General features: G+C 42.1%; 4 protein-coding genes and 2 pseudogenes across 6 annotated transcripts; 1 reads left to right on the forward strand and 5 right to left on the reverse strand.

Moving 5' to 3' along the window:
- Positions 1-17,832: 17,832 nt before the first annotated feature.
- LOC101400234 (uncharacterized) lies at positions 17,833-22,266 on the reverse strand. The gene is given in 5 exon segments (XM_087418650.1): positions 17,833-18,597; positions 19,065-19,147; positions 19,681-19,776; positions 20,483-20,609; positions 22,255-22,266. Coding segments are annotated over 5 exon segments (1,083 nt in total).
- Positions 22,267-44,239: 21,973 nt separating this feature from the next.
- On the forward strand, positions 44,240-50,708 carry LOC101401273 (zinc finger protein 90-like; annotated as a pseudogene).
- Positions 50,709-51,167: 459 nt separating this feature from the next.
- LOC147913300 (zinc finger protein 705A-like) lies at positions 51,168-81,779 on the reverse strand. 3 transcript variants are annotated; one of them, XM_087418307.1, is made up of 6 exons: positions 81,724-81,779; positions 75,312-75,397; positions 73,875-74,001; positions 73,055-73,150; positions 60,326-60,442; positions 51,168-51,469 (listed from the first exon to the last, which is right to left on the reverse strand). In XM_087418307.1, exons 2-6 carry the CDS (start codon positions 75,321-75,323, stop codon positions 51,456-51,458), a joined length of 366 nt encoding a protein of 121 aa, XP_087274433.1. In that variant the 5' UTR covers positions 75,324-75,397; positions 81,724-81,779; the 3' UTR covers positions 51,168-51,455. The 3 variants fall into 3 exon arrangements, with proteins under 3 accessions (XP_087274433.1, XP_087274432.1, XP_087274434.1); XM_087418306.1 differs by lacking the exon at positions 51,168-51,469 and adding an exon at positions 55,828-57,558; XM_087418308.1 differs by lacking the exons at positions 51,168-51,469; positions 60,326-60,442 and adding an exon at positions 64,828-65,315.
- Positions 71,279-72,207, reverse strand: LOC106800128 (uncharacterized; annotated as a pseudogene).
- A 4,867-nt stretch (positions 81,780-86,646) lies between the features above and the next one.
- Positions 86,647-99,468, reverse strand: LOC147913301 (protein FAM90A26-like). The gene is made up of 6 exons (XM_087418241.1): positions 99,349-99,468; positions 98,691-98,890; positions 98,142-98,250; positions 96,819-97,551; positions 93,541-93,628; positions 86,647-86,869 (listed from the first exon to the last, which is right to left on the reverse strand). Exons 1-6 carry the CDS (start codon positions 99,466-99,468, stop codon positions 86,647-86,649), a joined length of 1,473 nt encoding a protein of 490 aa, XP_087274367.1.
- Positions 99,469-105,360: 5,892 nt separating this feature from the next.
- LOC101399716 (protein FAM90A7) lies at positions 105,361-108,347 on the reverse strand. The gene is made up of 4 exons (XM_087418242.1): positions 108,228-108,347; positions 107,566-107,765; positions 107,018-107,126; positions 105,361-106,368 (listed from the first exon to the last, which is right to left on the reverse strand). Exons 1-4 carry the CDS (start codon positions 108,345-108,347, stop codon positions 105,361-105,363), a joined length of 1,437 nt encoding a protein of 478 aa, XP_087274368.1.
- Positions 108,348-144,179: the final 35,832 nt, after the last annotated feature.

A 144,179-nucleotide genomic window follows, 5' to 3' on the forward strand; every position in this document is an offset into this window, starting at 1 on the left:
TCTGAGTCTCCATGTGTCTGGTGATGTGGTCCCAATGCAAGGTATCCTTTCATGGGAAAGGACAATGGAGTGATGGACACAGAACTGTCCGTGTCCAAACCATGTCTCTGGATTCCATGCACATCCCTGGTTCGCCACAGACGCAAGCCTCCACACTTCCCCTGGGATCCTCCTCCTCTGGTGGAGTAACTCTCTGCACTACTGGTCCCTTCAGTTCCTTCTTCCCTTTCTGGGCATTAGAGAGTCTGGAGGGCCCGTGCTGGGTGGAACGGCCTGCCATCTGCCTCACCTCCTTGGATTGTCACGTCAGTGTTCCTGGGAATTATTTTATTTTATTTTATTTTATTTTATTTTATTTTATTTTATTTTATTTTATTTTAGAGGAAGATTGGCCCTGGGCCAATCTATTTGGCCAAAGAAAGACAGTATTTCCTGGGGTGTACCCAATTATCCATGCCAAGGGAATGCTGCAATGAATGCTGGGGCACACGTATTGGAAAGTCAAAAATAAAGTAAATTTTCCTCCTGAAAATTTGAATTTCCTCTTTGACATAAGAGGAGGCAGTTTTGAAATTCAAATTCACATAGAAAAAATGTTTTCTCCTCTAGTAGACTGGACGCCTCACAGGGCCAGCCGGGTCAGAACTATTTTATTTTATTTGTAATCTTCATGCCACAGATTTTTTATTTTTTTATGCCCCAATTTTAACAAGTTTCCAGAAATGTGAACTGAATATGTTTGAACTGAAGATGAACAAATCAGTTTTTTAGGCTTTAAACGCCCGTAGCCAAACCCAGCAAATTTCCGTATCTACTTAGCCACCGCCCCACACACATCAGAGGCTGGGGTCTATTTCCTCTGGAATTTGAACCTCATGTAATCATTAGCATTGAATATGATGTGTTTTATCCATCTCTTTCTCAGAATTCCTATGAAAATTAAAGAATCTATACCCCAGTGCCTAAAGCCACATCACTCTCTATTTTTCCTAATGTCCCCTTTCTCAGAGGGATCGTCTGAGGGGGCACTTTGTAATGGAAACCCACCTGAAATCCAGCTGTGCTCCTCCAGTCCGATTCTCGACAGAGGGGTGCAGGAATAGCTTGCCTGAACGTGATCCAACTTCCAAGGTGCCTGTGGAAGTGTCAGAGGGGGAGTTTCCAATCTGGGCAGACTTTTACACTGTTTGTAGGTCACGTGACCTTGTTAAGGGGATTAAGGGGATCTCAATCAATCCATCTAATCCTCTCACCCTTGATCTAAGCAGGTCATGAAGCCATGAACAGTGCTGTGTTGTTTAGAGTTTTCAGACATTTTAAAACGCCGTCTACTCTTGGACATACTTTTAAGAATGTCTATTTTCTGTAAGAAAAATAAACTTTTGTGCCTAGGCCTGTTTCCTTCTGTACTTTGTATTTCTGTTATTGTGGCAAACAATGAGTGTCATAATATTTACAATTTTAATACACTGAAGTGGAGAGTTTTATGGCATTGAGTATATTCACATTGTTGTGCAATCATCACCATCATCCATCTCCCAAGCTTTTACGCTTCTCTAACTGCAAGTCTGCATTTATTAAACACTGATTCTTGACTCCTCCCTACCTACAAAACATTCCTCCTCCATACTCCTTTCTATCTCTATGAATTGGACAGCTCTAGGAATTCATAGAAAAGGCATCATACAATATCTGTCTTGTGGGACTGGCTTCCTTTGTGCTTTGTATTGTGACTCAAATAATTGTTCTTGAGGACTCTCCATGTTGACACATGGAGGTATAGTTCACTCAGTTTCACAGTGCTTTACTACGAGTTGATGTCTAGGAATTGGAGTTTTCTTTTTTAGCCTCATCTCTGATTGGTTGATATTTGTGTTATTTTCACCCATTTCTCTTCCTCTAACAGTCAGGCCTGTGAAAGTGTTAGGCACATGTCTTCCTATTTATTAAGGGACAGTTGGGAATGGAAATGCCATTTATCTCATCTGGGCAATTTCTCGGTTGGTCCAACAGAGGATCTTGTCCTGTAAAGCAGATCAACAAATACCACCCCCAATAGCACAGATGGAGTGTCTCCATTCCTCCAGATTGTTGATACTCTTGGGAGTTTCCACAGTTTGTGATTTGCATTCATTTGCAATTGTATGGATTCTTAAATTTGCATTTCATTAATTATTTATGAATCGCTCTCACAGCATCTGGGTCCAAGGCCCTGTACCCATGTCTTGGTCCCACCCCTGTGCCCACCCACTGGGCAGCAAGTACCCTGAAAATTTCCCACAGCAGCCTGGAGTCCTCATCCTGGCCTCCCTCTCATTTCAAGGACAGACTGCCCCTTTAATCTCCCTCCACTGGCATAAGTTCTCCTCCTCACTCCCGCTGCTAAACCAGGGTGGAGCTCGCCACTCTGAGGAACACCCTCCCAAGACAGGATAAAGGGATCTTTCTTAGAAAAAAGATATCATACCTGTAAATATATCAATTTGCATACACTGTTTCTGGTTCTGTTCTTTCAATTATTAATTTTTCAATTATCTCCTCATCTTTTAATAGAAAATCCCTTGGGATTTTGAATGGAACTGATGGTATTACCCATTAATTAGAAGATACAGTGTTGTTTTGTGATTTTTTTTCAACTACGATATGTGTTAACGACCACCAAATTATATGTCAGTGCATTTCAATTGGGGATATTTTATATTCTTTCATAAAACTCTGTAAAGATTTTCCTAGATATAATGTATGAATCTATTTATTTTGGGAAGGAGGGCTATTGTCATTAATCCTTCCTCTAAATTACATTTTAATTAAAATAAATTATGCCTGAATCCTACATCTTGGTAGTTTTATAATTTTGCTGAATGCAGCTGTTAATTCAAAGATTTTTTTCTATGATTTTGCCAGGGTGTTCTTTGTAGACATTTGTATCACTAGCCAATACCAAATATGTTGGGGTTTTATTTCCAAGAGTGCACAATGCCATCATTTCTCAGGTGTCAGTGCCCTGCCAGTGTGTGCAGCACAGTGTGGAGAAGAAGCAAACACTGTAGGCTCCTTCTCTAGTTCTCTGTCTTTAAAGGCATGAAGTTTACCTGAAAGCATGTTGTTTGGTTAAGAATGTACAGTGTTTCAGTCTTCTGTTTTTCCATTCCTTTTTTAGTAATCATGGTTAATCTTCATTGATATATAAAATTCTGCATCTCTTAATTTCATCATATTTTATCTGTAATTTTATCATGTTGTCAGTTAGTGTAATAGAATTTCTAGTCTTATACCTGAAATTTGCTCAGACAATAGATGGTAAATGCTCTCCCCACAATACACATAGAAAGGTGATGGGAGAAAATATGTGGGAGGGATGTGTTAATTCACCGATTGTGGTGAGCATTTCCCAATGTACATGTTTATCAAATCATCACATTCTACACCTTCAATGTGTATGATTTTATTTGTCAATTATAGTGTCAAAAATTTTGGAGAAATATGTTTTCTAATTTTGGAAATTTGCCAAATAATGGAATAAAGAATAAAGCATTCCTGATTGTTTATACATTATATTGATGATGTTATTTTGCATCCACTACTGTTTTCACTGGATTGAATAGTTAATGATTTGGTCCATATATTCCTAAGTAAGACCGGGTTATATATTTTCCTTCAGCTCTACCCATCTCTTCCCAATCCATTTCAGATTCATTTCCTCTTTCACCACAGGGGCAATTAACAGACTGAAGTGAGCCCCTGAGTAATGGCTCTCAATTCTGGGAAGACTGTCATCTACACTTACTTTCAAAAGTCAAAGTTCCTTGTGACTTATATGATATTTTCTAAAGCAAGTTAGCTTAAAATGGGTTTGTTTTGTATCAGTTGGATTAGCCTCTGTGATCCATTTCTTTGGAGCCCTTGGGGAGCCCTCAGTCTCAAGTCATGATGGAGGAAAAGACAGGAACTTGGGCAGGGTCTGAAAACCTAGTGGTGAAGGACTGTTCCTGGGAGGGCAGGGGCTTGAGGGAGCCTGGGAGGTGCACTGAGGCTACTGAAGAGTCAGAAAGAGGGGACCTGTTTGTGAGGGTGAAGCACTAAAGGCTGCTAGTGTATCTTGGGGAGGGAGATGTCCTTGACTTAGAGTAAAAGAATATGCAGGTACCTTCGGGGGTGCAAAGCTTTGGAGGGGCCAATCCATTGGAGGTGACCTGGAGCAGGAGCCAGGGGCTTTGATTTGGACAGCCAAAAGGAGCTGTGTCAGTGAAGGGCTGGAAATGGGAAGGAAGGGGAGGAAAGGGTGGATGTGGGGCTTACAATGGGATCTGGGCAGACCTCAGATGATGGATGGGGAGGGGAAGCAGGAAGGGCAGAGGTGACCTGGGCCTGGGTGGGGAGGATAGAAACTCAGGGTAACTAGTAGGAAGGTGACCATCCCTGTTGCCCAGGGGAGATCTAAGTCCAGCTTTGGGTTGAGGAGGAAATGTGAAGGGGAGTGTGAGAAACCAGTAAAGAGGAACCTAGGCCAAGGATATGGGTGTGAAGATGCCAGGGGAGAAGAGGGGATGGGAAGCTGGGCTGTAGGAGAGAGACCCACTAATCCAAAGTAGGGCCCATGAGGGAAGCTCCCGCCTTTAAAGGCAGCAGACAGTCCAATGTCAGCCAGGGACCAGTGAGTGTAAGTGTGCTTGCAGGGACCCCCGCCCCCCCAATCATCCTGAGAAAATCAGACCCTTCTTTCATGAAGGAAATCTCCTCAACATTTTATAACAACCACCACAAAATTGATTCCTAAGAACAGTTATAATAAAAATAAAGATGAAAAATAATAATAATGACTACGATGACAAATAATTTTAATAATTAATATTACTTAATATTAATATTAAAAGGAATAGATGGAATTTATATTAGAAAAACCCCTAAGTGAATGACAATGGACCAATAAGGTGCCTGTGAGGGAGTTTGGAGTCAGCACCCTAGGATGGCACCATGAAATGTGTTCCCTGATGGTAGAGAAGCAGCAGGAGGGATATCATGGCCCCACAGGACATGTGTGACCTGGTCAATCCTGTGCAAATTCCTGAAGCAGGGTCTAGCAGGCAGAGGTGTAGGGACTGTGTTCCTATCCAGCCTTCTTCAGTTCACTCAACACTTTTCAGAATTTCAGCCATGTGACTAATTGGATGGGTTCCCTACAGGAAGGCATTTCCCCAAAGCCACTCCTGGGCCTCCCCTTGGAGCTCTCCTCCTGACTGCCAGGAACTTGGCTCCTCCAGGACTCCATCAGCCCTCACAGCCCAGCTGCCCTCCTGCCATTTGGTCTCCCAGACTCGCACATGTGTACATCTGGTCTCTCAGACTCTCACAAGGAGTCATCTGGTCTCCCCTACCCCCACATGCTGCCCAGGCCAGCAGGAGGCACCACGGCCTGGTATCCCTGGAGGAAGTGGACATTCATGAGGTTGCTTGGGGCGAGCTGTGCTCTCAGTGCTTCCAGGACAGCTCTGTCCTTCACTGAACATTGGGGCATCTTTGGAATTCCCTGAGTTCCATGGACGTCATTTGTAGGCATTTCCCAGGCAGCTAAATGGACTAGAAAATACTTAGGAGGCTCTGGGGTGAGGTGAATCTTTCTCCTGCCATTAAATGAAGGATGGAGGAGATCCATAGTCCCCCAGGTGGTTTAGAAAAATTCTGGAGGCTCAGGTGGAACACAACTAGCCAAAGGGTAACTATACAATATAATACATTGTCTATAAGAAATTTGAATAAAATAAATTTGTTAAAATTCAATTTCCCAATACAGCAAACCTTCATTTCATCAATGTCGCTGACATACCAAACCCTTATTTTTGTCAATAAGTGAATTTTAAGTCAATTCAGAATTGTATGTCATAGATATTTAGCTCCACTAAGGATAGTTAAGACAGTTGAATTGGACCAGTGTCCATTTTGTTTAATGATACCATTAAATAGGTTATAATTTGTTGACAGTTGGAATGTTTTATTGTTCTGATGAAATTATATTTATCAAAGAATGTAAACCTTGTCATTAGTATCCCAAATGTAATTACACACTGAGGCAGAAAATGAGACAAAAATCACAAAAGGAACCATGTCAACAAACGCAAACAAATGTTGGCCTGTGACTAGAAGGAACAGGGTCAGGAAAACTTCACAGAAAACACTTGCCACAATGGAGAGGAAAGGGGTCCCCTACAGCAAAACATTCATGAAAACATCCAGGAGTTAAAGGAACTAAGAAACTGAGTGATCAGCAGTTGCTGATGGAGTTTTCAAAGAATTAAAAGTAAATCCATATGGGACACAATAAATACAAGACACCATGGAGACATAGAATCTTTAGTCTTAAAGGAATGCTACAGATAAATGGTATTATATATATAGGAACATATATATCGCTGTGTTGAAATATTCATTAATATATATTTTATCTTCCGGCCGGCCCCGCGGCTTAGCAGTTAAGTGCGTGCGCCACTACTGGCGGCCCGGGGTTTGGATCCCTGGTGCAAACCAACACACCACTTCTCTGACCATGCTGAGGCCACGTCCCACATACAGCAACTAGAAGAATATGCAACTATGACATACAACTATCTACTGGGGTTTTGGGTGGGGGGAATGGAGGAGGATTGGCAATAGATGTTAGCTCAGGGCCCGTCTTCCTCAGCAAAAAGAGGAGGATTAGCAAGGATGTTAGCTCAGGGCTGATCTTCCTCACAAAAAAAAAAAAAATATGTATATATATATTTTATCTTCACTGGAAAAAAGTATCTATTATGTTCTCTTCATCTGTAAGAGTAAGTTAGGAGATCTACACATACTGCTTCTGAACGTCAATCTCCTTTCTAACTACCACAGACCTGCTCTTCTGTCTCCCACCTGCTGCTTCTGAGAAAGCCCTCTTGTCCTTCAAGAATCACAGGAGCCCTTCCTTAAGGGAAGAAAATGTGAAGTAATCCATATAGAAGCTCAGAAGTAAGTGCACTAATCAATTTCTGTACAAAAATTTATAAAATATGTAAAATACCTCGTGGTAATAAAATATCCTCAATTTGATATCATGCATGGAGACATAATGGCATCTCTTAAAATTTGTAAGTGAAAATAAATATATACTTTTGTGATTACTTTAACTCAGTGACATAAATTTCCTCAGGTAAACTACACACTGACGGAGAAGACGGGACAAGAATGAGAAAACAAGAAAAAACCAGGAACACAAATGAACCAACTGTTAGAACTAATAGAGGAAGGAAGCTACCCAGTCATGGACTTGGGCAAAAATAGGAATAAAGATCCCCCATCCTAGGAAAATCTGTCTGAAGGGAGCCTGAAGTGAAAGGTAGTGAGGAACACAGTGTGAGCAGGAAAATGGAGGGAGGGTTCAGGAAAGCTTTTTGAAAGGCAAGAAATAAACTCTGCTCTTAAAGATATTCAAAAGGTAAATACCCACAATCATTTATGCACTTAAATGTGCTGTTTTTTATATTAAGATATTATTTGTCAACGCCATAACTTGGTTTTATTTTATCCTCCTGGTTTACCTGTGGAAAACCTATTCCTTCTTCAGGATTGATAAAGTTGTGCTTTCCTTGATGACAGTATTTGTAAGGAAACCACTAGAGGGGAAAAATAAAATACTGTATAAATAGACTCATGAAAGGTGAATACATAGAAAAAGAGTAAGTATAATTTAGGCATTACCATTTTTTCTAAAATTTGCTACCATAAATGGAGACAAAATGAAAAAATAAAGCAAATTGTGATAAAAATATTATAACTAATAAGAGATATTTAAAAAATGAAAATTCTGATCAAGTTGTGAATCTGAGAGTGAGATGAGAGCAATACAAAATAATGCAACAGCATATCTTTGGATTTCAGGGGGCTCCCTGTAATAATCAGCCTTGGGGAAGTGGATACACTGCTCTCTCTCCTGAACGACCCTCCTTTCATCCTGACCTGCCCTCCTCACTCCACCTGCTCTATGGGAAGACGCCCTTTCTGCTCTATGACCAGGAACAACTGTGCTTCCTTGAAGGAGATGTGATGGAAGTTACCCATGTGACTAAACAAACGCTTCTATAAATGAATTCCTTAATATAAATGCAGAAAACAATTCCAAATTTTCATTTGTTAGGCAGTGTTCTCTTCATTTTGCCTTCATGAATTTAAAGATCTAGAAATCACTAAAAATTGATGGTAAAAATGTAAATATATAATATTTACTCTTTTAGCTAAGTTAAATACTGACTCTTATATTTGAATTACAAATTAAGAAAGAAAACATGACCCAATAAACAAGAATATATATATATAAAAACGTAATTTATAATTGACGTTTGAAAGTGGGATCAGGGAAGATACTTGCAAACCTTCTGTTGTCAGAGAGAGACAGAGTTCCCGTCTAGAAGACACTCTGTGTAAACTGTCACCTTGTCATATGTACTAGAATATGCTGAGAGACCAGCAGCATTGAGGGATAATTTAAACTACAAAGCATGGAAAGGTAGAGCTTCTTCACAACAGAATCCTTCTAAAGTTATGCCCCATCAGGCTTGGGGGCAGCTGTTGGGAAAGAGTAAAGCTAGCCAGATCATAAAATCCTATTTTCTCATCCCCAGAACCATATTTCAGAACTCCATTGTCACTATTCTCATTTTATATTACATAAATGTCACCTCCAGCTGCACCAGGAGTTGGGTAATAAAGAGGTCCTAATGGTTTCCCCTCGCAATTGACTAAATGCGGGGAAATGACCTGCCCAAGATACTCCTTTAGGAAAATATTGAGTCTCCTCCTGTACAAACCCCGTTCACTGTTGTGTGAGTACAGCTTGCTGTGACTTATCTACACAAAGAAGTTTTCTACCAGCCTGTTGTCAACAACACTACTTCTGATTATACTCCTTGAAATACCTGATTTTTAGGCAACATTTTAAAAGACATGGGCAAGGTCTATGTCAGGATTTGGAAAAGGAAAAACGAAAAACAGGTTAATGAACAAGGAAAGATAGCGAAGTTCTGCCCATTGTCTGATGAGGGTGCTCTTTGTTAGGACCACACACCCATCCAACTCCAAACTCATGAGCATCTTCCCTGCTTGCCTGTGAGCCTGGATTCCCTTCAAAAGTTAAGGTACTCCTAGGAATCTCAGGCCTGATTTCAACTGGGGACCCTGGATGGGTTTCAGGTGGTGTCTGTGCTGGTTTCATAAGCTCAGGATGGCTTCACTCACTTGTCTGGTGCCTTAGAAGGGAGGACTGGGACACTGAACTCTACCGGTCCTGTCACACTGGGTGATATATGCACATGGCCTCTCTATGATGCAGATCCTTGAATGTCAGATTTCTTTCGTCATGTCTCAGGGTCCCCAAAAACGGTGTTCTGATAGGCGGGAAGAGGAAGACATCAATGTCTTGAGTCCTGAGGCAGAAACAGTGAGTCTTCCTCCCTCTTCTCTTGGTTCACAAGTCACCAAACACACCCATTTTCAACCAGATGGGCTATAACTCCACCTCTCCCCACAAACACTGGACACTGAGAAAAGCTTCAATTCATCCTGGGTTAAATTGACCCAGACAAGATCTCTATTTGCTTAGCCGGGGTATCAATTTGCCACAAGCTGGGCCTCAACTGAATTTAAGCATACCTGGACTTGGATTAATTTCTATGGTCAATAAATTGTGTCTGTAGACCCAGGATCAGGCAGAGTCACCCAAACAACTGTTGTGGTTCCTGAAGCCGCTCAATGTGCCAATATACCTGGTGGTTTCTCTGACCCTGACCCATAGGTCCACGCATGTGGGTGTAAGTGTTCAGAAGGAAACCACTGTCCCCCTCCCCTCAGGCTAGTCTTGTTTAATCACCAATCAGGGGCAAGGGGGTGGGTTTGTGTTCTGGAAGGTAAGTGCCCAGGAGATGATTTAGGGCTTTCCTCACAATCCCAATTGATCTGATCTCTACTTCCTTCTCCAGGTGGCTGGGACCAGGATTTCCTTGTGTCCATCTCTCCCTGACCACACCACATATCTCATCAGGGGACATTTGGGCTGTGAATATTCAAAGAGGCTTGTCACCTCTTCGTTCTCCAGATTGATCACCTCCTTCCACAGAAACTCTCCATATAAAACTCCTGCAAATGAGTTCAAGGATTTTCATATGGTCAGACATTAATGTCATAATCAAAGATTCAAGTATCATTAGGGAGTGTAATGGTTAATTCTATTCATAAACTTGAATGTGCCACCAGGTGCCCAGACGTTTGGGCAAACGTTATTCTGGGTGTTTGAAAGGATGTATTGGGATGACATTAACATTTAAATGAATAGACTCTAATAAAGCACTTTGCCCTCTTTAACATGGGTGGGCATCATCCAATCATTTCAAGACCTTGATAGAACGCAAAGGCTGACACAACTCCAAGCAATAGAGAATTCCTATTGATCTATTCCCTCTCTTGGGCGGGCTCACATCAAAATCCCAGGCTAAAGGTGAACTAGGAAAACTCTTCCGCTTTATCCACCCCATATTACCCTGGGAGTAAATGTTCTTGTTGTAAGAGGGCTATGGTGAGCCAGAGGAGAGAGGGTAAGAAAGTCCTATAAACCTGGCTTCTTCTAGGTCATGGCCAGGGGTAGGACCACAGCAGTTCCCTGATCACTAATGTCAGAGACTTTCCTGGATCTGCCAGGACTTGAGTGTGACCACAAGTAAGATTCCCTTCTGGTCCTTAGACTCCCAGCAAGTGATGTGAAGTATCTCCAAATGCTATGAGAATCCCACAAAAAGTTATGCATGGGTATGTTCACAGCACTTTCTTTTTTTTTTTTTTTTTCCACTTTTTTTTTTTTTTTGGTTTATTGTGGTAACGTTGGTTTATAACATTGTATAAATTTCAGGTGTACCTCATTATACTTCTATTTCTGCATGGATTACATCATGTTCTCATGTTCACCACCCAAATACTAATTACAATCCATCACCACATACATGTGCCTAATTATCCCTTTCACCCTCCTCCCTCCCCTCTTCCCCTCTGGTAACCACCAATCAAATCTCTGTCTCTATGTGTTTCTTTGTTTTTGTTATTATCTACTACTTAATGAGTGAGATCATACGGTCTTTGACCTTCTCCCTCTGACTTATTTCACTTTGCATAATACCCTCAATGTCCATCTATGTTGTCATAAATGGCTGGATTTCATCGTTTCTTATGGCTGAGTAGTATTCCATTGTGTATAAATACCACATCTTCTATATCCATTCATCCCTTGATGGGCATTTAGGTTGCTTCCATGTCTTGGCTATTGTGAATAACGCTGCAATGAACACAGGGGTGCATGTATCTTTACGCGTGGGTGTTTTCATGTTCTTTGGATAAATACCCAGCACTTTCAACTTTAATCACCTAAAACTAAAATCAGACCAGGTTTACATCCATAGAAAAAATAATCTGTGGTAATTCATACAATTGTGTACTACTTAGTAATAAAAAAGAAGGAATAACTGATGGACATGACATATTTATGCTAATTGAAGGAAACTTTATGCAATGGAGTACATACTCTATGATTTAACTATTATGGAGTTCTAGGACAAGCAAAATTTATCCGTGGTGAAAAATAAAATCAGCACAACGGTTATCTTTGATGGTATAGTTGTGGGAATTGACTGGGAGGGGACATAAGGGAACTTTGTGGAGGGAAAGATAATGATCTATGTCTTGATAGGAATTTGGGTTACATAGGTACATGTGTTTGTTAAACTTCTCTTTTAAGATATGTGCAAATTTTATGTAAAATGTAAAATTTTAGGCAAAAATATAAATTTTAAGTAAAATGAATATGCTATAATACTATTGAACTCTAATAATATCACACTGAATTATTTAGGGAAAAGTTTACTGATACCTGTAACTTTCTTTGAAATGGATAAAAATAAGATGGATCGATGGGAGGAATATGGGGAGATGAGTAAATATGTACAAAGCAAGTACATTCAAATATTAGTGATAGAATCAATGTTGTGGGAATATGAGTTAAACGTAAAATCCATTTCCATTGATTTTGAAAGTTTTCATAAAGAAATATTGGGAAAAAAACACACAACTTTGAGGCCCTTCCCACTCTGATGTGGGACAAAGTCTCATTTCAAAGGGATATAAAGGTTCAGGGCAGCTAGATTTTTCAGAAGTGAAGAAGCTTGTTGAGAAACTGAACCATACCATAAAGAATCATTCCCAATTCTTGATTCCTTTAGGAAATGCCAGAAAAACTGTTCTTAATGTTCCTGCCCTACCAGCTGCCTGGAGCAAGGGAGGTATTGCTTACCCAGATCAGAGGGCAGCCACAGAGCACAGGAGCGTCGATATGACACTATGAAAGACACACTACTCTTGAATGTGACGATCAGAGTGATTATCATTACCACGGGAGGAGATCAGCTTTGTGCTGGTTCCACTCCATGAATAAAGGGTTAGTGCTGGACTCATGCTTATTCACACCTCAGTGAAGAAAATACACTGTAAAGGTGTTGTCAGTGGTTAACATGGCTTTCTCTCATCCTCTTGTGGATCCAGAATCTTTGAGGATGTCGCCCATTAGGAATCTGGATTTTGTTCCCACAATTTATCTATACTTTCCTCTCTGGCTTGTGCTACCTGCAGTGAGCACTTGCTTGCTACCGCTTTCTCCATTGTTCATCCAGCCTGTGCCCACCTGAACTCTGCTCCATTTTAGATGGAAAAACTCTGCATCTTTTTTTTTTTTTTTTAAAGATTTTATTTATTTATTTTTCCCCCCAAAGCCCCAGTAGATAGTTGTGTGTCACAGCTGCACATCCTTCTAGTTGCTGTATGTGGGACGCGGCCTCAGCATGGCCGGAGAAGCAGCGCGCCGGTGGGAGCCCGGGATCCGAACTCGGGTCGCCAGCAGTGGAGCGCGCTCACTTAACCACCAAGCCACGGGGCCGGCCCTCTGCATCTTTTTCAACACTGTAAAAATTCCTAGAAAGATGTGGTACTTGCCCTTTCCAAGGTTTTTTATTCCTCCTCTGCTGTTCTGCCTACAGATTCTCCCCACAGTGCTCTCCTTCACACCTGCACTTCCATTCCCCTTGTCAGCCCAAGTTCTCAACGCTTTCTGGGATTTCCCATAATTTCTACTAGAGTCATGGAGCTCAGGGGCTTGTCCATCCTTGTGATGTGGTTCCTGTTTTCACTTTCCCCTTATCAAGTAGATTTTGGCATTTTCTTCCCAAACCCAAAGGGCTCGGCGTGTTTTTTCTCTCTTTCTTTACCTGTCCCAGGGTAGGGAAGGAAGACACGGATAGGAGGGTTAAGGCTTGAGTCTGTGTCGAGACCCAGAGGAGGAGCACGGGTCAGGGCGGTCTCCTCAGCTGGATGGGCATTGAGGCAATTGGGAAAGAAGGGGCAGCAGAGGGAGCAGGAACCAGAGATTTCCTCCCCCTAGACTCAGTCCAGGGTCAGGCCCTGGGGCCTGTATGTCTATCCTGCCCTTGCCACTTGCCCAGCCAATCCGAGGCTGAAGTGCTGTACGTGTCAAAATGAGGCATCTGTGACATCATGCCTGTCCCTACCCACTTGACTGCATTGGGAATTCCTCATCCAGTGGGCCCTGCCTCCCTCCAGCTGAGGAGACACAGCCTACAGGTCCTTCCTCCTCCGTCCCACTGACTATCTTCTCTGTCCAGTCTGGAGATGTCCCAGCTCATTGGTGAATTCGTTTAGTGTCAAACGACCTGTCCAAGGTCACAGTGCCGGCTGGAAGAGTAGATGCCTGGAACCTGTGTCTGAGCTCAGGGTTCAGAGAGCAGCAGGGGTCGCAGAAGCCAGGCAGGGCGCTGCTTAGCCTGGTGGTGCTCTTGCCCCTGTCCCTGTCACCTTTGCCACAGATCTGCCCCTCTGATGCCCTGTCCCAGCACAGTGACTGAGGTTTCCATGGGGACAGTAAACAAGCCAGTTCTTATTTCATTAACCCATTCATTAATCCCTTTAATTTCCACAAGAGCAGCACAAATTATGTCCTTTGTCAGCCTTCACTACTGTGAGGTTTTTAAGTTGGTGGTTTTTCTATTCTTCGTTTTTGAACTTATTTTTGGCAGCAGATAATTGTTTCATTTAGTCAAATTTAGGGTGATATTTATTAACAGAAAAACAGAAGTCATGATCCTGTCACAGATTATTATATTTCCCATAGAATTTTCAGCTGGATCTGTTGTATCAAGAAAAAAAAAAAAAGATTGTTGAGGCAAAACTTTCCTTGAATAATCTTCTTTGAAGCCTCTTGTCCATCATTTTGTAAACAAATTGATGTAGAAAAAGAATAAGAAGAAATTCTGAGAATGAAAGAGGCAAGGTGAGGCATATATAGCCATGTCTGACTCTTATATCCTAGTTGTTACAAGTGAACATTGTCTCCATGGATTGAATTGTTTTCCTAATTTATTTTTTCAGTTGTTCATTGTTAGTGTATAGAAATGCGACTGATTTTTGCGCAGATTTTGTACTTAGCAACCTTGAAAAACATTAGCTCTAGCAGTGTGTGTTTATGTGTGTGAGTGCGTGTACGTGTGTTTAACCTTTAGGGTTTTGTATATAAAAGGTCAGGTGACTTGTGGAGAGAAATAATTTTAGTTCTTCCTTTCCCATTTGGATGTCTTTTATTTCTTTTTCTTGCCTATTTTCTCAGGCTGGAAATTCCACTATTGTGTGGACTAGAAACAGTGAAATTCAATAACTTTGCCTTGAACAAAAAGCATCTAGTCTCTCAATAATGAACCTGATACTAGCAGTGTGTTTTCATATGTGGTCTTTATTATGCTGAGGAAGTTGTCTTCTATCACTAGTTTGGTGAGGCCTTTTATTAAGATAGGTGTTTATTCTTGTCAGATGCTTTTTCTGCATCAATTGAGAGCTTCATCAGTGAACACAAAGGCAAATCATTCGAGATGATCAGTAATGGTTGACAGATGAGCCACAGATGGTCCCAGTATATTCGGCCTATGCCGTTTACTTCTTCACAGCAGACAGGATCCTTAGATCAATGGCCCACTGGTGCCAAACTCAAATTCATACGCACTGAATTGTTTAAAATGCAGCCCAAATTAGTAGATTTTAAGCCATTTAAAACCTGCCTACTGTGCATACCCTGTGAGACATCACCCAAAATCTTCCAGCCATAGATAAGATAAATTATGAACTATAGACGTCTCTGAACTCCTGCTATCTGCCAGTAGTTCTCTGACTCAGAGATTCTCCTTACTGCTGTTGAGAGACATTATCTTGACAAGTGGCCCCCTCTCCAACCCCTCTCGCTTTGGGAGTTCTTTGTCATCCTAGCTTTCTGGATGGTGGCCTCACACTGTTGCCACTGGAAGGTGTCATCCTGTAAAGGACTGCCCCACTCTGTCAAGCTGTCAGTGTGCCACCTGAATAATTCTTGTGTGATTCTGCCACCTTGCGGTCATAACTGTGTACAACCAGCCCTGAAATCCCCTGGTCTCACCACAACTGCCCAGCATACATACATAGGTCACTGTAGATAAATCCAACTGGGTCGTGAGCTCCTCTGAGAAGAGAGTGTGTACATTCCTAGAGAGTCCCTAGGGAGTCCCAGAACTAGCACAGACCCAAACCCCAACAGGTACCGGGACCTGCCCATTCCTTCCTGGAGACATATTAGGACACAGGCGGTGACTCTTGGGTAAGCCACCAGATGGGTCCCAAATAAAGTGGTCACCCAGGATCACAGCTAAAGTCAACTACAGGGGGTAGAACATGTGTTGACTTAGGCAGACAATAGAATTGGTTTCTCATCATCCTCACTCATGACTTGATATTTTTCACCCTGACTATACAGCAGAATCACTTGTGGAAATTTTTAAAAATAATAATGTTTCACTTTCTTCCAGGGATGTGCTCATTTAATTGGAATTATTTAAGCCTTCGGTTTTGAATTGTGCTAATCTGGCAAGAGGACAGGTCATCTCAGTGGATATTCTAGGAGCATTTTCCCTTCATGTTTCAGTTCAATATGGTGTTTATTGAAAGAGTGACATTTCCAAGCCCTGGAGAAAAAGGGAGAGATCCTTTTTGTGAGAACATTCATTTTGCTTGGGGAAAACTACTTTGCATTAATTGTTAAACAAGAGGGCTTATGTGGAGGATGGTAGGTTTCAGATCTTATATTATTGGAGCTATATTTTCTGGGCTGCTGTGTGGGGGAGAGCATAGCAATGGTCCTATCTGGGGTCCCTGGTGGGCACATGAATGAGGAATCACCTAAAGAATATATAAAGTTTGATCATGGAATTAACTCTTGCCCCCACTTAGCTCAATTCAGAGGTTTTGGGACAAAATCCAAGGAGCTTTTTGCAGGCTTGGAGGGCAGAGCTGCCTGTCTCTATGGCCCCAGGTTGTTCCCAGAAGCAGAGACATAGGCTGTGGGTCCACCAAAGATTTTAGACTTCATGTCATTGATACTGCTCCCCTCACCTCAGACCTTGCCTGATCAAGTTCATGGCACGCTGAGAAACTTGGAAAGTGGGGCAGAAGATCGCAATTGCGTCACCACCAGGGCTTGAAGGGAGACTGATGGTGTTCAAGGGAAGATGGAATCAGGGAGCTACAGTGTGTGGAAAGAGCTGTTGGAGAAAGGAGAGACCCAGAGAGGGGGCTGAATCTCTGTCCACATGCCAAGGAGAGTAGACCTGAATCCGTGTGTTTAGAACTGCAAAAAGGAAACTAGAACACCAACCGTTAGCTTCTTTAGCAACAAGTTTTATTGTTTGAATATTTGCAAGTATTGACCTATCTAAAAATTGATTTTCTTACAAAAGTCTACGTTCAGTATTGCCAGATCACTTCACTTTTCATTTTATGCCACATTTACATAAATAAGTATTTTCGCAAAATCTCACTTATTTGCTGAATTTTCTTAAAGGATTTTATTAGAGGTTTCCCCACCACACACACACACCCCTATACATTTTTTCTGATATGAAATCTAGCTGTGGTTTTCTCCACATTGATTTTAGGATTGCTGTCTTCTCGGTGTGAGGATCTTAATGTTGACTAAGAAATAAGTGATCACTGAAGGCTTCCCTTGATTCATGACACACAGTGTTTGGTACAGTCTGAATCAACACTATAGTACAAGTGTTGCTCTAGGAATAAAGGATTTCTTATGATTTTATGTTGATTAATCTCTCCACTAATAATTATTTGTAAGAATTATTTAGTATTACTCAAGATACTTTGGTATTCATCAAGAAACTTCATCTTCTTATTTCCTGTTTATCATTTATTCCTTCACCGAGTTTTCTTTGCACACCAAAATTGGTAGTTGGCTGACTGTTTGTTCACAGTGATTACAGACCTAGGAGCTCTCCCATGTGGGGTTTGCTCATGTTTAATAATAATTATTAACAAAGAACCAAAGAACTTTGCTGCACAAGTTCTCTAGTGTCTTTAAAGTTTAGAGCTCTTGCTGAAAACATCTATTTCATTATATTTAGTGTGAGTTCTGCGATATTATCTAAGGTCAGGCCAATGACTAAAGGCTTTTCCAATTAATGTTATATATATGGATCCACTTCCATATGAACACGCTATCTTGATTAAGGAGTATGATGACTGAAGGCTCTTCCATATTGATTACACAGAGTGTTTCTTTACTGTGTGAGTCCTTTGGTGTGTTTAAATGTTAAATCTATGATTGATGTTTCTCCCACATTCATTACATTTTTAATCCCATGCCATCTCACATCAGAATATTTACTGAAGGCATTCATGACTTCCTCCTCAGTGTTGGGTTTCCCCATGTCGTCTAAGGGAAGAAGGATGATTGAAGAACTTCCCACATAGCTGGCATTCATATGGTTGCTCTCCAGTGTGGGTTCTCTCATGTCATCTAAGATTAGAATATTGACTGAAGGCGTTTCCACACTGATGACACTCTTACGGTTTTTCTCCTGAGTGTGTTCTGTTATGCCGTCTAAGTTCAGAACTTTGACAGAGGTCCTTCCCACATAGAAGACATGTATGTGGTTTCTCTCCTATGTGGATTCTCTTGTGCTGTCTAAGGCCAGAGCTTTGACTAAAGGCTTTTCCACACTGAGGACATTCATAACGTTTCTCTCCAGGATGAATTCTCTCATGTTTTCTAAGGTAAGAACCTTGGCTGAAAGCTTTTTCACATAGATGGCATTCATATGGCTTCTCGCCTGTGTGAGTTTTCTCATGTTGTCTGAGGTAAGAACTTTGACTGAAGACTTTCCCGCACAGATGACATTTATATGGTTTCTCTCCACTGTGAATCATCTTGGGTTGTCTAAGGCTAAACAAACTACTAAAGGCTTTCCCACATAGATTACATTCACGAGATACATCCCTAGTGTGAATTTAATTAAGGGATGACTGATCATGAAGTGATTTTCCACGCTATTTGTGGACAGGAGGTTCCTTTCTCACATGAATTGAAAAGCGTTGAGGCAATGAAGATCTAGGAGTAAATTCACCAACCACATCAACACATTCAGTAGGATCTACTTGAGTGTGAGATACTTGCTTTGGGGAAGGAGATGAAAGGTTGTTAATAGTTTGCTCACATATAGCCATACATTCATTTCTCTACATATAAATCCTAGAATATAAGTCAGTAATAATCTCTTGTTAAAATATTTCCAATATTATTTGCATACACATGTTGTATTACTCTCCTGGAGGGACAAATATTTTCTCTTTTGTAGTATCTCAAATTCAGAGTTGTCAGATTAATTTTGAAGCCTTCAATATGTTTCAAAGAAAGGTAATGAACAATGTTTACGCAATTGTCTTTTTTTTTTTTTTAGATCTCTGGTCATTATTTTGAGCTCATGTTAATTTCTTAACTGATTTTAAACAATCCAAAACTTTTGCCTAGCTGGTGCTTAATCCCACCTTAATTACATTCAGGAGATTCTGCTCATTGACTAACTCATCTCATTGAAAGGTCCTTAATTTGGATGACTAGAGTTCAGACCCATGAAATTTACCATTGGCATGGTAAGAGATATTTTCTTCATGCTGCTGTATTTCATTGATATCATTTCTTGTTTTTTAAGGAGATTTTCCCTGCCTAAAGTCATTGAAAAAAATGTAATATATTAGAATAGCATTAGGGGAATGAAAATGTAGAAAAATACCAAGGTTCATCTGAGTATGTCTCAAAAAATTGCAATTAGATGGGGAAATGTGTCAAATAAAGAAATATTCTAGGTAGTAGAAACATTTTAAAGGACGTTGTCAATTAGAAAAAAAAATCAGGATTGAAACATGAAAAACAGTATGTGACTAAGTGATGTTGGGTCAGAAAATGGTGGGAAAATTTTTAAATGAGTGGATCAGGACAAGAATCACTATGTTAAATTTTAACTACAATAATTACACAAATATCCTTTTCACTAAAGAGAAAGAAAATGACAGTAAGACATGAATTGTGATTGGTATATGCAAGGAATGATAACAACATGAGGAATTTTGCGCCAATGTCCTCACTGACATTTCCGAATATATCACTCACTTCAAACATCTTCAGATGGTATTTCCAGGGATGTACTCCCTCACTGACCAAGACCTCTCTGCATTGAAGCACAGGTCCCTGATGCTTACCTGGACTCTGGTGTTGGAGAAATCCACTTCCTTGACTCCACAGCTCTTTGCCTTGCTCCAACTGGAAAATCACACCTGATTTTCAGATCTGATAGCCTGTTTGTGGGAAAAAATGTACGTGGATTGTGAGTTCTGTGCTAATTAAACTTTGCTATCATCAAGTCCAGCGCAGACTACTGAGGAATAATAAAGAGATGATTGAAGCTCAGCCTTTTCAACAACATTTCAACAGAGAAAACACCGAAGGGCTTTCACCAGACCAGGAAGAAATCCAGACCAAAAGCGAAAACAGTGGAGACTGCTAGATGCTGGTGCCCATGCCCAAGTTCAAAGAAAGAATGCAGAATACTGTCTTTTCAAAACGGAAGAGATTAAACATCTTCAGAGTGTGTTTAAGATATTTTCAATCAGCATGCAATAAACATAAACTTTACAGGAATAAACAAAATTTTATTATTTTCACTACTCTGTTCCAAAGCTTCCATATAGCGACTAGAACACAATAATTATTTTAAAAATATTTGATAAATTACTTATGCATTAAAAATATTAATTGAATTCCTAGTTCTGCTATGAGTGTTGGAGACTGAGTGGCAAGAAAGCCACTAAATTGTGGTCAAGATTATATACTAGTGTGGTGATGAAAAGTAAAGTGTACAGAAACATCTTTCTTCGAAGTAGTTATGAAGGTTATGAAAGATTCAGGGCAGCGATTGGAGTGGAATATGGACAAGCTGTTCTAGATGTTTGTTCAATGAGTGAATGAATGGACACATACACACATACGTGTAGACAGACTCACCCATGGAGACCAGATGATTGATACTTTCCAGCATCACATCTCTGTACAGCTTTCTCTGGGATGTGTCCAGTAGGACCCACTCTTCCTTGGTGAAGTCTACAGATATATCTTCAAACGTCACTGATTCCTAAAACACGGATACACTGGTTTAGACAGAGCAATCCCTACCAATGTCCAGTTGGAGGGTTGAGACGACAGCTCAGAGGAAGTAATGGGGAGCTGTGTGTATAGAAAGGTCAATCTGTGTTTGGGGGTCCACTCAGTTTACTGTCAGTGCTGAGTTGGTATTCGCCTTTCAGATATCTTCATAGAGACCTACACACTCTGACTTCATAATATTCTATTATAAAGGAATATCACATGAAGTGTGGTGTAATACAACCTGGAAGTGTTTCAATAACCTGGTAATTAGGACTTCCAGACAGATGATTATAAAATATCCACTTGAAAATACATCAATGAAACTCTCTTCCCCATTAATTTCAAGCAACGCTACAGATCCGTCACAAGACAAACAAGAACTATGATGTGCTGCTTTTAACCCATGATGATTGGTTTAAATTACCTCCCTCTATGAAATTCTGGTTCCTTGTCTGTGAACTGGTTTAAAAACTTGTTATGAGTGTTGAAAGTTCCAATATATTAATGTATGAAGTGTTTCCTGTCTAGCAAACCCACATTAAATACAACATATTAATATGTTAATCATTAAAATGTCAGAGAATTGTGAAGGAATCTCCAGCATTCCTCACAACTGAACAAAAAGATTCATTCAGAACTCGGTACTTGTTTTCTCTCTTGCTAGAGGACTCAAGTGTTATAACAAACTGTAAGGTCAGATGGTTCGGCAGCACAAGCCGGGGTCCTCTGTGATGTCTGTACTGAAGGACAGTCTTAGCTTGACCATTCCTGTGGCATAAGGACTATCTCTTTCAATTTTCTCAGGGGCCTCAAACACCAGTTACCACTGTTTCTCTTGTATCTTTATCTTATCTCCTGCCAAAGGATAAAAGATCCAAAAGGATTATTGGTTTTGATCTATCCAGTTTTTCTCCTTTATGTATAGTGCAATTAACAAAATACTACTCCCTACACTTTCTTTCCAACTATCAAATATGAACAACAGGTTAACTACAAAGCAATAAAATGTGTGATTGGGGACAAGAATGATAATGATAATTTTAATTACATATCTTTTAGAAATTTTCACAAGTGTAAATATATTCTCATGATTGTAAGAGGTTTAAAATTGGGAAAAAATAACATAATTTCTCATTCCTTCTACACCTCTGTCCTGCTCCTCCCACCACTGAACAACCATCACACCAGGTCTTGTAACATTGGATTGATTACACTTACTTGCTGAAACATCTGCCTCCCTGATGACTGTAACATTCTGCTTCTCACTCAACTCCATCACTTGCAAGCACCACCATCCTAAGCCCATTACATCCTTAAACAGGGTTAATGAGTTAATTATTTGCCAAGGAGGACATGGGCTGGGTGAAAGAAAGCAAACGTCTCTTGTCTCTTCTATAAATACACAAGCTTAATGGAGGATATCATAAATGTGTGTAATGTTAGGAAGCAGATTAGTTATTGATGAGGTCCTGACCCAGGATAATATCCCTGGTTCTGGGCAAACTTCACTGGAGCTCAGACGACTGAATGTCACCTGGTTGCACTTAAAACATCCTTGCCAATAGGAATTACTTGCTCATCTAGTGGAACTAGGGATGTAATTTCAGCAGAAAGGGGCATTCTTTACTCACCAGTGGCTGCATTGTCAATAATTCAGTTGCCAGGTGTCTTTCTCTAGGTCTTCATTCACAGACAGTCCAAGCACTAAGAAGGCAAATCTGCAGATGGAAAAAGAAGCCATGAGACTCCAGTCCTGTGCACAATGTCCAGCCCCACCTGGCATGAAGCCCCAAACCTTCACCTGGGTGTGACTCCCAGCCCAACCAACTGAAAAAAGTGGTGCACTCTAAGAATAATATGCAGAGGACTCTCCTGTCCCAGTGTCAAATGTAAGAAGGCTATAGCTGTGATTGCTAATAAAGAAAGTCAAAATACAGATATCTTACTAATAAGAGCATGATAAGCATTGAATTTTGTCTTTCAAAAGCCTATGACATCCAGAGTTATTCAACTCCCTTCCTGATTTCAAAGCATAGCTATCCCTGACTCATTCCACGGTAGAACCTGAAGTTATACATTGTGGAACTCCTCATATTTCATTATTCTTGCCTTATGCATCAGCAATGGTCCTCCAACATCCATGGCAGCCCTCTAGAGCCTCACTCAGTTCCCACTGTCCCTCAACCCTGACTTTTAGATCTGTCCCCCATGGACTTGGACATCAAGCAACTAAGAATCTATTTTATGATGGAGTTAATTAATTTGAGGACTCATTCCATTTGGAGGGATCAATGGCATCCATCCCGCCAGTCCAGTCCTTAAAATCCCCTGCATCAGAAAGTAGCAGGAGCACATGGGTCATAATGTTACTGTCATATGTGTCTCAATCCTCTAGGTCAAGGATGTTCAGATAATACGGAATTTTTGGGATTTAGGAGACAATCTAGCTGTTCCATCTGATAGTTTAGTTAAGTGGTAGCTGAAATCCTCCAAATCCTCTTCTATATTAATCTTCTTCAGCTGCAACTCCCCTTATTTTCATTATGTATACACACGTACGTATATGTATATGTACATGCAAATATATATATGTATACACACATACCTGTGTGAGAGAGGGAAAATATTTATCAACTATAATTTCTCCACTATAATATCAATAATAATTAAATGTATTTCATGGGTAAATAATGAAAATGCCCCATAAACAGAAGGATAATTAACTCACCCGTTTGTACCTGGGGTCCAGGAAAAAAAAAAGTTAAATTTGTATTCTGTGACTGTTTATTTGCAGATTTATGTATTTTTGCTCATTTAATCCCCACAATAATCATGCTAATTATAGTTTATTTACCAATTTAACAAATGACATAAGCAGAGGTTCCAAAAACTTTACTAATATGACAAAGTCACACAGCTAGAAAATGGAATAGCTGTCATTTAATTTTGCTCAGCCTGTCTCCTGTGCTCAAATTCCTTTAGGGTCAAACAGCACACCTACATGTTACCTGGAATAATACCTCTAACATGAATATTCAGAAGCACTGTGTTATTACTATATCTTTCTCTTCTTGTATTTTCACAAAATCACTTCTTTACCCATTTCTCTACAACACGGAAACCTCCAGATTTTTGAACCCACTTCCAAAACATCGTAATCTCTCTTCATTTTTATTGCCTAGTTTCATCTAAATTACTCATTTCAACACACATTTACCAAGACCAACCTGTTTTTTATCCCTTGGACTATTTGCCACATCAGCTCAGGACCCCATAGCAGCTGCCTCTTCCACGACAGCAGCTGGAGGCACATGGCTAAGGTGTGGATCCCAGTCTAAACACAAGATCACAATTCCAAATGGCTTTCAATGACATCTAGTAACTATAATATGTTCTGCTAAAATAATAAAGTCATTCTTCCAGTACCAGTGACTGGGTGGCTTAAACAACAGAAATTTATTATCTCTCCTTCTGGAGGCTACAAGCCTGAGATCAAGGTATATGCGGGGTTGTTTTTTTCCTGAGGCTTCTCTCTTTGGCTTATAGATGGCAGTCTTTTCCCTACCTTCTCTATGTGTCTGTGCCCTAACTACCTCTTCGAGTAAGGGCACCAGTCATATTAGATTAGGGTCTTCCCTTAATTACCTCTATAAATTACTTCCACTCTAAAGAACCCATCTCCAGATAAAGTTATATTCTGACATCCTGGGGGTAAAGACTACAAGATAAGAATTTGCAGGTCACACAATTCAGCCCATGAATTACAAATGAATTACATAATATGACAAAGTAACTCAGTTTATCCCTATAATATCTACAAATACTCCTGCATTCATATCCATTGGTTACTTCTGTTCTCCTATTAAACCCAAAAGTCTTGATACTCCTGGCAATCTCTACTGTTGAATCCCTTTCTCTCCTTCTGTTGGGGGGAACTATATTATCGATTTAAATTGTCTCTTTTAAGAGAAACCTCTGTATATGTTCACAATCAATCCTCTCACTATGCCTCTTCTGTATTGAAACAGAGATCTCCTCTGAACAAATTTTCTCTCAAGCTCCTACTTCACAATAGAATTGAAAGTCCAGTTATCAGATTCAATCAGACATAAAACAGAAGCTCTGGATTAATGCAAGAATCTGTTAATGGTACAAATGCACCCAGTATCCAGGAGAACTCACAAGCCCAAGAGACACTCAAGGAATACTGGTTAGTGATTGAATTATCTAGAGCACATGGGAGTATCCAAGGAGAGAAGGAAGATCTAGGAAACCGAATCAAGAATTGGTCATGAGATTATGTTTGGTTTAGATTTCAAGGCAAATTCAGAGTCAAATGGAACATTATTTTTTACTCTTAGAATTTTTCTTCTATACAAAGTTAGGAATACGTAAATTCCTATTTGACATCCAGCGAACCCCTACGCATGTGCAACAGAGCAGTCCTGTGGGTAGAAAGAAAGAACCTACCAGGCATCCCCGTGCCACCTCCATACTTCCCAGAAGTAGGTTCCAGAAGATGTCACTGAGTGGGTGAGAACTGAGGCACAAAAGCAGCCCCTTAGGAGCTGATCTTTCTTAGATTATGGAAAATCCTGACGAAGTCCCTCAAACTCGTGGTATATGCTGTGTTTAATAGCCACTATTTTGACATAGAGATATTGCTTGCTATAGCACAACACTGACATGTATTTATCCCAAAAATATGTCCATGAATTTATGCTGTTTAAGGAGAATTAACCTGAATAATAATAACTTGAAAAAAAAAACAGTGCAATAACTATTATAAAGTATAAAAAATGGATGGAATGAAAAAGTAATTCAAGATTGATATGCAAGGAATCTTTGCCTTTGAGCAGAGGAGCATCACTTAAATTATCCAATAAGTTTAGGAATGAATTGATTACCAATAATTGAAAACCTTAATTAAATAGACTTGAAATCAGAGTTACAAGAATGAAAGTGAGAGATTTTAAGACAAAAGAATCACAGTAAGTGATAGGAAGACAAGAGAAGGCAGAAAAATGACTTGGCAGAGCTCTAAGCTTCCACGAGTAAAATGAAATCGTTTAAGAGAAGAGACTGTACTGGGAGATGAAAGAAGGAAACAGATGGTGCTCAGATATCACTCATATCAATGGATGACAGGCTTTAAAATGAGCAGAAGAAAAAATTAAGAAAAAATTTTTTGAAAGGGTTAGAGATAAATTGAAAACTATGAAAGATAAGCCTAGAGACCATAAATTCCATGTTGAGATAAATATAACAACGAAATAATATAAAAATAGTTTTATGATTTAGTTCGTTAAAAAAGTAATAAAATGTGAAAGCATAATTTTAGAGTTTGTTGAAATCCATTAAGTGTTTGAAAAAAATATAAGAAACTTTAAAAATTAATGAAACTCCCCCATGGAGTCTATATTCAAAGGCGAAGAATTATTTGAAGGTGTTTATACAAACTCAAGGAAAATACGGGATTATTTCACTCAAAAAACTGAGATATTAGAGAATGCCTACAAGGACCTCAGGGAAAAAAATTGTGATCTTGGTTTATAACCAAATAAACTCTTCCTCAAATTTCACAACCAGAGATGGATTTAGGGAAGTCTTGTTTGTAAGGATAACTCATAGATGAAACAATAACTTAACTGGTCACAGAGAGACTGTGCCAGGGACAGAAAAGGGCACATTATGAGGAAGAAGTCAAAGAAAACAAACCTATTTCATGATGGACTGCAGTGTGGAGTGATTAGAAACTATCTCAGGAAATGGGGATTAAATGCATTTCAAAAATCATAGCTAGACAAGCAATCTTCAGAAGAACTAACAAAATCTATTTAAAGGTTCTAAGTTATTCATTAATTTATGCAAAATATATTGACAAAATATTCCCACCAGAGCAGGAATAGTGACTTAGGTCTCTGGCAACCTCAGCAAGGGTGGTGGCACAGCTTAGGCTCTTCCACAAGCTATCTTAAATAGCTGCCTGGAAGGAGACACTCTGCTTCTTTAATAGCACATTAATATTAAGGGCATTGCTAACCATCTAGAGCCAGAATTATTTTTCAGCCATTCTAGGGCTATTTGGACACGTCCACTTATTTCTGGGATGCAGCCTTAGGGATCTGTTTCTGCACACCAAAACCATGTTCTCAAACAGATCTGTCCATAAAAATACCTGATATCTATATACTTTCACTTGCCCATTCCCTTCCTTTCAATTCAGAGCTATATTCTGCAAAAGTGATATCACTAGGTGAGCTCTCTCAAATTTCAACACTAATGATTGGCTAGGCACAATTCCAGGTGCTAAGGGTATAGCAGTTGATATAACTGAAAGAGTTTTGCCTTCTTGCCTCTTACATTCTAGAAATGTACAGACAAGAGAGCAAACCACAAGCATAGAGTACAAGAAAATAGCTGTAAATATTAAGAAAGTATGAAACCAAACAAATGTACTTCAAATTAATTGTGAAGTTGAAAAAATATACCATCTCAGATTGGATCACAAGTCAAAGCTCTACTTTTCATGATTTTCAACATCCAATATATCCAAAGCAATTCTGGAATGCTGAAATTCTAATTAAGTTTACAATTATTCTAAAATTTTATAATGAAAACATCATACTCTGAAAGAAAAGATCTATTTTTAAGATGCATAATTGATCCTGCATACAAATGGTTTCTGTACTAGGATGGAGGAAAATCTCTTATTTTTTTAAAAAAGGAATATGCAACAATCCTAAAAAGAATGAAATAAAACCATAAAATAACAACAACCATAGAAGACACCATCTGTCAACAGAAAACTAAGGGGAAATATATCTTTTAAATACAGTTGACACAAATATTTTTAAAGTACATTATGAAAAATGATAACACTTGAATACAGTAACATTATATATAAGTACAAATGGAACAAAGCTAAAACGATTGTCAAAGGAAATTATTTGCCTTAAATATATATTAATTTTTAAATGAATAAAATAAATATTAGAACCTATCTGAAGATGTTTAAGAAATAAAATGAAGAAAATCACTTGATGAAACCCATAAAAGAAAATTAATTCAGAGAAGCAGAATGAAGGAAATGCTCTATATCTGCATTGTACAATACAGTAACTGCCAGACACGTGTTGTTAGAAAATACTTGAAATTTGTTTAGCACTACTGAGTATCTGAGGTTCAGCTTTTTAATTTTATTAATTTTATCTTTTCAGCCACATGTGGCTGGTAGTTACCATATTGGACAGCTCAGATCTAGGATCTCAGAGTAGACAGTTAAAATAACTTAATCCAAGACAAAACTGTAAAAAGGACACAAATAGTCTAAACTAGGAAATGAGAGTGGTGAAATAAATGTTGACATAAGGAAATTTAAAGATCCTAAGAAGCTGCTTTGATATGACAAATGTCTAAAGAGAGGTAGGACTTCTATAATTTTAAGGGAATGGGGCCAGCTCATATTTCACTGTGTGAAGAATTCACCAGAACCCGATATTGGAGCAGATGGTGAATCCAAATAGATTCTGAGGCAAGTTCCACAGACAGGGCATCAATTCCTCTTCTTCCAGTGTTGTGAACTCTGCAGTGTCTTCTATTCTGGGAAAATGCGTCCATCCTCTGTTTGACTTCCCTTTATATTGGGAAAAACAGTTGATAAACCTATTCAAGGGTACATTCAAGGGACACACCCTGATTGGATAGATGCCAATCAGGGCCTCAGTTGGTGGGACACACCCTGTTCAATTTGATTATATTTTCTAGAGTAATACAAAGTTATTACGTCACACCAAGTTGGAGAGCAAAGATGTAAGAACGTTGTGAAGAGATATTAGCAAGATCCATTCACTCCTTTGTTCATTCATAAATACTTTTGAGTGCATTCTTTGTTCCAGGAAACATTCTATGTCTTGGAAACAAATCAGAACATCTGACTCAATGGGATTCTACGGGCATGAAGCTGGAATTTCCTGGAGGAAAAATGGACTTAAAAATAAAATGAAAAATGCTGTGCTGAACATATGGGTGCATATATCTTTTTGAATTAGTGATCTCATGTTCTTCAGATAAACACGGAGTAGTGGAATAGCTGGATTATATGGCATTTCCATTTTTAATTTTTTGAGAAATCTCCATACTATTTTACATAGTGGCTATACCTGTTTGCATTCCCACCAGTAGTTTATGAGGGTTCTGTTTTCTCCACATTCTCTCCAACATTTATTTCTTGTCTTGTTGATTATAGCCATTATGATGGGAGCGAGGTGATATCTCATTGCAGTTTTCACTTGCATTTCCCTAATAATTAGTGATGTTGAACATCTTTTCATGTGCCTGTTGGTCATCCGTGTATCTTATTTTGAAAAATGTCTGTTCACAACCTTTGCACCACTATGTTCACTGCAGCATTATTCAAAGTAGCCAAGACTTGGAAGCAATCCAAGTGTCCATCAGCAGATGAATGGATAAAGATGTGGTATATGTATACACAATAGAATACCACACAGCCATAGAGAAAGACAAAAGTGTGCCATTTGTGACAATACGGATGGACTTTCAGGCTGTTATGATAAGCAAATTATTCAGACAGAGAAAGAGAAATACCGTATGATTTTGCTCACATGTGGAAGACAAACAAACAAACAAACATATAGATAATGAGAACAGATTGGAGACTACCAGAGGGGAAAGGGGTGGAGGAAGGGTGAAAGGGATAAAGTGGCATGCAAATATGGTGATGGATAAAAATTCGACCTGGTGGTCAACACGATGCAGTTCTACAGAAGTTAAAATATAATCATGTGCACTGGAAATTTACACGCTATCCTAAGCCAATATGACCCCAATAAAATAATAAATAAAATAAAACAAAAGATGAAGAAATATGAAAATTTGAAATATACATTATGATTGATAACAATAAGATATATTCCAGGGATGGAGAGCTTGATCATTAAGGTATTGATCACAATGTACTTTCAATAATATGTTAAGAATTTATTAACTATCCAAATAAAATGGAAAGGCAATTTTACACTTTATTTCTTGGTTAGTGGTGAAATAAATAAAAATATTACTACATAGTAAATTATTTTACTTCCATGTCATTCACAGTTCATTTATACATTTGAGTGGAATACTTATGGTTGTTGAAATAGGCTCTTCTGGCTTAAAATTCTTGTTCCGAAGAGAAAATAATTAAACCAAGGGAAATAATAAGTGTTCCCTGTATCTCAGGACATTTTGTTTATTTGTCTAAAAATACACGGTGATTCTATTAGGTCATACATGCCAATTCCTTCTCCCATACTCATTAAAGAGTATTTTAAACCTTTGCTATTATCATTCAATCTCCACAGACTCACCTTTTCTCTCACATTTATCAGATGGTTTGTAAACTATTTCATAAATGAAACAGATAATTTTGAATGTAGATACGTTCAACCACTAGATTTAAAGTATTTCTCCAGGCTAATTCACTGTTTATGCCACCTCCATTGTAACAGGAAAGGAATTACCTGTAATCTCAGCTAGGTCATTTATTTCTGCATTTGTGTTCGGTTCCTATTCTCACCTACCATATCATAAATTGTATGTTATAATTTAAAAGCTACACACTTTATCTTAAACTACTCCCTCTCAATCTCATCCATCATTTAAACCCGTTGTGGTATCACCCAACATGAAATTTGAATTGAAAAAAAAATAACACTTTGAACTCCTTTTATTTCTGGTTTCCCCTTTCCTCTCGTTTTTAACTCAAGTTGAGGATAGAGTCCGTTTATCAATATTTCTCCTCACCCCACACCAATCTGATTTTTTGTCCCATTAATTCATGGACAGGGCCGGCCCCGTGGCTTAGTGGTTAAGTGCGCGCGCTCGACCGCTGGTGGCCCGGGTTCGGATCCCGGGCGCGCCCCGATGCACCACTTGTCCGGCCATGCTGAGGCCGCGTCCCACATACAGCAACTAGAAGGATGTGCAACTATGACATACAAATATCTACTGGGGCTTTGGGGGAAAAATAAAAAAAAAAATCATGGACATCATTATTGCTGACAGTACTAAGGATCTAATCAAGAATAAAATACCACGAGGTGTCATCTGTGTCTATATTGTTTTCAACCTCAGCAGAATCTGATTCCTACTGCTCATGAGCCCTATATTCTCTGGAATCTTTACATTGTTGTCACAGTCTTGGGTCCCAGAGAGCATAGGAGATGGAATTTAGTGTGCTGGATGCTTACTAGGGAATGATCTTCCATGAAATTCTTTGGACAGGATGGGGAGGAAGAAACACATGCTGAGGGAGACGTCTAGCTGCAATGCAGCCATACAGCATCAGCCAACCCCACAGTTTGCCATAGAACCATAAGGGCCCATCATATTTGTCCTAAATTGAACCAAATTGGCCAGGTGTATATACTCCCTCCCTCTATTAACCATTACATGTCAGCCATTCCGGATAGGGTGTCACCTTGAGACAGGTGGCTCTTTGCACTGAGTCAATTGCAGCATGTGCTGACAAAGTCCTCCAGGGAGCCCTAGGGTGGATCTGCCCTCCTATGTCACACCCTGCAGATCAGAGAGTAGTGAGGATGATGTCCTAAAAAGCTCTGGCCCAAAGAGGCAAATCTAGATGTCTGAACCTTGAGGACCCGGTTAGTGCAGATGGCAGAAATGCAGCCAGTATATGACAGGTGACATGACACTGGGGGCTAAATGTTTGCCCAAGTGGTGCTTCTGTGCACCAGGTGTGGAGCAGGATGTGTAGCTGCCTTCCTTGCATGTAGCTGCACCCTGTCAGCCAGCTGTCCTCACTCCCGGAAGCAGAAGGATGTCTTGTGGGGCTCCCTGTACATTTGCCCATAGCCTTTCCTTCTATGGTTATTTCATGAGTTCTCAAGTTCCTCTTGCCCCCACTGGGTTGGATTTCTTTTCCTTCCTGCTAATAGGCTTGCCTTCATGGAACATATTTCCCTGTTAAATCTAGAATTCAGACTCTAACCACCACATGAGAACTGATGTCATTACCTTGTCACTCACAGTGGGAAACCTGTCTTCTGTCCTCCCATATCTTTAGGTTTACCATTGTTGTTAATATAGTAATTCTATTTCTCTCATTATGATCATCATGATTGCCGTTGTTGATGTCCATCATTATTTTCATGAGTATCTTTCTTACTATGAATTATTTTTGTGGTTGTAGATATACAACATTGAGTCCTATTTCTCTATAGAGAAGTGTTTCCTGCTCTACCACATTATGTTTGTTCTTCTGGGGAGCATCTTTAAATATTCCAAATTGACCTCCTGAAGCAAGACAAGCCCTTGATGCCATGGGAGCCTCTGGGATGGTATCTTACCCCTGCACGTGGCTCTGTTAAAATTTAAAATCTCATGCAGTTCTCACTAAGTGATTTTTCCAGCTTAGAAGCACAGGGAAGTTGTCTTTGGACCAGCCAAACCACCATAATATTGTTTTATTCAAATCTGGGACCCTGCAATCACTCTTCCCTTCTTGGAAAGGTGGGAGATGAAGCCTCTGCCCACGCAACATCTGCAGGATTTTCTACATCTAAACCAGAGCCCTGGAACCACCATAGCTAAAATGGAGGTGTAGGGATGGCTTCCTAGGCTGAAAATCTTCTAAGTCCCCTCAAGTGCTCAGTATAGGCTTGTGCAGCACTGGAAGGCACAGAGAGAGGGATCTTTCTGCCAGAGCAACTGCAAAATGTTCTGTCATCCAGGAGTCCAAGACTGCTCCTGTTAGAAGGAGGAGTCCTCACCCAGCAGAGCTTCAATTGAATTGTCTATGTGAGTTAAGGATCCCGGGAGTTGCCAGTGCTGAAAACAAGGCACAGGGAGGACATGTTAAGCTTTCCTGGGATTCTGGAAATGTTGTACGGCCCCCAAGGTTCCCGGGAAAGCCTTGTTCTGGACTCAGAGCCACCGAAACAGTGGACTCCCACCCTGTGCAGTCACCAACTTTTCTAAGACTTCCAGGGAGCCCAGAACCACTCTGAAGTCTGTGTCCTCCCTGAACGTATGGGAGCACCAAGGGTGACATCCTCCTACCACACAGGCACATGGGATCCTCTGCAAAGATCCTAAGTTATAGTGGAGATGTGAACTTTGAAGTCTGGAGCTCCAGGGATTGGAGTGGAAAAGATGCAGAAGGGATGCCTGGCAGTGAGAGCTGAGATAGTGATGGTGGCTCACACGTCCATCCTAGGCTGGGCTTTTTCTTGCCAGGTGTGGACATGGAGTCCTGCCTTGCTTGCACAGGGGCCTAGACAAACACCTGAAATCTGGTGATATCCTGCTGCAAGCAGGCCAAGACTGGGGTCCCACTCCCTCCACCCCATAGGCCTGTCCTCAAGGGGTTTGCACACAATTCCCAGGTTGTCCCAGACTCTCCTTCAGCCTGTTTTCTTTTCCCTCCTGTTGTTCATTTGTTGCTTTATGTAACACATTCATGTGCACACCTAGGGCTCTAACTCCATCTACCCCTTAAGGTGCAACAGAGTTTCTTGTCAATCACTTAGGGGATTCTGTACTCTAATCTCCTTATTTACTATTATTTTCAATATTAATATAAGTTGAATTAAGATCATTACGATCATGATCACTATAATAATTCATCATTTTTTAGTATGTTTCTTGTCATGGATTATTTTTATTGTTGATGCCAGGCAACATTAAACAGTTTCTTTATTCATGGAGTGTCATATTTCCTGAAGGTGATTATGGAGGGTTCCCCAACAGACATATATTCACACACTCATTCCCGTGTTCCCACTGTAGGAGTTTTGGAGTCTATTTCTGAGATGAGCATCCTGAGATAGTGCATGTCCCCTCCAGGGATATTGGCAGGTCTGTGATGATAGGGAGCTCTGGGAGGACTTCCTTTGCCAACCTGATACTCTAGAAAAAAAATGTGTGTGTGTTTAGGAAGATTACTTTGACAAAATGGTGTCTTTCAGTAGAGATGGTGGATTTCCTCCTCCTCCTCCATCTGCTTTTTTCTCTCTGTTTCATCCAGGCCAACAATTTGTTACCATGCACATAGGTAGAGAGATCCCATCCTCAATCATTTAACACATCTCCAAAACTTTTAGAAGCTTCAGTGCATACTATGTTTCTTAGTTAAAATCATAGACCGGAGATAAATTGATAAGCAAAATGTGGTCTCTGTTTACAATGGAATATTATTCAGCCTTGAAAAGGAAGGATATTGAGGCAGATGCTACAGCATGGATGAAACCGGAGGACATTCTAGGTGAAATAAGCCTGCCACAGAAGGACCGATACTGCATGATTCCACTTATACAAGGTACCTAGAGTAGTCAAATTCATAGACTCAGGAAGTATAATGGTGGTTTCCAGAGGATGGGGTGGAATCATGGAGAGTTATTGTTTAATGTCTCAGTTTAGGGAAATGAAAAGATTTCTGGAGATCGATGTTAGTGATGGTTGCACAACAATATGAGTGTACTTAACATCGCTGAATGATATACATAGAAATGGTTAAGATTGTTAATTTTATGGCACATGTATCTTACCACAATAAATAATGAAAAAACCACAGGTCAGAATGCTTTCTCAGTGTTCTACCTGAGACATCATTCATTCCTTAAATTTATCTATTGTTCCCATGCAAAAGCGAACCTCAAATTGTTTCATCAGTTGCTCAGTGCTTGGCTAATACGTTTGTATCCTTCTGCTGCTTCCTCCAATGATGTCAACAGGAACGCTTTTGTTCAGTATCCTTAATTAATAGGAAGTTTATTACTTTGAGAGAGATTCATAGAAGGTACATTGCTGGCTGCGGGCTTAATTGTATTTTCAACATGAATAGGTATTTCCTGGCTGCTAACACCCAAAAGTAGCACATTTCATGTTTCCATCTGTAGTGCATGAGGGTACAATTTTTCGTTCTTCATTCTATTAAGTAGGACTTTTGCTTTGGTTAATGTTATCAGTCTGAGGAGATTGAGACATTTTCAAATTATTGCATCACTATTTAAAGGCTTTGCCTTTCTGTGTCATACGGAAAGTTGATATTCTCCTACATCACAGTGGTCTATAGTCTATTCTTACATCTTCTTAGGTTTCTTATTATTCTTGCTATCATCCTAAAAACTATTATCATTATTGTTGTTAAGCACTATGATTATGATTACTGCAGCAATTATGGTTTATCATTATTGCCACTGCTGTTAGAAAACGCTGAATCAACTTGCTCTATCCATGAAGGGTGTCTAGTTTACTATAGAGGATGATGGAGGGTTCCCAAAAATATATACAAGCGGACAGATGCTTCTAGTTAATTGCTGTGCCCTTTCCGGAAATGAGCACCCACAAGCTTCCCAACTTTCCTCCCAGAATCCTGGCATGGCCAGTTTGATAGTGGCTTGGTGAGGGCATCTTGGCCTGCCTTAGCCTCTGGAAAATATTGTAAGTCACGTCAGGGACCAACAACCACTTGAGCCTGCCTGCAAGGCTGGAGGAGGGTGACCATGTACCACCAGGCTCAATGAAACTTTACCTTGGGGAAAAGGAAGGCCCCGTGGGGGCCCAGGAATATAAAGAACAAGCATGGAAGGCTAGAGAAGAGGTTTCTGCCCTCGGGAGCCTTTGCCGTATTTCTCTCTATGCCCCAGAAACAGGGAACTGCTCCTGCCTTCCCGTGTAGCCCCTGACTGGACCAGAAGCACCATGCATGGCGAGGAGAGCCCGATTCAGTCCTCTACCAAAAGCACCAGGCTCAGAAGCACAATATTGTAAGTCCTGATCTGACGGTGGTAGAGAGAGAGCAGATGGCACAAAGGGCAGCAAGGCCGTGAGGGCTGAGAAAGTGCTGTAGCCTCAATGAGAAGCATGCGGCGGCTTGGGCATATGGGGAGCAGAGTGATGTCCCTGGACGTCTTTCAAGGAGCCCATTTCCCTGGAAGAGACAGACAGACAGACAGACAGACGCACACACAGACACACACACACAGACACACACACCTAAATGAACTAATATTGAGAGTTGTCCCTGAATGACAGATGGTTTTCCAGACATATTTTCACATCCTGTGACTTTTCACATTAGTATTTCAGTATTTTGAAACAAATAGCACATGTAAATGGAAATCTACTTAGCTTATTTTTAAATAAGAGAAAAAAAAAGACAATAGTTTTTGTGACACGAGCGTAGATTATTAAGGAAACCAAAATAATCACCTATTCCAGAACATACTTCTTTTTGATAAGCAAAACTTACAGTCAACGAAGAATACAACACATTCATAATATATCAGATGTTAGGCATTTCATAGATATTATCTCTTGAAGAGGATCCTTATACAGTAGATATTTTATTTCCATTTTAATAATATTGCAAAAGAATTAGTGAGGTTAAGTATGTACCAAATGTACAAAAATAAAACATTAAAAGAAGAAAAATGGATATTTTATATTCCTAGCAATAATTAAAATCAAAAATAGGATATTCACAAATTTGTACATAGCTAAAAAAATTGTGGTGTGAATACACATAAATAGAAACATGAATTTCAAAAAGAAATTGCTAAATCCATAAATTAATGGGAGATTTAATAACAAAGTGTTCTGAAATAATTGTGTCTATAATACAACATGTATTAAATACATAAATATATACAAACAAGTAAATACAAATTGAACCTTTATCCTTAACGCAAAGAATTTTTATTCCTCCTTAGCGCATCCATTGCATTTGTCAAATATGACTGTGTCTCATCAGCCACAGAGAAGATTTCAGCTAATTGCAAAATGATTACATTGCATAGGTCACAGATGCTTCCCACAGTAAGATAAAAATGAAACCAAACAATAAGTAGGTATTCCAAACAAAACTGAACGACCCAAAGATGAAGTGTAAAGAATGGGGTTACAGTACAATCAACGGAGCATTGCTGATGAGAGTCACAAACATGATGAAGAATGACAATCATCAAACCATGGGATAGGGCCACAGTTGGTACCTTGAGGAAATGTATAACTTTCACAATGCTTATTTCGGGGCTGGCCCAGTGGTGTTAAATTCATGCATTCCACTTCAGCAGCCCGGGTGTTACTGGTTGGGATCCTGAGCACGGACCTACTCACCGCTCATCAAGCCATGCTGAGGTGGCATCCCACATAAAAGAGCTACAACTCTACAACTATGATATACAACTATGCACTGGGGCTTTGGGGAGAAAAAAAAAAGAGGAAGATTAGCAACAGACGTTAATGCAGAGCCAATCTTCCTCAAAAAAAAATGCTTATTTGAAACAAGAGGGCTTGAAAAAGAATGAAACAACTGTTACGGATTGAATTGTGTCCAACCCAAATTCATGTTGAAGCCCAAACATTTAGTACATCAGAACCTGACTGTAAATGGAGATAGGATAATTAAAGTCATGATTAAGGTAAAGTGATACCCTTTCCAATCTGATTAGTGCCCTATAAGAAGAGAAGGAGACACAGAGGCCAAAGCACAGAGGAAAAGCCCCATGAGGACAGAGAGAGAAGGAAGACATTGGCAAGTCAAGAGAGGCCTCAGTAGAAATCAAACCTACCAACACCTTGATCTTGGAACTTCTAGGCTCTAAAAATGTAAGAAAATAATTTTATGTTGTTTAAGCTACCCAGTCAGTGGTATTTTGTTATGACAGTCCTAGAAAACTAATACATCAACTTAACAACTTCATAAACTATTTAAAAAAGAAACAACAGGCCCAAAACAAAATCAGTTGTGCTAAGCCCCAGGTCAGCAAACCAAGACTGAATACCTAACCTAACTGCAATTTCAGCCTCTCCCAGCAGTGGAATCTTAAACCTGTCAATCTGGAGTTTCATGGTCAGTACCAGTGAGGTGATTTTCCTGATAGACCTCTGCCTTTTCTGGCCCCTAAGAGAAGGTGATCTTGCCCGAAACAATTGCTAGTAGCTTCCTTGTCCCACCACTTCTGCCTATAAAAGCCTTCCGTTTTGTACAGATCCTTGGAGCTCCTTTCTGTTTGATAGACGGGATGCTGCCCAATTCATGAATTGTTGAATAAAGGCAATTAGATCATCATGATTATTTATTTTAATTTTGTTTTTTAACAAAACAAAGAAAAATAAGTAGGGCACAGGAATAATAATTGCCATTTCAAGTCGTGACAAATTAATTGAATTTGTTAATAAATTAATAATAATTAATTAACAATATTAATAAAGTTAATGGAAACAAAAATAAAAGCTTAAAGACAGTAAAGAAGAAATATTTTATCTCAAGGGCAAGGCAAGGTGTGGTAAACAGATTGGCACTGGATAATTTTAATAATTTTGGTGGGCTTTGGGCTATAAGGGTGGTCCCTAGTTATCTGGCACCTGACCCTGGAGGGATTAAGGTAGAGAAATACTGAATCCTAGGGTGCACTGGCCAGATAGAGGATGTCTGGCTCTGGATTGGTTAGTTTGCATATCAAAGACGTGCTCCCACCTGAGAGCTTCTCCATCTCTAAGATAGGCTAGCCCAGGGAGGGGCAGTTTCTCCCCAGTCAGAAAGGTTTTCGAAGACATCAAATCATCATAATATAAAGAGAAATAAAATATTTACAATACATATTCACAAATAAGGAGAAAAATCTGATTAACCAATTTCAATATTTAAGTTCATTATAGAAGTTGCACTTTAAAACTGTGGGAGTTCTCTCAACAAGTTAACACTTAAAATTCCTTTGTGATGTACACTCATCTAAAGAAGAAAAATAAGCCTGTGCACATTAGTCTATTAGGTTAATGAAAACGTATTCGAGTACAAAAAGGATTGACAATTATATGTGTAATCATCGTTGAGTACATTTAGCAAAATATATATATATATATACAGTATTTACTTATTCCCTTATTTTATATATTTTAAAAATTAGAGAAAAGATTTCTCCAGTTTTATTGAGATGATCATTGACAAATAAAATTATATATATTGAAGGTGTAGAATGTGATGATTTGATTAACATATACATTGGGAAATGCTCACCCAATCAAGTGAATTATCACATCCCTCACCTCACATGGCCTCACATCACCTTTGTGTGTGTGGTGTGCTGAGAGTGGTTACCATCTACTATCTTAGCAAATTTCAAGTATAAGAATAGAGACTCTTCGGTGCTGGCCTGGTGGCATAGTGGTTAAGTTCACGCACCCCACTTCTGGTGGCCCGGGTCCGCAGGTTCGGATCCTATGGGCGGACCTATGCACTGCTCATCTAGCCATGCTGTGGCAGGTGTCCCCTATAATGTAGAGGAAGACGGTCATGGATGTTACCCCGGGACAAATCTTCCTCAGCAAAAAAGAGGAAGATTGACAACATGTGTTAGCTCAGGGCTACTCTTCCTCACACACACACAAAAAAGGATAGAAACTGTATTACTATAACTGACAATAGTGTAAATTTATAGGGGGAATGCAGATGCAGACTTTCATATATTGACGACGTTAACTATAATTACTAAAAAAGGAAGAGAAAAACAGACAACACTGTACATTCTTACACCAAACAGCATGCTTTAAGATAAACGTCATGCCATTAAAGACAGAGAAACTGATAAGGAGCCCACAGTGTTTGCTTCTTCTCCACACTGTGCTGTACACACTGCCAGGGCCCTGACACCTGAGAAGTGACGGCAGTGTGCACTCTTGGGAATAAACCCCAACCTATTTGGGATCGGCTGGTAATACCATTGTCTATATAGCACATCCTAGCAAAGTCATAGAAAAATTTTTCTAACTAGCTAATTTTTCTAGCTTCTTTAACAAAATAATCAAACTACCAAATCTAACTACCCAAATATGAAGCATTCATGTCTAATTTCCACCAATTAAAATATAATTTAGAAGGATTATTGACAACACCTCCTATTCCTAAAATAAATAGATCCATATGTTAAATCTAGGAAAATGTTTGTAGAGCTTTATGAAAAAATATAAAATATCCCTAATTGAAATAAAGTGACATGTAAATAAGTGTTGGTTAACACATGTAGTAGGGAAAAAAAACACACCAAAAAACACTTTCTCTTCTAATTAATGGGTAATTCCGTCAATTAAATTCAAAAACCCAACATATTTTATTTTAACAGATGAGAAGACAATTGAAAAGTTAATAATTAAAAGAGCAGAGTCAGAAAAAGTATATACAAATTTGTATAATTACAGGTGTAGAAAGGATTTTTTTTTTTAGAGAGGATAAAATTTATTCTGTCTTGGGAGGGTGGTCCTGAGAGTGGTAGGTGCCATCTTGATTTAGCAGAGGGAGGGCCCAAGGGGCACTTAAGACCAGTGGTGGGTGATTTCGGGGGGCACACAGTCCTTGGAATTCGGGGAGGCAAGGATGAGGCCCGGGCTGCTGTGGGACATCATGGTGGGGTCCCTGCTGCCCAGGATGGACGTCACCAGAATGGAACCGAATAAATTCTTAATATGTTCTTGAAAGTACTGTATGACAAGCTCCCTAACCCCCGCCTCCTCCATCCTAGTAACATGGTTTATTTTTGTAGCATCATAATGTATATTGCAAATTTTCATATTTTTTCATGGTCCATTTTATTTTTAAGTCCAGATTTCCTCCAGGAATTTGAGTTTTATGTCCATGGAATCCTAGTGTGTCTGGTTTTCTGCTGTATCTATCTTTAGACATTTGTCATATCAAATCATGATCTTAAAATCTGTAAATTTTATTGTCTGCATTTACTCTACTATTGTCATGTCCTATTTTTGACTGTTTGTGTGGCTTTTCCATTTTTGTCTTGCATATATTTCATTATTTTAACTGATTCCTCCAAGATTCTAGATCTGTGCTGTTCAAGAGAGTGACCACTAGTCACATGTGGTTATTAAATTTAGATTAAATAAAATTAACTAAACTTCAGATCCTCTCAGGTGTTCTGTAACCAGATATGTCTGGCAGCTACTCTACTGGATAATGTAGGATATAGAGCATTTCCTTCATCTTAGAAAGTTACATTGAGCACATTGGTCTACATCTTATGTTTTTCTTCTCCTTTTTTTGGCTCACAATCAATTTATTTTATGCTTCTCCATATTAATTCCCTTTTATGGGTTATTTCAAGTGATTTGTGTTCTTTCTATTTCTTTAACTTCTTAAGATAGACACTTACATCATTTATTTTAATCATCTTTTAGTTTATATATTTAAGACAAAATTTTTTCTATGAATGTTGTTTTAGCTTTGTTCCATTTGTTCCATTCCTTTTACATAATATCATCAAATGTTGTTATTAGTATTCTTAATGTATATTTTAAAAAATTTACGCACGGTCATTTAAAAGATTTTTACCCTTAATTTTCAGTTGGCATATCATGTCTTCTATGGTTGTCATTATTTTCTGGTCTTATTTAATTATATATAGGGATGTTGCAAATTCCTTTTTTCAAAATGTGAGATTTTCCCCCATCCCTGTCACAAGCCGTTTGTACGCAGGGCCTATTACACACTTTATAGGTAGGTCTTCTGTTTCACGGTATGACGCTTTCACATATAAAATTCTAGAATAAGTGTAGATTTCATTCTATTTTTACCTTTTCTGAATTGCTTTGGATATACAGGAGTTGAAAATCATGATAGGTTGGATTTTGATCTGTGGTTCAATCAGAGATGATAGATTTCTCCATTTATACTATTAATTTGAAAGATACATTTGTTTTGTTTTTATACTTTCTTCATATTTAAGCTTTTTTCTTGTACTCTGTGCCTCTGCTTTCCAATCCCTGTACTGCTAGAATGTAAGAGGCAAGAAGGTGAGTCTATTTGGTTATATCACCTTGTAAACTGCTGTGTCCTTAGCACCCGGAATAGTGCCTAGCCCATGGTTGGTGCAGGAATTTGAGAGCTCACTTAATAACATCATTTTTCCAGATTGCAATTCTGAAAAGAAAGGCAGGACAGGTATAGATAGGTATAGATATCAGTTACTTTTACTGACAGATCTGTTGGAGAACATTTTTTGGTGTGGGGAAACAAAGATCCCTAATGTTGTACCCCAGAACTAAGCAGCTGTGTCCAAATAGTTTGGGAAGGGATAGGAAATCTTAACAGTTAGCGATGCCCTTAAAATATTATGGTGGTGTTGAAAAAGCAAGAATGGCTTCTTCCTGGTAGCTCTTTAAGAGATCTGGGTGCTGGATAAGCTGTGCCAGCACCCATCCTGAAGTCACCAAAGCCATAAGTCACTATTCCTGCTCTAGTGAGCAGTTGGTCAATAGAGTGTTGCGTGAAGGAATGAATGACTTAGAACCACTAAATAAGTTTTGTTCTAAAGTTTGTTTGTTTAGCTAGGTCATTAAAAATACATTTAATCTCCATTTGATGAGATGGAGTGTCTGTTGACTCCACACTAGAGTCCTTAGGAAATGTTTGCTTTGACTGCCTTCTCATAATATGTGCCCTTTTTTGTTCAGGGTGTGTTCTCTATGCGACCAGTTAAATTAGTTAGTTCATCTCTGGGTTATACTTACACACAAGACTTCGCTAGATCCATCTCGTGATATTTCAGGAAGAGTTTACTTGGTTATAAGATTAAGGGTCACAGTTAAGAGGAACCTGGAGATTTTGTCAGCATTCTCCATTATCACATTTTGTTGAGTGACTGTCTCATATTTCCCTTGAGTTTTTGTAATGATTCTCAAATTGTTTTTCATCTTTGTACTGTAGACTCTATGGGGTACTTTTATTTTTATTGTTTTATATGTGTTTTCCCAAACAGTGAGTTTTCACAAATTCTTTTTTCCACGTTTTAATACTTTTTTGTTGTATTAAGTTATAAAATTATTTTTGTCATATTCTTTCCTTTGCTGTCTATATCTGTAACATGGATTTTATAAGCTGTGGCATTGTCTTTCAAAGCTTTCAATTTCTGTCTAATCTTTTCAGTAGTTTTTACTTAATCTATTTTCCTTTTGCTCATTTTAAAACCTATCATTCACATAAATGAGTGTACTTTTTAGCATTGTCTGTTTTTTCTCTTATCTCTCAATGTGCTCTCTTTTCTTAAATAGTTTTATTTTACTTTGAGAAGTTTTGGAGCTCTGCCAAGTCACTTTTCCTTCTTCTCTTGTTTTATAGTCTCTTACTTTAACTTCTGTAATTCTGCTTTGAAATCCTATTAATTAAGGTATTTAATAATTTGTAATCCATCCATTATTTATTTTTTTGATAAATTTTAAATGATGTTCTGCTCCAAGGCATATGGTTCCTTGGATATGAATAGTCAGTTACTTTTTCACTCCTATCTTTTTTATACTTTAGCCTTTTTAATAGTTAATGCTTTGGCTGTTTTTTTCAAGTCATTTTCATTGAGTTGACTTCTCCTTAAATTTCATGAATTCGTAGTGATAATTTGGAGAGAAATACATGTCAGGGTTGTGCTATGGCAGGAACTCTTCCTGCCTCAAAATCATGACTGTTTAGCACAGGACATTTGGAAAGTTTGTGGGCCCTGCTTGGGGTGTCCACAGTCTAAGAAAGATCAGCTACTGAGGTGCTGCTTTGCATTTACAGTCTCGTTCCACCCATGATCTTCTTGGATGCCTCTCACTTGGAAGCATGGACAAAGCACAGGGATACCTAGGTATATTCTTCCTTCCCACTCATAGGGCTGTCCTGTTGCATATGCTTATGGGTTCCCCCGATATCCCTATATTTCCTTAGAAGAAAAATTCTAAAGGTAAAAAAAAATAAATTTCCATTTCAATCTTGAATTTTCCCTGAAGTCAAAACCTAACATAATCCCTTGGCCTTATTAGTTTTCCTAGATCTTCCTTCCCTCTCATTGGATGCTCCGCTATGCTGTGGATAACTCAATTAGAAAACCATGTTTGTGGAGTATCTCCTAGACATTGTGAACTGTCCTGGATATTGGCTACCTCTCCCCAGTTATCAGATCCTTGCATTAATCTGGGGCTTCTCTTTCCGATCTGATTAAAAGATCTGTCCTCCCTGCTGGGTGACTCACACAGGGAAAAGAAGAGGAAACAGTGCCCAGATTCCAGCTATCACGCCCTAGACATTTAAACAACTCTCCATTTCCTCAGCCCCTTCCTCAACTCACCCTGGAAGGCAAAAGATTCAACTCTTCATCACAATACATGCCTACAACAGGCAGAGAGCAAAGCTTGGTAAGCGCCTTGGCACTACCTGCCTCTGTGATGCTGAAGACATTCTCTTTCCTGTGCATTACAGAGAAGATTTGAATTTCTAGGTATGGACCAATGTCCTGGGCAGATGGTGTTCTCACTATTCTGAGAAGAGCAGATACATCAATGCTCAGAGTAGAGGCAGGTATTTGAGGGGTATAGAGCATAGGGCCCAGTATAACCACCCTAAAAGGGAAAAACATTGATATAAGACCTCAGGGCACAATTGGAACAGGTCATCCCATCTCTTTCTGGCTTTGTGGCCATGGAAGAGGACAGCAAGGATTCAGAGGTGAAACCTTGGGCTCTCCTCAGTTTTGAGATGAATGTCATTTTTCTCCCTCTACAGAGTTTGTAAGCTTTGGAAGATTCTAGTTGAACATTCTGCACTTTGGAGACATGTACCTGACACCATACAGGGTATGTATGAACTCTATTTGGGAAAATACTTGAGGGTCTCTGGTATGTTTGGGCGGCAGTTCTCACACGGAACTCATCCAGGACTCCTTGGAGGGTATATATACCATGCTCAGTGGAGGGGGTATATATGATAGCTGAATAGAAGGAGTATACATGATGGCTTAATTGAGCCTAAGCTTCAATCATTCCACTTGCTGATTCAAGTTGAAGGTGGTTGATTTTAGTCTCTTGATCATGGAATCTTTGGCTGTTGCAGGGAAAGGGGCCTGTTGTAAGTCATCTCTTCTGGAGAGACATGGGATCAGGGTTCCAGCCACCGAGTGAGAGAGGCTACCTGATCTAAGGCAGAAATGGTTCTGAAATCATTCCAGCTTTAATTCAGGAAGTTAGGTGCCCCCACCTGACTAAACTCTAGTTGTGAGTTGCACTTGAGGAAACTCAATCACCAAAATTCCCCAATCCCTGAAAAGTCTGGAATTTGAGCATAGAAGACAGGCAGAGAAAAATTAACGTCATAGATGTGTCCTTGTCTAGCTCTGTAACTGTCACTTTAGTGAAGTTTTTTGAACCTGTTCTGTTCATGCCATTTGTTAAATTGGTAAATAAACTATAATCAGCAGCTTTGTTGTGAGGATTAAGTAAGTGAATATATGTAAATATTTAACCCCAGAGTCACATTTGATCCAAATTTATTTTATTTTTTTCCTTTTCTGGACCTCAGATATAAATGGGTGAGTTAATCCTACTTTTGTTTGTGACACACTATCATCATTTATTCATGAAGTACATTTAATTATTATTGGTATATTAGAAGAGAGTTTACGGTTTGTAAATGCTTTCTGGGGGCTGGCCCAGTGGCGCAAGCAGTTAAGTGCATTTGCTCCACTGCAGCGGCCTGGGGTTTGCCGGTTCAGATCCCGGGTGCGCAACGATGCACCGCTTGGCAAGCCATACTGTGGTGGCATCCCATATAAAGTGGAGGAAGATGGGCACGGATGTTAGCCCAAGGCCAGTCTTCCTCAGCAAAAAAAGAGGAGGATTGGTAGATGTTAGCACAGGGCTGATCTTCCTCACAAAAAGATAAATACATACATAAATGCTTTCTGTGTATATGTGTGTGTGTGTATACATGCATATATATATATATATATATATATATACATGCATGTACATATACATATACATGTGTGCGTGTTCCTGTATAATGAAATGCAGGGATGTTGCAACTAATGAAGATTATTACAGACCAGGATTTGGAGGATTTCAGCTACCACTTGACTAAACTGTCAGATGGAGCATCTAGATTTTCCCCTACACCCCAGCCATTCCATATTATCTGAGTGTCCTTGACCTAGAGGATTGAGACACACATGACAGTAACATTACAGCTCATGCTCTCCTGCTACTTTCTGATGCAGGGGATTTTAAGGACTGGACTGGCAGGATGGGTGCCATTGATCCCTCCAAATGGAATAAGTCCTTGAATTGATTAACTTTATCATAAAATAGATTCTTAGTTGGTGAATGTCCAAGTGCATGGGGGACAGATATAAAAGTCAGGGTTGAGGGGCAGCAGGAAGGGAATGAGGCTCCAGGGGGCTGCCATGGATGTTGGAGGAGCATTGGTGGTGCTTAAAGCAAGAATAATGAAATCTGAGGAATTCCACAGTGTTTACCTACAGGTGGAAACCAATGTCTGCATATGGCATGAGTCAGGGATCATTATGATTTAGAATCACAGAGGAAATTGAGTAAGTCTCGATGCTATAGGCTGATTAACATGTGAAACTCAATACTTGCGATGTTCTTATCCATAAGATAACTGTATTCCTATGTTTTTTATTAGCAACTATAGTCATAGTCTTCTTACTTTTGACCCAGGGAGAGGAGGAGAGTCCTCTGTATTTCTTGTAGAGGGCACTGCATGTTTGTTGGTTTGGCTGGGTGTCATACCCAGGTGAAGGTTTGGGGCTTCATGATGGGTCAGTCTGGACATTGTGCACAGGACTGGAGTCTCATGGCTTCTTTCTCTATCCTCAGCTTTGCTTGTTTAGTGCTTGAACTGTCTGTGAGTGAAAACCCAGAGAAAGACAGCTGGTAACTGAGTTATCGATAATTCAGCCACTGGTGAGTAAGAAATGCCTCTTCCTACTAAAATTACATCCCTAGTACCAATAGACGAGCGAGTTTTTCCTATTGTCATGGACGTTCTAAGTGCAATCAGGAGTCATTTAGGGATCTGAGCTTTAGTGAAATTTCCCTAGGACACTAGGATATTTATAATGGGTCAGGAACTCCTCAATAACTAATATCCTTCCTAACAACACACTAATTTAGCATGCCTTAAGGTTGTGTATTTACAGAAGAGATGAGAGAAGTTTTCTTTCTCTACTTCAGTTCATGGCCTCACTGGGAAATAATTTACTCATTAGTCATGTGATTGGCTATAATGGTCTAAGGGTTGTGATGAATGAAGAAGATACAGATGAGCTAGGAGCAGAACATTACAGTTCAATAGGGAGGTAGTGGTTTCATCAGTGAGTTCAATTAATCTGGTCCTGTGTGAGGGCTGTGATGTGTTGAAGGGAGAACGAGAGAAGCTTAGACCAGAGGAGTTGAGGAGTCATTCATTTATTTTTTTTCCTATTCTAAATTGAATATTTTAATAGAATATATTTGCACTTTTAGAAACATCTTAAAAATAACTAAAATTCTCATTATTCTTCTTCTCCCCAATCATGCATTTTACTTTTTTGTAATTAAACTTTTTTCATATTCGGTAACTGGCATTAATGTATAGAGAACATTTTTTTCCTTAATTGTGGCCATACATTCAGGAGAAGGAGTAAAGTAGAGTAAAATTTAATACGCTGTGGAAAATTTTGAAGAACTAGATAGGCCAAACAATCAAGAGGCTTCTTTTATCCTTCAGCAGAGAGACAAGATAAAGACAGGAGACAGTGATAACTGGTGTTTCAGGTCCCAGAGAAAATTGAGCATGGGAGTCCTCACACCACAGGAATGGTCAGGCTAGGACTGTCCTTCAGTACAGCTGTCCAAGAGATCCCTGGCTGGTTCTGCTGGGCCCTCTGACCTTATAATTTGTTGTGAACACCGGAGTCCTGTAGAATTGAGACTGTTGATACCAAGTTCCATATGAATCTTGTTCAGTTCTAAAGAATGCTGGAGATCGCTTCAAGGTTCTTGGACATTTTAATGAGTAATAGACTAATGGATTGTATTTAATACATGTTTACTTAGGGTGAACTTCATACATTTGTTCATTGGATCTTTCAACACTCATAATGGGTTATTAAACCATTTCATAGATGAGGAATCTGAGGTTTATCTAAGGGAATGATGTAACCATAGTCATGGTTCAAAAGTGACAAATCATGGTTATTGTTTGCCTCACGATGAGCCTGTAAAGTTACTTGTGTTAATCAAAAAGAAAGTTTTAGTTATGAATTTTGAAGGCAAATTTTATAATCACATGTCTGGAAGTCATAATTACCAGTTTATTGGGAAATTTCCAGATTATATTACACATACCTCATGTGATATTGCTTCATAGTAAAGGTTTGTTAATTCAGACTGTGTATATCTCTGTGATGTATCCAAAAGATAGATTCCAGCTCAGCACTGAGAATGAACTAATAGGAACTCCAAACTCGGTTTGATCTTTCTATACATCCAGCTCCTCTGTCCCCTTCCTCAGTGCTATCATCTCAACCCTCCCATTCTGAACATTGGTAGGGATTGATCTGTCTAAAAGAGAATATCCATGATGTTTTAGGAATCAGTGACCTTTGCATATGTAGCTATAAACTTCACCCAGGAAGAGTCGGCCCTGCTGGACACATCCCAGAGAAACCTGTACACAGACAGATGCTGGAAAGTATCCGTCTTATGGTCTCCATGGGTGAGTCTGTCAACATTTATGTATGTATATAGGTATGTAGGTATTCATTCATTCATTCAATCAACAAGTATCTAGAACAGCTTCTCCATACCCACTCCAATCTCTGCACAGATTCTTTCACAGACCTTATAACTACATGAAAAAAAGTAGTTTCTTTACATTTTACTTATGTATAGTTTGTCACACTACTAGAATGTAATCTTGAACACAATGTAATGTCTGTCTTGCTCTGAGTAACACTCAGTGCAGAACTTGGAACTCAATGAATATTTTTGAATGCATGTGTAAATTGATGAACTATTTTCTAAATAATTATTCTACTCTAGTCACTATGCTAAGGTTTGAGACCAGAGTAGTGAAAATAACAGAACTTTGATTGTTCTTGTGGAGTTTATGTTTATTGGCATCTGTTTGAAAATAATATTCAACCCACTGTGGAGATATTTAATTTATCCATTTTTGAAACAACTGAAGGTTCTGCATTCTGTCTTTGAACTTGGGCATGGACATCAGCATCCAGAGGTCCTCACTATTTTGGACACACCATCTGGATTTATTCCTGGTCTGGTGAAAGACCTTCAATGTTTTCTTTGTTCAGGTTATTGCGTGAGCTGACCTTCATTGTTCTCCTTATTCTTCATCAGTCAGCTGTCATGGACTTGATGATAATTCAGTTTCTTAGCACAGAATTCAAAATCTACCCACCCTTTTCCCATGAACAGGGTATCAGCATTGCAAATCAGAGGTGATTTTCCAGTTGGAGCAACAAGAGCTGTGGAGTGGAGGAACAGGATTTCTCCACGGCCAAAGTCCAAGTAGGGAGCAGGGACCTGTGCTTCAGTATGAGGAGGTGCCCAGTCAGTGACTGAGTACGTCCTTGCAAGTATCAACTGAAGATTTTGGTAAGTGAGTGATATTTTCTAAAATGTAGGGGAAAGACATTGGGGCAGAATTCTTCAGATATTGTCATTATTCCTTGCATATATCAGTCACAATTCACGTGTCCTCCTGCCATTGTCTTTGGCTTTAGAGAAAAGGATATTCATGTGCTTATTGAAGTTAAACTTTCACATAATAACTCTTGTCGCTGATCCTCCCCTTTGAATGTTTTCCCTCTCTTTACCTACCCAATATCTCACCTCCTGTTTACTTTTTTCATGTCCTGAAAGTCTTTACCTAATTGTCAGTGCCCTATAATGTGTTTCTACTTAGTAGATTATTCCCCATCATAGGGCCAATTTTTGAAACCTACTCACATGGGTCTTGGTCCTTTTCAACATTTTCATTCTCCTAATGCAATTCTAAATATTTATTTTTTCAATTATTTTAGGCAAAGAGAGTGCCCTTAAAGAACAAGAAATGATAGCCACACAACACATCAGCAGGAAGGACACATCTACAATCATTCTAATGTTAAGTTTCATGGATGTTAACCCTGGTCATGCAAATTAAAGACCTGGCAATGGGATATTAGTAATTGAACACAATAGCCTGATTTATGTTAAATTGGGGTTAAGGTCTTTCTGAGCAAAAAGTTTTAGATAGTTTGAATTTAGTGAAGAAATTACCCTGAGCTCAAAACCATAACCTGAGATCTTAAAAAAAGGACAACTGCATACACTTTGCTCATATGCCCAGTCTTTGAAACATATTAGTCTTCAAAATTAATCTATAAGCCCTGCAGTTGGGATGCTCCAAAAGAGAAAATCTTTGTGTATGCAGGAGAGTAACACATCATGTGTATGCAAGTAATGTTGCAAAGATTTTAATTGGAGACTATCACTGAATGATTACCTTAGAATTCATATGTAGGGAAATGAATGAATGAGTGTATGTCAGCAAACCATTAACAGCCTTTCATCTCCTTCCCCAAAGCAGAAATCTCACACTCCAGAGGATCCCGTAGAATGTAATGATTTGGGAGAAGATTTCACTCATAGCTCCACATTGCCTCAACAATCCTTAACTCACACGGAAAAGAAACTCCATGTCAGCAAACACTGTCAAAAATCCCTTAGTGATCAGTCATACTATAATCAACATAAGCAGATTCACTCTAGAAGTAACTTATGTGAGTTCCATTTTTGTGGGAAAGCCTTTAGTAATTGCTCTAGCCTTAGACGACATGAGATGACTCACACTGGAGAGAGACCGTATGAATGCCATATCTGTGGGAATGCCTTTATTCAAAGCTCTGACCTTAGAAAACACAATCTAACTCACACTGAAGAGAAACTGTATGAATGTCCTCTCTTTGGGAAAGCTTTCAGTCAGTCCTCTAACTTCAGAGAGCATGAGAGAACACATACTGGAGAGCAACCTTATGAAGGTCATTTATGCAGGAAAGCCTTCAGTAAATGTTCTGCCTTTAGATGACATGAGAGAACTCACACTGGAGAGAAACCATATGAATGTCAGCTATGTGGGAAATCCTTCAGTCAATGTTCTGCCCTTAGATGACACGAGGGAACTTACAATGGAGAGAGAATCTTGAAAGCCTTCACTAAATATCCTGACCTGAGATGACATGGTAATATAATTTTAATGAATGTGGAAGAAACATCAATCATGCTTTTAAAATTTAAACACACCAGAGGACTCACACGTTGAAGAAACACTGTCTGAAATCAATGTGGAACATCCTTCAGTCATCCCTCTTTGACATACACAAATTTATATGGAAGAGAATCATATGTGTGACACCTGTGTTGCAAGATCTTCAGTCAGCAGTCTGACCATAGGTGACCTGAGAGAATTCACACTGTAAGTATAATGAATGTAGACGTCTTTAGCAACAGCTCTAAACTTTAAACACACTAGATGACTCACATAGGGGAGGACCCCTAGGTCTAAAGTCAGCGTGGGAATGCTCTCATTTGTAATCCGTGGTTAAACACGAGCAAACTCCACTTGGGAGAACCTCTAGGTCTGTAGTCATTGTGAACAAATCTGCAACATAGTGTGCACAGGAAAACTCAGTGAAGGAACAAATGCTAAAACAGGATGTGGGAGGATGAAGCATCTTGAGGAATACCAAATAATTCATACTGGAGAAGTGATTCAATGAGAAATCATGAGAAAACTGAGAAAACTTTTATTATAGAGCAACACTTGTGGCACAGGTGACGATTCAAACTGTACAAATCACTCTTGGTGTCATTACAGAAGGAAAATCTTCAGACATCACTCATTTCATAGACAACAGTCAGCTTCTACACTGAGGTGATAGCCATCATAAAATCAAAATGGAGAAACTTTCAGCTGGATTTCACATCAGAAAACAAAATCTAGGAACAAAAATAATAAAAACTCTAAAAGAGCATTTTAATATAGAAATAACTCATAATTTTGAGAAAATAACTATTCATAGGAAAAACGTGGCTTATAAAGGCAAGACAGTAAAGTGATCTGGGACTACTGAAGGCAGAATTTTGTAAGAAATTAAACTTTTCAACAGATTATTACTTGTAAATATTTAAACAATAAACACAGTTGATGTAAAATCTAATATGTTGCCGAAGTTCTAGTTTTCCTTATGTAACTGTAAACACATAGATCTGGGTCTGCACTCCTTGGCATATGGGTTAGAGATTCAGTCCGACTCTGAGTCTCCCTCTTCTCCAACAGCTCCTTTCACACAGCTCAGCTCCACTCATTCCAACTTCCCACCTACATCAGCTGCCTCTATCTATACTCTGGTGGTGGCACAACAGTGACCTTCACCTCACTTGACAGATTTCTCAGTCTGCCATGACCCTGGCCCAGCAGGGTCATGGGGGCAGTATTCTAGACATCTAGTATAAACCACTGGGCTGTCTCCAGCTGTGTCTCTACCCATGCACAGCTACGTGGGGCCAGAGAGACAGGCAGCTCTGCCCTCCAAGGCCAAGAATACTCCTTGGATTTTTTCCACAAAGCCTCTAGGTTGAACTAAGTGGGGGCAGGAGTTCATGCCACGACCCCATCCCACATCTTATTCAGGTAAATCCTGAGTTATACCCCTACTTGTTCCCCAAACAAAGCAACTACTGTTCTCCTCCCACAGCAAAAGTGTAAAGAAAACTGAAGCAAGATAAAATCTCCTAACCTATCAGACACCCCATAAGTCCTATCATTAACTTCATATACTCTTCCCCAACAAAATGGAAGTTCTCACAAAGGACGTCTCCCCTGCTTTGCACCCAGAACTTGGAAATGAAGTGCCCTTCCACAAACCTCCACACTGAACCTAAACTTCAAGGGAAATGCTCTCAAGAGATAACTCACCTGATTTGTGCTCTTCCCAAACTGGCACAATTCCAAATCGTAGCCTGAGGCCAATCAAATGAGCACATCTCTGGGTGAAACTGTTACATCATTATTTTTTTTAAATCTCCACAACTGATTCTATTGTGCAGCTATGATAGAAACAGTCAAGTCAGGTGTGAGGACGATGAGAAACCAAAATTCAACATCTTGGCACTCTGACTGGAGAGGCAAGGGCTGTGATCCCACAGAGATATATGGAGGCATGAGCAATAGTTAAAGGGAACAAATCAGTGATTAGCAGTTCAGATCATGGAGACAGACACCAAGGTTCTGTCTTCAACTCTTACAGCCCATGAGACCTTGTTACTGAAACTCTTCCTTTGACCCAGTTTCCTCAATTCTAAGGTGGAAGTAAGCTTAGTGCCTTTATCTGAGTTGTAGTGAGTACTATTAATGAATTGATACTGTATACACCAAGTTGTTATTGCAGGCAGTAGGCACTTTGTTTTTGCAAATAGATAATATATTATTTATAAATTAACTTGAGATCTAAGTACACCACTCCTGCTTATCCCATTTTTATATTGAAATATTTCATAATCACTTTAAAATATAATAAGATTGTATTATTATTATATTTAATCTGCTTAACACAATATAATTTACCCCCAAGCTGTAGTTGCTGTAATCCTGGACCCCAACTAGCAAACGAAGTTTTCTGCTCATGGAATGGATGGCATGTATGCCTTCCATTTGTCCTGCTGAATCACTGAATTTCAGTATTCAGATTTTTCAGTGCCCATAATTTTGGAAATTCTAACTGAAATCAAGTCAACTCTTCTGTATATTAATGGAAAAGATGGAGACAGAGTCCATGACCATTCAATGGGAAAAGGACAGTCTTCTTAACAAATGGTGCTGAGAAAACTGGATCTCCATGTGCACAAGAGTGAAAATGGGCCATTATCTTGCACCATATACAAAAATTAACTCAGAATGGATTAAAGATAACAGCTAAAACTACAAAACTCTCAGTAGGAAACATAGAAGTACAGCTTCATGACATTAGATTTGGCGATAATTTCTTTATATATAACACCAAAAGCATAGACAACAAATAAAAAATAGATAAATTGGAGATCATTAAAATTAAAATTTTTTGTGAATCAAAGGACACTATCAAAAGTGTGAAAAGGCAACTCACAGAATAGGAGAAAATATTTTCAAATCATATATCTGATATGGGATTAATATACAGAATATATTAAAAACTCATACAACACAGCAAAGATAAAAAACAAAATCCAATTCAAAAATTGACAGCAGATCTTAATAGACGTGTCTCTAAAGAAGATATACAAATAATTATGCATCAACTAATAAAGCATTTCTTATTATCTGAAACTCTTGAAAAAAGAGATTAAAGACCAAAATGCTTGAATATGAGAAGGATGGCTACATAATGTAACTTGACAAATTTTTATTATGGTAAAATTCACATAACTTAAAAATAACCTTTTTGGCCATTTTATAGTGTACAGTTCAGTGGAAATAAGTATAATTAAATGCTGTGCAACAATAATCTCTAGTTACTAAACATTTTCATCATCTAAAAGGTAATCTAATAACCATTAAGAGTCACTTCCCATTCCCCCTGCATCACACCCCTAGAAAACACTGATCTGCTTTCTGTCTCTATGGATTTTCTTATTCTGGATATTTCATATGCAATCATACAATACATGAAGTTTTGTGTCTGGATTCTTTCATTTATCTTGATGTTTTCAAGGTTCATATATGCTGTAGTATGCATCAGTACTCTACTCCTTTTTTATTTATTTATTTATTTATTTATTTTTGGTGAAGACAATTAGCTCTGAGCTAACATCTGTTGCCAATCTTCCTCTTTTTGCTTGATGAAGATTGTCCCTGAGCTAACATCTGTGCCAATCTTCCTCTACTTTATATGTCGGATGGCACCACAGCATGGCTTGATGAGTGATGCGTGGGTCCACACCCAGGATCTGAACCTGTAAACCCTGGGCCACTGAAGCAAAGCCTGCAAACTTAACCACTACACCACTGGGCCAGCCCCAGTACTCTATTCCTTTTTATTGCCTGAATGATATTTCATTGATTGGATAGATCCTGTGCCCCAGGTGCACTAAGAGAATCACTGAGACGTCTATGGTTGGAGATGAAGAACGGTTTACTCAAATTGGCCAAAATGAGAATGCAGGAGGATAGGTTCTCTCAAATCTACCTTAACAAGGTAAGAAAGCAGAGGTTTTTATAGAACTAACGGGCATGGCAGGAGGACTTTCAGAGAAACAAAGGGGTAGTCCCTGTTTCTTTCACTCCAGATAAGTCCTTGGGCAATCTGACTTCTGGGTGTCAATGGCAGCTGGGGGCTGGTTATCTCCTTGTAGGTATGATTTTTCTTCTGTATAATAAGCTCATAAATCCTTGTGACCCTCGAGTCACTCCTCAGGTTAAAACAGCTAATTGACGAGATTAACATCTTTTCACCTATGTCTGTATTGGGAACAAGATTGAAAGGTAATCTTATTGAATATTTACAGTAACCCCCTCAGGTTGTTGTAAAAATTGGAATAAGTCATTAAATAGCTAACAGAGCACAGGTCTTGTCCTCAGTGCTGTATTTGGTCCCCTCACTAATCTCACAGTAGCCCTATGTGTCGATCCCATTACCATCCTTTTTATATACAGATGATAAGAAGGATGCAGATAAAGTTTAATGAAGACACACCCTAGACCCCTGGGCTAGGGTGAGGGCTGAAACAGGTAGGGTCTGAAACTCAGGCAGCCCAGATCCAAAACAACTTGATTACACCTTATGGGGTATGGACATTATGTATTCCAGCTTATTTTGGTTCAAGGTGACTTTAGGTCATGGAGGGGAGGACCTGGGTGCGTCTTGTTTGGGTCACTTATGGTGAGTGACACTGGTAGAAAGAAAATCGTTACTTTTTCTGTTATCTGTTTTCAGTTGAACTCTCCCTTTTACAGGCAGATTCCTTCATGGAAAGCCTTTCAGGAACTTAGTTCATTTCTCAGGGTAAAACATGCTTTGCAATTCTCATTGTATCATTATTTATTCAATCCATGGGGACAATGTTCATTTGTAGGAGCTAGGACATAAGAGCTAGAACTCTGATTTATATTGTCTCACCTCCTTCATTCTCAAAATTTCTTAGGTTTTTCCTAAGTCAGTTCATCTCCATAATGATGGGCAAGAAGTTTAAAGGGAATTATTCAAGGAATTATTCTCATCAATCTCTCTCTCTCGTTTTTTGATACAAAAGATCCAGCTAAAACTTCTCTGGACAAGACAAGAATATGTGATGGGATCATCACTTATTTTTTTCTGTTAATAAGCATGGCACCAAATCTGACTAAATAAAATAACTATCTGTTGCCAGAATAAAGGTCAAAAGCAAAGAACAGAAAAAACAAAAAAAGAGAAAAATAATAAGCCCATATTGTAATGAAGGCCAACAAAGGGTAAACTGAGAAATGTTTGCTACACTTATGGAAAATAAAGGGATTAATTAACTAAAGAAGGAATTAAGAACCATCTTGTTTACCATCACCATGGAAACTGCATACACAGGGCCGGGCTTCGGGGGTGAGGGTGAGACACCAACTGGGGAATAGAGGGCAGGACCACCCCAGGGTTCAGCAGTCCCTGCTGGGATTCTACAACATCTGCTGCTCTCAGTGCCCTTGGCTTGGACCCTGTGTTCAGGGCCTGACCCATTCCAGCTGGTGACGTGACAGATCCAAGAAATTCACCAATGAACTGGAGACACCTCCTGACTGGACAGGGAAGACAGTGGGATGGAGGAGGTGGGCAGGCAGGACCTGAGGAGGAATTCCCAATGATTTCTAGAGGGTGGGGACCCACATGACATCATAGATGCCTCATTGTGATGCACATGGAGCCTCAGCTGATATTGGTGGGCGGATGGCGGGGGTGGGATAGATGCCAACCCTCTAGGGCCTGACACTGGACAGAGTCTCAGGGGCCAGAAGATCTGGCTTCTGCTCTCTCTACCGCCCCCTATTTCTCAACCCCATCAATTGCCACCCCAACCCGAGCTCCTCCTCTGTGTCTCAGCACAGACTCAAATCCTCACCTTCCCACCAGCATCTGCCTTCTCCACCCTGGGGGCAGGTAAAAGAAGAGAGAAACACCCCACTGAGAGCTTTGGGTTCCAGAAGGAAATGCCATAATCCAGGTGCTCAGGGGGAAATGAAAATAGGAAGCATGTCACAAGAATGAGCAATACTGTGAGCTCAGTGATGCTATAAACTGTTATGGGAAATCCCAGAAAGCCTTGGGAACTCCGGAACAAGGGGAATGGAAGTGCAGGTGTGAAGGAGAGAGTTGTGGGGAGAAGCTGTGGGCAGAACAGCAGAGGAGAAAGAGAAAACCTCAGAAAGGTCAGGTACCACATCTTTCTAGGAATTTTAACAGCGCTGAAAATGAGGCAGAGCTTCCCCACCCCAAATGGAACAGAGTTCAGGTGGGCACAGGCTGGATGAACAACTGAGAAAGCTGTAGTAGAACAAGTGCCCACTGGACATAGTACAAGTCAGGGAGGAAAATGTAGATAAATCTTCGGAACAAAGCTCAGAACCCCAAAAAGCACCATTATCAGAGGTTCTGGATCTTAAAGAGGAGAGAAAGAAAGGTATGCTCACCACCACTTCGGTGCATTTTCTTCTCCACTACAGTTGAAGAATAAGCATGTGAGTCCACACTAACGGATTATTCATGGGGTGTCACCAGCACAAAGCCTGTCTCCTCCTGTGGTGGCAGTAATCTCCCTGACCAGGCACACTCAGAGAGCAGTGTGTCCTTCACAGGGTCCTGCCCAAGGTCCTGGGGTCCCTGGCTGTCATCGAGGTGAGTAAAGAAGGCCTACCCTGTCCAGGCAGCTGGTAGGGACGGAACTCTGAAGGCAAGAGGTTTTGTGGCATTCCTGGAGGAATCAGGGATCCTGAGCAATGGTTCCTAATGGTGTGGTTCAAGCTTTTCACTGGCTTCTTCCTTCTGAACTGATCCAATACCCTAAACATTCATATCCTTTTGCATGGGGTCCTCCAAAAAACACAAATGTGGGAAGGGCCTCATGAAGTTTTTCTTCTCCAACATTTAATTATGAAAATTTTCAAAAACAATGGAAATACAAAATAATTTTTATTTAACTCCATATTCACACAAACTTAACTCTACTATTAACATTTGAATGTACTTGCTTTATACATATTTTTCCATCTATTCATACTCCTTCCATCTACTGATCTCAATTTTAATCCATTTCCAGGAAAGTTACAGATATCAGTAACTTCTCCCCTAAATAATTCAGAATGCGTAATAGTAGAGTTTAATATTATTAGTTTATTTTACCTAAAAATTGCATACTATGAAATGCACATATCTTAAGTGATGAGTTTTAACAAACACACGTACCTGTGTAACCCCAGCCCCTTCCCAGTCAGTCCCCACATCGAATCAACGAAGATAGTCACTACTTTGATTTTTCTTCCCCATGGATACATTTTTCCTGTTCTAGAACTTCATATTAAATCCACAGTATTTACTCTGATGGGTAAGGTTTCTTTTACTCAACATAAAGATGTGGTGTGTATCAGTTGTTCATTCCTTTTATCATTGAGTCCTACACAATTGGAGTATAGTACAATTGACTGTGTGTGTGTGTGTGTGTGTGTGTGTTCTCAGATAATAGCTCTCATTTATTGAATACCTACAGTGTCCTAGACTTTGTGATTGGCCTTTCCATGCAGTATGTGGTTAGTAATGATAGTGTCAGTACTCGTGCCTGATTAGGTCCAGTGGGCCCGGGAGCCCCTTCCATCCTGGCTGCCTCTCCCCTGTTCCTCACCTGCATGGAGAGGCTGCAGAGAAGCTTGCAGAACCAGGTACACACAAAACAGCCACTTCAGGTGGGTCATGTTGCTGGGACACCAGGAAAAATCTTTCCTGTGTTAACTGTGCCCACAGGATGGGGGGAGACCCGGGGGAGAGCCAGTCAGTCTATTAACCTCCTGGCAGGGCTTAATTTAGAAGCCCCCTAATCTCTCCTCCCCCTTCCCAGCACTTTGATTCCAATTTTAAGACAATTCAAGAAAATTGGTAGAGAGCCAGCCCTGGTGGTCTAGTGGTTAAAGTTCAGCGCTCACTGCAATGGCGGCCTGGGTTTGTTTACAGGTCACAGAACCACATCACTAATCTGTCAGTAGCTATGCTGTGGGGGCAGCTCACATACAAGAAATAGGAGGATTTACAAGTAGGATATAGAACCGTGCACTGGAGAGTGGGGGGAAAAAACAGAGGAATATTGGCAACAGATCAGGGTGAATCTTTCCCTACCAAAACAAAATAAAAAGAAAAGAAAATTGGTAGAACCAGTTTGGCAGAGACCAGTTTTGAACTGTTTGCAGCTTTCTTGAAAACAGTCACTTAATTGGAGACCAAATCTGGGCTACGGAAGCAGGAAGGAGACAGAGAAGGAGTAAACTGATTTCCTTGGACCATGGAGAGAGGCTCTGTGTAGGTGGAATTGTGGGGAGAAGAAAGGAAGAGCATCTAGAAGACTGGAGACATTTAAATGTGTGTGAATGACAGTGAAAAGCCTGGGTCATTCTGATCCTAGCGCTTATATGTCAGGCAATGGTGAGGCCAGGAAAGAACATGCTCCTGCAGGCGATAGGGAGCCAGTGCAGATATGTCAGGAAGGGAGGAGCATAGAGAAGAGTGAATTTAGAGATTCCTGGGAATCTAGATTTCTTCCTTCGCATCCTGAGTGGGAGAGCCGCCCCTGCGGGAACACCACTCCCTGATGGGGGAGCTGCCTCTCCTGCCCCAGGATCTACCTCCGCCTCTTCAGACAGAGATTCCCCTTCACCCTCCATGCGGCAGAATGTGTGCTGCTGCCGTCACTTCCACATTATTCACGAGGTGGTTAGAACAGGTGACATGGAACGCAGATCTGGTCACTTAGAAGCACTCTCTCTAGCTCAGGCCTCTAAATATGTTGCAGTCACATCTGATCCCCACTGACACTTTATCACAGATCCATTTTAGACCCTTTCTCACAGAAAAAGGAAAGAAAAGAGTAGAAAAAAGAAATCTTAATGTAACTCAAGTCTAATCTCCAAGAGCCTTGCTGCAGAGACTGAGGGGCTGGGTACACGGTCCCCGCTGCTGAGCATCATGGCCTGTCCTGGGGCTGCTGTGTTCTGGTCCATCTTGCCCTGGGGTCTGCACAGGGGGTCCAGCACAGCAGGTGCTGGGAGTGGCCTGGCCCTGCAGGGGGTTGGTCATGCAAAGTGGCGAGTACACTGGTGCTTAGTGGGAGCTTCGGGAAGGTGAGGGTGGGATCTCCAGTCACTGGGGGACCCCGGCAGGGCGTGAGGGTCGTGGCCCAAAATGAAGCTAATAGGTGTCTGTGGGGATGCGTGACTCTGGGACCTGGAACCTGCATTTTAATCCTCAGGGAGAGATTGGGGTGGGAGTTCTGGCGCCTGGGGCTGTGCCCTGGAGAGGTCTCCGTGTGTAATACCAGGGGTGTTTAGAGCCCCTCGCCCTTACAAACTCCTCACTCTGAGGTCTCTGTGGCAGGACCTCGGGCTAAGGGGTGGTGTCAGTGAGTACCACGCCCCTCTCCCAAGGACGCCCTCGCGAAACAGGAGGGAGGGGGTGGTTGGGGCAGGAGTTGGTGGGCGACAGGCAGAAGGGAAGGTGAGACCCTTGGAAATTCTCCCCAGAGGGGACAGGGACCCCTGACAGCCTTTCTCAACTGCAGAGGGAGCTGCAGGGCTACACCACGTGCACTTTTCCTTACCTGGTGAGAAACGGAGTGGCCTGGGGCTCACCTTGTAGCCCTGTCCCCTTCCCAGCGCTGGGAGCCCAATCTGCCTAGGAACAGGCAATTCTCGGTTCCCGAAGGCTGGAGATAAACCTGTTTAATAATAATGATCACGTACGTCATTCCATTAGAGATTAACTATTGGCAAGCGTTATGTAAGGGATAATCAGTTTTTAAATTAAGTATTTAATAACGAATATTTAAATCAACTATTAATAAACTCATTAATTATGAATTTAATAATTATAATAGTAACATCTAAAAAGCTCAAAATTATTTCATTTTTTCCACAAGATATTTCTGTGAAAAGGACACTCAGAAAGCCAGCATTGGGAGTTTTCACCCTACTGTGTCTGAATGGATTCGTAAATAGCAACATTAATAATGTTAAATCCTCCCAGGAATGAACTGGTCTCTGTTTTCACATCACCAAGGGGCTTTATAAAGTGTGGGGATTCTTTCCCACATGAAGACTCCTCCTAGGGATCCATCCACATGGGTTGGCTCCCCCAATGATGACAGCAATTAGAGTCAAACACCAGCACCTGAAAGTCCTTGTATTCCTCATTAGGTGTTTTTGTTTGTTTGGAGATATTTCTGTAACAAGTAATGCCATTTATAGCGGTATTTATTTATTTTTTAAACAGCAAACTGATGTTTTAAAAGTAACCTGCCTGGGCCTCCTACACAGCCCTGGCCTCTTAAATGGGGGAAAAGACCTAAATGTCACTCTCATGACACTGCATGACACTGATGCCTCCTCTCCATCCCACTTCTCTCCTCCAGGGGGCGTGAAACAAGATTATAGACCATTATAGGAGCCATTGAGGGTCAATTAACTCTAGGATACATTTACTTATTTAAACATTCACACCAATATAGAATTATACATATACCTCTTTGGTTCATATATTAATATTACACATATTTACATTTGATTTTTATATAGTGTTATATTTTTATATAGTATTACATTAAGGGTACATAAAAATTCTTTTTTTAATCATCTCTATCTTCTGTCAGCTGCTAAGATGAATTGGTATAGGCCGTTATTTATATAGGATTTGCAATTTGCAAATGTTAAATCCTTTCCCCACTCTTCATCCTGATTTTTATCGCCCTCCCCCAGCTCCCGAACCCATGGGAAATGCTATTTTGGTCCACACAATCTGCTGCCTCTCTGCCTTTCCTCATTCACCCTCCCCTCTCCGGACTGTCGCAACTTTTTCACTGAGGGCCTGTGAGGGTCCTGCAGCTCCCGTGTCCTCGTGTCCTCTGCAGCATCCTGGTTCCTCCCAGACCCACAGGTACTAATGTCTCGGATTGCTCCGGGAGCCAAAACCACAGGGTCTTAGTGCCAGCAGAATTTTTTGAAGATTTTCATGATTTGGAGGAGAAAGAAAGAATGAACGTAAAGAAGGTTAAAAATTAGAAGAATAGATAAATTAGATTGTAGATTTTTCTGTTTTTAATCATTTCTTCCCATAGAACTTAAAAAAATATGTACTGTAAATATAAACGAAATAAAAATATTTTGGTCGTTAATAATGACCCTCAGTTTATAGTTGTTTATTGTTTTTCTGAGAGAGATGAGTTTTTATTGTTTCTGTGAGAGACATGAGCCCTTCATCTTGCTGATGTCACTCCTCACTCTTTTCTATCTGGAACTATTTTTTGTCAAACCTCATAGAGGGGCATGGTCACATAAAAGTTAAATCAAATCATTTCATCTCCAGAACAAAAACATGGAAGAATTTTAAAGGAAAATGTCTTTCTAATCTTGCCATATATCATTGTAAAACATTTTTAAAGGCAGTCGCTCATATTATAGCAACAAAACAAAGTTGCTCTCACAGTGCCTGTCCCGATGAACTTGTATGAGGCACCTTATTTCAGGGTTTCAATGCATGCTACTGGGGAGAGCTCGGACTGTTAGGTGGATGAAAACCATGCTCAGCGTTGTTGCTGCTTTAAACGTCTCTGTAAAATGTGGTTAGTTTACCAGCAAAGGGTCCAAGCAGAGTGGATAGTTTCAGAGTTGCAGCACCTTAGTGCCCTGATTTAGAGCTTCTTGTCTCCTCTGCCCAGCAGTCACTTCCATCTTCCCTTAGCATTGCAGCAGAGGCCGTGGGAGGACAGGGGGTGGACACCCTTGAAGGCACTAGCTGATGTGTCACCTCACCACTGACAAGTTAACACTATTGATCTAACAGATTGTGTGCATTCTCATGTAGCACTTTCCTTCCTGTGCATGTGACCATCCCTGTCACCCAGCTCTGTGTCCTCAGACGGGGCATGGAAACCAGGTTTTCTACCCTTGGTGTGTTCCATTACCTCACAGTACAGTTACACACAGACAAATCCTCCCAAGTAAGAAGGGAGGTCCTCAAATCCTTTGAGAATTTCCTCTACAAGACATGTGTAAGCCCTGGGGATTCTTAAATATATAAGATATTGAATGATGAGTAGAACTGTCTCTAAACTGGTTATAGTGTTGCCAGCTCAGGGAGGAAGCCACTCACATACGTGAGTCTCCCATTACCCACTGCTCAGCAAGCCTCCTTATTATAGCACCCAGAGCCCAACCACAGTCCCGGAACTAAAGTAGCCTGAATATAGCAGGGAGAACAATCACCCAGTGTCTAGTCTTTTCCAAATGGGAAGACAATCTCTGGGTGATAACTGTGCCATATTTAGAAGATTAATATCACCATTACATTTTAAATTCAAAGGTATCTCTCACTGAGTTTATTAGTTCCTGAAGATGAATTGCACAGCTGGTCTTCAGGGAAAACTGCAGCCCAGAGAAAGGTCACCACCTGGTGATTCATGATCACTGGCATATGGGAGAGTTCTGAAAGCATCCCTGGATCAAATGAGAACTACAGTTAATCTGTACCAATTTCCACTGTATTTAATGAAGAGACTATTCTGAGGGATTTTCACATTATTTTTTTTTAATTTAAATATTGGAAATCAAATGATTGAGGTGAAAACAAAGTCACATTTCTTCCCGCAGCACCCAGGCAGTGAGAGACCTCAGATTTTAGAACAGCAAGATTCTATGATGGATCGACTAAAATCACATCTGGAATTCGAAAGGAAAACTAATGAGAAGATCTTGATAGAAATAAATTATGCTAAAACATCTAACATCAAAATAGAAGGGTGACTTTAAGTAATAATATAATAATTACAATATATATGATAGAGTAATTAATGAAAAGATTAACTTGAAATTATAATGGAATATTCTAATAGAAAACATTAATTTCAATTTCACTAACATTATATAATCTGTGCTTATACTATTAATACTGAGTTATGCAATAATTATTAAAAGTAATTATACTTCATTAATATCATATCAATAAATATGAAGTACTATTAATATATTCTACTTTATCTTACTAATATTATGTTAGAGCTCAATAAAAAACATAATGTCAATAAAATTTTAATAGAATTGTTTCTGATTTTCTCAGTAATATTTATATAGAAGTTATATGAGGTATTGTTTGGCCAACAAAGAAAGTGATGTTTCTTAAGGGGCAGGCATTTTATGGTTAACTTTTTTTAAAGACTTTAGTTTTATTTATTTATTTATTTATTTTTGCTCGAGGAAGATTGTCCCTGAGCTAACATCTGTGCCAGTCCTCCTCTATTTTGTATGTGGGATGCAGCCACAGCACGGCTCGATGAGCAGTGTGTAGGTCCGTGACTGGGATCCGAACCCATGAACCCTGGGCTGCCAAAGTGGAGCACATGAACTTAGCCACTATGCTACCTGGATGGCCCCTTAAGACTTTATTTTTTAAGGCAGTTTTAGGTTTACAACAAAATTGAGAGGAAGGTACAGAGATTTCCCACATACTCCCTGCACTCACACATTCATAGCCTCCCCCATTATCAACATCACTCATCAGGTGGTACACTGTTTACCACGGATGAACCTACACTGACACATCATGATCACCCCACGTCCACAGTTTACCTTAGGGTTCACTCTTAGTGTTGTATGTCCTATGGGTTTGGGCAAATGGATAATAACATGTATCCATCATTATAACATCATACAGAGATTTTCACTCCCCCAAAATCCTCTGTGCTGAATAACTTTTTAAAAAGTCTATATTTGAAAAAGACTGAGTTATCTGAAGTTACATTTTAATGTCCTTTCATTTTCCACATAATAAAATCATTATTATTCACTTTAGATTTATGAAGAATTCCTAATATTGGTTAACATTCTCATTGGAAATGTTAAGTGATTCACACCATGGCATACTGTAAATACATCATTTTCTGGTAAAGAGTACTTTACTGGAATATTCAAGTCACTGTCAACTAGATTATCTTAATCTACAACATTCGGCCTAGGTCATAAAAATATTTATTTTGTTAATACTATTGACTTTAAATTGCATAATAATTGGTTACATTTCAATGTACACTTTTCATTTTACATAATTTTCCAATTTCAATTGTTCAGAAAAGTTTCCTCTGAACATTCATATTTCTGTAGTGTGTGAATGAGCCCAGCATGAAATGTTGCTAGAATGACAGGCCCTAAGATAGAGTTTAAAGTACACATTATTTTATTCTTTATATGCCTGGAACATAAGAATCCACATAGTATCACTTGAATCAGCAATGGAGATCATACATAAATTAAGAAATACATTTATATTTTACCATTACCCTGGTTCTCTAAAAAACAAGCCACAACAGATTTCTAAAATCAACTTTTAATATATATTTTATTTATTTTTTTGAGGAAGATTGGCCCTGAGCTAACATTTGTTGCCAAATTCCTCTTTTTCTTTTTTCTCCTCAAAGCCTCAGTACACAGTTGTATATCCTAGCTGCAGGTCCTTCTAGTTCTTCCATGTGGGACGCCACCTCAGCATGGCTTGATGAGTGGTGAGCAGGTCCGCACCCAGGATCTGAAATGGCGAACCCCAGGCTGCGAAAGTGGAACATGCAAACTCAACCACTGAGCGACCAGACCGGCCCCATAATATATATTTTAAATATTATAATTAGGATTTAATAGTGGCAATGACGAAATAGCATCATGTTCCTGAACTACGTTAGTGGGATCATTCAGTAGCATTTAGTAATTACTCATATCTTTCCTCGTTAGTTTTCTCCTTAATCAAATTAAAACCTAGAAAATTAAGTTTGGGAAATAGGTTTGCCCTTCTGGAGGAGAAAGTTATCATTGATCCCCCAAAACAGGAAGAAAAGTAGTTTCCCCAGGATAAACTACAAACCCCTGAGACCATTTCTTTCTAGGGGACTCAGCCCACTGTGCTCAGGAGAGAGGGACTCACATGTCAACTCAGCACCCAGTGTCTGAGGTGGACGTGCCCACTAGCAGTGCACACATGCCCTCTCATATGGATTCCACGAGCACAGTGTCACTACATTCTGTTACATCCTTTACAGTTTACACACTTACTTTCGAAGTAAAAGCATTTCTTTTTGTTTTTATTTCAACTGCCATGAATGGCAGTTGTTTTTTGTTTTTTTCACTACCATGAATGTTCTATATAAAATGATTTTCATGGTAGAAATTTCTATTTTGTATCAATTCACTTATTTTTTTATTGAGATGTAATTGACATATAACATTATATTAATTTCAGGTGTACAACATCATTTGCTATTAGCATATATTGTGAAATGATCATAATTAGTCTAGTTAACTTCCATCACCACACATAGTTACAACATTCTTTTTTCTTGTGATGAGAAATTTTAAGATCTCTCCTGTAGCAACTTTCAAATATACATACATACATTTTTTTTTTGTGAGGAAGATCAGCCCTGAACTAAAATCTATTGCCAATCCTCCTCCTTTTATTTCTCCCTTTTCTCCCCAAAGCCCCAGTAGATAGCTGTACGTCATAGTTGCACATCCCTCTAGTTGCTGTACACGGGATGCCGCCTCAGCATGGCCGGACAAGCTGTGTGTCTGTGTGCACTCGGGATCCGAACCCGGGCCGCCAGTAGTGGAGCACACGCATTTAACAGCTAAGCCACGGGGCCGACCCCCCATACAGTATTTTTTAACCACAGTCACCATGCTGCACATTACAGCCCCAGGCCTTACTTTATAACTGGAATTTTCACTTACTGTTTGGAATGTTCTCAGATGTGACAAAGGGTAGTCACTGTAGCACACGAATATGGGGCCACTGCTCACCCTCTCCAAGTTGGCTTCTGGCAGGGAGGGAGGCTCACCATTTACCAGCCCTGAATCCTATAGGGCTGGCATTTATGCACTTTCTCGGTCTGAGTTGGTTGCAATGGGTAGGGGTATGGGCTGGGAGCAGAGCTGGGAGGTTCAGAGCAAATTGACATCTGTTCCCGATGCAAGGGGAGGTGAGGAGCCAACATCAGGAGGGACTGGGGAGGGATCAGCCCTAAGGGAAATGGACCAGGGCTCCCCGGCTGCCTGGACACTGGCTCGTCCCTTTGCTGAAGGTCCTTGTTACCACCAGCCCAGATCTCTTCCTCCTCCAGTCAGGCTCACTGTGGCTCCATTATTTTCTATCTGGTTTTCATTTCCTTCTGTTTCTATCTTTGACTTGGATTCCAGAACACACACCCTGAATGCTCCAGCTCACCTCTGCCCCTCCTTCCCTTTGAATTGTATGTGAAACAGAAAAGACCACAAGCTGGTATGGTATCTTCAGCAGGGTCATGGTTCTCCTGGTGAACATAACCAATTCCACAGAACATCAACATCACCCAAGGCCAGTATATGAACATGACAGATCAAGACAAAAACAATTCCACCCTGTTATCATGTCTGGACACAGACAAAATGTGGACATACTCAAGCCACAAAATATCAACCATCCCCCTTTCTCAGCCTATATAACTGACTGCTGCTTCTTTACAAATTATAGCTGCAGTTTTGCTCTGTTCAGACGTCCCTAGAGAAAAGATTTCATAAGACACCAGTCACAGAATTATCCTGCTTTCTGACAGCAATCTAGATTAGACCAAGCTTCTTTGAATCCACCCCAAAATCAACTAACACAAGTGCCAATCCTTTAATAAGATCCTTCTAGCAACTTCTTACTGAAATGTCCAAAGTTCCATTGTGAAATCTGTCTCTTGATGAAAAGAGTAATAAATCCAATTTTTGTTCAATTACAGACATGTTCCTGATAGTCTTTAGCTGGAGGTCACTGATATGTATATAAAAAATATGAACGTATGCACATGTATAAAGACACAGATATAATTTTGTTCTATAAACCTGAATATGTGTTCTCAATTTTTCAACACAATTTCAAAAACCCAGATCAGTAAGCTGTGCTGAAAGCCCCAGTGAGGACTGACTCATAGATTGATATGTACGTAAGATGTGCTGGTTGGAGGTGACAGGTTATTGTGGAGCCAGGATACACTGGTAGGTGTGTATGTGTGTGAGTGATGGGAAGGGTATGTGGGACAGGGAAGAGAATATGCCATGATTCCTTGGAGCCCTGGAGTGCCTGGAGCAAAGAGAAGGTGTCTGTGGCTGCTGTCTGTCCTTAGCTCCCTGTCCACTGAGGCCCTGGTCACTGGGGCACATGAAACGGCGTCACAGTGTTGGTAGATGCAGAGGAAACTGGGCTCTTCCGGTGCTGTGGCCCCTGCTCAGGGGTCCTCACTCCCCATCCACAGTCCTCTGTTATGTTTTCTGCCAGATCGCAAGTCAGCAGCCATCCAGCTGCACCCACAGAGTCCAGGCGGGGGTTCTGGTGCAGCCAAGAAAGGAAACCTTGAGGCAAAAGAGCCTGGTTGAGGTGACAGATGGATCAGTGAGCCACATTTCTGTCAAACTGTTACATAGACTGTGATTGTGTCCTCATTATGTTTCTGCAGAATTAGAAGTGCACCTTCCATAAGCAGCAATTAGGTGTGTTGTGACTGTCCCTACACTTTGTAGCAAATCACATAAAAGATGCTGATGTTTTAAACATTTCCCCCCCCAAATTCCACTCATCACGATATCCTGATCCTTCCTCTCAGGTGCTCTGTCCCACCTCTGGCCAAAATCCAAAGGAAACGGGCCAATGAGAGGGGTTCAGGGTTTCTCCTCTATTTCACTCATTCTTCTCATTTCTGAGGAGGAGCCCCTAACCACCTACAGGAGTGTCAGAAGTAATGGTTTGAAGAATGAGAGAAGTAATTCTCCAGGGAGCCACGTGAACACACTCCTAATATCTGGAGGGATTAATGGATGCAGAGGGGTCTAACACTGTTGCCCTGAGATTCTTGGGCCCCAAATCCAGGGGGAACCTCAGGACTCCACTGCTCATTTTTGTAGCCAGGAGACTTCTTGAATCCTATCTGACTCTCCCAACTGTGACTTCACTTCTCTTCCGTAACTGGGTATTTATTCACCTCCAGGCTACTGGTTCTTTAGAGGGTGTCATTTTCTTTTTCAATTAAAATACAATTCACATGCCATAAAATTCACCTTTAAACTGGGAAATTCAGTGTTTTTTTTTTTTCCAGTATATTCACAGGGTGTGCAACCATCATCACTAATAGAGAAAATTTTTATCACCCCCAAATAATCCCTGTATCCATTAGCAGTCATTCCTTATTCCACCCTCCTCCTAGTCACTGGCAACCCCTATTCCATTTTCTGTCTCTGTAAACTTGCCTATTTTGGACATTTCACATAAGTGAATCACACGATATGTTTCTTTTGTGTCTGATTTTTTCACTTAATATAATGCTTTCAAGGTTCATCAATACAGGAGCATGTATTTAGCATTTCAATTTTTAACAGTTAAATTTCCATTATATGGAAATGGCACATTTTGTTAATACCTTCATCAGGGGACATTTGAATTGTTTCCACTTTTGGCTATTATGAAAAATGCTGCTAAGAACATTCATGTATACATTTTTGCATGAACATGTTTTCAATTATGGATTTGTCATTTGATATAAAATTAAGCTCATTTATATTCCTTTTCAATATTTTTTTGCTCATCCTTGTTGGTTTAATTTCATCCTTGTTGGTTTAATTCATTTTTGAGTACACAAAAATTTCCAAAAGCAAAACCATATAAACAAGCATCCTCAGAAACGTTCTCCTTCTCCTATCATTTCCTCAATGTTTGTCTCACCCCCTATAGGTCACTTATTTTAGGAGTTACTGGGTGTCCTTCCTGTGATTGTGGTTTCAAGGCAGCAGACGTCTCTGGCGTCACATCTCTGACATCCTGTTTCTGACCTGTGGGCCCCCTTTAAAAGGGCTCACCCGATTAGGTTATGCTCAGTTAGAAAAACCTCCCTGGTGATTGTCTCACAAACAGCTGACTAGGGACCTTAAAAACATCTGCAAATCCCTTCACCATTGCCATATAGTGTCACCTAATGAGAATGATATTTCATCACATTCAATGGCCCAGAACACAAGCAAAAGAAGGGGATTATACAGAGGTGAACCCCATGATATGGAATTCTGGGGGCAAACTCAGAATACCGCCTAGCAAAATTACTGTCAGCCCCCTTCCAACTCAGTTGTAATTTATATGAAGAACTGCTTAACAAAAAGCACTGGGAGAGAAGAGAATGATCTAGACTCAACACAGACCTTCTATCCTTGTCTCAACCACTCACCTCAGATCTGGACTCCTAGGTCCCCTCAGTGAAGCCCATATTCCCCCATCCTGTCCTTGAACCACATTAACCCTCCCTACCTGGACCCTCTTCCTGAGGCCTGTGCACATCCTGGACCACCAGCATTTGTCCCAAAGCCCCGCTCTTCCCTTGCTCAGGTCACTTCCAGTGGCTTAGCCTCTCCATGACCTTGAGCCTACCTCCAGATGCCCCCTTCTGCACCCTCATTAAGTGACCTGCCTCCTCATGCCTCTCCCTCCTTTCTGCTTTTGTCAACCCCTAAGGTCACCGAAGGCTCCCTTCAACGTATCCCTGCTCCAGCAACACCCTGTGCCTCAGGGGTCAGCCATGTGCCTGGGCACAGCTGCCCCCTCACCCACTTGTACTCACTTCTCCCTCTGCTGGTGTCTTCCTACCCCAACTCGGCCCTGGTCTCCTGGCCTCCCATCCCCTCTCTCTCTTCTCCTCTGACCTGTTCAAGATAGGAATGATTATGGTGGTGCAGATAGGAAAATGTGGACAGGTTTGATATTTTAAAAAGAGGAGTATTATTTTCACATTGACCTTATTCACAAACTATGTGTTTATTCTTCCAAGTTTGTATTAATTTCTACCCAATACAACATTTTAAAATACTGCTATAATAGTTAAATTGCATTATTTCGTATTATGATATTTCAGTTTGTTTAGGTTATTTTATGATTGACCCAAGTCTTTGTAATTATGTATAAAGCTGCATATAAATATAAATTGAACAACATATTAGGTTTTTGAGGAACAACTTTTACTGTACATATGATTACAAGTAGTAATCTATTGAAAGAATTGAATCAAATTTTTTATTACTTTCTACAAATTCTTCATTAAACATTCCTAGATCATAGCAAAAGCCTATATTTTCACCTTACATTGTTTATAATAGGTCATTTGGTAAAAATCTGAACACTTGGATAAAGTGTAGGTTAAAGGATTCTCCATAGAATTTTTTTTTGTACTCTCCACTGCAGATTTTGCTCATGTTGCTTTAAAGGAAAGAGTATAAATGATAAAGTCTTCACACATTGATTACAGACACACAATTTCTCCCCTCTATGAGTTATCTGGTGTATATAAACATTAGAATTTAGGATGAAGATGGTTTTTCATTACATTTTTAATGTGGGTTCTTTCACATCAACTAAGGTCAGAAAACTGATTGAAGGCTTTTCCACTCACTGTGATTATTTTCTTTAAGTAAAGGGTAAGACATGTGCCTGGAGTTCTGGCACATTCATTACATATACAGGGTTCCCCTCTAGTGTGAACTCCTAAGGCCAGAGCTTTGACCAAAGGATTCCTATGGTTTCTCTCCAGTGTGAATTCTCTTATGTTGACTAAAGGATGAAGGATGACAGAAACCTCTTCCACGTTTATTACAGACATAGGATTTCTCTCACACATGACTTCTTTTGTGTGAAAGTAAGTTAGCAGTTTGGCTGAAGTGTTTCCCACATTCATTACATTTATAGGGCTTCTTGCCAGTGTGGGTTCTTTGGTGTATAGAAAGCTGAGTGCTCCGATGGAATTCTTTCCCACACTCATTACATTTATAGGGTTTCTCTCCTGTGTGAGTTCTTTGGTGTGAACATAAGTTAGTGCTTTGGCTGAAGTGTTTCCCACATTCACTACACTTATAAGGTTTCTCTCCAGTATGAGTTCTTCAGTGTACGTGAAGCTGAGTGCTCCGATGGAATTCTTTCCCACACTCATTACATTTATAAGGTTTCTTTCCCATCTGACTCCTTTGGTGTGAATATAAGTTAGCATTTTGGCTGAAGCATTTCCCACATTCGTTACATTTATAGGGTTTTTCTCCAGTATGTGTCCTTTTGTGTATAGAAAGCTGAGGGCTCTTGTGGAATTCTTTCCCACATTCATTACATTTATAGGATTTTCTTCCCACGTGACTTAACACATGCTGAGTCACTGTGGATCTGTAAGTGAAAACTTCCCCATACTCATTACATTCATAGGCATCCTCTCCAGAGTGAAATCTCTGCTGTTCGAAGGAGATGAGAAGCTGTTAAAGAATTTCTCACATATGTTCATTTACTCTTTTCTCTACACATGACTTCTAAATTGATCATGCAGTGAATACCTCCTACCAAAATCTTCTCCAAATTATTTACGTCTACAATGTATGTTATTTCGTACAATGCAGAGATTGCCTCTTTCATTACATCTCAACTACAGAGCTACCATATTCATTTTAAAGATTTCATTAGCTTCAAACATCAGATGTATGAACCATGTTCATGAACTTTTCCTTTTATAAAAACTCAGGTTATGGTTTTGAGCACACGTTAATATTTTCCTTAACTTCAAACTACCTGAAACTTTCTGTTGAGGCTGAAAGTGTACACCCAACTCAAATTACAGTCACATGATTATGCTGCATTCTAAGATCTTTCAGTTCCCATGTCTTTGATGTGGAGTACGAGGGTGTCTTCCCCTGAAACTAACTATTGACATGCAGGTAGATGGGTCCTTCATGCAGCTATCTTGTACTAATATTATTTCTTGTTTTAGAGGGCCACTTTTCCTGGCTAAAATAATGTAAAACAAATAAACTGCCAGTGTGTCATGACAGGGAGAAAACTGTAGAAAGCACGCAAGGCCTGTGTGGGGATGTTTCAAACACTGACCCTTACACAGAGAAAGGATGTGAAAAGGAGGAATACATCAGTGAGTAGAACACAGGTCAGGAAACTGAATTTAGAAAGTATTTTCAGGGTTGAAATAAGAAACAATACAATCAAGTTTATAGGTAGGTAAAGAGAAGAAAAACTGTCAAAGGGAAGTGAACAGGACAAAGGACAGAGGTGAAACTTTATCTCCAAGAGGACATGAGCATTCCTTTTCTGAGTCTAAGGGGAAGTACAGAAGAGAATACAGGCCCCAATGGCCTCTACACTTTTCTGAAAATATAAATCACTCAAGGAAATCTGCAGCTGACATTTCCCAGGCCCTGCTGTCCCGAGATCAGGATCTTCCTGGTACTGAGCACAGCAGCCTGGAGCTCACCTGGACTCAGGCCTTGGGGAAATCCTCTTCCTTCCCTCCACAGCTCCTTTCCTTGCTCCAACTGAGAAATCACATCTGATTTGCAGACTTCATACCCTGTGTGGGAGGAAAAATGGTTCATCAGTTTTGGATTCTGTGCTGAGAACCATGTATGCTCTTTAGTTTCAGGGAAGAATATCCAGGAAGAACAAGGTGAACACTGAAGGACAGCTCAGATAAGAGCACCCAGAACAATGACCATATTGAAGGTCCTTCACCAGGGCAGGAAGAACATCATGACATGTGACAACATGGGGAGAATTTCTTGTTGCTGATGTGCAGGCCCAAAGTCAAAGACAGAGTTTGGAATCCTCAGGGTTGTCAACAAAGGAGGAATTAAATGTCCCCACAGTAGGTTGAACTTCATTTAAAAAAAAATTCCAATACACAGAGGTTCTACCAAAACAATATATTTTGTATTTGGAAATAATTAGATTAATTTCCATGAATAAATTTTTAACCACCAGCTGAGTGTATAGAGCAGAACAGTTATTTAGTAAATATTTAATACTTTCATTTATTTATTTAAAAATATCCATTGGATTCCCAGCACAGTCCTGGTTGTTAGAGATCAAGAAGAAAGAAAGACATCAAAGAGTGGTCAGGAAATCTGAAATCTTTTGGGATGACAAAATAGGTGTAAGTAAATAAAGAAATAAACAAATTATCTTCAAGGAGTTTTAATAACCCTGAAGGAATCTGAATAAGGGCTGAGTGGGGGCATGTGTGGAAGCTGTTCTGGATACTTGCTAAATGAATAAATCGGTGTTGACAGACTCACCCACGGAGACCAGATGACTGATGTTCTCCAGCATCACATCTCTGTACAGCTTTCTCTGGGACGTGTCCAGCAGGGCCCACTCTTCCTGGGTGAAGTCTACAGCTATATCCTTGAAGGTCACTGATTCCTAAAGCATCAAGGACATTTTGATTCAGCCAGGGCCTTCCCTAGCAAGGACCATGGAGTATGCTGGACGTGATAGTGCTGGGGACGGGTTGCTGCATGCATGGAAAGCTCTAACCCTGTTTGGGGTTCTAAACAATGTTTCCCTATGCTGATATGTCATGTGTCTTTCATACATACTCACAGAAATATACGCACACTTTGCAAACATAACCTCATTACGAACGATTATCTCATGAGGTTTGGTGGGCAATAACCTGGACATAGCAATGCCCAACATTCTGCAGGACTGACTGGGCCTGGATAAATAGGTGTAGTCTCTCTCTACATAACTCACATGTTCATGATAAGCCATAAGACTGACAGTTCAGAAGCAAAACCCAGGGGGCCCTAAGCCTGCTGTCCATAAGGAATGTGCTAGCCTGACCCTCCTGTGGTAAAGTTTTGCATGTCAATTCTCTCTGGGACCTCCAAGCATTGGTTGTCATTACCTCTCCTGTATCATCATCCTGTCTACATGCTCATGGGTAATAGAAGCCTCTCAATTGAACATGATCTTTCCAGTCCTTCAAAAATTGTTGCAGGACCTTAGGTTTTATTCTATTATAATCCTTCTTCCCAACACATAGCCAAAATTAAGAAAACAATAACCACCAGATATTTCTTTCAATTTTCAAATTTGAACAAAGTTTAATTACAAAAAGGGAAACTGGGTTGTTGGGGACAAGAGTAGTAAGGAGAAATTTTACTTTTCTTAAGTTATTAAAATGTTGAAGTATATTCTATAAAGACTGTAGTAAGTTTAAAATTGGGGAAAGTAACTAAACGACTCCTCATTGTTCTCTTGCTCCCTCATCCCCATCTCAATGCTGCACAGCCCTCCTCTGCAGCATCTGAAACACTGATGGACTGAACTCACCTGAAGGAACATCTCCCTCCCTACAAGACTGTAAACTTTTGCTCTTACTCATCTCTATCATCTGTGTTCACTACATGCCTAAGCCCACTGCAGACACCAACAGCATTAACAACTGAGTTACTTCCTAGCCGAGGCCATGGGATGGGTGAGAGGAAACAACTTTTCACCGTTTCTTCAAAAACAATTTTCTTCTGCAATAAATTAGTGTAAATACTAGGTAGAGGATTATTTCTTGATAAGTCTCTGACCGTCCATGAGCCTCCCAGAGTCCTGATGAAATGTGACTGACAGTATATTTCAAGGGGGAACACAGAAGATCCATGCCAAGAAGAGAAATCTGCTCATCCCTTGCAAAAATAGGTATCAATTCAGGAAAAAGAGCAAGTCCTACTCACCTGTGGTTGCATTGTCTACAACTCAGTCGCCCCCTTCTTCCTGTGTATTTTCACCCAGAAACAGTCCAATGAATAAGGAGACGAAGCTGAGAAAAGAGAAAGAAACCACGAGACTCCAGTCTTTTCCAACATTCCTAGATATGCCTATCCTGAATCTGCAGACATTCACAAGGTAGTGACTCCCTCCCATAGTCCAACCCACATGTAACTGCAGAGTGAACAAGGACAAATGGGGAGGAGGGTCAACAATAGGAAGCATTTGGCTATTGATACTCATAAAGGAGATATTAATATCCCCATTCCAGAAATAACAAAAGTATAGGGATTTATAGTTTAATTAGACATGATATTCAGATGTATTATTTAATTCCATACTTGGCACCAAATTCTAGGAGAACTTGACTCCTGTCACCTGGAGACTCTTATATCCATAACCCAGAGCATCATTCTGGAATTTCTGATTTTATAATTCTTGGTGAGGTTCACCAGCATGGTTTTCCAACACCCATCTCAGCTCATTATTGCCCCACACTCTCTCTCCTGTACCCTGTCCTAACCCCCAAGATACACTTGCCCTCAGTCATCTTGGCTCCTTCACATGTGGGATTCAGGCAACCTTAGCGACTCAACCCTAGCTGTATACCTCATGGCCTTGCATATGTGGCCAAGAAACACTGAAATCTCTGTAATGCTTGGCTGGAACAATTCAAAGACCCATCCCTCAAGCGTTCAGCGACTTATCATGAAGTCCAGCACATACAACCCGTTGCACAGGAAAGAAGCAGCAGTGCATTCATCACACTGTACTGTTGGGATGCACAAACCCCACAGACAGACAGGCTCATACAATACAGAATGAAGGGGTTTAGTTTTGGTGGAAATTTTTTGACTCCTTGGGATATCGCAGTGATACGGTGTCTGGAGTTCTAGTTATTTTTATCAGCAAGATTATCTCTGCATTTCATAATTTCAGTATATGAAAGATTTTGTCAATTCTAAAGCTTACTACCTAAAAAATGTTTATATTAAACATGTACTGCATCAACAAACACTGATAATGTGTCAACAACACGATATAATCAAAATGCTTTGACCCTGAGGGCCTGGGAAGACAAAAAAATTCTGCTACTATTAATTGAGACTCTGTGAGTAGAATTTGCATAGATATGTTTACATACATACATTGCATTTAATACTCACAATAAGCCTGCGTTTATGGATTAATTACACATTTAACAAGTGATGTGCTCTAGGTTCAGAAAGCTTATTTATATGACAAAATTGCATGGCCAGAAATTGACAGGGCTAGAATTTAAAATGAGCTCTGCCTGGCCTCTGCATGTCAAATCCCCAAATTTGCTCATCTTGAGGGTAGACACCAGGACCAGGTTTAACCTGTTCACATCACCTGTCAGATCCAGGACCAGAGACTCCTCCCTCACACACCTTGTGCTTTTGGCCTGTTCACACAATTACTCCCCACGTTCAGGTTCTCCTACTACATGGGAACCTCCAGTTCAATGACCCCAATTTCCAAAATCAGCCCCAACCTCTCTTCATCTTTATTGATCAGTGTCACACACACTTACTCATTTCAACCTACACACCAAGACCAACAATTCTCATGCCCCTTAGTCCTCCCCTGCATCTGCTGATACAGACCCCGACCCCAGATGTCTCTGCATCTGTTACAGCACAGGATTAGGTATTGATCTGTTCTAATGACAGTGCCATAAATCTCCCAAAGGCTTTTTCTAATTACCTGGCATCCTACTATGGCTTAATAATAAATTCATTCTCCCATGCTTCATAAATATTTCAACATTCCTTGTGCCTTTTGAATCTCAGAAATTCTCATTTTTTTCTTCACTTTTCAAAAATGGCTTCACTTCCTACTACAGAGATGAAACAGATAATTTGAAGAACTACTTCGGCTCATTGATATGAAATCTACACTTGTTCCTGCATTTCAACCCATCCCTGTATCCTCTCTTGTAAAATCTGAAAAGTCATCTCTATTCCTGATGAAATCCAACTTCTCCAATTATAACGCTTTCTCTTCTATTCCCTCAAATATTCCATATAATTCACTACAACTGAATTTCCTTTACCAGCAACCTCTTCATCACTTCCCCATCCTTCTCCTGAAACTCAGTTAATCTCTCCATTCTTGAAACAGAAATCTCCTCTAATCAATTTACATCTAGTTCCTGTCACATGACCTTTTCCCCTTCAAATTAACCTGAAAAAACAGTACATATTTAGTTACAATTTCCTCACACTCCCTCCCTCTTTGACTTACAAAAGTAAATAATGACGTCCACATTAATAATCTTGATAAGATCACGGTTATTCCCCCATAGTTATATCCAATGAGTGTTCTCAGCCTTTTACTCAGAACTAAAGCAGTATTGGCACATGATCTCCTTTGGGGAACTTTCTTTTTCCTAGGCTTCTCTGATAGGTATGATTCCTAACTATCTTTAAACTATTCTAGTCACTCCTTCCAGAAGCACTCCTCGAACAATAGTGTTGAAATGTCTCAAGGTTCAATCCCACCCCTTTTCTCTCCTCTTAGAATATCTCTCCTCTTACAATACTCTATCTTGGAAATCTCATAACAGTCCTTCACTTGCTTCAATTTCTTCCATTATTATTTCTAAACTCATATCTAAATACTCATATCTAGATTCCATATCTGAGCTATAATCTCCACTGTTACATATTACAGGCACTTAAAATAAAATATATTTCAAAATGAAGCCACTAACATTTTTGCAAATAAAAATTTCTCATCTTCTAGTCTTCAAAGTCAGACAATGGTTCCACTAGACATCCAAGGATTGATCTTTAACACTACTTTTCAGAACCACACGATTCAGCTTTGGTGCTGTCTCTACACTGAGCACTATCGTCATCCTTCATTTTCACTCCAATATCTACCCACATAGGACTACTCCATATTCATTAGGTTTCAGTCTGAGATTAAATGCCATTTCTTCAGAGATCTCTTCTTTGAATCACTAACTAAGTGAGCCTTTCCTTCTCAACTAGTTGTCTTGAGTAGCACCTTACTTTTCCTTCGAGTTAGTCATCTAATTTCTCACTACACATTTATTTGTTTGTTCCTTTCTTCCTTGCCAAGACTAACTGCAGAAAAATCACCTGCAGAATCATAAGGGAAATTTCTCTTTGACTACAAATTATGGATTATTAATAAATAGAAATTCCACACACACAATCAACTAATTGCCCTCAGATGACTAATACAAATGTCCTCAGAGTAAAAAATCATCTTCCTAATTAAAGTTCATTGTCAAAATACAGGAGGTTAGATCTAACTGAGGAAAATTTTCTCCAGTACTCACCAAAACCTAAGTAGACAGAAAACGTGTGATACTGTGCGGTTGTTGAGTTTACTGTCACCACACTTCTGATCTCAGAGCTCATTCTCTCCAGGAACAGAAATATGCTTGTTTTTGGACTCACTTTGAGGTAGTTGATAATGTCATGAGATTTACAACACAATGGACAGACCCTGTTTACCTTGGATGTCAATCAAGACACATTTAATCAAGGAACAACTAGTTTAACATAAAACTTGCCCTCTAAGTAAATCATTTAGATGCAATTATGAAAAATGGAGTGATTCTTTAAATCCTGTTGGTGTTCTAAGCCATCCAAAAGTCTCACTACTTTGTGGGTTTCGGCCTATTCTGCAAACTTTGCAGGGAATTTATAGCAAGGTGATCAGTCTTTATTTTTAATTGAGTCCAAGCTATCAAAAAATTCTCAGCCTGTGGGAAATTCTATTTTGGGTATTTATCTGAAGGAAATGAAAACACTAACTCAAAAATACACTTGCATCCCCATGTTCACTGCAGCATTACTTACAACAGCCAAGACATGGCAGCAACCTCAGTGCTTATATGCATATATATACACGAATATTATTCATCCATAAAAAAGGACATTCTGACATTTGCAACAACATGGATGGACCTTTGAGGTATTACGCTAAATGAAGTAAATAAAACAGAGAAAGACAAATACCGTATGGTCTCATTTATATGTGGAACATAAAAAAAAAAAAAAAAAAACTGAACTCGTAGATATAAGGACAGATTGGTGGTTTCCAGAGGTGAGGGGTAGGGTGTGGGGGAAATGGTGAAAGGAGTCAAAAGGTACAAACTTCCAGTTATAAAATAAATAAGTCACGGGGATGTAATGCACAGCATGGTTACTATAGTTAGCAATACTGTATTGTATATTTGAAAGTTGTGAAGTTCTCACAAGAAAAAAAAATTATAACTGTGTGGAGATGGGTGTTAACTAGACAATGTGGTGATCATTTCACAATATATACAAATATGTAATCACTATGTTGTACACCTGAAACTAATGTTATATATCAATTATATATCAGTAAACAAGTTAATATATTATATTATATTAAAAGAAAGAAAATCCGAGAGGAAGGCAAAAAATGAGTTCTAGGGACTGGCCTGGTAGCATAGTGGTTAAGTTCACACTCCACTTCTGCCAGCCCGGGGTTTGCAGGTTCCAATCCCTGGCATGGACCTATGCACTACTCACCAAGCCACACTGTGGGAGGAATCCCACATAAAGTAGAGGAAGACAGGCACAGATGTTAGCCCAGGACCAATCTTTCTCAGCAAAAAAGAGAAGGATTGGCAATAGGTGTTAACTCAGGGCTAATCTTCATCAAAAAAAAAATGAGTTCTAGTCTTGGCTTATCTCTAACTAGTTCTTTGGCCCTGGTTAAATTCCTAAATCAAGAGTGAATTCTTGTTTTCCCCTTACAGGTCAGAACAGGCCGTTACTGCAAGGCTGTAAAGCCCTCTTTTCACCTTAAAAGCCAGACTGCAGGCTTTTCTTGGCTGTCATTGTCACCTGGGGACCCTTTGTTCCCCATTCTCTGGGCTCGGGAAGGTGGATGGCTGATTCGTACACTGTTGTGAGAACTTAGCTAATTCAGTAAGCTCCTCTTGACTAATACTTCCTACCTCAATCCCCCACTAAGCACCACCCCACATGAGGTTAAACAGGGTCAGATGTACCTTCATGAGTGAAACAAAAAGTACTGTCTTTAGATAGTACCTCTGAGCCAACAGGTGAGTGTGTTCTGAACTTGCTAAAAAACATTCAGATAGAAACACACTGGTGATACCTTTGAAATTAAAAAAAAAATGTGGCACTAGAGAAGAGATGTTTATTCTCATATGTATGATATATTCAAGAATTGAAACATTGTGAGTGTTCTGGAGGGTGCATATTTTAATACAAAGGAAGAGAAAGCCAACAGTGCTTGGGTCTCTCCAAGTATATCTTGCTATGTCCTAAGGACTGTAAATCACTTCTACAAAAGTTAAAAACATTACACCTCTCAGAATAATTGAGCCACAATTGATAAATTATTTAAGTATAAGTAGAATGTGTTGTAACTTATTATTTAACAATAAAAATTAGAATTTAGATGTCTCAGGATATCTTGCAATAAACAGTAAATGATTCTGAAGAAATTTTAGACAATATATTCGCATTTTCAGTACAAGCTTTGGTTTCAAAATCAGTATTTTTCCTACCTTGTCTTTTTTATAAAAATTAAAGAAATTTGGAAGTGTCCTGGATTTATTTATTTTAACAATGTCTATCACAGTGAGGTCCCACAGAAAATGTCTCAGTAAGCTGAAATTAATTTAAAATTATCTAAGACAGTCATTGCGTCATGAGCAAATGTTAACCATGGTAATACTTCAATTCGAAAATAAGATAAGCTGAGGACCATTATTTTAAATACAGTATAGATGAGGCAACTTCCTTTAAAGCCAGGAAATAAGTTATGATTTGGATTTAAACAAAATGTTAACGTTTACAATACTGTGAATTTAAATACACCGACTTTTCAATTTTTCAGTATCTTTTCAACGACTTTCACTGTTTTGGAAAAATTACCCGCTAACAACGAACAGAAGCGCGCACGGAGCTGCAGACGTCTTTCCTGCCGCCCGGGGACTGGGCGTGTCCTGACCCGGCCCCTCCGTGTCCCCAGGTCCTTCCACCGAAAGTCAGGACATTTCATGCGTTCCCTTCACAACTGTGCACGCGGTTCCCTCTCTCTGAATCTGGATCGAGATTTCTGCCCAGAAAGGATCTTGAATCCGTAACAGGTGCTGCACGTGCTCTGATGTCGCCCCCCGAGCCCTCGGGGAGCGGGGCCTTCTGCACCAGAAGCCTGGTTACGACCCTGCAGGAGGGGCCGAGGACCGAGACACGCGGGGACGGCCCGGAATATGCAAGGCTCTAGCTCGACAGCTGAGAGAAAATATCCCGGAGAAGCCACAGCAAGCTCCCTGCTGAGCAGCCCGGCCCCAACCAGGATTTTACTCACTGTAGACGCGACACCACCTTGTCCGAGGCGACAGAGTCCCTGTTCTCCCTGCACACGCGGCCTCGAGGTCCAGGGCGGAATGCGCATGCGCAACACGCCTGTCCACCAGGGAAGGCCGGAATAGGTGCACTCGGGCGCCCTCTGCCGGTGGTCTGGGAGCAGTGCAGGACGCTCAGAGCTCCCTATTCTGCGCTCGATGTGAGCCCCTTAGGGGCCCTCTCAGGATTGGAGCGGGCGGTTACAGACAAGGGAGGGGAGAGGGCTAGGATGACCCAGGAGGTAACGGATTACAGATGGAGACATTGATATGAGCCATTAAGCAATGTTTACCTTCATATCAATGATGATTATTACTTAGAGAAATGCACCTGTGTCTATATCTATGCATTGGAAGAACTGTTTAACCAGCACAGGTTTTCAGGTGTAGAAAATGAAAAGCTCTGGAGATGGATGATGGTGATGGTTGCACAACAGTGTAAATGTACTTAATGCCACAGAATGTACAATTAACTATGGTTAGAATGGTAAATTTTATGTTATTTCTGTTTTACCAAAAAATGCAAGGTGAAGAAACAGACATATCCACAAATTTTTTTTAATCTTAGAGAAAATATACATTTTTCAAAGTATGCATATGTGTACACATATTTTGTAAAATGTATGGAAATGGTAAACAACAAATTATGGTGCATTGCCTCAAAGAGGGATCAGATCAAATGTGACTTGATTAAGTTGGTTGGATTAGATCACCTGAACAGTCAGAAGAACCTGAAACAGTATAAGAGTCAGGCTGGAAATCAAACTTCCTCACGACCCCTCCTCAGCCATCCTAGAAACCGCATCCCGTCTAAAGGAGTTTGTCCAGCATCCACTTTTCTGAGGATCCACTGACAGAGGGGGAAAGGACAGCTGGATTTCACGCTGCTTTTCTCTACAGTTTTGGTCCTCAGATCATCCCTCAGAGAAATAGTACAGTGGGAAAAGTATGTAGTGATGTGGCTTTAAGTGATTGTACAAAGACTCTTTCATTTTAATAGTAGTTCTTAGGAAAGAGACTGAGAAAAATGCATCGTTGTAAATGCGGATTATTACATGAAAGTTCAAGTTTCAAAGGCAATATACACCCTGAACTGAATGAGACAGTGTGTGAGCAGTTATGGAAACCTGGCAGTTTTGGTTATGGAAATTTAAAGACTAATTTATTTGTTCATCCTTAGATGAAATATATTAATTTCACCTTTATTAGAACTTAGTTTAAAATTAAAGCACTGAAGATTAAAGGAGTCAATAAACAGCCCAGACTCTCAGCTGTGAAGCTGTCATTCTAGTAGAGTGGAAAATAATTTTTCTATATTTAATTTGGAATTTATATTTTGGAATTTCCTCATCTCATGTCAAATATGACATTCAAGTTTTGAAGAAGAAAGCAGACTTTGTTCTGAATTTTTGAATATGTGTGCCACAGGATTAAATGTAGCATTCCCATAACCTTGATTATTTTGTAACTCCAAGCAAATATTTTCTTTCTCCTAAAGCAATGAAATGTAATAGGTCTAAACAATTTCTGTAAAATCAGTCATTCAAGTGTGCAAAACTAAATTCACCATTTACAAGTCATGTGTCTTGTTTAAGTCAGAGTCCTCTACTGAGGCTAGGTAATCAGGATAGAGGATGGAAAAAGTCTGGGAATGATACATCACTTTGTGAGAGATGTGTCTGACTTAGTGGTCATGATGCCTCCTCATCCCTCACTGAATAAGGTGCACGAGGGACTTCTGTCTCTGTGTGAATCTGAAAGATTTCTTTTTCTTTTGACTCAGGAAATCCAAAAATCAAGTCCCAAGGAAGAGTGAGGTGACGCTCCAAGGAGGTGAGGCAAATGGTGGGCCGTTTCACCCAGGACAGGCCCTCTAGACTCTTTAATACCCAGAAAGGGAAGAAGCAACAGCAGGGACCAGTGGTGCAGAGGGCTTCCCTACCAGAGGAGGAGGATCCCAGGGTAAGTGGAGGCTTATGTCTATCTGGAACCAGGGGATGGCATGGAATCCAGAGACAGGGTTCAGACATGCAAAATTCTGTGTCCACAACTCCCTTGTCCTTTCTCATCCAAGGATTGCCTGCCTTGGGACCTCATCACCAGGCACATGGGTCCATTCAGAGACTTGGAGGAACAACCTCACTCCTACTTAGTGTCATGTCCAGGCTGGAGTTTATCCAAATCTTTAAATCTGGCTCAGTCTCCTCACCTTTAGACCATCTAATCCATCCTCCTAGGACCCCTCATCAACACAGGCTTTGGGCAGGACAATATTGTTAACATGTTGGCACATAAAGGGTCACGTGACTATGTCTCCTTTCTGAAACCAATATTCATCTCTCAAACTACAACAGTATATTCACCTTTAAATCTGCCTGTGATTTCTGCTGACTCAGTGACCACCTCCTCCTCCACCCACAGGTGAAGTGCAAGGATTGCAGAGCCTTTGGGCACAAGGCAAGAAGCAGGAGGCACCCTCTGAAGTGCTGGGACAGGGCCATAGTCCTCAACCCTTGGGGTCAAACAAGGTGCAGGAGAACCTGAAACCATGGAAGCCTGAGGCACCAAGGAACCTCAGGCCCTTTAACATAATTAGAAGAGAGACGGCACTAGGACAAATGTGAGGAACGTGGGAGTTTTAACTAATCTTTGGGCGTTGGAACCTATGGAGCCTGTGTCTCTTCCTCTTACACTGTGTGCAAAGACATCTCTAGGCAAAGACACCAACATGGAGAGAAATAGAGAAGAGTTCCATATCCTCCAAGGGTCCAAACTCAGGAGCCCATTCTACTCCTGGATAATTACTGAGAGGCTGGGACCAGGGCACATCTTGGAACTTTGCAAATGACAAGAAGAAAAGCAATGAAGCCTAAATGAAAGTATATTATGGAAAAACCTGGAGGGTTACCTGGAGTTGGGGGAAGAATCTGAGATGAGGGAAAGGGCAGTCTTGTCCAGGGCTTCACTACCTGTCTCACACTGAAACACTGAATAGGTCTGGGTCCCAGTAATTTTTCTCCCATTTGGGGACTTGAAATTGGGGTACACCCATTTGTCATGGTTTGTTCTATAGGTAGTCAGAGCAGCAGAGGATGGTTGAACTCCAGAAATGTCCCAGGACAGCTCAAAATTGTAAGGAACTGACAGAGTCCTGTGATGATCTGTGGGTGAGTCTCCCCTGGTCCCAGCTCTTTTCTCTTCTGGGTAACCCCAATATGCTTCAAGACTATGCCCCTTCTGTGAGAGGGAGTTGTTAAAATTCCATTCTGGCCAATGGGATTCCAGTCTGTGAACTCTTAGGATGCCAATTTTCGTTTCTCTATATTTTTTTACTATTACTTGTGTGTCTGGCAGCATGCTGGTGAGGACATGTGGAATTTATTTTTTCAGATGCCTCCAAAAGGTAGAATCCTATATGCAACTTTTAAATTGATATAAAAACTCTGAAATTGTCCATCAGAATTTGTTAGTCATTAATCTGCCTCTAAAAGCTCAGTAGCTGTGTTAATGCTTAGAACAGTGTATGAAAGAGCTTGTTTCCACTTAGAGACAATATTAATAATATCCATACTATGAAATCTGAAGTAAAATTTTTTTCACTTTGATAATTTAATTGATTTTATCCTACCACTCAGTACTTCATATTTAAAATGACTGCTAATGATTCTTTAACTGCTAAATTAAGTGTTACATGTTCCATGTCTTTTATTTGGTTGATTTAAATTTTCACTTGATGAAGAAAATCTTAATATATATTCTATGCATGCTGTCTTCTCCTACAGGATACAAGCAGGCCAATCAATTCCTGTCCTCTCAGCCAAGAAGAGATCTGTCCTGAGCCTGTTCCCACAAGACAGCACCTATCAGGAAACCAAATATGCCATCCACGTGCCGTGCAGTGTCTCCCATCAATAGACCTGAGCTGAGCTTCTTCTCACCTCATGGAAAAAAATAAGTACAAGAAGTGGATATCCCTGACGCCTCTCAGCCAACATCCAAGCACCTTGGCCAGGACTGACCCTCATTCTCAAGCTCACAGACAACAGGTCTGATGTTTGCTCCCATGATGTTCCCCAGGCTGCCTCCAAATCTCATGGTCTGGGCCATGCTGTAAAGTCCCATGAACAAGGAGGCTGATGTAAACTTTCATCCCACCCCACATGCTGCACATAGATTGGGCCAGAACCCCAAACTCAGCATGACGCCACCAGGTGAGCGATCCGCCCAGATCCCATCCAGTGAAGTCCCTGAACTGAGCCCAGCGCTGAGTCTCTGCCTCCCAGGTGAATGGGGAACAGAGACTGAAACTACATTCTGTGGTCTTTAGTGTGAAATTGCACATTCCGACCACACCGAGTGTGGCGATTCACGTTCCAGTTCCCCTTGTAAATGACCTATTCTGTGTGCTGGAGGCACAGATGAACCCAGTGCAACCAGCGCGCACATCCGCCCGCACCGCGGGCGCTGCGCCCCCGCAGCCGAGTCGCATCTGCTGGACTCACGACACGCTCTCTGTGCAGGTTTTTGACTTAAACACATTTCAGGTTGCTGAGAAAGAAACATCTCCGCATTCAGTGTGATTGGCCCCTTAACTCTAAGCTTTCACCGAAAAGTATCTGAATCATTTAACTTGCTGCAGGGGGCGCAGCACAGCCCCACTGACACCCAGCACTTCGCCGTGGATTCAGACGCACAGACTCCACTTCCGCAGGCGGAAGTACAGGCAGACCGTAAACGCACGGGGCAGCGGCGCGCAGGCCCCGCCCACACACGCCCCTCCTCCAAGGCCCCGCCCACAGCCCCCTCCTTCCAAGCGCCGCCTCCCAGAGCTCCCAGTTTCCTGCAGACCCGGAAGTAGATTTCCCAAATCAAAGGTCAGCTCCCAGTCACGGCCCCATCGCCCCGCCCTCCACATGCGCAGTCGGGACGCCGGGACGTAACAATCGGCGCACGCGCGTCCCCGCGGGGAGCTCCGTGGGGCCGCGAGACGCCCCGGGGTAGTTCTGCTGCCGGTTCTGTGGGCGCGTCAGTTTCCGCTTAAAATCGGTCCGAGCTGGTTTGCTCTCCGTTCTTTGTCTTCCTGTCTCCACGGGGTCTCCCCTGTACACCCTGCTTGGGGTCAAGTCCCCATGGGAGGGGGATTCTGCACCTCTTGCCCCCTGGAGGGCGGCTCCGGGTCGCCGCGCCCTCCCCCTGGCCCGGGGCCCCGCAGACCGCGGTCACTCCCGAGACCCTCCCTCCGTCCCTGACCCGCGGTCCGCAAGCCCGCCCTTCCCTCCCCCTCAGGGAGGCCATGTCAGTGCGGGGATTCCACCAGAGGCTCCCGTGACGCCGGGTCCTGTGTCCACATCCCGTCCCGGGGTTTCACATCGCGACGCCCCGGGGGAAGGTGTGTTCCTCCCGGGCGGGGCGTCCTCACTCTGTTCCCTGACTGTGGAGGGAGGGGCGGGGGAGGAGGGGGAGGGAGGGGCGGGGCTGGTGGGGGAGAGAGGGTAAAACTGGGGACAGAAGGGGGTTCCAGTGTTTGCTCAGACTTACGTTTAGTGCAAAGGATTCCACTGCAAACCATTCCAGTGCAAACCATTCACTGTTAAATATGTTTCCTGTAATTTTCTGGATTAAAAACACTCTCCCCATCATTTGGCATGATTTTTAAATGTTTTCGAAAGTCAAACTATCGTATAAAACGAAAAAGGTTCAGGTGTTGAATCACCTTTTCATTATTGGATTAAGTTCCAGTTTATGATGATTTATTATTATGTAACCATACCACTGATGGCCAAATGGCTTAAATAGCTAACTGGGTAAAACTGTATATACTGTAAAGCATTCTTCCATTCCTTATAAATTATGTTGTTAATGCTATTTTGCACCCATTGCTGTTTTCATTTTGATGGAATAGTTAATGATTTGGTACCTACATTCCTAAGTAAGGCTGGTTATACATTGTCCTTTAGCTCCACCCACCTCTTCCAGATCCGTTTCAGAGTTTCATCCCTCTTTTCCCAAAGGGGCAATTAAGTGACTGAAGTCTGCGCCTGAGTAATGGCTCTCAATTCTGGGAAGACTGTAATCTACACTTACATATAAAAGTTAAATTTCCCTCTGCCTTATTTTAGGCATGGTATTTTCTAAAGGAAGTTCTCTTAAAGGGGGTTTGTTTTGCATCAGTCGGATTAGCCTCTGTGATCTTTTTTTTTCTCCCAAATGGAGCCCTTGGAGAGGCTTCACGCTCATGTCATGATGGAGGAAAAGGCAGGAACCCTGGCAGGGTCTTAAGACCTACTGATTAGGGACAGCTTCTGGGAGAGCAGGGCCTCAGGGGGACATGGAGGGGCACTGAGACTCCTGAAGGGTCAGAAAGAAGGGACATGTTTGTGAGGGAGAAGCGCTGAAGGCTGCTAGTGCAACTTGGGGAGGGGGATGTCCTTGTCTGAGAGGAAGTTAACATGCAGGTACCTGCAGTTGGGGACAAAGCTTTAGGGCAGCCAACACATCCTAGGTGACCTGGGGCAGGAGCCACGGGGCTTTGGCCTGGGAATGCAACAGGAAGTGAGTCAGGGAAGGGACAGAAATGGGAAGAGAGTGGGAGAAGGAGTGGATGCTGGGCTTACAAGGGGACCTGGGTCAGGGTGATTGGTGGGGCGTGGAAGGGGGAAGGCCAGATGGGACCTGGGCCTGGATGGGGAGCAGGGAAACTGGGGGTTACTGGTAGGAAGGTGACCTTCCCAGTTGCCCATGGGAGATCTAAGTACAGCATTAGATTGAGGAGGAGATGAGGGGAGCTGTGGGGAAAACCAGTGCAGAGGAACTGAGGCCAAGGACATGGGGATGAAGAGGCTTAGGGGGATGACGGGACAGAAGCTGGTCAGAGGAGAGAGACCAACTGAGGCATAAGTAGGGCCCCTGGAGGCAGGCTCCTGCTTTTATTTATTTATTTATTTTTTATTTTTTTATTTTTTTAAATTTTTTGTTTATTGCAGTAACATTGGTTTATAACATTGTAAAAATTTCAGGTGTACATCATTGTACTTCTATTTCTGCATAGATTACATCATGTTCACCAACAAAATACTAATTACAACCCATCACCACACACATGTACCCAATTATCCCTTTCACCCTCCTCCCTCCCCCCTTCCCCTCTGGTAACCACCAATCCAATCTCTGTCCCTATGTGTTTGTTTATTGTTGTTATTATCTACTCCTTAATGAAGGAAATCATACGGTATTTGACCTTCTCCCTCTGACTTATTTCACTTTGCATCATGCCCTCAATGTCCATCCATGTTGTCACAAATGGCTGGATTTCATCGTTTCTTATGGCTGAGTAGTATTCCATTGTGTATATATACCATAGCTTTTTTATCCATTCGTCCCTTGATGGGCACTTAGGTTGCTTCCAAGTCTTGGCTATCGTGAATTGCCAAGCCTTATTCAGGCTCCTGCTTTTAAAGGGCAGCAGGCAGTCCAGTGTCAGCGTGAGACCAGTGAATGTATATCTACTTGCAGGGACCCCCTTAATCATCCTCAGAAAATCATACCCTTCTTTCACAAAGAAAATCTTTTTAACATTTCATGATAAACACAAAAATGATTCCTAGGAACAGTATAATAAAAATAAATATGAGTAACCATGATAATGACCATAAAGACATAAATAATGCTAATAATGATGTTAATATTCAACAGAGTAGATGGAATTTAGCTTATCAGAGTCTAGAGGGCAGAGGTATAGGGACCCTCATCCCGTCCTGCCTTCCATAGATCACTCAACAGTTTTCAGCAGTTCAGTAGGTGACTGGTTGGGCAGGTTCCCTACAGGAAGGCAGGACCAAAGAGCTACACCATGGCCTCCCCCTGGGGCTCAGTGTCCTGTACTGCAGGGAACAGGGCTACTCCTGGACTCCATCAGCCCTCACAGCAGAGTTGCCTGGCTGCCCTCTTGTCTCCCATATTCCTGCATGGAGACATCTGTCTCCAAGAATCTAAAGTGGGGACATCTAGTCTCCCAGACTCTCAAGTGGGGACATCTGGTCTCCCAGAATCCCAAGTGGGGACATCTGGTCTCCACAACTCCCGTGTGCTGCCCATGCAAGCAGGAGCCACCTGGGCACCCGCCTCCTTGGAGGAAGTGGACCTTCAAAGGTTATTGGGGGCCAGCTGTGCTCTCCGTGCTTCCAGGACAGCTCCAGATGTCCCTGGACACCAGATGGATCTTTGAAATTCCTGGAGTTCCTTGGACATCTTTTGTGGGCGGTTCCCAGGCACCTAAATGGACTAGAAAAACCTTAGGAGACTCTGGCGGGAGGTGAATCCTTCTCCTGCCGTTAAATGAAGGATGGAGTAGATCCATAGTCTCCCAGGTGATTGAGAATAATTCTGGAGTGTCAGGAGGACCACAGCTGCCCCAAGGTTGTCTGGGCCCCTCCTTTCACATAGGAAATATTGTGGAGGAATCTGGTTCTTCAAGAGGCTCTCCTTGGCTTTGTGGGGCTCCACACATGCTTGTTAGGAACTCATGGGTGCTTGTCACCATTTCTGGAGGATCAGGTAGGGACTAGTATGCCCTCCCCAGTGTCCACTGCAAGCAGGAGGTGACCCCTGGCCCTCAGGGGACAGATAATCTATTAGTAATCTCTTTCTCTGAATGGGCACTAGATCGTACAGGGGCAGCCCCGGACCTGCTGTGTGTATGCTGTCAGTAGGAGACCCTCCCAGTCGTCCTCAGGAATTGGACACACCTCTGAAATAAAGAAAAATCTTTTCAGCGCTGTGCAATAATAAACCCAAAAGTTATTGGTGTAAAAGAAAAGAAAAACACTTATAATGACAACAGCATGAAGCACCACAAGATAACCGTGAGAGTTATACTGACGTAAATAGGAAAATTTTTAAGAATGTGAAAATGGAGATGGAGATTTGCATACAGGTTCCGCTAAGCATGTGAGGTATGACAGTGTACAGAGATGGAGACTCCTGGACTAGTTGGGAGAGTCCCGGCACTGCATCATGGTTGTGCTTCATGATGGATTAGAGGAACAGCGGGAGGGGAAAATATCACAAGCCCCAGGAGGGCATGGGTCATATGGGGGGTCTGCAAAACCTTCTTGGAGAGGAGCCCCGGGTGGAGGTGGAGGCACCAAGGTTTGTGGCCTGCCTTCCCCAGGACACTCAACAGGTGTCAGTAGTTTGACCAGATGGCTTCTTGGGCAAGGCTAGCTGAAAGGCAGGTGGATCTCCAAAGTGACAGCAGAACCTTCCCCCTAGCTCAGAGCTCCACCTGCCCAGCACATTATGCACAGAGCAACACATCATCACTCACTGTACAGCTGCCCTTCTGCCATCTAGTCATGCTGGGCTCCTGACTGGCCCCACTTCTTACTTCCCACACCTCCACCCAGGACCCTTGGAGGGCATCATCACCCCAGGCTGAGTGAAGGGATTGCGTGGCCCCAGAGTTGACATAGATAACATCGTGTTGGATAGGTTTGTCCTAGGAGTTCCTTTCTTTGGCTCACAGGCCTGCACATATGGTTTCTAGGACCATCAAAGTGCTTCTAATTTTTTCCAGATGGTCAAGATAGGAGAAGACACCTTCCTGAAGCCTCTGTAGCAAGCATGGCATGGTCCCTGCCCCACAGGGAACATGGAAATATCAGAAGATCAACTTCCAAAAGGACACCATGTGGTGCAGCATCACCCTGGGATTGGCTGTGTGTGTTTGTGTCTGTAGGTGAATCCTCCTCATCTTCATTGAATCAAACACCCTTCTTAACAGAGAATATCTATAGAATGCTGTATGCCAACAACCACAAAAATTATCAATGACAAGAATGATCATAATAAAAATGATGGATAGTAACGATCAAAATGACCATCATAATGATGTGAATACTAATCATTATACTATTGATATATTATCCTAAAAGATTTAAATTATATATAGATTCCTCTGAGTGTATGACAAAGTACCCAGATGGATTTTCATGGCGAAGCTTGAGTTGGCATCCTAGGATTGCACCATGAAATGTTTCCATGAGACAAACACCAGTGTCAGGAAGGGAAATGGTAAACAACCCACAGGAGATGATAGGGTCGTATGGGAACTCAAGTGTGTACCCCTCTTGAAGAAGAATGCCTGGTAGAGGAGGAGGGACTCTGGGTGGAGCCCTCCCTTCCACAAGATGCCAAACAGCATTCTGTGGTTCAGCCAGGTGGCTGCTTCGGTTGAGATCCCTGCAAATGGGCAAGTCTCTGAAACCACACGTGGCTCTCTCTCACGGGACTCAGAATCCTTGGTTGTGTGGAACATTAAGCTCCAGGCACTACATATGCCCTTAGAGCCCAGAAGCTCTTTTGATGTGTGGTGTTCCAGGATCTGTCAAGGTCAGGGATTCTTGGTTCCCTTATCTTCACCCAGGACAATGGGAGGGCTTAATCTTCCTTGCTTCCCAGCAAGAATGGGTTAAAATGGGACCAGGACAAGCAGATGCCCTACAATATCTCAGTTCCAATCTATAGGCCCAAGATGTCTGATACTTGTGGCATCCAGGACAAGCAGATGACAGAGGGGCAGCCAGACGCTTTGAAGTAACATAATGCTGGGTATTTTCTGTTCCTAATCAGCTGGGTTTGTGTACACCATCCGTGAAGCTGGATGCCTGACTTCAAGTCAGTAAGACCTGCAACATCCATGAGTGGTCCTAGCTCCTGAAAACTCATGTGTCTGATGAAATGCATGACTGTAACCAGAGTCCTTTTATTCTTAGACCTAATGCCAAGGCACCCATAGTTGGTGCAGGAGTCCCCATGTTTGCACATACCAACATCTAGTTTGCATTTCTCATCCCTTCTGCTATGTGTCTTTGGCTTCAGGGAACAAGTGTGTTGCATCATGTGAAGCTGGCACTCTGACTCAAAACAATCTCCATCACACCCAGGATGTGTACCTGTCATTGATGATGAGACTCTTTACTTTCTTTACCTTTTTCATAGGCTGAATATTATTTTGAATATTATAATTATTAGGATTAGCATCATTGGGTTGATTATCATCATTATTATCATTGATATGCACCAATATTTTTATCATTACATCCATTGTCTGTGTGGCTTATATTTGTGGTTATCATTATTCAACAATGAATAGAGTTTCTCTGTTTCTGAAGAGTGTCTGATTTACCGAAGATGTGTATGTAGGTTACCCAAGAGACAGACATAGACACTGCAGCTCAAAGACTCTCCCTCTATGGAAAAGAACCTATTAATCTGATGAGGTTTCTGAAAAGTTTCTTATCTCCTTGGATTCAGACGCCATTCCATGCAGTTTTCAAATTCAAATTCATGTGGAAAAACTGTTTTCTCCTCCACTAGACAGCCTCACAGGTTCAGCAGGGTCAGAGCTGTTTTATTTCGTTTGTCATCTTCATGACCCGTTTTTAACTAGATTCCAAGAAATGAGAACTGAATATGTTTGAACTAAGTATGAACAAGTCACTTATTTCGGCTTTCAGTGCCCATAGCCAAACCCAGCAAGTTTCCTTAGCTACTCACTGCCCCACACACATCAGGGACTGGGGTCTACTGCCTCTGGGATTTGAACCTCATGTAATAATTAACATTGGAAATGATGTATTTTATCCATCTCTTTCTCAGAATTCCTATGAAAATTAAAGAATCTGTACCCCACTGCCTAAAGTCACAACACTCTCTGTTATTGCTAATGTCCCCTTTCTCAGAGGGATAATCTGAGATGTCAACTTGGAATGGAGACTCACCTGAAATCCAGCTGTGCTCCTCCAGTCTCATTATTGACAAGCGGGTGCAGGAACAGCTCCCGTGGACATGATGCAGCTTCTAAGTTGCCTGCAGAAGGGTCAGAGGGGCAGTTTCCTTTTCTGTCACGCTTTTCTACTGTTTGAAGGTTATGTGACCTTGTTAAGGGGATCTCAATCAATCCATGTAGCACAGTGTGGAGAAGAAGTGAACACTGGGGGCTCCTTATCAGTTTCTCTGTCTTTAGAGGCATGAAGTTGACCTGACAGCAACCTCTCTGCTATACGAATGTAGAGTGTTTCAGTTGACTGTAATTCTTGAAGAGAATCTGCACGTTATTTGCCCTCCTCAGAGGCTGAGCATTATTTTCAATATTATAATGATTGGGATTAGCATCATTGGGTTGATGATCCTCATTGTTCTCAATGATATTCACCATTATTTTTATTATTTTACCTGTTGTCTTGATGGCTTATATGTCTGATTATGTTTTTTCCACAATGAATAGAGTTACTCTATTTCTGAAGAGTGTTTTATTGACTGAAGATGTGTATGCAGGTTCCCCAAGAGACAACGAAGACACTGCAGCTCCCAGACTGTCCCTCTAGGGAAAAGAACCTGTTGGTCTGATGGCGTTCCTGAAATATTGTTGTCGATCTGGCAGGCAGAGGCCATTGCGTGCCAGAAGGAAAGAACCAGGAGGTGTGTCCTTGGCGGCTTGAGCCTCTGGACAAATCTAGAGCTATGTCAGAGGCCCAGCAGTGGCTTGCAGCTGCGAGAAAGTCCCAGTGTGGGCGTCCTTAGCCAGCGGTAGCCACCACAGAGTTTTCAACTTCTGCTCAGGGACCAAAGAATGGCTCTTGATGACATAGAAAGGTAGCAAATGGTGGGCAGGAGCCCACAGAATTGTTTCCAATATATCCTGGGGGCATTGAAACTGCTCCTGCCTCCCTGGAAAGGCTGCAGAGGAAACTCTCCTCCCTTTGCAGAATGTTCCATTTCCATTCAAGTGCCCAGGAACTGCCATTGGCCAACATAATGGTGCAAGGATGGTTTCCTAATTGTTCCTGAGCAGCTGAAAATATACTAGGACACAATACCATTCTCCCACCAATTCGCGTATCTCCCTTCAATGTCCTTGCTCCCTCATCTCCTATATCCACATCTTCCTTTCTGGCACAGGATTTAGAGTCCGTAATTACCAAGGTAGAGCAGAGTTAATTCCAGTAATGTGTTAAGCTTCCGAGCTCAATGCCTCGCACTCAGGGCACCCTAACAAACGTGGGAGCACACAGTAGATGCTGAATCAATGTTGTTTGAAGGTAGGAACGCAGGATGTTTCCTGAAGGCTGCCCTGCTGAGACCCTGTTGCCTCCTCTACGCTTCTCTCAATGTCCTGAGTGTAAGCGAATAATTTAGGCTTTCAGGGAGAACATGGTGATCTTTCCTGAAACCCACTGTGCTTGTTTTGAGAGACTATGTTTGCCTGTCAGGGAATGTGTGTCCTGTGCTTGCTCTATCAGGCTTACTGCTACTAGAAGAGGGTCTGGAGGGATCAGCATCTATTTCCCCAGGGACCATGTGAGAAATGGAAACTAATGGGTCCTTGCTAGACTTTGAAACACATAATTTCCTAACGTTGAGCCCTGTACATCCATGAAATATCTATTTGCATGAAATTGTGAGAAGGATTATGAGCTACAGTGTTCTCAACTCTGGGTTGCCAATGAAATGACATAGGCCAAAAAGAGGGGACTGTGTCCTAGGTCCCAAGGAGACTGGACCACTTCAGAAGCTGTGGCAGGCTGGGGTATTGCCCAAATGTGCCATCTTGACTTTTCCCTTCTTTTTCGTGACCTTGTGCGTTCAACCAGCGCCTGCCCTCCTTGGAAGGCACAGAATGCTGCAGACTGGAAGAAGCACTCGCCAACGGATGACCTACAGGGAGGAAGGAGCAGTCCTCTGTTCTTCCTAAGGAAATGTTCCTTACCGAGGCATGGGAATTTTCTGGATCCTAGTCAGAGCTTTTCCCGAATGAGAAAATGGAGATCACAGGTGACTTAGGTGAAATCTTTGCTCACCACCTCCAGTGGATCTCAAACTTTGCTGCCCACTGGAATCTCGTGGGGAGATTTCCAAATCTCCCAGTGCCCAGGCCGCAATAAACACACCCTCGATTGCTATCTCTTGCAGTAGGCTTCAGGCACAGGTGTTTACTAACCACCCCGCCCTGAGTCCCATGTGGGCCACCTTGAGAATAATTCTGCAGGCACGCTTGTCTCACTGAAATCTGCCTGAGATTTCCTGGGACTCACTGTCAAAATGCATGTAATGGTGCCTTGGGGCTGAGTGTGCCTGAGAATCTGTGTTTCTAATAAGGCCTATGTCCTGCCAAACATTGCTTCACCCAGTCACTTTAACTTGGATGAGTCAAAGAAATTTTGAAAGTGGTCTGCATGCCTAGAAATCAAAAGTGCGTACCACAGGTCACCTTTGGGAGAATTTTATTAATAACAAAAGAACATTTTAAAACACAGCTTTCTAATGATATTTAAAAACCCAAAGGAACAGAGCCATGAGAATATCCGAAAATCAGGATTTCCACAGAAAAAACCCCACAGAGTCAAAATATCTCATCCCAGGTCAGGGAACTCTTTACAACTTGCCACGGACTATTTTGAGCCCTTTACCAATTTTCCCCAAATTCTGAAATCGGAGGAGAGATACAGATTAATTTCCTATGATATTTGAGTTGAGACCTTAGCCCTGCAATCGAACTCAGTAGTATCCAATGGATTTCAGTGTCAAACAACTTCCTAGTCCAGTTTGATTAGCGCCCTTTGAATCGTCACTTCTGCTTCCCTCATGAAAGAGGGCAGTGTTTGCCTGTGTGTGTCCACAAGCATCGTCTGGGCTTCCAGCATGTGTACCCAGAGCAGAGATGGGGAATGGCTGATTCCCAAGAAAAACCTTGCTTCTTGTGACTTCTCCTCCTCAGTCAACAGTCAGTTCCAGGTGTCCTGTGGCAGGAGGACGTGTCTTCCTTGGCAGGAGGTGTCTCCCTCCCAGTCACTCTCTTCAGAGGAAGAGGAAACCTGGAGGTCATTCCCCAGGACACTCAGTGGGACACGGGCACAGTGTCCCTCAGATGTCTCTAGTGTGGGAGGGCTCTGCCCGGGAGGGCTTGGCCTCTCAGCTGGAAGGCAGGAGGGAGCAGTCAGGAGTCTGGAGCTCCAGCAGCCATTGTCTAATCTCCTGAAGAGCATTCTGAGGGGCTGGCCTGGGACACAGTTCAGTGCAGGGCGATGGGCCACAGTGCAGGGCTGAGCGGTATTCAGGTGAGGTCTGTTGTGTGGAGGCGGCTGGTCAATGCTTTTCGCCTGGGCATGCATCTTTCTGGTCACCTGGCGTCCCGCAGTAGGTCTACGTCCAATTGTCCATGGTGAGGGCTGGGGAGTCTGGAAAACCCCCAGATGTGGTCTCTGAGTGCTCTTCTTAGAGGCCTGGAAGGGATTGAGTGTGGGTTTCTTTTTGAGGGTCTGCAAAGTCTGCACTGGGACCTGGGCAGGTCTCTTGCGTGGTGCCTTGATGCTGATTTTGGCCTCCCGGTCCACAGTAGGTCCAGCAGCCTGTGGGCTGGGATAGGATTTGACATCCAGATACATGGCTTGTGCCTGTGGGGTGAGGGTGTGGCCCAGGCCATGTGTCTTGGAGGGAGCCTGGGGATCATCCAGGGAGGAAAAACAGGGCTTCTTGTCCCTCAGCGGGACAATGAGGGTAGGATCCGGGGCAAAGTGCTTGAATTCTGTGTGAGGCGTGTCAGGGACAGGCACTTTCTGTCCATTCTGAATTCCAGGAGGTGAGAAGAGGCTCAGTTCAGGTCTTTGGATGGCAGACACAGCGGGTCCGCTGGACCTCATGTCAGGTGTCTTCGAAGGTGGCCTACGTATGAGACTGAGACCCAGGGCAGATTTCCTCTCACCTCTGTAGAAGGGTCTTGGCCTGTTTGCATGCTGGAAGACAACACAAAGACACACAAAGACTACATATTAGAACGTCCTCACCAAGGGAGAGAAATTAAAACTAACCCAATAAAATATGTGAAAACCAGAACTTGATGAGGGACTCAACCTCAGTGGTGGGCAGCATAAAACCAACTGCACCGTCACCTCGCCACGTGTTTGTGTCAGGTAGGAGAATTGAAAGGTTCTTACTAGTGTCTCTCGTGGAGGAAGTGCAAACGAGCTCTTTCCTAGATTTTTCTAGGGAATGTGCACAGCTCCTGCTGTTTTGGAGCCAGTTTGATGAGTAAGGAACAATTTGGGGGTGTGCACCACCATTGCAAAGCTATCTCTTACATCGAGGATGCCACCTTGTGGAAGCGTCTGATGAAACCGCTTCCACAGCCCCCACCTGCATCTTGGTGACAGACATGCAAGGAGTAGTGCCAAATCCTAAAGAGCAAGAATACCGAGATCTGGCAAGTACACGAACTGATCACATTGGTTGGCATGGAATTGAAGAGTTCCCTCACACAGAAGGGGGTTGAGGCAGATTGGGCTTCCCCCGAAGAGAACAAGAGGGGGGCCCAGGGGAGACTCACCCTCACGTCGTCACAGGACCCTGTCAATTCCTTCCAATTCGTCTGGGGACTCCCTTGAGCTCTCCTGGGAAATCTCTGCAGTAGAGCATTGCTGTGCTGCTCTTGTTGCCTGCAAACAAAAGCATGTCAAGTGGAAGGCACTCAATTTCCTGTAGCCAGTGGGGACAGATATTGCTGTGTCCCAGGCTCCTTCAGTGTTGTGTTTTGAGACAGGTCGTGAAGCCCTGGGCCTTTGCCTCACCTCAGATTATTCCCCCAACTGCAGAGAACCCTGCAGGTTTTCTCATGAAGTCCTTTCCTTTTTCTCCATTGCCTCTGTCCCTGTCCTGGGCAGAATTCTGAAATGTTCCCCACCCCCTTGAGTGAATCCCAAGGAGTTGAGTGAGCACCTGAGTGTGGACCCTGGAGGAGAGTGAGCTCCTATCTCGTTCTCTCCACCCCCCTGTCCTGGCCTGGAGGTGGCTGTGCACACTGTGTGGAGCTGGGGAGACACGTGAGTCTCCTTGGATTTCAGCCCAAAGATTGGTTACAAGCTCCCAGGTTCCTCACCTTTGTCTTTGCTGCTTCTCTCTCTCTGGCTTCTGCAAGATCCGTGGGTTTGGCTGCACCTGCAGATTCCCCGGTTTCACGTTCTCCTTGCAACTACTGGAGCCCAAGGGCAGGGGGGCTATGGCCCCTTGCCAACGCTTCATGGGGCACCTGATGCTTCTTCTGTTGTGCCCAAAGGCTCCGCAGTCCTTGCACTTCACCTGTGGGTGGAGGAAGAAATGGTCTCTGAGTCAGCGGGAATCACAAGCACTTTTCCACAGTGAATAGAAGGACAGAGTTTGAGAGGTGAATATTGGTTTTGGAGAGGAGAAGGACATATAGCAGTAGCTGTCAGCACACTGAGCATATTAGGGTGCCTTCCAAAAGCTTCTGCTAGGGATGGACAGTGGAGGAAGGATTGGAGCTCTCAAGGTGAGCAGATGAGTCATAAGTGAAGAGTGAGGCAAAATCCAAGCTAGACACGACAGCAAAGAGGAAGTGAGGTTGTTCCTCCAGGACTGTGAATGGGTCTGTGCCTGGTGATGTGGTCTCAAGGCAAGAAATCGTCACATGGGAAAGGACAAGGGCGTGCTGGCCACAGAAGTGGCCATGTTCAAACCCTGTCTCTGGATTCCATGCACATCCCTGGTGCCCCACAGACCCAAGCCTCCACGCTTACCCTGGGATCCTCCTCCTCTGGTGGGGGAGCCTTCTTTGCCGCCGGTCCCTTCACTTGCTTCTTGCCGTTCTGGGCATTAGAGAGTCTGGAGGGCCCGTGCTGGGTGGAACAGCCCGCCATCTTCCTCACCTCCTTGGTTTGTCACCTCAGTGTTTCTGGGGACTTGATGTTCGGATTTCCTGAATCAAAAGCAGAAGAAAACTTTCAGATTGACACAGAGACTAAAGTCTCTCATGCACCTTCTTCTCCAAGTGGGGATGAAGGGACCTCGTGAGCACTCAGTCAAAACACATTTCTCACAAGGTAATGTCTCCCTCCCAGATATTTGTCCTTCTCCCTGACTCCCTCGCCCGACAAAAGCGCGCTGCCCAAGACCAGACACGGGAGGCAGCCTTTGTCAATTTGCATTTCCATCCTTCAAAGAGTGATTTGAGAGACTTTGGTGAAGTCTATCACAATGCACTCTATTTGGACAAAGAAAGGCAAAATTTCCCCAGGTGTACACAATAATCCATGCCCCGGGAGTGATGCAATGAATGCCGGGGCACACGTCTTGGAATGTCAAAAGCAAAGTAAGCTTTCCTATCAAAAACTGGAAGTTCCTCTTTGACACGAGAGGAGGCACTTTTCAAATTCCACTTCAGATAGGAAAAATGTTTTCTCCTCTACTGGCCTGGAGGCCTGCCAGGGTCAGCATGGTCAGAACTGTCTTGTTTTATTTGTCATCTTCATGACCCTCTTTTAACTACTTTCCAAGAAATCTGAACTGAATATGTTTGAACTAAGTGTGAACTAATCTAGTCTCTAGGCTTTGAGGCCCATAGCCAAAGGCAGCGAGTTTCCATTCCTGCTCACTCACTGCCCCATGCACATCAGGGACTGGGGTCTATTTCCTCTGGAATTTGAACTTTGTCTGATAATGAGCATTGAAAAGGATGTATCTCATGGATCTCTTTCTCAAAATTCCTGTGCAAATTAAAGAATCAATACCCGTGTGCCTCAAGCCACATCGCTCCCTCTTTTTCCTACTGTCCTCCCTCTCAGAGGGATCGTCAGAGGGGGCAGTTTGTAATGGAAACCCACCTGAAATCCAGTAGTGATCTTCTGGTCTGATTCTCTACAGCTGGGTGCAGGAACAGCTCCCCTGGAAGGGATGCAGCTTCCAAGGTGCCTGCGGAAGGGTCAGAGGGGGAGTTTCCCTTCCGGGCAGGCTTTTATACTGATTCAAGGTCACGTGACCTCGTTAAGGGGATCTCAGTCAATCCATCTCATCTACCCACCTTTGACGTAAGCAGGTCCTGAAGCCATGAACCGTGCTGTGTCGTTTAGCATTTTCAGGCATTTTAAAATGCCAGGCACTCCTGGGCATACTTTGAAGAATATCTGGTTTTGTAAGGAAAAGAAACCTCTGTGATAATGCCTCTATCTTTCTCCACTTTGCACGTTTGCTCTTGTGGCGAATTATGTGTAACGTGGTAGTTATTCTTGGAAGGCATTCAAGTGCAGACTTCTACCGCCCTGAGTACATTCACCTCGTTGTGCAAACATCACCATCGTCGGTCTCCCCAGCTTTTCATATTCTGCAACTGAAAGTCCCTATCTATTAAACACCCACTCTTCATTCTTCCCTCCCTGCAGACCCCTCTTCCACGATTCTCCTTTCGATGTCTATGCATGGGACTGCTCTAGGAATCCACAGAGAAGGCATTGTGCGATCTGCGTCCTGCTGGGACTGGCTTCTTTTGCACTGTGTCTTGTGACTCAAATAATTGTTCCTGCCAGGTCCCTTTCGTTGACCCAGTTAGCTCCACTCGGCTCAGTCTCTTAGTCCTGTACTCGGTAGTATGTAGATGACGTGGGACTTTCTTTTTCTAGCCTCATCTCCCTTTGGTTGATATTTGTGTGACTTTCACAACTTCCAGCTAGTGGTCAGGCCCAGGAGACGGTTAGGCACAGGTCTGTGTTCTGTTGATGGGACGGTTGGGAATGGAAATACCCTGTGATCTCATCTGGGTAGTTGCTCATTGATTCAAAGGGACCAGCTTGACCTCCAAAGCGGGTGACTAAGTACAACCGCCAGTAACGTGGGTGGAGTGTCTCCGTTGTTCCATATTATTGGTACCCTGGGGAGTTTCCGCAGTTTGTGTTTTGCAGAGGTTTGCAACCGTATGGACTTTGAAAATTGCATTACATTAATAATTTATGAACTTGGCAAAATGCCCTAGGTCCTGGCTCCGTAGCCACGGCTTGATCCCATCCTCCTGCCCTGGAACCTGGGCAGCAGGGGCCCCGCCCTGATCTCCCACCGCAGCCTTGGGCCTCCTGGTGGCCTCTCCCCACTCCAAGGATGGCGTGCCCCCCGTGATTTTCACACCACTGGCCTGAATTGCCCCTTACCCACCCTCCACGTAATTGGAGTAGCCCTTGCCAATCTCACGACTAGTTTCCCAAGGCAGAATAAACTGCGAACTTTCTGAAAAATAAAGGTATCCATTTCACACCTGGAATTATTCCAATTTGCATAGACTTTTTTGGTTCTGTTCTTTTAATTCTTAATTTGTCAATTGTCTCCTCAGCATTGCAGAGAAAATCCCTTGGGATTTAGAGTGGAATCGATGAGAACTTATACGAGAAAGTGTTTTGGGTTGAATTTCCCCCACTAAGATATGTGTTACCTGCTCCTAATTTATACGGCCGTTTATTTCAATTAGGGGTATTTTATGTTTTTTCATAAAACTCTACAGAGTTCTTCCTAGATTTCATATTTATATCTCTTTCTTTGTGGAAGGAAGGATATTGTCGGTAACCCTTCTCCTCCATCATAATATTTTAGTTTATTGCTGTTAGACGTGAATGCTACCAATATTGAGAGTTGGATTGCCATAGTTGGAGTGTTGGTTGAAAGCAGCTGTTGGTTCCCAGACTTTTTCTCTGATTTTGCTAGGATGTGCCTCCTAGAGCATCGTATCACCAGCCAATACCAAAAAAGATTCAGGTGTAATTTCCAAGAGTACACAGTGCCCTCATTGCTCATGTGTCATGGCCCTGGCAGTGTGTGCAGCACAGTGTGGAGAGGAAGCCAACCCTGGGGTCTCCTTCTCAGTTTCTCTGACTCTGGAGGCAGGAAGTTGACCTGAAAGCATCCTGTTGGGTTGACCAATGTGGAATGTTTCAGTCGACTGTCATTCTTGAAGAGAATCTGCACGTTCTTTGCCCTCCTCAGAGGCTGAGCATGATCTCCAATACTATAATGATTGGGAGTAGCATCATCGTTGGGTCGATGAAACCCATTGTTATCATTGCTATTCACTGTTATTTTTATTATTTTACCTGTTGTCTTTATGGCTTATAGTTCTGGTTATCTTTAGTCGACAATGACTAGCGTTTCTCTGTTTCTCAAGAGTTTCCGATTGACTGAAGATATGCATGCAGGTTCCCAAAGAGACCGCTATAGAGAGTGCAGCTCCCAGACTCTCCCTCTATGGCAAAGAACCTGTCTGTCTGAGGACGTTCCTGAAAAATTTGTTGTTCATCTGGCGGGCGGAGGCCATTGCATGCCAGAAGCAGAGAATCAGGACGGGTGTCCTTGGCTGCCTGAGTCTCTGGACAAATCTCGAACTACGTCCGAGGCCCAGCAGTGGCTTGCAGCTGCCAGAAAGACCAGTGTGGGCGTCCTTAGCGAGCCAGCGCCACCATCCATTTTTCACATGAGCTCAGAGACCCCAGAATGGCTCTTGATGACGTTGAAGGCTAGTGAATGTTGGGCAGGAGCCCCCAGAAGTTTTTCCAAGATGCCCTGGGGGCACCGGAACTGCTCCTGCCAGCCTGGAAAGGCTGCAGAGGAAACTGTCCTCCTCGTGCAGAATTTTGTATTTCCCTTCAAGTGCCCAGGAACTGCCATTGGCCAAAATGATGGTGCGAGGATGGCTTCCTAACTGTGCCTGAGCTGTTGAAAGTCTTCCAGGTCCCAATAGCGGTCTGCCACCAACTCGCCTGTCTCCCCTCAATGTCCTTGCTCTCTCTTCTCGGTTTTCCACGTCTTCCTTCCTGGCGTGGGCTTTAGAGTACTAACTACCAAGGTAGAGCAGAGTTAATTCTTCTAATGAATTGAGGTTCCCAGCTCAATTCCTTGTACCCAGGGAGCCCTAAGGAACATGTGACTGCACACTAGATGCTCAAGCAAGGTCGTCTGAATGTAGTATGGCGTGCTGTTTCCTGAAGGTGGTCCTGCTGAGACCGTATTGCCTCCTGTATTCTTTTCTCAATGTCCTGAGAGTACGCGAGTACTGTAGGCTTTCTGCGAGAACATGGGTGATCTTCACGGAAACCCACTGTGTGTATAACGAGATGATGGTTGGCTGTCAGGGCTTGTGTGTCCTGAGCTTGCTTTCCCAGGCTGAGTGCTAGTGGAAGTGGGTCTTGAAAGAGCAGCATCAGCGTCCCCAGGGAACTTGTGAGAACTAGAAAGAGATAGATCCTTCTTAGACATCCAAACTCTTAATTCCCTGGTGTTGAGCCTTGTACATTGAAGAAATTTCTGTGTGCACGAGACTGGGAAAAGGAGTATTAGCTCAAGTGTTCTCCACTCTGGGCTGCCATTTGAAATCCCCTAGGTCGATATAGGGAATGCAGTCATCTCAGCACTGGCGTGTGGTTGTTCAGTGGTGGGCCTGCGTGAATGGGGTTGTCAGAATCTCTAAGAGAGTTATGGGGCAGGACGGAGGCCGTGAGACCAGACCAGGGCCTAACTGCCGAAAGGAGGGAAGTCTGTCCCGGGTCCCAAGGAGACTGGAGCACTTCAGAAGCTATGGCAGCCTGGGCTATTGCCGAAATGTGCCATCTTGACTTTTCCCTTCTTTGTCGTGACCTTGTGCGTTCAACCAGGGGCTGCTCTCCTTGGAAGGCACAGAATGCTGCTGACTGAAAGAAGCACTCGCCAACGGATCTCCTACAAGGAGGTAGGAGCAGTCATTTGTTCTTCCTATGGAAATGTTCCTTACTGAGGGAGGGGAATTTTCTGGATCCTACTCAGAGCTTTTCCCGAATGAGAAAATGGAGATCACAGGTGACTCAGGTGAAATCTTTGCTCACCACCTCCAGTGGATCTCAAACTTTGCTGCCCACTGTCATCACGTGGGGAGATTTCCAAAGCTCCCAGTGCCCAGGCCGCAATAAACACACCCTCAATTTGTATCTCTTGCAGTAGGCTTCAGGCACAGGTATTTGCTAACCACGCCGCCCTGAGTCCCCTGTGGGCCACCGTGCGAATAAGTCTGCAGGCACGCTTGTCTCACTGAAATCTGCCTAAGATTCCCTGGGGCTCACTGTCAAAATGCATGTAATGATGCCATGGGGCTGAGTGTGCCCGAGAATCTGTGTTTCTAATAAGCCCTAGGTCCTGCCAAACATTGCTTCACCCAGTCACTTTAACTTGGATGAGTCAAAGAAATTTTTAAAATGGTCTGCATGCCTAGAAATCAAAAGTGCGTACCACAGGTCCCCTTTGGGAGAATTTTATTAATAACAAAAGAACATTTTAAAACACAACTTTCTAATGACGTTTAATAACCCAAAGGAACAAAGCCATGAGAATATCCCGCATCAGGATTTCCACAGAAATAACCCCACAGAGTGAAAATATCTCAGCCAGGTCAGGGAAGTCTTTACAATTTGCCACGGACTATTTTGAGCCCTTTACCCATTTTCCCCAAATTCTGAAATCGGAGGAGAGATACAGATCCATTTCCTATTATCTTTTAGTTGAGACCTTACCCTGCAATCGAACTCAGTAGTATCCAATGGATTTCAGTGTCAAACAACTTCCTATTCCAGTTTGATTAGCGCCCTTTGAATCGTCACTTCTGCTTCCATCATGAAAGAGGGCAGTGTTGGCCTGTGTGTGTCCACAAGCATCGTCTGGGCTTCCACCATGTGTAGCCAGAGCAGAGACGGGGAATGGCTGATTCGCGAGAAAAACCTTGCTCCTTGTGACTTCTCCTCCTCACTGGACAGTCAGTTCCAGGTGTCCTGGGGCGGGAGGACGTGTCTTCCTTGGCAGGAGGTGTCTCCCTCCCAGTCACTCTCTTCAGAGGAAGAGGAAACCTGGAGGTCATTCTCCAGGACACTCAGTGGGACTTGGGCACAGTGTCCCTCAGACGTCTCTTGTGTGAGAGGGCTCTGCCCGGGAGGGCTTGGCTTCTGAGCTGGAAGGCAGGAGGGAGCAGTCAGGAGTCTGGAGCTCCACCAGCCATTGTCTAATCTCCTGAAGAGCATTCTCAGGGACTGGCCCGGGACACGGTTCAGTGCTGGGCGATGGGCCACAGTGCAGGGCTGAGCGGTATTCAGGTGAGGTCTGTGGTGTGGAGGCGGGAGGTCAATGCTTTTCGCCTGGGCATGCATCTTTCTGGTCACCTGGCGTCCCACAGTGGGTCTCCGTCCAGTTGTCCGTGGTGGAGGCAGGGGAGTCTGGAAAACCCCCAGATGTGGTCTCTGAGTGCTCTTCTTAGGTGCCTGGAAGGGAGTGAGTCTCGGCTTCTTTGGGAGCATCTGGAAAGCCTGCACTGGGACCTGGGCAGGTCTCTTGCCTGGTGCCTTGCGGCTGATTTTGGCATCCCGGTCCACAGTCGGTCCAGCAGCCTGTGGGCTGGGATAGGAGTTGACATCCAGATACATGGCTTGTGCCTGGGGCTTGAGAGCGTGGCCCAGGCCATGTGTCTTAGAGGGAGCCTGGGGATCTTCCAGGGAGGAAAAATGGGGCTTCTTGTCCCTCAGCGGGACAATGAGGGTAGGATCCGGGGCAAAGTGCTTGAATGCTGCGTGAGGCGTGCCAGGGACAGGCACTTCCTGACCATTCTGAATTCCACGAGGTGAGAAGAGGCTCAGTTCAGGTCTTTGGATGGCAGACACTGCGGGTCCGCTGCACCTCACGTCAGGTGTCTTCGAAGGTGGCCTACATGTGAGACTGAGGCCCAGGGCAGATTTCCTCTCGCCTCTGCAGAGGGGTCTTGGCCTGTTTGCAAGCTGGAAGACAACACAAAGACACACAATGACTACATATTAGAACGTCCTCACCAAGGGAGAGAAGTGAAAACTAACCCAATAAAATATGTGAAAACCAGAACTTGTACCATGAAATTGAATAGTTTGAGATATACAGGTGTTGAGTTTAAAAATGATGAGGGACTCAACCTCAGTGGTGGCCAGGATAAAACCAACTGCACCGTCACCTTGCTACGTGTTTGCAGCAGGTAGGAGAATCGAAAGGTTCTTCCCAGTGTCTCTCTTGAAGGAAGTGGACATGAGCTCTTTCCAAGATTTTTCTAGGGAATGTGCACAGCTCCTGCTGTTTTGGAGGCGGTTACATGAGTAAGGAGTGTTGAGGAACAATTTGGGGGTGTGCACCACCATTGCAAAGCTATCTCTTACATCAAGGATTCCACCTTGTGGAAGCGTCTGATGGAACCGCTTCCACAGCCCCCACCTGCATCTTGGTGACAGACATGCAAGGAGTAGTGCCAAATCCTAAAGAGCAAGAAAAATGAGATCTGGCAAGTACACGAACTGATCACATTGGTTGGCATGGAATTGAAGAGTTCCCTCACACAGAAGGGGGTTGAGGCAGATTGGGCTTCCCCCGAAGAGAACAAGAGGGGGGCCCAGGGAGACTCACCCTCACGTCGTCACAGGACCCTGTCAATTCCTTCCAATTCGTCTGGGGACTCCCTTGAGCTCTCCTGGGAAATCTCTGCAGTAGAGCATTGCTGTGCTGCTCTTGTTGCCTGCAAGCAAAAGCATGTCAAGTGGAAGGCACTCAATTTCCTGTAGCCAGTGGGGACAGATATTCCTGTGCCCCAGGCTCCTTCAGTGTTGTGTTTTGAGACAGGTCGTGAAGCCCCGGGCCTTTGCCTCACCTCAGATTATTCCCCCAACTGCAGAGAACCCTGCAGGTTTTCTCATGAAGTCCTTTCCTTTTCCTCCATTGCCTCTGTCCCTGTCGTGGGCAGAATTCTGAAATGTTCCCCGCCCCCTTGAGTGACTCCTGAGGAGTTGAGTGAGCACCTGAGTGTGGACCCTGGAGGAGAGTGAGCTCCTATCTCGTTCTCTCCACCCCCCTGTCCTGGCCTGGAGGTGGCTGTGCACACTGTGTGGAGCTGGGGAGACACGTGAGTCTCCTTGGATTTCAGCCCAAAGACTGGTTAATGCTCCCAGGTTCCTCACCTTTGTCTTTGCTGCTTCTCTCTCTCTGGCTTCTGCAAGAGCCGTGGGTTTGGCTGCACCTGCAGATTCCCCGGTTTCACGTTCTCCTTGCAACTACTGGAGCCCAAGGGCAGGGGGGCTATGGCCCCTTGCCAACGCTTCATGGGGCACCTGATGCTTCTTCTGTTGTGCCCAAAGGCTCCGCAGTCCTTGCACTTCACCTGTGGGTGGAGGAGGAAATGGTCTCTGAGTCAGCGGGAATCACAAGCACTTTTCCACAGTGAATAGAAGGACAGAGTTTGAGAGGTGAATATTGGTTTTGGAGAGGGGACAGGACATATGGCAGTAGCTGTCAGCACACTGAGCATATTAGGGTGCCTTCCAAAAGCCTCTGCTAGGGAAGGACAGTGGAGGAAGAATTGGAGCTCTCAAGGTGAGCAGATGAGTCATAAGTGAAGAGTGAGATAAAATCCAAGCTAGACACGACAGCAAAGAGGAAGTGAGGTTGTTCCTACGAGTCTGTGAATGGGCCTGTGCCTGGTGATGTGGTCCTAAGGCAAGAAATCGTCACATGGGAAAGGACAACGGAGTGATGGACACAGAAGTGGCCATGTTCAACCCCTGCCTCCTCTGGATTCCACGCACATCGCTGGTGCCCCACAGACCCAAGCCTCCTCGCTTACCCTGGGATCCTCCTCCTCTGGTGGGGGAGGCTTCTTTGCTGCCGGTCCCTTCACTTGCTTCTTGCCGTTCTGGGCATTAGAGAGTCTGGAGGGCCCGTGCTGGTTGGAACGGCCCTCCATCTGCCTCACCTCCTTGGATTGTCACCTCAGTGTTTCTGGGGACTTGATGTTCGGATTTCCTGAATCAAAAGCAGAAGAAAACTTTCAGATTGACACAGAGGCTAAAGTCTCTCATGCACCTTCTTCTCCAAGTGGGGATGAAGGGACCTCATGACCACTCAGTCAAAACACATTTCTCACGAGGTGATGTCTCCCTCCCAGCGATTTTGTCCTTCTCCCCGACTCCCTCGCCCGACAATAGAACTCTGCCCAAGACCAGACACGGGAATCCTCCTTTGTGAATTTGCATTTTCGTCCTTGAAAGAGTGATTTGAGAGACGTTGGTGAAGTCTATCACAACGCACTCTATTTGGACAAAGAAAGACAAAATTTCCCCAGGTGTACACAATAACCCATGCCGCGGGAATGCGGCAATGAATGCCGGGACACACGTCTTGGAAAGTCCAAAGCAAAGTAAGCTTTCCTCTCAAAAACTGGAAATTCCTCTTTGACACGAGAGGAGGCACGTTTCAAATTCCAATTCACATAGGAAAAATGTTTTCTCCTCTACTGGCCTAGAGGCCTGCCAGGGTCAGCCGGGACAGAAGTGTTTTGTTTTGTTTGTCATCCTCATGACCCAATTTTAACTACTTTCCAAGAAATGTCAACTGAATATGTTTGAACTAAGTGCCAGCTAATCAATTCTCTAGGCTTTGAGGCCCATAGCCAAAGGCAGCGAGTTTCCATTCTTGCTCACTCACTGCCCCATGCACATCAGGGACTGGGGTCTATTTCCTCTGGAATTTGAACTTTGTCTGATAATGAGCATTGAAAAGGATATATCTCATGGATCTCTTTCTCAAAATTCCTGTGCAAATTAAAGAATCAATACCCGTGTGCCTCAAGCCACATCGCTCCCTCTTTTTCCTACTGTCCTCCCTCTCAGAGGGATCGTCAGAGGGGGCAGTTTGCAATGGAAACCCACCTGAAATCCAGTAGTGATCCTCCGGTCTGATTCTCTACAGCTGGGTGCAGGAACAGCTCCCCTGGATGGGATGCAGCTTCCAAGGTGCCTGCAGAAGGGTCAGAGGGGGAGTTTCCCTTCCGGGCAGGCTTTTATACTGATTCAAGGTCACGTGACCTCGTTAAGGGGATGTCAGTCAATCCATCTCATCTACCCACCTTTGAAGTAAGCAGGTCCTGAAGCCATGAACCGTCTTGTGTCGTTTAGCATTTTCAGGCATTTTAAAATGCCAGGCAGTCCTGGGCATACTTTGAAGAATATCTGTTTTCTGTAAGGAAAAGAAACATCTGTGCTAATGCCTCTATCTTTCTCCACTTTGCACGTTTGCTCTTGTGGCGAATTATGTGTAACGTGGTAGTTATTCTTGGAAGGCATTTAAGTGCAGACTTCTACTGCCCTGAGTGCATTCACCTCGTTGTGCAAACATCACCATCGTCGGTCTCCCCAGCTTTTCATATTCTGCAACTGAAAGTCCCTATCTATGTAACACCCACTCTTCATTCTTCCCTCCCTGCAGACTCCTCTTCCACCATTCTCCTTTCCATGTCTATGCATTGGACTGCTCTAGGAATCCACAGAGAAGGCATTGTGTGATATGCGTCCTGCTGGGACTGGCTTCTTTGGCACTGTGTCTTGTGACTCAAATAATTGTTCCTGGCAGGTCCCTTTGCTTGACCCAGGCAGCTCCACACGGCTCAGTCTCTTAGTCCTGAACTCGGTAGTATGTAGATGATGTGGGAGTTTCTTTTTTTGCCTCATCTCCCATTGGTTGATATTTGTGTGACTTTCACAAATTCACGCTAGCGGTCAGGGCCCCGAGACGGTTAGGCACAGGTCTGTGTTTTGACGATGGGATGGTTGAGAATGGAAATGCCCTGTGATCTCATCTGGGCAGTTGCTCCTTGATTCAAAAGGACCAGCTTGACTTCCAAAGCGGGTCGCTAAGTACAACCACCAGTAACGTGGGTGGAGTGTCTCCGTAGTTCCATATTATTGGCACCCTGGGGAGTTTCCACAGTTTGTGGTTTGCAGAGGTTTGCAACCGTATGGACTTTGAAAATTGCATTTCATTAATAATTTATGAACTTGGCAAAATGCCCTAGGTCCTGGCTCCGTAGCCACGGCTTGATCCCATCCTCCTGCCCTGGAAGCTGGGCAGCAAGGGCCACGTTCTGATCTCCCACTGCAGCCTTGAGCCTCCTGGTGGCCTCTCCTCGCTCCAAGGATGGCGTGCCCCCCGTGATTCTCACACCACTGTCCTGAATTGCCCCTTACTCACCCTCCACGTAATTGGAGTAGCACTTGCCAGTCTCACGACTAGCTTCCCAAGGCAGAATAAACTGCGTACTTTCTGAAAAATAAAGATATCCATTTCACACCTGGAATTATTCCAATTTGCATAGACTCTTTTTGGTTTTGTTCTTTTAATTCTTATTTTTTCAATTGTCTCCTCAGCATTGCAGAGAAAATCCATTGTGATTTCTAGTGGAATCGATAAGAACTTATACGAGAAAGTGTTTTGTGTTGAATTTCCCCAACTGAGATATGTGTTAAGTGCTCCTAATTTATATGGCCGTTTATTTCAATTAGGGGTATTTTATGTTTGTTCATGAAACTCTACAGAGTTTTTCCTAGATTTCATATTTATATCTCTTTCTTTTCGGAAGGAAGGATATTGTCGGTAACCCTTCTCCTCCATCGTAGTATTGTAGTTTATTGCTGTTAGACGTGAATGCTACCAATTTTGGAAGTTGGATTGCCGTAGTTGGAGTGTTGGTTGAAAGCAGCTGTTCGTTCCCAGACTTTTTCTTTGATTTTGCTAGGATGTGCCTCCTAGAGCATCGTATCACCAGCCAATACCAAAAAAGTTTCAGGTGTAATTTCCAAGAGTACACAGTGCCCTCATTGCTCATGTGTCATGGCCCTGGCAGTGTGTACAGCACAGTGTGGAATGGAAGCAAACCCTGGGGGCTCCTTATCAGTTTCTCTGACTTTGGAGGCAGGAAGTTGACCTGAAAGCATCCTGTTGGGTATACCAATGTGGAATGTTTCAGTCGACTGTAATTCTTGAAGAGAATCTGCACGTTCTTTGCCCTCCTCAGAGGCTGAGCATGATCTCCAATACTATACTGATTGGGAGTAGCATCATCGTTGGGTCGATGAAACCCATTGTTATCATTGCTATTCACTGTTATTTTTATTATTTTACCTGTTGTCTTTATGGCTTATAGTTCTGGTTATCTTTAGTCGACAATGAGTACTATTTCTCTGTTTCTCAAGAGTTTCCGATTGACTGAAGATATGCATGCAGGTTCCCAAAGAGACTGCTATAGAGAGTGCAGCTCCCAGACTCTCCCTCTATGGCAAAGAACCTGTCTGTCTGAGGACGTTCCTGAAAAATTTGTTGTTCATCTGGCGGGCCGGGGGCCATTGCCTGCCAGAAGCAGAGAATCAGGACGGGTGTCCTTGGCTGCCTGAGTCTCTGGACAAATCTCGAACTACATCCGAGGCCCAGCAGTGGCTTGCAGCTGCCAGAACGACCAGTGTGGGCCTCCTTAGCGAGCCAGCGCCACCATCAATTTATCACTTGAGCTCAGGGACCCCAGAATGCCTCTTGATGACATTGAAGGCTAGTGAATGTTGGGCAGGAGCCCCCAGAATTTTTTCCAAGATGCCCTGGGGGCACCAGAACTGCTCCTGCCAGCCTGGAAAGGCTGCAGAGGAAACCGTCCTCCTCGTGCAGAATTTTGTATTTCCCTTCAAGTGCCCAGGAACTGCCATTGGCCAAAATGATGGTGCGAGGATGGCCCCTAACTGTGCCTGAGCTGTTGAAAGTCTTCCAGGTCCCAAAAGCGGTCTGCCACCAATTCACCTGTCTCCCCTCAATGTCCTTGCTCCCTCTTCTCGCTTTTCCTCGTCTTCCTTCTTGGCATGGGCTTTAGAGTACTAACTACCAAGGTAGAGCAGAGTTAATTCTTCTAATGAATTGAGGTTCCCAGCTCAATTCCTTGTACCCAGGGAGCCCTAAGGAACATGTGACTGCACACTAGATGCTCAAGCAAGGTCGTGTGAATGTAGTATGGCGTGCTGTTTCCTGAAGGAGGTCCTGCTGAGACCCTATTGCCTCCTGTATTCTTCTCTCAATGTCCTGAGAGTACGCGAGTACTGTAGGCTTTCTGTGAGACCATTGGTGGTCTTCACGGAAACCCACTATGTTTGTAACGAGATGATGGTTGGCTGTCAGGGCTTGTGTGTCCTGTGCTTGCTTTCCCAGGCTGAGTGCTAGTGGAAGTGGGTCTTGAAAGAGCAGCATCAGCGTCCCCAGGGAACTTGTGAGAAATAGAAACAGACGGATCCTTCCTAGACATCCAAACTCCTAATTCCTTGGTGTTGTGCCTTGTACATTGAAGAAATTTCTTTGTGCACGAGACTGTGAAAACTAGTATTAGCTAAAGTGTTCTCCACTCTGGGCTGCCATTTGAAATCCCCTAGGTCGATATAGGGAATGCAGTCATCTCAGCACTGGTGTATGGTTGTTCTGTGGTGTCCCTTGCATGAATGGGGTTGTCAGAATCTCTAAGAGAGTTATGGGGCAGGATGGAGGCCCTGAACCCAGGGCCTAGGTGCCAATGGAAGCAACTCTGTCCCGTGTCCCAATGAGAATGGACCATTTCAGAAGCTTTGGCAGTCTGGGGTCTTGCCCAAATGTGCTGTTTTGACTTTTCCCTTCTTTTCATTACCTTGTGCGCTCCACCAGGGTCTGCCCTCCTCAGGAGGCACAGAATCCTGCAGACTGAGTGAAGCACTATCCAATGGATTTCCTACAGGGAGGTAGGAGCAGTCATTTGTTCTTCCTATTTAAATGTTCCTTACTGAGTCTTGGGATTTTTCTTGATCCTACTCAGAGCTTTTCCCAAATTAGAAAATGGAGATTACAGTTGACTTAGGTGAAATCTTTGTCACCACCTCCTGTGGATCTAAAACTTTGCTGCCCTTTGGCATCATGTAGGCAGATTTCAAATGCTCCCAGTACCCAGACCACAGTAATGACACCCTCAAGTGGTATCTCTTTCACTAGGTTTAGGCACATGTACTTACTAAAACCCCCCACCTGAGTCCCTTGTGCACCAATGTGTGACTAAGTCTGCAGGCTCGCTTATCTCACTGAAATCTTCCTAAGATTCACTCTAGCTCACTGTCAAAATGCACGTTATAATGCCGTGGGGCTTAGTGTCCCTGAGAATCTGTTTTTCTAATAAGCCCTGGGTCCTGCCAAACATTGCTTCACCCAGTCACTTTAACCTGGATGTGACGAACAGATTTTTTAAATGGTCTGCATGCTTAGAAATCAAAATTGCTTACTTAGGTCACGTTTGGGAGAATTCTATTAATATCAAAAGAACTTTTTTTTACCCTCTTTTTCTTTTTAATTTTTTTTTTATTGCAGTAACATTGGTTTATAACATTGTATAACTTTCAGGTGTACATCATTATACTTCTATTTCTGCATAGATTACATCATGTTCACCTGCCAAATACTAATTACAACCCTTCACCTCACAATTGTGCAGAATTATCCCTTTCACCCTCTTCCCTGCCCCTTTCCCCTCAGGTAACCACCAATCCAATCTCTCTCTCTATGTGTCTGTGTTTTGTTGTTATTATCTACTACTTAATGAGGGAAAAGCTACGGTATTTGACTTTCTCCCTGTGACTTATTTCACTTTGCATAATACCCTCACTGTCCATCCATGTTGTCACAAATGACTGGATTTCATCGTTTATCATGGCTGAGTAGTATTCCATTGTGTATATATACCACATCTTCTTTATCAATTCGTCCATTTATGGGCACTTAGGTTGCTTCCAAGTCTTGGCTCTTGTGAATAACGCTGCAGTGATCACAGGGGTGCATATATCTTTATGCATTGGTGTTTTCAATTTCTTTGGATAAATATCCAGCAGTGGAATAGCTGTATCATATGTTAGTTCTATTCTTAACTTTTGGGGGAATTTCCATACTGTTGTCCATAGTGGCTGAACCAGTTTTTACTCCCACCAGCAGTGTATGAGAGTTCCTGTCTCTCCACATCCTCTCCAACATTTGTCCTTTCCTGTCTTGTTAATTATAGCCATTTTGACGGGCGTGAGGCGATACCTCATTGTAGTTTTTATTTTCATTTCCTTATTAGTTAATTATTTTGAACATCTTTTCATGTGTCTGTTGGCAATCTGTATATCTTCTTTGGAGAAATGTCTGTTTAGGTCTTTTGCCCATTTTATAATTGGGTTGTTATTTTTTTGTTGTTGAGCTGCCTGTGTGCTTTATATATTTTCGAGATTAAGCCCTTATCAGATGTATGGTTTGCAAATAACTTCTCCCAATTGTTAGGTTGTCTTTTGGTTTTGTTGATGGTTTCCTTTGCTGTGCAGAAGATTTTTGGTTTGATGTAGTCCCATATGTTTATTTTTTTATTGTTTCTCTTGCCCAGTCAGACATGGTGCTTGAAAATGTGTTGCTAAGACCGATGTTAAAGAGCTTACTTCCTATGTTTTCTTCTAGAAGTTTCATAGTTTCAGGTCTTACATTCAAGTCTTTAATCCATATGGAATTAATTTTTGTGTATGGTGGAAGGTATGGGTCTACTTTCATTTTTTTGCATGTGGCTATCCAGTTTTCCCAACACCATTTGTTGAAGAGACTTTCTTTTCTCCATTGTATGTTCTTGGGTCCTTTGTCAAAGATTAGCTGTCCATAGATGTGTGGGTTGATTTCTGGGCTTTCAATTCTATTCCATTGACCTGTGTGTCTGTTTTTGTGCCAGTACCATGCTGCTTTGGTTACTATAGCTTTGTAGTATATTTTGAAATCAGGGAGTGTGACACCTCCAGCTCTGTTCTTTTTTCTCAGGATTCCTTTAGCTATTCATGGGCTTTTGTTGTTCCGTATAAGTTTTAGGATTCTTTGTTCTATTTCTGTGAAAAATGTTGTTGGAACTTTGATAGGGATTGCATTGAATCTATAGATTACTTTAGGAAGTATAGAAATATTAACTATGTTAATTCTTCCAATCCAAGAGCATGGAATATCGTTCCATTTCTTTGTGTCTGCTTCAGTTTCTCTAAGCAATGTTTTCTAGTTTTTGGTGTAGAGATCTTTCACCTCTTTGGTTAAGTTTATTCCTAGGTATTTTATTCTTTTTATTTCAATTGGAAGTGAGATTGTATTCTTAATTTCTATTTCTACTACTTCGTTGTCAGTGTATAGAAATGCAACTGATTTTTGTATGTTGATTTTGTACCATGCAACTTTACCGTATTCGTTTATTACTTCTAAAAGTTTTTGGTTGATTCTTTTGGGTTTTCTATATATAAAATCATGTCATCTGCAAATAGTGACAGTTTCACTTCTTCCTTTCCCATTTGGATCCCTTTTATTTTTTCTCTTGCCTGATTGCTCTGGCTAGGACTTCCAGTACTATGTTAACTAGGAGTGGTGACAGTGGGCATCCTTGTCTGGTTCCTGTTCTTAGAGTTATAGCTTTCAATCTTTCACCATTGAGGGTGATATTAGCTGTGGGTTTCTCACATATGGCCTTTATTATGTTGAGGTACTTTCCTTCTATCCCCCTTTTATTCAGAATTTTTCTCATAAGTGGATGCTGTATCTTGTCAAATGCTTTCTCTGCATCTATTGAGATGATCATGTGAGTTTTATTCTTCATTTTATTAATGTGGTGTATTACATTGATTGATTTGCGAATGTTGAACCATCCCTGCATACCTGGAATAAATCCCACTTGATCATGGTGTATAATCTTTTTAATGTATTGTTGTATGTGATTTGCTAGTATTTTGTTGAGGATTTTTGCATCTATGTTCATTAGTACTATTGGCCTCTAATTTTCTTTTTTGTGTTGTCCTTGTCTGGTTTTGGTATCAGGGTAATGTCAGCTTCGTAGAATGAGTTAGGGAGCTTCCCTCCCCTCCTCAATTTTTTGGAAGAATTTGAGAAGGCCCGGTATTAAGTTTTTTGAATGCTTGGTAAAATTCACCAGGGAAGCAGTCTGATCCTGGACTTTTATTTTTAGTGAGGTTTTTGATTACTGTTTTGATCTCCTTACTGGTGATTGGTCTATTCAAATTCTTTATTTCTTCTTGATCCAGTTTTGGAAGGTTGCATGATTCTAAGAATTTATCCATTTCTTCCAGATTGTCGAATTGGTTGGCATATAGCTTTTCATAGTATTCTCTTGTAATCTTTTATATTTCTGAGGTGTCTGTTGTCATTTCTCCTCTTTCATTTCTGATTTTACTCATTTGTGCCTTCTCTCTTTTTTTCTTGGTGAGTCAAGCTAAAGGTTTGTCAATTTTGTTTAGCTTTTCAAAGAACCAGCGCTTGGTTTTATTATTTTTTTCTATTGTTTTATTTAATCTCTATTTCATTTATTTCTGCTCTGATTTTTAATATTTCCCTTCTTCTACTGTTTTTGGGCTTTGTTTATTCTCCTTTTTCCAGTTACTTTAGGTACATCGTTAGATTGTTTATTTGAGATTTTTCTTGTTTGTTGAGATAGGCCTGTATTGCTATAGACTTCCCTCTTAGAATGGCTTTTCCTGTATCCCATAAATTCTGGCATGTTGTATTTTCATTTTCATTTGTCTCCAGGTATTTTTTGATTTCTCCTTTGATTTCCTCATTGACCCAATCATTGTTCAGCAGCATTTTGTTTAATCTCCACATATTTGTGGCTGTTCTGATTTTCTTCCTATAGTTGATTTCTAGTTTCATACCATTGTGGTCTGGAAAGTTGCTTGGTATTGTTTCAATCTTCTTAAATTTATGGACACTTGTTTTGTGGCCTAATACGTGATCAGTCCTGGAGAATGTTCCATGTGCATTTGACAAGAACATGTATTCTTTGGTTTTTGGATGGAATGCTTTGTATATATCTAATAGGTCCATCTGTTGTAGTGTGTCACTTAAGGCCAATGTTTCTTTATTGATCTTCTGTTTGGATGATCTATCCATTGGTGTAAGTGGAGTGTTAAAGTCCCCTACTATTATTGTGTTACTGTAGATTTCTCTTTTCATGTCTGTTAATAAGTGCTTTATATATTTAGGTGCACCTACATTGGGTGCATAGATATTTACAAGTGTTATATCCTCTTGTTGGATTGTTCCCTTGATCATTATGTAATGCCCTTCCTTGTCTATTTTGAAAGTTTTTGTTTTAAAGTCTATTTTGTCTGATATGAGTATTGCTGCCCCAGCTTTCTTTTCATTGCCATTTGCATGGAGTATCTTTTTCCATCCATTCATTTTCATTTTGTGTGTGTCTTTAGGTGTGAAGTGTGTCTCTTGTATGCAGCATATATATGGGTCTTGTTATTTTATCCAATGAGCCACCCTATGCCTTTTAATTGGAGCATTTAGTCCATTGACGTCTCAAGTAGCTATTGATAGGTATGTACTTACTGCCATTTTTTAACTTTTTTTCTCAGTGTTTGAGTAGTCCTTCTCTGTTCTTTTCTCCTTCTATACCAATTGATGGTCTCTTAAGTTTGACCTCTGTCTGAAAGCTCTATTCTTTAACTCCCCTTCTCTCTCATTTTATGTTTTTGATATCATATCTAACCTTTTGTTTTGTGCATTTGTATCCATTACCCTCTTATCATGGAAATAGATAACTTTTCCTATTTGCAGTCTACTTTTATCCCCTTAAATCAGTGCCTTTAACATTTCTTGTAGCACTGGTTTCTTCTTGACAAACTTCTTTAATTTTTGCCTGTCTGGGAAATTTTTGACCTCTCCTTCCATTTTGAATGATAACCTTGCTGGATTGAGTATTCTTGGTTGTAAGTTTTTTCCTTTTAGCACTTTAAATATATCATGCCACTCTCTTCTAGCCTGTAAGGTTTCCACTGAGAAGTCGGCATATAGCCTAATGGGGTTTGCTTTGTATGTAACTTGACTTTCTCTTGCAGCATTTAGGATTCTCTCTTTATCTTTAATTCTGGACATTTTGATTATGACGTGTCTTGGTGTGGGCCTCTTTGGGTTTATTATATTTGGGGTTTTCTGTGCTTCCTGTAGCTGGCTGTCTGTTTCCTTCCTTAGGTTAGGGATATTTTCATCTATTATTTCTTGAAATATATTCTCTGCCACTTTGTCTCGCTCTTCTCCTTTCGAGAAACCTAAAACACGGATATTAGCGTGTATAATGTTGTCCCAGAGATCCCTTAGACTGTCCTCACTCTTTTTAATTCTTTTCTCTTTTACATGTTCAGCTTGGGTAATTTCTTCTAGTCTTTCGTCCAGCTCACAGATCCGTTCTTCTGTATCCTCTACTCTGCTTTTGAGTCCCTCTAGTGAATTTTTCATTTCCAGTATTGTATTCTTCATTTATGATTGGTTCTTTTTTATATCTTCCATTTCTTTGTTGACTTTCTCACTGAGTTCATCTATTCTTCTCCCCAGATCAGTGAGCATGCTTAACATGCTTTGTTTGAACTCTCTTCTCGGTAGGTTGCTCATTTCTATTTCACTTAGTTCCTTTTTGGGGGTTTTGTCCTGTTCCCTTACTTGGAATGTATTCCTTTGCTTCCTCATTTTGCCTCGTTCCCTATGCTTGTGTCTACGTATTAGGTAGGTCATCTACGTCTTCTGCTCTTGGATAGGTGACCTTATATGAGTGATGCCTTAGGAGGCCTGCAGTGTGCTTCCCTCAGTTCTCAAAATTCCAGGTGTTATCCCTATGTGGGCTATGTGTGTCCTGTTGTGGCCTATTTGCTTTCCCTGTATGTGTCCAGGGAGGCCAAGTTATGCTCCTGGCCAGCTGTTGTAATGCTCAGCTGCTTGTAGTTGTTGTGTGCCCTTCAATCTCTTTATCAGGTGTGGCTAGCCCAGGCACAGTTGGCTGAAAGTTCTAATACCACGTTTGTGTTGCAGTATTTCTTTTAAGTGAGTAGGCCCCCATCGTGACAGGTTGTTAGGCTCAGGGCCTTTCAATTGCTGTAAGCCTCCAGCCTTTAGGTCTCGTGTTAGCTTTCTGAGAATTGCAGCTGGGTGGGGCTGGCCTCAGGCACGGGAACACCCAATTTTTCAGGCTTTGGAAGGTGGAGCAAACCCCCTATGTGAGTCTTTGAGAAGCACAAGTCTTCTGCAGCTGACACGCCCTGCCACCCACAGGCCTACACACACAGTCAACAAGGTCCTGCCCCATGTGCTTGCCCTGACCTCCTGAAATGGACCCAGTGTCTCCACAGTGGGACCCCCACACACTCCCACTCCACCCCACACTCTCCACCCACTCCTTGTGCACACCCTGCCCCACTGAAGTGGACTCAGTTGCCAGGCTGCAGAGAATCCAGTCACCAATCTATGCAGGCCCAGAAGTTGCTTGAGGGCTTGTTGTTGCATGGGGCCATTCTCTAGTGTACTCTGCCTGCCCTGGCTGAGCTGGATTAAATAGTGCTCTTGTGGGTGGGGCAGACCTGGCCTAGCAGGCCCCAGGGACAACTCCAATGTCTTCTGTGTCAGCATGCCCACACTAGGCCACGACAATGGCCGCCACCAATGTCCCAGTCCCTGGAGAGGTCTTATCTCTCACTGCAATGCACTCAGAGTCTATCAGGTGAGTCTCTTTTCACCAAAGCACTTTTCTTTTTGGTGATTTTCGATTGGCTTCTGAAACGGGTGAGTTTGTGTGTGGGCCCTTTAACAGCCGGTTTTAATTTCTTTTCTGGAGTACTCCCCAATGTTTTAGTAGCAGGAAATGTCAGATATTATGGCACTCATCTTGATTGTGCTGGGTCCACAAAGTGCCTACAGTCGTGGCGCTCCCTGGCTCAGGGCCCCGCTCATCCAGGGAGGGCTGCATACCTTTTGGCTGCTCCCGGGTTGCCATGAAGCTGGTGGCACGTGAAGGCATTGTTTTTCCACTCCAGAAGGGAGTCTCTGCCTTTTTCATCTCAGTTAGTATTGTCCTTTGTTGCAGGAGTTCCTCTTAACCAGCTTTCAGTTCTGTCTCAGATGTAATTTTTCCACGGGTACTTGTAAATTGGCTGTGTCCTTGGGACAAGGTGAGTTGAGAGTCTACTTTCTCTACCATCTTGACTTCTCTCACCAAAAGAACATTTTAAAACCCAACTTTCTAATGATATTTAATAACCCAAAGGAACAAAGCCATGAGAATATCCTCCATCAGCATTTCCATGGAAATAACCCCAGAGAATCACAATATCTCATGCCAGTTCAGGGATATCTTTACAATTTGCCAAGGACATCTTTGAGCCCTTTACCCATTTTCCTCAAATTCACAAATCGGAGGAGAAATACAGATTAATTTCCTAGTTTCCTATTATCTTTTAGTTGAGACCTTACCCCGGCAATTGGACACAGTACCATAAAATGGATTTCAGTGCAAAACAACTTCCTATTCCAGTTTGATTAGCACCCTTTGAATCGTCACTTCTGCTTCCATCATGAAAGAGGGCAGTGTTTGCCTGTGTATGTCTGCAAGAACCATCTGGGGTTACACCATGTGTACCCAGAGCATGGATGGGGAATGGCTGATTTCCCAGAAAAACCGTGCTCCTTATGAATTCTCCTCCTCACTCAACAGTCACCTCCAGGTCTCCTGAGGCAGGAGGACACATCTTCCCTGTCGGGAGGTGTCTCCCTCTCAATCACTCTCTTCAGAGGAAGAGGAAACCTGGAGGTCATTATTGAGGACACTCAGTGGGACACGGACAGTGTCCCTCAGACGTCTCTAGTGTGGTTGGGCTCTACCCAGCAGGGATTGTCTTCTCAGTTGGAAGGCAGGAGGGAGCAGTCTGGAATCTGGAGCTCCACCAGCCCTTGGCTAATCTCCTGAAGACCATTCTGAGGGGCTGGCCTGGAACACGGTTGAGTACTGCACAAGGGGCCACAGTGTAGGGCTGGGCGGTATTCAGGTGAGGTCTGTTTCATGGAGGCTGGAGGTAAATCCTTTGTTCCTGGGCAGGCATCTTTCTGGTAACCTCGGGTACCACTGTAGGTCTACATCCAATTGTCCATGGTGGAGGCTGGGGTGTCTGGAAAACACCCAGATGTGATCTCTGGGTGCTCTTCTGATGGTTCTGGAAGGGAATGAATCTGGGTTTCTTTGGGAGGGTCTCGAAAGTCTGAATCAGGACCTGGGCAGGTCTCTTGCCTGGTGCCTTGATGCTGATTTTGGCCTCCCGGTCCACAGTAGGTCCAGCAGCCTGTGGGCTAGGATAGGAGTTGACATCCAGATACATGGCTTGTGCCTGGGGGTTGTTATGAGAAGTTTGGAGATTCGATCGGAGATGTAAAAGACATTTTCCCCTCCAAACAAATGGACTGAAGTTATATTTTATTATATAGAGGCTAGTAAAGGCGATAGTCTGCAAACAGATCCGAATAGGTCAAATATTAAGAGGAAAAAATCATCGGCTTGACTGGAAAAGGAAAACATCCACATTGGGTGAAGAGAAATGACACAAATCAACTGGAAAGAAAAACAGCAGGTTGACCGAAAAGAGAACATATTAGATTAATTATTTTATATCAAATTAATTACTTCATATTAAATCAATTACTCAAAATATCCAATCCCCATTGCCGGGAGAGTCCTGTCAATCGACGTGGCTGGGCAAGGATCACACGTCCTGGGCATGGTGTCACTTCCAGAGGTGACCTCTCACCAGGTCTCAGTTTCCAGCAGTTTATATAAGCAGTTACAGAGTTTACAGAGCAAGCATCTAGTGTTTCCCTGCACAAAATGGTTATCAATGGTGTACGTGTACTGAGCCCCTTGGCTAAAGTCCCAGCCCAGTATTTGTGTACGTGCATTGTTTTTTTTGGTTATCATCTTAGCCCGTCATAGATGGTGAGTCCATCCCGTGTTACGACGCTCCAAGAGCCTTGAAATGTTACAACCTGTAACTCTTTCCATGGGAGAAAGCCCAGTTTCTGGGAAAAGGCCTGTTTCCACCACACAGAAAGCAGCTTTGTATTTCTTTGTGTGCTGGTGGCTATCGGTCAATGGAGCAGCCAAACAAGACTGAACTCATGTCAAGATATTTTTGGCCGTGGCCATCTCCCTTAACCATAAGACATCATATGCATAGACAATGAACTTCGCACACAAGTACATAAGGCACATCCAAGAATCCAACATCCAATGACTATAATAAGTATAAAACTATCTCGCAATAAATGACCCAAAACCCAAGGTCACCAATCAAATAACCCCTTAGGATATGAAATGTTATTAACTTGATTTTGCAAATCATGTACAGCATCAACGATAACGTTAGATAAGGTAACACTTAGGCCTAACAAATTAGCTTGCCGAAGTCCAGAAGGATTATTACTGTTCTTTGAGACAAAAAGCAGTTTTATTAAGAACTGTATGAGCTAAATGTAACCATAGATTAGTGTTTATAAGAGGAGTGGTGGCATTAGGAAGGATGCTAGTAAATCGGGTTTCTTTAAGAAATGGGGAATCTGGATTTCCCTTCTTCCATTTAATGCAAGAATACCAGCCGCCATCACGGAGGGTAACAGAAGGCCGGGCAATGGAGAAATTATAACTAGTTTTGCATGACTGATCAGATATAGGCTTATACAACAAGATTGCTTGATGTTTCTGAGACCAAATTTCTCGGCCACTTATACTCCAGGTTATAGGTCCCACTGGTGTAGAGCAGTTGGTCCAGCAGTGCAGGGTCAAAGGTTGTCCTACAGAGACGTTAGTTGGTGTGTAGGTCTGTAGCAGACATGGGGTTGTGGCATAGCATAGAGAGCACAGCAGGAATATCTATTCACGTAAAGAAACAGAATTTTTAGGAACATGATATAATTGTTTATTTTCTGGATACATAACTATGAGTGTTGCAGTGGGCCCTTGGGCCACTACTTCTGCGGCACTGGGAGATGCACACTTGTTTTATGCAATAGAGAGAACACCTTTGGGCTAGGTTTGGCCCAATCTTGAATATACCATTTCTATTTGATGATATTAAATTTTTGTTTATGTCCAATTTTATGAGTAACAGGAGTGCTATGAATCCATTGCATGATGGGTATTTGGGGTGGCATAATTACCTCATGTCCCAGGGTAAGGCTTTCTGAGTCTATTAGAGCCCAATAGCAGGCTAACAACTGTTTTTTAAAAGGACTATATCTTTCACTGGAACAGGGAAGCGTGCAACTCCAAAGTCCCAGAGGATAATGTCGGCGCCTTGTTTTTGTCATAAACTCCAGCTGGCATATTGATCAATGACATCTACCTGTAATTCAATGGGTCCTGGTTTAATTGGCCGTAGATCTAAAGCAGTCTGAATAGCATGCTTGGCTGCTTCAAAAGCTTCTTTTTGTTTCATTCCCCATTTAAATTTATATTTTTTCCTCGTAACTTTATATAAAGGTGCAAGGAGCCGACTTCAATGTGGAATATGTGCACTCCAAAATTCAAATAATCCAATAAATTTTTGTGCTTCCTTTTTGTTACGAGGTGCTGCAAATTTTAATATCTTTTGTCTGGCTTTAGGTAAAATTTCTTGTTTTCCATTATTCCAAAGTATTTCCAAAAATTTAACACTCGAACTTGGGCTCTGAATTTTAGCTGGATTAGTTTTCCATCCATCCTCCTCAAGTGTGTCCATTACTTTTTCTAACTGTTGTTGTACTCTTTCTTTTTCATTTCCTTGGATCATAATATCATCTACATAATGAATTATTTGGACAGCATCAGAAGCAGGTACCTTTGCCACGATTTCAGCAACCTGTCGATGGCAGATAGTGGGCCTATGCACATATCCCTGAAGAAGTCTACTAAAGGTATATTGTTGTCCCAGCCACGTGAAAGCAAACTGTTTTTGGACACTATTAGGTATAGGCCTCGTGAAAAAGGCATTAGCCAAGTCTATGACTGCATGCCAAGTGCCTGGATAACATTGCAGTTTTCCTATAAGAGTAATCAAATCAGGGACAGCAGCATGAATGGCCAGAGTCACTTTGTTTAGCTCTCTGTAATCTACAGTCATTCTTCATGTCCCATCACCTTTTTTAACAGGCCAGATAGGATTATTTGAGGCTGTGGTTGCTCTGTGAAGGACTTTTACAGCCAAATAATCTTCTATGGTCTCAGATATTTCTTGTTGTCCTCCAGGGATGCGATATTGTCTTTGGTTGACCACTTGCGTGGCAGGTGGAATTTCTACTTCATGATGAAAACACCCAACAATTACAGCATTAATATGAAATGGCAAACTCTAATAGCAAATTGGTATCGTCCATCAACCAAATTTAATGTCAATCCTTTTAGAATATAAATCCCAATTATATATTCTGGTATGGGGACAATCATGACTAGATATGTGCGCCGGAGTAGTTGCCCAATTTGGATAGAAAGATTAGTGGTAAACGCCTGGATTTCTTTTCCTCCCAATCCAGTTATCAGAATTGATGTACCTTGAAACTTAGTTGGATTCCCATAGTTAAGGGTGGCCTCTGCCCCTGTATCTACAAGTGCCTGCACACTAGTTGTAGATCCATTCTTCCAAAATATTTTAATTGGTAAATGTGGTCTAAGATCTTTTCTTATAGTGGCACTAATCGATACAGAGGTTTGGCCTTCCCTTCAATCACGTAAGTCAGCAAAAAGAGGATCCGAGGGAGGAGGCGGTGCACTAGGTGCAGTAGGCACTGGGTTGGAAGCATTCTCTATACTGTCCCCTCTGTTTACTTGTTTTACCTTCAGCCCTTTTTCTTTATATAGTTTCCTTAATTCTTTAGTGTCAACTCCATCAATCTGCTCTTTGGGTACACCCGCCCAGAGTAGGGCCAAAAACATATCGCTTCTAGTAATTTTATCCTTTTTAAAGAATGTTTCTCTTTTTGCCCTTCCTGGAGAGTTTTCAGTTGTCTGCCAGTCTCCCAAGTCTGCTAGCTGCATAATCTTATCTGCAAGTGTTGATATAGGGTTTTCAATTTCATTCATGAGAAGTGTTGTAATTATTGGTTTGTATGCCAGAGGTGCAGTTTTTATCAACTTGTTTCGCACCTGGACACTTAAAGTCATTTCATTAAAACTTCACCACACCCCAGAAACACAGCCCGTTTCATGGTTTCTTCTCTCATCTTTTGGACACAATCTTTTAAAGTATACCACGGTCTATTAGTGTCTGGCCACATATCATCCGTGGGGTATTTATCTTGAGCTCCTTTTACTGCAAGAGCCAATAAAGTACCATCAGTGTCTTGTCCAGGATCATTTGGGGGGTGAGCATTCATGTTCCAATCTCTGAAAGCTCCCCGTATTACTGGATCATTGGACAAAATTACAAATTTAAAAGCATCTCCTGCATCCAGATTAATTTCTGTAGCACCCATATCATATAGGCGAACAAGCCGGGTTATAATGGCTTCTCCAGGCTTTTGTCTAGCCTGGGCTAAAATATCAGAAATTTCTTGTTGGTTAAAATCCTCAATCACATCTTTCCTTACAGAATGATTACCATCCATTTCTATCCACTGATGGCAAAGAGGACGTGCCTCTGTGCGTTTGGGCGGTTTTTCCTCTTCCTCATAATCCATTTCAGAATCATCATCTCAGCTATCACCATCCCATGTGTCCGTGTCCCACTTAGGACCGGACGATGCTATGGCCATATGAACTTTTCGTTCATTTACCTTTCCTCTCCTCTTTCTATATTTATATTTGGCAACTCTTACAGCAGCCTTTTCTGCTATAGCTTGCTAGTTACGAGCCTGATCTCCCAGTGCATGATATTGACATTGAATCATAGCCAAGCGAGACTGCAAATTTGAATTTTCTTTCTCCAAGAGTATCTTCTCTTTCTGTATCTTATCCCTATCTTCTCTAGCCCGGCGATAAGCAGTCAACAAACACCAACCTCGCCGTTCCAAAAAAGAAACATCATCTTTCTTTTTCCTTTCCACTGTCTGCAAAGCTTTGGTCACATCCAACGGTTCAAATCTTCACAGATGAGCATCCCAAGCTTCACATACCCCTGACTTATGAGCCCAGTCCCCAGCCAGAGTGCAAAAGGGAGGGTCCTCCCATCCTGGAATTTCTTCCACCTTGGCTTCAGTTACCTTTCATTTGAATAGGAAAGCCATCTCCTTAATCGAATCCTGCTCACAGTGCCAATTATATTATGAGAGGTTCGGGGATTCGATCGGAGATGTAAAAGACACTTTCCACTCCAAACAAATGGACTGAAGGTATATTTTGTTATATAGAGGGTAGTAAAGGCGATAGTCTGCAAACAGATCCGAATAGGTCAAATATTAAGAGGGAAAAAATATCAGCTCGACTGGAAAGGGAAAACATCCACATCGGCTGAAGAGAAATGACATAAATCAACCGGAAAGAGAAATACCAGGTTGACCGAAAAGAGAACACATCAGATCAATTACTTCATATCAAATCAATTACTTCACATCAAATCAATTACTCACAATATCCACGCACCACTGCCAGGAGAGTCCTGTCAATCAACCCGGCTGGGCAAGGATCACACGTCCTGGGCAAGGTGTCCCTTCCACAGGTGGAACTCTCACCAGGTCTCAGTTTCCAGCAATTTATATAAGCAGTTACAGAGTTTACAGAGCTAGCATCTAGTGTCCCCATGCACAAAATGGTTATCAGTGGCGTACGTGCACTGAGCCCCTTGGCTAACGTCCCAGCCCAGTAGTTGTGTACGTGCACTGTTCTCTTTGGTTATCGTCATAGCCCAGCACAGATGGCCAGTCCATTCCATGCTACGACGCTCCAAGAGCCTTGAAATGTTACAACTTGCAACTCCCTCCGTGGGAGAAAGGTCAGTTCCCGGGAAAAGGCCAGTTCCCACCACACAGAAAGCAGCTTTTTATTTCTTTGTGTGCTGGTGGCTATAGGTCAATGGAGCGGCCAAACATGGCTGTACTCATGTCAAGACAGGGGTTGAGAGCGTGGCGGAGGCCTTGTGTCTTGGAGGGAGCCTGGGGATCTTCCAGGGAGGAAAAATGGGGCTTCTTGTCCCTCAGCTGGACAATGAGGGTAGGATCCTGGGCAAAGCATTTGAATGCTACATGAGGGGAGTCAGGGACAGGCAATCCCTGTCCATTCTGAAGTCCAGTAAGTGAGAAGAGGTTCAGTTCAGGTCTTTGGATGGCAGACACTGCGGGTCCGCTGGACCTCATGTCGGGTGTGCTCACAGTTGGCCTACGTGTGAGACTGAGGCCCAGGAAAGATTTGCTCTTGCTTGTGTAGACGAGCATCGGCCTGTTTGCATGATGGAAGACAACAGAAAGACTACATATGAGAACTTCCTCAAGATCAAAGAGAAATTAAAACTAACCAATTGAAAACATAATAAAACAATAACCTATTAATGTGAACAGTATGAGATATACAGGTGTTCAGTATAGAAATGATGAGGGACTCAACCTCCTTGGTGATCAGGAAAAAACAAACTGCAATATCACTTTGCTATATGTTGCGTCAGGTAGGAAACAACACAGGCTCTTGCTAAGGTCTCATTCTGAAGGGAGGGGAAAGAATATCTTTCCTAGACTCTTCTAGGGAATGTGCACAGCTCATGCCATTTTGGAGGCCAGGTGATGACTAAGGAGCTTTGAAGAACAGTTTGAGGCCGTGTACCGCCACTGGAAAGATGTCTGTTCTTACATCAAGGATTCTACCTTGTGGAAGCCTCTGGTGAAACCACTTCCACATCACCCACCTGCATATTGTTGGGAGACAGCCAGAGATTCTTGCAACTCCAAGAAAGCAAGATAAATGTCATCTGAAGGGACGCTACTGATCAAATTGGTTGGCATAGAATAGAAGAGTTCCCTTTCACAGAAGGGGGTTGAAGCAGGTTTGGCTTACCCAGAATAGAACAAGAGGGAGGCCAGGGGAGATTCAATCTCATGTAGTCACAGGACTCTGTCAATTCCTTCCAATTCAGCGACTAACTCTCTTGTGATCTCCTGGGAAATCTTGCAGTAGAGGCTTGCTCTGCTGCTCGTGTTGCCTGCAGGAGAAACCATGTGAAGTGGAAGGAACTCAATTTCCTGTACCCAGTTGGGACAGATATTCTTGTGTCCCAGGCTCCTTCAGTGTTGGGTTTTGAGACAGGTCGTGAAGCCCTAGGCATTCCCCCACGTCAGATTCTTCCTCTAACTGAAGAGAACCAGGCAGGATTTCTCAGAAATTCGTTTCCTTTGGACTCCATTGCTTTTCTCTCTTTTGTGGGCAAAATTCCAAAATATTCCTCACCCCCTTGAGTTACTCACCAGGAGTAGAATGAGCACCTGAGTGCAGACCTTAGAGGAGAGTGAGCTCCTATCTTGTTCTCTCCATGCCCCTGTCCTGGCCTGGAGGTGGCTGGGCACACCATGTGGAGCTGGGGAGACATCTGATTCTCATTGGATTTGAGCCCAAAGGCTGGTTACAAGCTCTAAGGTTCCTCACCTTTGCTTCTTCTCTCTCTGGCTTCTGCAGGAGCCCTGGGTTTGGTGGGACCTGCATATTCCATTGTTTCACTTTCTCTTTTCGCTTATTGGAGCCCAAGGGCAGGGGAGCTATGGCCCCTTGCCAACACTTCATGGGACACGTGACAATTCTTGCATTGTGCCCAAAGGCTCCGCAGTCCTTGCACTTCACTTGTGGGTGGAGCAGGAGGTGCTCACTGAGTCAGCAGAAATCACATGCACATTTCAACGGTGAATATCAGGACAAAGTCTGAGAGGTTAATGTTGGTTTTGGAGAGAGGCCAGGACATATGGAAGTAGCCATCAGGACAGTGAGGATATTATCGTTCCTTCCCAAGCCTGTGCTAGTGAAGGACAGAGGATGAAGGATTGGAGGTCTCCAGGTGAATAGATGAGTCAGATGTGAAGAGTCAGACAAAATCCAAGCTAAGCACGACAGGAAGGAGGAATTGAGGTTGTTCTTCCTAGTCTCTGAATGGACCCGTGTGCCAGGTGATGAGGTCTCAAGGCAGGAGTTCCTTGCATGGGAAAGACAATGGAATGATGGCCACAGAAGTGGCCATGTCCAAACTCTGTCTCTGGATTCCATGCACTTCCCTGGTTCCCCACAGACCCAAGCCTCCACACTTACCCTGGGATCCTCCTCCTCTGGTGGGGGTGCCTTCTTTGCTCCCAGTCCCTTGACTTGCTTCTTCCTTTTCTGGGCCTTAGAGAGTCTGGAGTGCCCCTGCTTGGTGGAACAGCCTGCCATCTGCCTCATCTCCTTGGAGTTTCACCTCTGTGTTTCTGGGGACTAGATTATAGGATTTCCTAAATCAAAAGCACAAGAAGAGTTTCAGATTGACGCAGAGGCTAAAGTCCCTCATGGGCCTTATTCTCCAAGTGGGGACGAAGGAATCTCATGACCACTCGCTCAAAACACATTTCAAGAGGGAAATATCTCCCTCTCAGAGGTTTTTTAATTTTCCCCTGTCTCCCTCCCCCCACAATGGGACTCTGCCAAAGACCAGATAAGGGAGGCATCCTTTGTGAGTTTAGAGACTGAGTGACTTGAATGAGTGACTTTAGAGACTTAGAGACTTTAGAGACTTTGGTGAGGTCTATGACAATGCACTCTATTTGGAGAAAGATAGACCCTATTTCCCCAGATGTACACAATAATCCATGCCACGGGCATGCTGCAATGAATGCTGTGGCACACATCTTGGAAAGTTAAAAGCAAAGTAAGCTTTCCTCTCAAAAGCTTGAAGTTTCTCTTTGACATGAGAGGAGGCACTTTTCTAATTCCAATTCACATAGGAAAAATGTTTTCTGGTCTACTTGCCTCGAGGCGTCCCAGGGTCAGCAGGGTCAGAACTGTTTTATTTTATTTGTCATCTTCATGCCCCATTTTTAACTAGTTTCCAAGAAATGTCAACTGAATATGTTTGATCGAAGAACGAAGTAATCGATTCTATAGGCTTTAAAGGTCCATAGCAAAGCCAGCAAGTTTCCATTCCTGCTCACTCACTGCCCCATGCACATCAGGTGCTGGGGTCTATTTCCTCTGGAATTTGCATCTCATGTGATAATGAGCATTGAAAATGATGTGTCTTATCGGTCTCTTTCTCAAAATTCAAATGAAAATTAAAGAATCCTTAGCCCACTCCCTAAAGCCACATCACTCCATATTTTTACTACTACCCTCCTTCTCATGGGGATGGTCTGAGGGAGAAATCAAAATGCAAACTCACTTCTAATCGAGCTCTGCTCCTCTGTTCCGATTCTTGACAGGTTTGTGCAGGAAAGCTCCACTGGACAGGATGCAGCTTCCAAGCTGCCTGTGGAAGGTCATAGGCAGAGTTTCCTTACCAGGATGACTTTTGTACCGTTTCAAGGTCACGTGACATTGTTAAAGGGGTCTCAATCAATCCATCTCATATACCCACCTTTGATCTAAGCAAGTCTTTGAACGGTCCTGTGTCGTTGAGCATTTTCAGGCGTTTTAATATGCAAGGCACTCCTCGGCATACTTTGAAGAACATCTATTATTTGTAAGGAAAAGAAACATTTGTGCCAATGCCTCCTTCTTTCTCCACTATGCACTTTTGTTATTGTGGTGAACTATACGTAATGTCATAGTTATTCTTAAAGGCATTAAATTGTAGACCCCCACAGCGTTGAGTGCATTCACCATATTGTGCAAATATAAGCATCATCCATCTCCCCAGCTTTTCCTATTCTCCAACTGAAAGTCCCTCTCTATTAAACTCCCACTCTTCCTTCTTCCCTCCCTGCAGACCCTTCTTCAACCATTGTCCTTTCCATGTCTACGCATTGGACTGCTCTAGGAATCCACAGAGAAGGCATCGTGCAATATCTGTCCTGCTGAGTCTGGCTCCTTTTGCACTTTGTCTTGTGATTCAAATAATTGTTCCTGACAGTTCCCTTTGGTTGTCCTAGGCAGCTCCACATGGCTCAGTCTCTTATTCGCATACTCGGTAGTATGTGGATGACATGGGTCTTTCTTTTTTTAGCCTCATTTCCCATTGGTTGATATTTGTGTGACTTTCACAACTTCCTCTAGTGGTCAGGCCAGGGAGACTGTTAGTCACAGGTCTGTGTTTTGATGAAGGGACAGCTGGCAATGGCAATGCCTGATTATGTCATCTGTTCAGTTATTCATTGAGTCCAAGGGACCACCTTGGCCTCCAAATCAGGTCAACAAGTACAACCACCAGTAACATGTGGGTATTGTCTCCATTGTTCCATATTGTTGGTAAGCTGTGAGGTTTCCACAGTTTCAAGTTTGCACACAGTTGCAGTTGCATGGAGTTTTAAAATTCCACTTCATTAATTACTTATGATCCTGGTGAGAAGCCCTAGGTCCATGGCCCTGTAGCCAGGGCTTGGTCTCATCCTCCTGCGATCAACCCCGGGCAGCAGGGGCCCCACCGTGGTCTCCAACAGCAGCCTGCGGCCTCCTAGTGGCCTCTCCACCTTCCAAGGATGGCATGCCCCTTGATTCTGACACCACTGACTTTAATTGCCCCTCTGCCCTCCCTCCTCTAAACTGGGTAGCACCTGCCACTCTCAGGACCACTCTGCTAAGGCAGAGTAAACTGCATACTCTCTAAAAAACAAAGGTATCCCTTTCACATCTCTAATTATACAAATTTGCATACACTATTTTTGGTTCTGTTCTTTCATAGATTAGTTTTACTATTGTCTCCTCATCTTTCAAGAGAAAATCCCTCTGGGATTTTGACTAGAGTTAATGGAATTTCACATTAATTACAAGAGAAACTGTCATATTTTTCCCATCTACAATGTGTGTTAACAACCACTCATTTGTTCTTCAGTTTATTTCTATTAGTGATATTTTTTATGTTTTCATAAAATTCTACTAAAGATTTCCTAGATTGAATAAATTGATGTGTTTCTTTTGGAAAAGGGAGTGTTGTCATTAATCCTTCTAAATTGTATTTTAGTTGAAAGAAATTATACCTGAATTCTACATATTGTTAGTTTTATTTTGTAGGTTTATTCTTTTGTTGAAATCAGCTGTTAACTCAAAGATTTTTTTCTACCATTTTGCTATGATGTTCTTTGTGGATATTCATATCACCAGTTAATACCAAGTAAATTGGGGTTTTATTTCAAAGAATACTCAATGCAGTCATTTCTCAGGTGTCGGGGCACTGGTAGTATATGCAGCACGGTTTGGAAAAGAAGCACACTTTGTAGTCTTCATCTCTATTCATCTGTCTTTAATAGCATGAAGTTTACCTGAAAGCATCCTGCTTGGCTAAGAATGTACAATGTTTCAGTCTTTTCTTTTTCCATTCCGTTTTTAGTAATCATGGTTAACTTCATCAATATGTAAACTCTGCATCTCTTAATTTCATCATATTTCACCTGTAAATTTAGAATATTGTCAATTACAGTAAGAGACTTTCTATTTTTATATCTGAAATTTGCTCACACAGTATATGGTAAGTGCTCTCCCCACACAACACACAAAAATGTGGTGGGAGGCAATGTGAGGGGAGGGATGTGTTAATTCACTTGATTGTGGTGAGCATTTCCCAATGTACATGTTTATCAAATGATCACATTCTACACCTTCAAAGTACATGATCTTATTTGTCAATTATAGTGTCAAAAAAGTTGGAAAATTTTTTTTCTAATTTTGGAAATATGTCAAATAAGGGAATAAGGAACTAAGTAAAGCATTTCTGATTGCTTATAAATTATCTTAAGGATGTTATTTTAAATTCACTGCTGTTTTCACTTTGATTGTATAGTTAATGGTTTGGTTTATATTTTCCTAATTAGAATTGGTTTATTTATTTTCTTTCAACTCCACCCATCTCTTCCTGATCCATTTCAGAATTTAATCCCACTTTTCCCAAATGGGCAATTAAGTGACTGAAGTAAGCTCCTGAGTAATGATTCTCAATTTTGGGATGACTGTCATCTACACAATTTTAAAAGTCACATTTCCCTGTGATTTTGCACAATGATATTTTCTAAAGGATGTTATCTTAAAATGGGTTTGTTTTGTATCGGTTGGATTAGCCTCTGTGATCCATTTCTCTGCAGGCCTTGGAGAGCCCTCATTCTCAAGCCATGATGGAGGAAAAGGCAGGAAGCTGGGCAGGTCTTAAGACCCACTGGTTAGGGACTGCTGCTGGAAAGGGGGGCCTGGGAGGTTCAGTGATGCTGCTGAAGGTTCAGAAAGAAGGGACAAGTTTGTGAGGGTGAAGCACTAAAGGCTGGTAGTCCAGCTTTGGGAGGGTATGTACTTGACTGAGAGGAAGGGGATATGCAGGTTCCTACAGGTGGGGTCAAAGCTTTGGAGGGTCCAATCCATTGTCTGTGAACTGGGACAGCAGCCAGGGTACTTTGACCTGGACAGGCAAAAGGAAGTGTGTTAGAGAAGGGCTGGAAATTGGAGGGAAGTGAAGGAAGGAGTGGATGTGGAGCTTACAATGGTACCTGGGTAGACATGAGATGATGGGTGTGGAGGATAAAGATGACGGGCTGAGGGAACCTGGGCCTGTGTGGGGAGGGTGGAGACTGGGGGTTACTAGTAGGAAAGTGAACATCCCTGTTGCCCAAGGGAGATCTAAGTCCAGCATTGGGCTTGGGATGAGATGTAGAGGGGAGTGGGGGAAACCAGCGCAGAGGAACCGAGGCCAGGGATGTAGGTGTTAAGAGGACAAGGGAGAAGAGGTGCGAGAAGCGGGGCCATAGGAGAGAGACCCATTGATGCAAAGTAGGTCCCCTGGAGGCAGACTCCTGCTTTTAAAGGCAGCAGAAGTCCAATATCAGCCAGGGACCAGTGAGTGTGTGTCTGCCTGCAGGGACTACCCCTAATCATCCTCAGAAAATCAGACCCTTCTTTCATAAAGCAAATCTCTTCAATGTTTTATAAGAACCACCACAAAATTGATTCCTAAGAACAGTTATAATAAAAATAAAGATGAAAAACAATAATAATGTCTACGATGACATTTAATTTTAATAATGGCATTAATATTAAAAGAAATAGATGGAATTTAGATTAGAAAAACCCCTAAGTGAATGACAATGGACCAATAAGGTGCCTATGAGGGAGTGTGGATTCAACGTCCTAGGATGGCACCATGAAATGTGTTCCCTGATGGCACAGAAGTGGCAGGAGGGATATCACGGCCCCAGAGAACACATGTGACATGGTTGATCCTGTGCAAATTCCTGGAGCAGAGTTCAGCAGGCAGAGGTGTAAGGACGCTGGTCCTATCCATCCTTCTACTGTTCACTCAACAGTTTTCAGCAGTTCGGCCAAGTGACTAGTTGGATGGGCTCCCTACAGGAGGGTGGGAACACAAGGCCACACCTCATCCTCCCCTTGGGGCCCTCCTCTCAACTTGCACTAACATGGCTCCTCTAGCACTCCCTCAGCCCTCCCTACCCAGCTGCCCTCCTTCCCTCTGGTCTCCCTGAATCCCACATGGGGGCATCTGGTCTCCAGGGCTCCCGCATGGAAGCATCTGGTCTCCAGGGCTCTGGCATGGGGGCATCTTGTCTCCAGGACTCCCATATAGGGGCATCTGGTCTCCCCTACTCCCACATGCTGTTTTGGCCAGCAGGTGGCACCATTGCTCTCATCTCTTTGGAGGAAGTGGACCTTCATGAGGTTTCTGGGGGCAGGATGTGCTCTCTCTGCTTCCAGGACAGCTCTAGCCTTCCCTGGACATTGGAGACATCTTTGAAATTCCCCAAGTTCCATCTGTTGTGGGCACTTCCTGGGCAACTAAATGCACTAGAAAATACTTAGGAGTCTCTGAGTTGAGGTGAATGCTTCTCCTGCAATTCAAAGATATATGAAGAGGATCCATAGTTCCCAAGGTCATTTAGAAAAATTCTGGAGTCTCAGGAGGACCACAGCTGGCCAAAGGGTAACTACTCAACATAATATATTGTCTACAAGCAATTTGAGTAAAGTAAATTTGTCAACATTCAATTTCCCAAGGCAGCCAGCTTCCACTTTCATCAATATCACAGACTTACCAAACCCTTGTTTTTTGTCAATTATAAATGATTTTTAAGTCCAATCATAATTGCATGTGATAAATATTTAATTCCAGTGACGATAGTTAAGACAGTTAAGTTGAACAGTGGCCATTTTCTTTAATGATACTGTTAAATAGATAATAACTTGTTGACTGTTGAAATGCTTTGTTGTTGTAAAAATATATTTATCAAGAAATGTAAACTTTGTCATTGGTATCCCAAATGTAATTACACACTGAGGCAGAAAATGAGAAAAAATCGCAAAAGGAATCACGTCAACAAACTCAAGTGTATGTTGGCCAGCCAGTAGAAGGAACAGGATAAGGAAAACTACTCAAACAATGCCTGATACAACTGAAAGGAAAGGGTCCTCATATAGCAAAACATACATAAAAACATCCAGGAGTTAATGAAACTAAGAAAGTGAGTGATCAGAGACTCTGGTGGAGTCTTCAACCATTTAAAACTCACTCAGTATATGACTACAAGAAATACAAGAAATACACGGAGATGTAGAATCTTTAATCTTAAAGGAATGCTGCAGATAAGTGATATTTTATATAAAAGAATATATATATCACTGTATTGAAATATTCATTAATGTATACTTTATTTTCACTGGAAAAACTGTCTATTATGTTCTTTACATCCATAAGAGCAAGTTAGGAGACGTGCACATGCTGCTTCTGATGTCAATCTTCTTTTTAACTGCCACAGACCTGATGTCTCTCCCACCTGCTGCCTCTTAGAAAAGCACACTTGTCCTTCAAGAATCATAAAAGTCATCCCTTAAGGTAACAAAAAATGTAGTGAAGCAATCCATATGGAAGAATAGAAATGGGTGTATAAATTAATTTCTGTATGAAAATGTATAAGATGTGTAAAACGCCCTGTGGTAGTGATACTTTACTCAATTTGATATTATGCACGGAGAAATCAAGACATCTCTTAAAATTTGTAAGTGAAAATAAATATATACTTCTGTGATTACTTTAACTCAATGACATAAATTTCATCCAGGTAAACTACACACTGAGGGAGAAAATGGGATAAGAAGGAGAAAACAAGAAAAATCAAGATCACAAAGGAACCAACTGTTAGAACAAATGGAGGACGGAACCTACCCAGACACCGACTTGGGCAGAAATAGGAATAAAGATCCCCCATCCTAGGACAATCTGACTGAAGGGAACCTGAAGTGAAGGATAGCAAGGAACATGGTGTGAGCAGGAAAATAGAGGGAGGGTTCAGGGAAGTTTTTACAAAAGGCAGGATACAAACAATGCAATTAAAGATGTTCAAAAGGTAAATGCCCTCAATCATTTATGCATTTATAGGTGCTGCTTTTTATATTAAGGTATTATTTGTCAACATCCTAAATTGATTTTCTTTTACCTTCCAGGTTAACCTATGGAAAACCCATTCGTTCTTCAGGATTGGTAAAGTTGTGCTTTCATTGATGACAGTATTTGTAAGGAAACCAGTAGAGGGGCAAAATAAAATACCGTATAAATAGACTCATGAAAGATGAATATATATAAAAGGAGTAAGTATAATTTACATAACCATCTTTTCTAAAATCTGCTATCATAAAGGGAGACAAAATGAAATAGAAAATTAATCTGCAACAAAATTATTAAAATAGTAAGTAATTTAAAGCATGAAACAATTCCCATCAGCTTGTGAATCGAAGGGTGAGCTTATAGAGGGACAAAACAATGAAACAACATATCTTAGGATTTAAGGGGCCTCCCTGTTACAATCAGCCTTGGGTAAGTGGACTCTCTGCTCTGTCTCCTGAATGACCCTCCTTCCACCCTGACATGCCCTCCACACTCCACCCGCTCTCCTGGAAGATGCCCATTCTCCCCCATCACCAGGAACAACTGTGCTTCCTTGAAGGAGATGTGATGGAAGTTATCCATGTGATTTAATAAACACTTCTATAAATGAATTCCTTCATATAAATGTATAAAACAATTCTAAATTTCCCTTCATTATGACAGTGTTCTCTTCATTTTGCCTTCATGAATTTAAAGATGTAGAAATCATTAAAAATTGATCATAAAAATGTAAATATATAATATTTGCTCTTTTTTAAGTTAAATATTGATCACTACATCTGAATTAGAAACTGAGAAAGAAAATGTAGCTCAATAATCAAAATATATATGTTAAAAAATGTAACAGATAATTGACTTTTGAAAGAGAGGCTCAGGGAAGATCCTCAGAAACCTCCTGTTGTCAGAGAGAAACAGAGTTCCTGTCTAGACAACACTCTGTAAAGTGCCACCTGGTCATAAAGATCAGAATATGCTGAGAGACCAGCAGCGCTGAGGCAGGATTTAAACTACAAAGCACGGCAACATAGAGCTTGTGCACAATAGGACCCTTCTCAAGTTCTGCCACCAGTAATTACACCAGTCTCGGGAGCAGCTGTTGGGAAATAGTAAAGCTAGCCAGATCATAAAATCCTATTTTCTCATCCTCAGAACAATATTTCAGAACTCCAGTGTCACTGTTCTCATTGTACATTACATAAATGTGACCTCCAGCTGCACCAGGAGTTGGGTACAGAGGCCCTAATGGTCTCCCCTCACAGTTGGCTAAACACAGGAAAGTGACCTGCCCAAGATGCTACTTTAGTACCTTTACTACTGAGTCTCCTCCCATGAAGACCTCGGCCACTCCCACGTGGGTACAGTTTGCTGTGACTTGTCTACACAAAGGGGCTCTGTACCAGCCTGATTGTCAACACCACCACTTCTGATCGTGCTTCTTAAAATCTCTGATTTTTAGGCAACATTTTAAAGGACAGAGAGGGGCAAGATGTCTGGGGCAGGATTTGGGGGGAAAAAGCTAGAACAGGTTAAAGTAAAAGGAAAGAGAGTAAAATTGTGTTCAGTGTTTGATGAGGGTGCTTTTTATCAGGGCCGCACACTCCGCCAACTACAAATGCGTGAGCATCTTCCCTGCTTGCCTGTGAGTCTGGCTTCCTTTTAAAAGATAAGGCGGTCCCAAGACTCTGAGTCCTGGTCTCAACTGGAGAGTCCAGATGGTATTCTGGTGGTGTCTGTGTGCGTTTCACGAGCCCAGGATGGCTTCACTCCCTTGTCTGGTGCCTTGGAAAAGATGACTTCCGAGTCTGGGCTCTACTAGTCCTGTCACCCTGGGTGACACCTGCACATTGACTCTCTATGGTGGTGGTCTCTGAATATCCAGATTTCTGTCATCATATCTCACAGATCCCAAAAAATGTCTTCTGAAAGACCTGAAGCGGAAGACACCAGGGTCTTAAGTCCTGGGGCAGAAAGAGTGTGTCTTCCTCCCTGTTCTATTAGTTCACAAATCACCAAACCTACCCAGTTTCAAGTGCATGGGACAAAACCCCACCTCTCCCCAGGAGCACTGGACGCAGAAACAAGCTTCAATTCCTCCTGGGTCAAATTGACTCAGACAAGTTAGTGATTCGCTCTGCCAGGGCACCAATTTGCCACAAGCTGGGCCTCAACCGAGTTTAGGCCTAACTGGGTTTGGATTAATTTCTGTGGTCAGCAAATTGCATCCTCAGACACAGGTGCAGGCAAATACCTGCTGTGGTTCCTGAAGCCACTCAGTGTGCCAGTACAGCTGGTGGGTGCTCTGACCCCGACCTATAGGTCCAAACATGTGTGTGTGAGTGTTCAGAAGGAAACCACTGCCCCCTCCACTCGGGCTAGTCTTGTTCAATCACCAACCAAAGGCATGGGCATGGGTTTGTGTTCTGGAAGGTAAGTGCCCAGGAGATGACTTAGTGATTTCATCATGATCCCGATTGATATGATCTCTACTTCCTCCTCCAGGTGGCTGGGACCAGAATTTCCTTGTGTCCATCTCTCCCTGACCCCACCACATGTCTCATAGGGGGACTTCTGGCCTGTGTGAATTCAAAGAGGCTTGTCACCTCTTCATTCTCCAGATTGATCACCTCCTTCGACAGAAACTCTCCACACAAAACTCCTGCCAAGGTATTCAAGGATTTTAACAAGGTAAGACATTAATGTCATAATTAAAGCTTTAAGTATCATTTGAGATTGTAATGGTTAATTCTCTGTGTTAACTTGTATGGCCCACGAGGTCAGATATTTGGTCACACCTTATTCTGGCTGTTTGTCAACGTGTTTTGAGATGAAATTAACATTTAAATGAATATACTCTTATAAAGCACTTTGCTCTTTCTAATGTTTGGGGGCCTCATCCAATCATTTCAAGGCCTTGATAGAAGACAAAGGCTGACCCAACTGCTAACAATAGACAATTCCTCCTGCTTGCCTGCTTTTGAACTGAAACATCTGCTCATCCTGCGTCTTGAGCCCGCCAGCCTGCGGACCAGAACTGCACCATTGGTTTTCCTGGTTCTCAGGCCTTCAGACCTGGGCTGGAACTCTATATCAGCTCTTCTGTGTTTTCACTTTGTGGACTCTACATCTAGGAACTTCTCAGCCTTCATAATCACATGAGCTATTTACACACGCACACTCACATCCCTATCGGTTCTGTTTCTCCAGAGAACCCTGGCTAAACAATGACTGAGGAATTTAATCTATTTTCTCTCTTGGGCTGGCTCACATCCAAATCCCAGGCTAAAGGTGAACTAAGAAAACTGTTCCACTTTATCCACCCCATATTGCCCTGGGAGTAAATATTCTTGTTGTAAAAGGGATATGGTGAGCCAGAGGAGACGGTGTAAGCAAGTCCTACAAACCCAGCTCCTTCTAGGTCATGGCCAGGCTTAGGACCACAGCAGTTGCCAGATCACTAATGTCAGAGACTTTCCTGTATCTGCCAGGACTTGGGTGTGACCGCTGTGAAGTTTTCCCTCTGCTCCGTAGATTCCTGGTGAGCGATGAAAAGTATTTCCAAATGCTGTTTGAATCCCACAAAAAGTTATGCATGAGTATGTTCATAGTAATTTTATTCAAAATCACCTCAAACTAAAAACAAACAGGTTGACATCAATGGACTAGGTAAACAATTTGTTAAAAACTCCTTCAATTGTGGACTATTTCTTAATAAAAAAGAATCAGTGACGGATAGACACAACATCTTTATGCTGATTGAAGGAAACCATACCCAACAGGTTACATACTGTGTTATTTACCTATTCTGAAGTTTTAGGACAGGAAATATTTATCCATGGTGAAAAAAATCAGAACAGTGGTTGTCTTCGTTGGTGTGTATGTGGGAACTGACTGAGAAGGGGCACAAGGGAAGTCTGTGGAGGGAAGGATAAAGTTCTATATCTTGATATGAGTTTGGGTGCCATAGTCACATGTGTCTGTAAAACTCATCACTTAAGATATGTGTAAATTTTGTGTAAAATGTAAAATATTAAGTAAAAATATAAATCGTAAGTAAAATGATTGAGCTATAATATTATTGATCTCTAATAACATTATACTGAATTTTTTAGGGAAATGCTTACTGATATCTCTTTCTTTGATATGGATAAACAATAAGGTGGCTTGATGGGAGGAATATGGAGAGATGAGTAAACATGTACAAAGCAAGTACATCCAAATGATGATGACTGGATCAATGTTTGGGGATATAAGAGTTAAATGTAAAATTAATGACTTTTTCCATTGTTTTTGAAAGGTTTCATAGATTAATATTGGGGAAAAAAAACAAATCTTTGATGTCCTTCCCACTTTGACTTTTCTGTGGATCCTGATTAAATGGGATATAAAGGTTCAGGGCAGCTGGATTTTTCAGAAGTGAAGAATCCTTTTAAAAGAATGAACCATACAATAAAGAATCATTCCTGAGTCTCGATTCTTTAGACAATTCCTGAAAACTCCTGCCCTTTGTGTACCTGCCCTACCAGCTGCCTGGACCAAGGAAGGTATTCCTTACACAGATTAGAGGGAAGCCACAGAGCACAGGAGCATGGATACGACACTATGAAGGAGGCACTACTCTTGAGTTTGACTGATCAGAGTGATTATTAACACCACAGGAGCAGACCGGCTTTGTGCTGGTTCCACTCCATGAATAAAATGTTAGTGTTGGACTCATGCTTGTTCACGCTTCAGTGAAGAAAATGTACTATAGAGGGTTGTCATTGGTGAGCCTGGCTTCCTCTCTCTTCCTCTTGCAGATCCAAAATCTTTGATGATGTCACCCAACAGGATTCTGAGTTTTGCTCCAAATATTTATCTGCGTTTCCTTCCTGACTTGTGCTACCCGCGGTGAGCACTTGTTCTGCTAACAGCTTTCTCGGTTTTTCACCCAGCCTGTGCCCACCTGAACTCTGTTCCATTTGGGATTGGAAAAGCTCTGCCTCTTTTTTAACACTAAAATTTCCTAGAAAAATGTGGTACCTGCCCTTTCCGAGGTCTTCTCTTTCCACTCTGCTGTTCTGGCCACAGATTCTCCCCACAGTGTTCTCCTTCACACCCGCACTTCCATTCCCCTTGTTAGCCAGAGTTCTCAAGGCTTTGTGAGATTTCCCATAATTTCTATTAGGGTCGTGGAGCTCACGGCATTGTCCATCCTTGTGACGTGCTCCTTGTTTCCACTTCCCCCAGAGCAGGGGATTTAACATTTCTTTACCAAATCCAAAGGGCTCATCCTGGTCTTTCTCTCCTTTACCTGCCCACAGGGTGGAGAAGGAAGACAAAGGAGGGAAGGTAAGTACTTGAATCTGTTTTGGGAAGGTGAGGACTTGAATCGTCTGTTCTGAGACCCAGAGGAGGAGCACGGGTCAGAGCGGCCTCCTCAGCAGGGTGGACATTGAGGGGATCTGGATAGAAGGGGCAGCAGAGGGAGCAGGAGCCCCAGAGTCCCCTATTCCCCCAGACTGCACCCAGTGTCAGGCCCTGGAGGCCTGGCTTCTATCCTAATCCCACACCACCCACCTGGCCAATCTGTGGCTGAGGTTCTGGGTGTGTCACAATGAGGCATCTGTGACTCCACCCACTCGACCATGTTGGGAATTCCTCATGTGGTGGGCCCTGCGTGCCTCCAGCTGAGGGTAGCCAGCCTACCGAGTCTTTCCTCCTCCATCCCAATGACTGTCTTCTCTGTCCAGTCTGGAGATGTCCCAGTTCATTGGTGAATTCGTTTACTGTCAAACGACCTGTCCAAGGTCACAGTGCCGGCTGGAAGAGCAGATGCCTGGAACCTGTGTTGGAGCTCAGGGTTCAGAGAGCAGCAGGGGTCGCAGAAGCCCGGCAGGGTGCTGCTTAGCCTGGTGGTGCTCTTGCCCCTGTCCCGGACACTTTTGCCACAGATCTGCCCCTCTGATGCCCTGTCCCAGCACAGTGACTGAGGTTTCCACGGGGACAGTAAACAAGCCAGTTCTTATTTCATTAACTCATTCGTTAATCCCTTTAATTTCCACAAGTGCAGCACACATTATGTCCTTTGTCAGCCTTCATTACAGTGAGGTCTTTCAGTTGGTGGTTTTTCTATTCTTGGTTTTTGAACTTATTTTTAGCAGCAGAAAATTGTTTCATTTAGTCAAATTTAGTGTGATATTTATTAACATAAAAATGTTGGTCATGATCCCATCACAGATTATCTCATTTCTCAGATATTCAGCTGTATCCGTTGTATCAAAAAACAGGATTCTTGAGGGAAAACCTTCCTTGAATGAGCCCCCTGAAAGCCTGTTGCCCATCGTTTTGGAGATACATTGGCAGAGGAAAAGAATAAGAAGAAATTCTGAGAACGAAGGAGGCAAGGTGAGGCAGGATATATCAGTGTCAGATTCTTACATCCTCGCTATTGCAAGTGAACATTGTCTCCATGGATTGAATTTGCTTTCCTAATTTGTTTTGCTAATTGTTCATTTTTAGTGTATGTAAACAAAACTGATTTGTGGGCCAATTTTTTATCTTACAACTTTGAAAAAATGTTACCTCTAGCAGTGAGTGTGTGTGTTTAACCTTTAGGGTTTTGTATATAGAAGGTCAGGTGAACTGTGAAAAGAAATAATTTTACTTTTTACTTTCCAATTTGGATGACTTTTATTTCTTTTTCTCCCTACTTGCTCAGGCTAGAACTTCCATTATTATGTGGAGGAGAAATGGTGAAATTCAACATCTTTGCCTCGTACCTGATAAAAAAGCTTGTAGTCTCTCAACATTGAGTCTGATGTTAGCTGTGTGTTTTACTACGTGGCCTTTATTATGCTGAGGAAGTTTCCTTCTTTTACTAGTTTATTGAAGGCTTTTACTAAGAAAAGGTGTTGATTCTTATAATATGCTTTTTCTGCATCAATTGAGATCATTGTTAGTGAGCATGAAGACAAATCATTTGAGATGATCAGTCATGGTTATAGATGATCCAAAGAAGGTCCCTACACGTTATTTCCTCACAGCAGCCAAGGCCCTTAGCTCAAAGGCCCACTGGTGCCAAACTCAAATTCATACACATTGAATTATTTTAAAGCAGCCCCAATTAGTAGATTTTAAGCCATCTAAATCCTACCTCCTGTGCATACCCTGTGAAACATCACCCAACATCTGCCAGCCATAGATAAGGTAAACCATGAACTATAGACGTCTCCTAACTTCTGCTATCCATTCTTCTTTCTCTGACTCAGAGACTCCTTTTATTGCTGTTAAGAGGCATCATCTTGACAAGTGACCCCCTCTCCAACTCCTCTCCTCTTGGGAGTTTCTTTGCCATCCTACCTTTCTAGGTGGAGACCTGATATTACTGCTGCTGGAAGGTGTCATACTGTGAAAGACTTCCTCACTCAGACAAGATGTCTATGTGCCACCCA

Source organism: Ceratotherium simum, chromosome 28, assembly GCF_057802395.1.
Source record: "Ceratotherium simum simum isolate JZ-2026a chromosome 28, ASM5780239v1, whole genome shotgun sequence".
Taxonomy (NCBI): Eukaryota; Metazoa; Chordata; class Mammalia; order Perissodactyla; family Rhinocerotidae; genus Ceratotherium; species Ceratotherium simum.

Coding starts and splice junctions, on each gene's coding strand:
- LOC147913301 (XM_087418241.1), bottom strand. CDS start 99,468: ATGGCGGGCTGTTCCACCCAGCACGGGCCCTCCAGACTCTCTAATGCC. Junction 98,891..99,348: donor CAGAGGAGGAGGATCCCAGG/GTAAGCGTGGAG, acceptor CTCCACCCACAG/GTGAAGTGCAAGGACTGCGG. Junction 86,870..93,540: donor GGAGCACAGCTGGATTTCAG/GTGAGTCTCCAT, acceptor GACCCCAAGCAG/GGTGTACAGGGGAGACCCCG.
- LOC101399716 (XM_087418242.1), bottom strand. CDS start 108,347: ATGGAGGGCCGTTCCAACCAGCACGGGCCCTCCAGACTCTCTAATGCC. Junction 107,127..107,565: donor GAGAAGCAGCAAAGACAAAG/GTGAGGAACCTG, acceptor TTTTGCTTGCAG/GCAACAAGAGCAGCACAGCA. Junction 106,369..107,017: donor GGTCCTGTGACGACGTGAGG/GTGAGTCTCCCT, acceptor GTTGTCTTCCAG/CTTGCAAACAGGCCAAGACC.
- LOC147913300 (XM_087418306.1), bottom strand. Junction 60,443..73,054: donor TCCCCAAGGCCTGAGTCCAG/GTGAGCTCCAGG, acceptor ATTATTAAACAG/GTTTATCTCCAGCCTTCGGG. Junction 57,559..60,325: donor GCCACTCCGTTTCTCACCAG/GTAAGGAAAAGT, acceptor TGTTTTTTGGAG/GACCCCATGCAAAAGGATAT.